The sequence below is a fragment of the Dipodomys spectabilis genome, unplaced genomic scaffold, assembly GCF_019054845.1.
Source record: "Dipodomys spectabilis isolate Male_0828 unplaced genomic scaffold, ASM1905484v1 ptg000373l, whole genome shotgun sequence".
NCBI classification, from domain to species: domain Eukaryota; kingdom Metazoa; phylum Chordata; class Mammalia; order Rodentia; family Heteromyidae; genus Dipodomys; species Dipodomys spectabilis.
Window position 1 is genome coordinate 980,975 of NW_024871050.1, and position 143,543 is coordinate 1,124,517.

The 143,543-nt window shown below is 42.6% G+C and overlaps 3 protein-coding genes across 5 annotated transcripts; 2 read left to right on the forward strand and 1 right to left on the reverse strand.

Moving 5' to 3' along the window:
• Window positions 1-2,658: 2,658 nt before the first annotated feature.
• Window positions 2,659-95,463, forward strand: LOC122096446 (aldehyde oxidase 2). The gene is made up of 37 exons (XM_042667003.1): window positions 2,659-2,715; window positions 5,610-5,667; window positions 7,226-7,322; window positions 8,226-8,334; window positions 9,776-9,902; window positions 11,856-11,917; window positions 15,677-15,766; window positions 18,742-18,822; window positions 20,336-20,480; window positions 22,398-22,490; window positions 27,339-27,490; window positions 29,212-29,305; window positions 32,441-32,550; window positions 34,996-35,180; window positions 35,893-36,070; window positions 38,276-38,368; window positions 39,656-39,825; window positions 40,432-40,546; window positions 43,445-43,567; window positions 45,642-45,738; window positions 46,229-46,353; window positions 47,065-47,198; window positions 50,611-50,678; window positions 51,560-51,579; window positions 54,901-54,987; window positions 55,166-55,357; window positions 56,545-56,772; window positions 59,619-59,714; window positions 64,069-64,197; window positions 67,515-67,589; window positions 68,934-68,986; window positions 71,192-71,306; window positions 74,515-74,580; window positions 74,692-74,880; window positions 79,116-79,283; window positions 89,269-89,343; window positions 93,760-95,463. The coding sequence occupies exons 1-36, from the start codon at window positions 2,659-2,661 to the stop codon at window positions 89,320-89,322; spliced, it is 4,035 nt and encodes a 1,344-aa protein (XP_042522937.1). The 3' UTR covers window positions 89,323-89,343; window positions 93,760-95,463.
• Window positions 95,464-107,198: 11,735 nt separating this feature from the next.
• Bzw1 (basic leucine zipper and W2 domains 1) lies at window positions 107,199-124,854 on the forward strand. 2 transcript variants are annotated; one of them, XM_042667026.1, is made up of 12 exons: window positions 107,199-107,298; window positions 108,486-108,559; window positions 111,170-111,346; window positions 115,548-115,642; window positions 116,357-116,422; window positions 116,904-117,039; window positions 118,072-118,181; window positions 118,376-118,546; window positions 119,228-119,374; window positions 120,286-120,424; window positions 122,719-122,841; window positions 123,215-124,854. In XM_042667026.1, exons 2-12 carry the CDS (start codon window positions 108,496-108,498, stop codon window positions 123,244-123,246), a joined length of 1,260 nt encoding a protein of 419 aa, XP_042522960.1. In that variant the 5' UTR covers window positions 107,199-107,298; window positions 108,486-108,495; the 3' UTR covers window positions 123,247-124,854. The 2 variants fall into 2 exon arrangements, with proteins under 2 accessions (XP_042522960.1, XP_042522961.1); XM_042667027.1 differs by lacking the exons at window positions 107,199-107,298; window positions 108,486-108,559; window positions 115,548-115,642 and adding an exon at window positions 111,803-111,808 and having other exon boundaries at window positions 111,269-111,346.
• Window positions 124,855-129,855: 5,001 nt separating this feature from the next.
• Window positions 129,856-140,523, reverse strand: Clk1 (CDC like kinase 1). Of its 2 annotated transcripts, XM_042666942.1 has the most exons (13): window positions 140,398-140,523; window positions 139,013-139,173; window positions 138,147-138,372; window positions 137,121-137,211; window positions 136,664-136,730; window positions 135,848-135,964; window positions 135,590-135,756; window positions 134,202-134,296; window positions 133,986-134,115; window positions 132,385-132,467; window positions 131,300-131,379; window positions 130,868-130,958; window positions 129,856-130,206 (listed from the first exon to the last, which is right to left on the reverse strand). In XM_042666942.1, the coding sequence occupies exons 2-13, from the start codon at window positions 139,171-139,173 to the stop codon at window positions 130,063-130,065; spliced, it is 1,452 nt and encodes a 483-aa protein (XP_042522876.1). In that variant the 5' UTR covers window positions 140,398-140,523; the 3' UTR covers window positions 129,856-130,062. The 2 variants fall into 2 exon arrangements, with proteins under 2 accessions (XP_042522876.1, XP_042522877.1); XM_042666943.1 differs by lacking the exons at window positions 137,121-137,211; window positions 139,013-139,173; window positions 140,398-140,523 and having other exon boundaries at window positions 138,147-138,165.
• Between the last annotated feature and the right edge of the window lie 3,020 nt (window positions 140,524-143,543).

The window sequence follows — 143,543 nt, forward strand, 5'->3', positions numbered from 1 at the left end:
TGAGGGGAAAAAAAAACTAAGGACTAAGGAACAGATTCAGTCCCCAATACCAACACACACACACACACACAATTGAAAATACAACCGTCTAACTCATAACACACTAGAGACCATATCCTTGTTCCTATCTTACTAAATGAAAAGTATAGATCAATTGGTTGGATCTGAAGAACTTCAGAGCATGGAGAGAAGGGAGGTTTGGAGCTGCTTTCTGGTGGTAGATGGAGGGAAGGGGAGAGGGTCATTCAGGGTCGTACAGAAACAAGGGCTAAGAATGTGGCTTACTGGTAGTGTGCTTGCGTAGCATACATGAAGCCTTGGGTTTGATTTCTCAGTACCACATACACTCCCAAGGAAGTAGCACTGTGGCTCAAGTGGTAGAGTACTAGCTTTGAGCAAAAGAAGCTCAGAGACAGTGCCCAGGCCCTGAGTTCAAGTCCCAGGACTGGCAAAAAAAAAAAAAAAAGACTATTCACTAGGCATCCAACAAATACTTATTGGGGATTTTCTCTGTAGTAGGCACCATTTTGGGCCCCAATTATACAGGGGTGAACTGGAAGATTATTCTAGCACTCCTGGAGCTTATCTTCTAAGGGAGGAAGCAGTAAAAAGGTAAGCAAGTGTCCATGTCAGGAAGTAACAGGTATTATGGAGAATATGAGACCGGGGTAGAAATACAGGTATGTGACTCAAGACACCCGAATAACAGAATGGTACTGGTCATGTTAGTCTGAGAAAAGTTGAGGTAAAGTAACTAATGCACCAAGGCCCTCAGACAGGAAAATGTTAGCACCTTTCCAAAGCAGGAGAGAGGCCACTGCTACAACTGTGAGAGTAGTTAGCCATATACTCAGAGAGATGGGTAGTGCCCATCTCATCAGAGGGCCCCCTGTGGGCACGTGAGGTTTTACCATGTGCAGTGGGAAGCCACTGGAGGATTGTAGGCAGAGAGGTGCAGGATTATCCAGAAAGGGCCAATCAGTCTCCTGGAGTAGGAGACTTTTCTTTCCCCATTGCAAGAGCATCTGACTGTGGGAAGTTTTGGACCTAATGTTCCAGTCCCTTGATAGCTATTGGGAGACAGGGAAGACATGATCAACAAACAAGCTTAACCTGAAGGCACTTCCTAATCCACAGAACTCTCTCCAGCTGCTATCATGAGTCTGCTGTCAATGTCTGCAGGAACTTCTAACATGGGACTCACACACACACACACACACACACACACACACACACACACACACACACACACAAACTGAAACACACTCATTTCCACAGGTCTACAAAGACTATGATGGAAGACCTAGACTTCAAAACTGTGAAGACACATGAAAGCTATAAGCACCATTTGATCAGGAGTCATTTCTGGAATAGTGCTGTGGGTGAGAAGGACATGGAAGCCACCCTCTGGACCAGCTGAAAAGAGAAAGTTCTCAATTAGCCAGGTGCAGAAGAGCTTACGTGTTCACCATTTCTGTCTGGGGCACTGTCACACTGGGAGTGTTGCCTATCAAAGTGTCCACTCTCGTGGCAATGCCAGGCCTCTGTGGACTCATATCAGAAGTACTGGAGAGCAGAGATGCCTTACCAGCTCTCCTGAAATCACATTTTATAAGCAGCTACCTATTTTGCCCATATTTGAGCCCAAGTTCTAGGCAGTACTTCATATAACAGAATAAGAACTGTGTTTTATTGGTAGACATCTAATTGGAGCCATTCAAACTTATTTTCTTTTTTTTCTCCTTTTTTTCTTTCTTTCAATCTTTCTTTTTGTATGCTAGTACTAGAGATTTAACTCAGAACTGGGGTGTTATTCCTTAACTTTTTCGCTCACAGCTGGTCTCTATCATTTGAGCCATAACTCTACTTTTAGCTTTTTGCTAGCTAATTGAAAATAAGAGTCTCACGGACTTTCCTGCCTGGGCTGGCTTTGAACCGTGATCCTCAGATGTCAGCCTCCTGAGTAGGTAGGATTACAGACATGAGGTACAAATCTCATCTCAGTGGACCTCAGTTTATCTCTCAGTACAGTAATTGCCTTGACTAGATCAGTGATTTCTAACCACACAACTGTGAGCTTTGGAAGGAAGTAAGGAAGGTGGAGAAGGGCTGGGTAGATGCTATATCCCATACCTCCACCTCAATCTGAGCCACACACTGAAGTGACAAGATGTTTGCTTTCCCATGAGGGGACATTTCCACAGCTAGAATAAGAAACAAGTTGGAAAAAGTGTGAGGACTCAGCATTCATCACATTTTTTGGACACTTCTGTCTTTGAGAAGAATGAAATCCATCCAGGATACATTCCCACGCCCTGTGAAGAGTGGGTTAAAGCTGAGGCTGTTGTTTATGGATTTTTAGCTGATGCCCTTAATTTCCATAGAAAGGAGAGGTATGCACTGCATCCTGAGTCAAGTTCAAAGCCAGGATTGGTGGAAATGAGATCAGAACCTGCCCCACACAAGGCCCTAAGCTTAAAAAGCCACAAAGCAAGAAGTCTCCACCTACTTGCCCTCCTCTCTAAGGCTCTAGCCTGGCCTGTTTCCACTCACACCCAGAATCCAGTTGCTTGGACATCGACCTTTCCACTAGCCACATCTGTGACTAGTGCTAGAGAGTATTCTGTCTCAATCCAGAAGAACTTCCTCATAGCTGCCATGCCTTACCCATTGAAGGAATCAGATGAGCTGATTTTCTTTGTGAATGGGAGGAAGGTAAGTGCCGGAAACTCCTTTGTGGATCTCTGAGACAGCAGGAAGCCCCTGGCTCAAGGGGAGCTCTTGTTGCCATCTGAGTTGAGCCCAGTCAGGATCAAGAAGCTCAGAACTAGAAGCCCATCCAAATTTTGTCTGTTCCCCTCAGTCAGGGCTCAGCTCCTAGCAGTGTGAAGAGGCAGGGAAAGCCTTGGTGTCTCTGGGTTAAGTCTGGCTCTGTCAGTGACTGAGCATCCTTGTGAAAGTCACTTCACCTCCCCGAGCCTTGGGCTCAATCTGCTTCCCCAGCTGGTGTAAAGACAGAAAGAAAGCTGCTCTCTGCATTGATGAGGGACCGCAACATGCTTCCAAAACTGGGCCTGAGACATGGAAGCATTGTAGTAGTAACACATCTTGATCCTCAAACTCAGGAAGATGAAAAGTGAAACTTCCTTTGTTTTTCTATATAATAACTTCAATTCTCTGCTGAGTCTCCATTCTACAAGACTGGATGAGATATAAATATGGTCAGTTTGGACTTTCTCTGCCTCTGTCTGTCTGTGTCTGTCTGTCTGTCTCTCCCCCTATCCTCTGTTATAGCTAAGTTCCAAGAGGAATCAATGTGATCAGGGCAGGACTTCTCAGCTTCCACTTTCCCTCATGTCCTCAGCAGCCATCCATACAGGCCACTGGCTACCTCACCGCCCTTTGCCAGCTTCTGCCTCTCATGAGTCTCTGTCTCTTAAGAGCACAAACCACATGACTGCTTTGGGGTCTCGTCACTCCAGAGCCTCACATCACTCCAATTCCACAAACTTAACCAACCAATTCAGCTCTCCTGTGTGTGTGTGTGTGTGTGTGTGTGTGTGTGTGTGTGTGTGTGTGTCCCACACGTACATGCACATGCATGCACCAATACTGGGCTAGACCCCAGGATCTCATGTGTTGCCTTAACTTTTTCTACTCAAAGCTGGGGTCCTACCACTTGCGCCAGACCCACACTTTTGGCATTTTGCTGGTTAATTGGAGATAACAATATCTCAAATTTGGCTTTGAACTGAGATCCTCAGATCTGTCTCCTAAGTAGCTAAGATTATAGGCAGGAGTCATCAGGGCCTAGTTTGATCCTGCTTGCTTTTTTTTTTTTTTTTTTGTCGGTCATGGGGTTTGACCTCTGGGCCTGGGCACTGTCCCTCAGCTCTTCAACTATAGGCTAGCGCTCTATCACTAGAGCCACAGTGCCACTTACGGCTTTTTGCTTATGTGATGCTGAGGAATAGAACCCAGGGCCTCATGCATGCAAGGCAAGCGCTCTACCACTGAGCCACCTTCCCAGCCTGATCCCGCTTTCTTGAAGCCAGCAGAATGTAGTCTCTAGATCCCCTAATTTGCCTGCTAACCCTCTTTCTGTATGCAGTCTTTCCAGCCAACCACTACCATATTCTCCCAAACCATTGTTTATGGGCTGAGTCCATACTTGCTTGTTCCACTGGCACAGGCTCTGGAGATTCAATCCAGAAGAGATTTCTTCTTTTGGTTTTTTTTATCCCATGTCCTTTCTAAATCTTGAGCCTGAAATGGCATGGCTACAGTCAAAACAGAAGTTAGAAGAAATACAAGTCTGTGTGTTGATATCCATTAAAGGACAAAAAGATTAGTTTTGGTTTTCAATGAGGTAGCCCCTTGAAAACTAGCAAGCAGTTGAATTTTAATATTTCAACTTATAACCATCTTCCTATAGATTTTTTAATTTTTCTAGGAAAAAAAAGAACCTTCACTAACATTGGGAACCCACTGGATCTTCCTTCCCTCGAATAAAATAGAGAGCTTAGGGGTGTCTTCAAGCCACCTCAAGTCAGAGCCAAAGGGAATACCCAAAAATACATAAGAAGAGGCACCAAAGAAGATTCCTCATGACTCTGAGCACAAACTCTCCCACTTTTCAAGGGGAAGGATGAAGGAATTCTAGTGTTGTATCTGAGCCACTTCAACATGAGCATCCAGGCTTACTATGGGGCCATTCTGCCATTGAGGGAGACTAGAAGGTTCCAAAGCCTCTCCAAGATAGCAGCAACTCTCTCCTTTTCTGCCACAAATTCTGAGGACCTTTAGATCATCAAATGTTTAGTATTTTTTTCCACCCAGTCTTCTGCTTGACAAGACCTTTCACTATACACACAGTAGTCCAAATCTTCCGAAGATCTGAAATCTTTCCTGAATATCAAAGACTAAGTTGGGCTGGGCACCCGTGGCTCACGCCTGTAATCCTAGCTACTCAGGAAGCTGAGAGCTGAGGATCGTGTTCAAAGCCAGCCCGGGCAGGAAAGTCCGTGAGACTCTTATCTCCAATTAACCACCAGAAAACCAAAAGTGGCGCTGTGGCTCAAGTAGTAGAGCGCTAGCCTTGAGCTGAAGAGCTGAGGGACAGCACCCAGGCCCAGAGTTCAAGCCCCACAGCCGACCAAAAAAAAAAAGACTTAGTTGGAAGGGTCTGCAAAGGTAAATGCTAGAGCAGATGTAAAGAATATGAGTGTAGGGTCATCCATACACAGCACTGGCCTCCAGGACTTGTCAGACAGAAGAGCAGCTCTGCCACTTAGCTTCCAGAGACCCCTGCCCTATAAATGTGTGTGTGTGTGTGTGTGTGTGTGTGTGTGTGTGTGTGTGTGTGAGAAAGTTGTCTGCCCAGAAGTGGCACTGTGGCTCAAATGGTAGAGCTAAAGAACTCGAGGACAGCGCCCAGGCCCAGAGTTCAAGCCCCACAAAAAAAAAAAAAAAGCAGAAACTTGTTTTCCCTCAGAGCACAAAAGAGCAGATGCAGATGAAGTCCAATCCCTAAATCAAACAGATCACAATAGGCATTCCACCGGTCACTGATTCAGTCCATAATAATCTCTCCTCTGTTTCCAACTCAGGTGACAGAGAAGAATGTGGATCCCGAAGTGACCCTGCTGGCCTTCTTGCGAAAGAACTGGATCCTTTGAAAAAAAAAAAAAAAAAGTCCTGGTCATGTCTATGCTTGCCTTAAAATTTAAGCCAATGTTTAGGACAACTGATCACTCTTTCCAAACAGTCAGTTTCTCAGCCCTTGCTATTTGCTTTTAGCCTGGATTTAATCATATCAGATTAATTGGGCTAGTTGGGAGAAGAGGAAGTTTCCCCCCGCGTTGCCTTCGTCTGATTTAATAGCGTGAAATAGAAGCTAGGCTCTTTTCTTAATCTCTCAGTGTTCCCTGCGGGCTCCTTGGCATCCACCCAGGGGTTATGTAATAGAGGCTTGAGCTGTGTCTCCTGACCTTTCATGAAACCAAATTCTCCAGAATCTGTGAGATCGTGTGTTAGAGGAAAAGATTCTTTTTCCCTATATCTGTTTTTTGTTTTTTGTTTTTTTTGCTGTGGTGGTTGTTATTGTTTTTTGCATCAGATTTCCCTCACCATTTTATTTTCTGGAATATAAATAGAGCTTTATAAGGGCAAAATTATTTTAATGAGTAAATTTTAATGAGTAAATCTGCTAAATATCTCAGAGAAGCCGAAAAATAAATGGCAGAAGTTACAAATTGTTGAAATTGGCCTCCTGATGAGTTTTGTTTAAAAGCCCTTCTGATTGCTGATTAGTTGTCAGTATTTGAAAATTAGGCAATTTCATATTTTTAAAAAATCAAGAGCTTTCAGCCTCTCCTGACACATGAGAAGGTAGCTCTTCATGCTGACAGCAAGGAAGGCCTATCCCTGGTCCTTTCTCTAGGGTGAGGTCCAGACTTCCAGTCACACTCACCTGCTTTTCATTTATGTAACCTTTCTGATAAGCATTTGAGGTTATGATTAGTTCTGATGAATAATCCCCATCATTAGTACAAAGAAAAGAGACAAATAAGTAGTAAAGAGTCAGTGATTCTGAAGTCTTGCTAGGCAGTCTAGTTAATTACATCCAATCTCATAAAGTTGTGTGGAAAAGCTTCACGACTGGGGAGAAGAGGAGCAGAGAATGGGCTGAGGCTGAGCCTCCCTGTGGGATTGGCCCTGGACCAATCAGAGCAGAGGGCTGCGCAAGATGGGATCTGAAAATAAGAGCAAGAGATTTCTCTAAAGACTCACTACCTTGTTTTCAAACACAATACAAGCAGAGGAGGGCTGTTTCATTGTCTGGCTTATCATCAGGCAAAACTCATTATATATCAAGTTCCTAAAAATATAGCTCTTCTCTTCCAATTGCATGATTGGAACCCAGAGGAAGATGTAAAGGAATAACTCTATAATGAAATAGGATTTACAAGATGCTTGTAATCAGCCTGAGATGATAAAGTAGGTATTACTCCTCCTTCTTTACAGGTGAGAAAATAGAGAGAGATTACTACACAAGGTCCTGCACTAAGAAGATAAGGAGTGGCCTTAAGTAAGCCAGGTGAATGATTTCTCAGACACACACCTCACCCCACAATGAATTTCCTCATTGAGACACCCCAAGGAAGTAATTATACTGGAGACAAAGTGTCTGCCTCAGCACCTTTACCTTGACCACCCCTTCCAGTATGCCTCACTGGTACCAAGTACGCCTGCGGGAGAGGAGGCTGCGGAGCCTGCACTGTGATGGTGTCTAAGCATGACCCAGTGTCCAAGAAGATAAGGTAGCCCACCCCCAAGGCCTGGCAGCTGGGGGAGAGCGCTGTGGCTTTCCTTGGCTTATGTTCTCATCTCACAACTAATAAGAAAGAATTGTAGATTCTTACTGTCTCTGGATCTTAGATCCCTCTGAAAAATCACATAAACGCTGTGAGTCATCTATTCAGAGAATGCATTTCCTTTCAGAGAGATCATGAGCCTCCCAAGGCCTATCTGTGCACCCCAGAATAGGAAACCCCCAACTTAGGCCACCACGTTTACATATGAGAAATTTGAGGCTTGAAAAGATGAAGTGACTTCTTCGAGATCATACAACTAGTAACTTATAGAATAAGGACTCAGGCCCATGTGTTCTGGCCTTGAAACAAATGTTCTTTCTCCAGATTCTACCAACTTTACAGAGCCAGGACTTGGAACATGATTTTACCCTTTAACTGAAGACCACATTCATCCAAATCCATTAGCCTAAATCAGGACGTGGCTTCAAAACACAAGTTATCCAACACTGTTAAGTGACCTTATCCAAAGAGTTTAAATAAGCAACAAAAACAAAACAAACAAAAAAGTTCCCAGGTGTATAGATATGAGTGATAAACTTCAGTGTGGTTTCTTAGGAGGTCAGTGTCCCAGGAGATGGTAGTTAAAGTCTAACCAGATCCCACTTCTTCTAGGAGGGTCTGTGTTAGGCTTACAAAGTATCTCTGAAATTTATTCACCTGCAGGATCCCCAAATTCCTACAGATAGCATACACTGCAGACTCAGATTCCAACCCATCCTTCCTGTCTCCCAGCCCTCGGCCGAGTGTAAGGCTCTCCTGCCCACTTCCGCTGCTCTTCTTGTTCTGGGGTTCCCCATAACGCAGGACTGTGTGACTCCCCTTGATTTTTCTTTTGTTTCTCATTCAAAGACACTTCTCTGTCACCTCATGCCTGGTGCCCATCTGCTCTCTGTACGAGGCGGCGGTCACTACGGTAGAAGGTGTTGGAAGTATCAAAACCAGACTCCACCCTGTGCAGGTAAGGCAACATCTTACTTCTAAACTCCCTTTTAATCAAATGCTGTGTTGACTATGCCGCCAGAGCTGGCCAGGCTATTACTAGGGAAGCAGAAACTTGAGGATACATGTTGATCAGGGGAATGACATGTGTTAAGTGATTCCAGAGAAAGCTGGAAATGCAGCCCCATCTTATTAGAGGGTCATCTTGTTTTGTTACTTTTTCTACATGAAAGATGTTGGGATTATCAAAACATTAGCTGATACCTATGATCTGGACTAGAGATTGTACACAGGATATGAAACAAATATAATATGTAAGATAATAAATGCCTCTGAAGCTAACAGGATAGAAGTCAGGATTATTTCCTGTGGCATTAAAGTTTTAGGAATAAAATCAGACCTGAGGGTGAGTGGAGTCTGAAAGTAACATTAGAATGATTAAAGCTACATTAGAATGATTGAGTTCTCCAAATCTTAACCTAAAGTCAGAGCAGAGAGATTGAAGTTAAGAGTAAGTTAAGACATATGATGGCAGATACCACATCAGTTCATCGCCATCGTCACAGGAGCTGGGGAAACTCAGGACTAAATCAACCAGAAAGAGTTTCTGGGTTCTATCACATGAGACTCAATACCAAGGAGGTCAGAAAAGGTGATAGATCCAGCAGTATCTTCTAGAGCAGACAAAATGCTCACTGCAAAGTTAAAATCTACAATACAACTCAAGCTTTAATGTTCCCAAGATTCACTGAGGGCTTGTTAAAAATTCAGATTCTGAGTCAAGAGGTTTGGAGCAGAAACCTCAAGTCCTACACTTCCTAAAAGCTCCCATGAGAAACTAATACTACCAGACAATAGATCACACTTTAAATAACAAGGCTCTAAAGCACAGATCAAGATCTTGGCCTTTACAAGTAGAGATTCCTTTGAGTAACACAGAAGAAGTTAAGGAGGAAAGCAAGGGAAGGTATGATGGTACATAATTTTAATCCCAGAATTTAGGGAGTTATATCAGGAGGTTAGAGGGTTTGAGGCCAGCCTGGACTATAACAAGATCAAAGGAGGAAGAGAAATAGGAAGAGGAAGAGGAGGAGGGAGATGACATTAAATAGTCTCCAATTCCATTATACAAACTCTGTATGTATAAGTGTATATAATCAATACTTTAAGAATTGATTCCTGGAGATTTTTCCCCATGACATGTGTAGGCTGCACACTACAAATTCTCAATTAGAAGAGTCTGAGCACTTGACACTGAGAAGTAATTACAATGATAGCATATGGATTCTGAGTGACTACTACCAGAAACAGCCTCGAAAAGGAAAAAGAAAGACTCAAAGGATGGGCACGTGGGCTCAGAGTGGGTTCCACCATGGCGAAGGAGATACCGGCTTGCAGGCTCTGGTGACTGCTAGTGGCAGCAGGAAGGCAGGGCTGGGACCATGAATGTATCTTTTCAGGAGAGAATTGCCAAGAGCCACGGCACCCAGTGTGGCTTTTGCACCCCTGGGATGGTGATGTCTATGTATGCGCTGCTCAGGAACCATCCACAGCCCTCCGAGGAGCAGCTCATGGAAGCCCTGGGAGGTAGGCCACACCTTAAGACCCGGTGGGAAGTAGGCTTTAGGCCATTCCACGCCATCTTCGGCATCACTCCAGCCTTGCTCAGGCCCCTGTTCAGTTGTTTCTAAAGTAGCCACAGTGCAGAGTAGGATGCACACAGCCAACACCCATCACGTGACTACACCACTTCTCTATCCAGTGAATCAAGAGTCTGTATCATCAGCTTCTAGAGCCATATGAACAAAGACCCATAAACTAGATGATACAAAAGAGCAGAAATTCATTCCCCTGCCATTCCGAAGGCTTTAAGTCTGAAACGAAGGTGTCAACAGGCAGTGCTCTAACTAAGGCTCTAAGAAGAACCCATCTTAGCCTCTTCCTAGCTTGAGAGTTGACAGTTTGGGACATTTCTTCATTTTTAGATATACTACTCCAATCTGTGTCTCTATTCTGACACCCTTCTGTGTCCAAATCCCCCCTCTCTTAGAAGGATCCAGTCATTGGATTAGGGCCCAGTACAATGACTGCCATCCTAACTGGTACTTGCAGAGAATGAAGTTATATTCACAGGTTCCAACAGTTAGGCCTCCAACACATCTTTTGGGGGGACACAGTTCAATCTCTAATAAGACTCTTCATATAGTAAGAGAGCCCCTTGGAGTTTGCATTAGGTTTAAATGGCAAAGCAGAAGTTCCTCAGCCCTGAGTCCAGGAACAGGCCTCGCATGCTTGCACTTCCCTCCCTCCTCGCCACTGCAGGCCAGTCTCTCTGCTCCTTGCTCATGATGGTCTGAGAACTCTGTCGACTCCCCACCAACCCACAAGCTCATCTCTCCAGCTCAGTGTTCTCAATCAAACCAACCCACATGAACTCTGTGAACTCGCCCTCCTCCACCCCACCCCAAGCCCTCATCCTTAGGCACCTGAGACTCTCTGATATTGTAAGAAAATGACCTGCACACTTCTCAGGGCCCTCCTCAGAGACTTGGATTCCTGCTATTAACAAATACCTCTAAGTATCTCTGAGCCACTACTGAGAAGCACTCCCAACACTGTCCAAGGCTTTGCTCATCTATTGCTTGTAATTCCTGCCTGGGAAGACCCTATCTGACATAGTCCAAAATACAGTTCTTGTCAATAGACACACATTGGAGCTGGAGATATAGCTCAGTGGCATAGTGCTTGCCTAGCAAGTGTGAAGCCCTGGGTCCTATCCTCAGCACCACAAGAAGAAAAGAAAGAGGGATGGAAGGAAGGGAGGGAGGGAGGGAGAGAGGGAGGGAGGGAAGGAAGGAGGGAAAAGGAAAGAAGGAAGGAAGGAAGGAAGGTAGGAAAGTAGGAAGAGAGGGAGGGAGGGAGGGAGGGAGGGAGGGAGGGAGGAAAGGAGGGAGGGAGAGAAAAGAAAGAAGATAGAAAGGAAGAAAGAAAGAAAGAAAAGAAAGGAGAGGAAGGAAGGAAAGAAGGTATGAAGGAAGGAAGGAAAAGGTAGGGAGAAAGGGAGGGAGGGAAGGAGGGAAGGGAGACATTTAGTAAGTAAGTTAATAGATGAAAAGTAAAATCACCAGCTAGACTGCCATCTTTTTCGGGACAGAATAAGATTGATGGATTCAAGAATTGAAGAGTTAGGGAAGATAAGCAGAGGAGAAGAGAAAACAATATTAAACACTAAACAATTTGGCAAATGTTAAAATATTCTTTTTTAAAAATGAGTTTAGAGAAAGCCAGGTGTGGTGTAATCCCAGAACATGAGAGGCAGAGCCAAGAGGATCTTAGTTTGAGGTCGACCTGGGCTATATACTGAGGCTGTGTCTTAAGAAAGAGGTGCGGAGGAGGCTGTGAGTATTTCCCCATGGTAGTGCTTACTCAAGCCTTTGGATTTGGTCACTATTGCCAGCCCCCCCAAAAAACTATTTCAGCTTTCAAAAGAAGCGTAGAAACAAGCCCACTGACGATTCTGCTTGCTTCTCCTCTGATTAGGTAATCTGTGCCGCTGCACCGGGTATAGACCAATTCTCCAGAGTGGCAGGACTTTCTGCAAGGTGAGTAGTGACTGCAGAGACACCCTACAGAGACAGCTAGTCAAGGCTAGGCATGCAGAAAATGGGGTAGCAGTTATAGACTATTACAACAGACCAGACAAAGTGAATCAATTTCAACTGACTCACAGGCATTTGAGCTAATTCCTGAGGATAGAGTGAGTCTTCAGAAAATCAAGGAGATAAGCAGGATATGGAGTTTGCTTTGATGAGGCAAGATTCCTCCCAACAACATGACCAGCTAGGAAGGTGTGAGCACACAAGAAGCTGAATGTGTCATGTAGCACCCGAATTCACTCCAAAAGCACACACAAGTTCCTGAGCTGCTTTTGCTCAAGGCTAGCATACTACCACTTGAGCCACAGCTCCACTTCCAGCTTTTTGGTGATTCATTGGAAATAAGAGTCTTATGGATTTTCCAGTCCAGGCTGGCTTTGAACCTTGATCCTCAGATCTCAGCCTCTTGAGTAATTAGGATTACAGTTATGAGCTACTGGCTCTTAGCAATGTACTGGGCCATTCTGAAAAATCAAATGAATTTTTCTTAATGCATAGTAAGAGCTATTTTAGAGAATGTTGTTGGCTCTATGAATAGTGTTTGACAAAGACATCAGTTGGGCACGTTTGGTGGCCCTTCAGGTCAGGATGGAGCTGAGCATGCACAATAAATTAGAGAGACCGTCTCCTCTGCTATTTTCATGATACCCTAGGCTAAGGTTGATATACCTATCTAGAACTTTCACCCCTTTTCTAGACAATTCTCTACACATGGTCTTGACTCTACGCAGGCCAGACACAAGTCTCTTTCCTAAAATGATGAAGAGCAGATCCTAACAGTTAGCATTTGCATCCCACATACAAGGCCAAAGGGCTGCCAATGAGCATCTATGTGTGGAGGGAATGAATAGAGTTTAAATACTCAGGCTGGGCACTCACAGGAGTCCTGAGGCACCTCTCTGTGCAGGAGCCATATAGGAAGAAGAGGGTAACAGGTCACAGCCTGAGGCCCTCTATTTGTTTTTTTTTTTTATTTTATTTTTTGACTATCATGGGCCTTGAGCTCTAGGCCTGGACACTGTCCCTCAGCTCTTCAGCTCAAGGCTAGCGCTCTACCCCTTGAACCACAGCACCACTTCCAGTTTTCTGGTGGTTAATTGGAGATAAGAGTCTCACGGACTTTCTTGCCCAGGCTGGCTTTGAACTGCGATCCTCAGATCTCAGCCTCCTGAGTAGCTAGGATTACAGGCGTGAGCCACTGCCTATTTGTATTCTTGCCTCAGCTCCACAAACATAGAGATGGGCTAGCAGGTGTCCAAAGCTAAGCAGGTAAGTGTCCCTTCCATGTGTGTCCCCACTTCCACTGCCACATGGGGGAGTCTGAGCAGTGAAAGCCCAGCTGATTGTTGGTGTAAAGCGAATTGCACTTGTGAGATACAAAGGAGTTAAAAGAAACCTCTTTGCTGATGAGTATAGATGGCCTCCACAATCTTGTTACACAGACTGTGGGGATACAAAGACACAAATGTGACCAGACACCCCACCCTGCTGCCAGCAAGCACGGAGCTTTAATGCTTCAAAGCAACCCAGCCCCAGAGACGATACACAAGACATATGTATGTATATGTCCACAAACACAGATGGCAAAAACAAGACTGCTTTTCCCTGTTGGCGCTGACTCTCAGTCTATCATGGAGGCTGGAGGAGCTTTGAGGGAGAGAGGGAGTGCGGCCTCTTTACCCAGCTGTGCTAGTTCTTAGGCAGGATTGGGAAGACAGCAGCTTGAGACGCTGGGGCGGAGATGGTGAACTGAAGCATCTGAGAGAAAGAATCTTGCCAGACCCTTGGGAGAAGATACAAAAGGAAAGTTTAGAAGCAATGCACATGAGATCGCGACACATGGAAACCTGCGTGAAATGCCACTGTCAACTCATTCCCAGCCAGCCTTACACAGACTGCCAAATGCTGGCGCTAGGTCACCTCAGTGATTTCCTTTCACATCTTTTTTCTTTGCTTTTGCCTTTTTTTTTCCTTTTTGTTTTCTCTTTCTTAAGGATATTGTATGAATTATAATGAACAATGTTTTGGATATGATATATGCTAGGAAGTAGATAAATTATAGTATCTTTAAAATTAATTTCACGATAAGAATTCATCTTAAAGACTTCACAGATGGGCTGGGAATGTGGCTCAGTGGTAGAGTGCTTGCCTAGCATGCATGAAGCCCTGAGTTCAATTCCTCAGTACCACTTAAACAGAAAAAGCCGGGAACAGTACTGTGGCTCAAATGGTAGTAGTACCAGCCTTGAGCAAAAATAAGCTCAGAGACAGTGCCCAGGCCCTGAGTTCAAGGCCCAGGACTAGGGAAAAACAATTCACAGAGTGGGGCACCAGTGGCTCACACCTGTAATACTACCTACTCAAGAAGTTGAGATCTGAGGATCGTGGTTCAAAACCAGCCTGGGAAGAAAAGTCCCCCTGAGATTCTTATCACTAATTAACCACTCGAAAACCAGAAGTAGAAGTATGGCTCAAAATAGTAGAACACTAGCCTTGAGCAAAAAGAGCTCAGGGACAGTGCCCAGACCTGAATTCAAGCCCCACAAACAAACAAACAAACAAAATCACAGGTATGCCCGAAGCTAAGTTGATAATGAATAAAAATATTCATATACTGAGTACTCTACAGTAGAAATATATACATACTATGTAAAGCATAGTGCAATCACAAAGGATGTATTATATCAAAATGATAGTTTGTCTCTTTTATGCTCCTGTATGTTCTGTTAATTTATATTATGTAGTATATATTTCATGATATATATGTATAAGATATATCATTTTATTTAAATATAAAGCAAAAGAAGAAAGGGCTTCTTTTGTGATTATTCCTGTCCCAATAGAAACTACCAAAAGGGCTTAAAAGTCTAACGTCTCCTATGAATTCATAGATCCTCCAGAGAACATAGATACTTATAAAAAGTTTAATGTGCCAGGCATCAGAGGCTCATACCTATAATCCTATCTAACCAGGAGGTTGAGATTGGAGGATCGAGGTTCAAAGCCAGCCCAGGCAGGAAAGTTCATGAGACTCTTAGCTCCAAATATAACCACAACACACACACACACACACACACACACACACACACACACACACACACACACACACACACACACAAGCACACTCACTGGGCTGAGCTGAATGTCTGTGGCTCTCACCTGTAATCCTAGCTACTCAGGAGGCTGAGGTCTGAGGATCGCAGTTCAAAGCCAGCTGGGGCAGGAAAGTCCATAAACCACCAGAAAACTGGAAGTGGCGCTGTGGCTCGAGTGGTAGAGCTCAGAGACAGCACCCAGGCCCAGAATTTAAGCCCATGACCAACAAGAAAAGAGCTGAAAATAAAGCTGTGGCTGAAATGATAGAGCACTAGCCTTGAGCTAAAAGAAACTCAGGGACAACTGGGCACTGGTGGCTCATGACTATAATCCTAGCTACTCAGGAGGCTAAGATCTGAGGATCATGGTTCAAAGCCAGCCCAGGCCAGAAAATCTGTGAGATTCTTTATCTCTGATAAGCCACTCTGAAAAAGCCAGAGGTGGTGCTGTGGCTTAAGTGGTAGAGCACTAGCCTTGAGCACAAAATGGCTCAGGGACAGCGCCTTGGCCCTGAGTTCAAGACCCAGGACCAGCACACCCGTGTGCACACTCGTACACGCGCGCGCACACACACACACACATTTAATGTAAGGCATTTCACCTTCTTAGGAGGCAGATGGCTGTCAGCAGCAAGGAACAGGACAATGCTGTCTGGACCAGAGAGAAAACGAGTGCCCCTCACTTGACAGCAAAAGCGACGTGAGTTTCTTCGCTTCTTTTGTCCTCTTGTTATACTACTTGACACTAGCTTGGCTTTAAAACTAGGTGTGTGTGTTTGAAGGGTCATTCTGCACTCCACTCAAAACTGTCCCAAGCATGCACAAGTCAGCTAGGAACAGTGGTGACCCACCAGCCGTGATCTCATTGTCTCCTTCATCATCCAAAAGGCTAGGACAAAGAGAACAGGAAATCCACTCCAGATGAGCCACATTCTCCGGTGGAATGGATTTCTGGAGCTGCCCCTGCTCACGCAGCCACGCTCCACCATTGTACCTCTTCCTGTGCAGAGGCAGATGGCAGCCCCCCCCCCTACCCTGGAGAGGGAAGGAACACACTCACGAGGCAAGTTACTGGCCTCCACACCTATTAAGTCCAGCTTAAAGTGTTCCAGCCACTGGCTTTACCCTCTGGGCGATATTCCTTCCCATTAAGGACCCACTACCAAGTTCTTAAGGGGATTCTTTATTCAGGATAAAATAGAGAATGGGTTCCCTCATGCAAGGAGACCTAAGAGCTTAGAGCTAGCCTCAGACCACAGTGCGCCTGCCATCTCCCACTCTGTCTACTTCTCTCCTTCACACCTAACGTCTTCCCATCCTTCCCTCCCACCATCTGCTTATTTGAGTCCAAAGAAATGGCCGTGGGACAGAGGGTTGCTGCTCTAGAGATGGGCTGCATGCTCCTGGTCACCTCAGAGGACCAGTGTCTTGGGGAAGTCCATGCATTGGAAAGCCAATGCTCAGATTTGCAGTCTTAGGTTAACATTAACCAAATACAAAAAAAATTGTGGGAATGGGGTACTGGAGCTTGAACTCAAGGCCTCGTGGTCTTTTTTGCTTTTTTGCTTACGGCTGGTGCTTTACCACTTGAGCCACACCTCCACTTCTAGCTTTTTGCTTGCTGATTGTCAGACTTATCTGCCTGCCTGAATAGCTAGGATTACTGGTGTGAGCCACTGCACCTAGCTAAGAATTTTCTTTTGGAGGAGGGTCCAGTTGTGGGGCCTGAACTCTGGGCCTGGGCACTGTCCCTCAGCTCTTCAGCTCAAGGCTAGCTCTCTACCACTTGAGCCACAGCGCCACTTCCCGCTTTTTTTTTCTTTTTGCTTGTGTGGTGCTGAGGAATCAAACCCAGGGCCTCAGGCATGCAAGGCAAGTGCTCTACCACTGAGCCACCTTCCCAGCCCCATAGCTAAAAATATTTTTAAACTAGAATGCACCCTACGATTCATTCATAAAAGAATGATATCACAATTATAATGAAACACAATTATAAAGAGTGCAACTTGGGATCTATGAGCCCCACATTCTTTCCTACAGGAAAACATACATAGAACACTAAATTCTACTGAGAAGGCCAGGTGCTGAGTGAGAATACAGCCATCTTAACCAGAGGGGCTCTGCTGGATGGCTGGCACCTGCCCTGAATCTCTGCTTCCCAAACTACTAACATCTTCCTCTTGGGCAATTGTTAAGGCTGGGCCTCGAACCTATGTAGGAGAACTTGTCATTTCTCAGCTCTGATTTATTATGTTTGTTTCACATCTGAATTCTCAAGTGCAGTGGTTATTTCTAGGTTTTAGTCACCATTCCACTACTCCCAAGTACTGCCTAAGCTCCTAATTCTAACCCAAATCCTCATCGCTCCAATGTCGACCCCACACCCCCTCCATCGGTGGGCCTGTGCACAATCTTCACAAGGAACAATTCTACGTTTTTTTTCTGGCGTTTGGAAAGGTCTACGAGAGCCAGAAAAAGAGTAGAGAGGGTCAGACAAATGTCAGGCCATGTCATCTACTTAGCATGAGTGTCCTTCACAATAAATATTAGTTGCATTTAATCTTTAGAAAGGTTAAGTACCTTCCCAGTAGTCTGAGAGACAGGTGAGAGGAAGCCCAGGCCTGCCTAGCTCTGGTGTGTCTCATCTTCTTGACCTCTGCCTCCACCCTGCATCCCAACCTTCTCTCCTAGGTCCCCTTTCCTCTGCAGGGATGTTACCTGTCACAGGTATTTTCCAGAGCAAAGCAGATCTGAGTCAGGCAGGACTCATCCATTTTATTAGGTAAATGTTTTAAATATTTTTGTTATCTTTAAGTAGTTGTACAAAGGAGTTGCCATTCAACAAAGCACTTTATGAACACAGTGCACCTTGGTCAGTGCCACCCCTTTGGACATTCTCACCCACTTCTCCTAACCCACCCCTTCCCTCACTTTTCTTAATTTTGTAGGATATGTATTGAATTGTTTTTTTCCATTTGACAAAGGCGTTTATTTGTATAATGCATCTTGATCTATGTTACCTCTTCAACATCCCTTATTTTCCTTGATTTTGTGGTATATACAAGGAATTCTCTACAGCATTCTCTCTCCTCTTCTCCCCTCTTCAAAGTCTACTATTAGGTAAATTATCACTGTGCTTTTTTTTCCTGATGCACAAAATAGAGATAATTTACTTTCTGTATACGATTATCTTGATGATTCAATGAATTATTAACATATGTCAAAGTACTCAATAAGTGTTGTCACAAACATCAGATTGTATGTGTGTGTGTGCGTGTTTGCACTTATGCATGGGCATGTGTGTTTAGAATCATTTTTACTTCAACTACAAGAGTTTGCAGAGCCTTAAAGGGCTAAGGGCATGGCATTAGCACTTTAAATCCTGACTTGGCCCAGCTGACGACAGTATTGGGAGCATAGCAGAAAGGATTTCCCAAACTTCAAGCCTGATCCTGTTTTATAGAACATGAAGTTTCCCAGAATTCTCTTTGGGAGTACTTCATAGCACTCTCCTTTAGAAGCATGTTGGTGGCAAATCAGCGATTCTCTTACAATACTTGTTTGGGGTCATCTGGCTTGAGCTATTTCCTGGACAAGGAGGCGGGAGAAGCAGTACTGTGCTGCTTCCCGCCTCCCTAGGCTGACAAGGCCATTTTGCTTCTTACTTCTATAAAGATGTGCACAGAGCTTTTTGCAAAAGAAGAGTTCCAGCCCTTGGACCCAACCCAGGAGCTCATATTTCCGCCAGAACTCTTGGTAAGATGACTTGGCTGATGTGTTTGTAATCTATCCATGTCCTTTCTGTTGGGGAAATCAAGATGCCAGCTTCCTACCCAGCCCCCAGCCCTAGCCGACCCTCTCCTCCTAGCCCCCAGCCCCCAGCTCACCCAGCCCTAGCTGACCCCTGGAACATAGTCACTAAGCTTCAGCTAGGACTTCCTGCTGTTGTGTGGCTTGTTGTTGTTGGGGGGGGGGGGGTATCAGGTGCTTTGGATTTACTAGATGGATGCCCCACCACATGAGCCATGCCCTTAGCCCTTTTGGTCTTCACTACTTTTCAAATAGGGTCTTAGGCCATCCTGGACCCAGGCTATCTTATTTATGCTTCCTGGGTAGATGAAATGCCAAGCACATGCTACAGTCCCCAAGTTTTTACTGGTTGAGGTAGGGAATTGTACCCTTCCCCATACCCCATGGTGGTCCTGGACCATTGATCCTACCTGAATAGCTTCCTGTTATAGCTGGGATTACAGGCATGAGCCACCACCACATGAAGCTCAAAAATGATCTCACCATTACTGTCATGATTGTCCTCTGGAATGTGTCCCTGTTCAACTAGCCAGGAAGTTTCACATTCCTGAAAGGCCTTTCACTCAAGGCAGTGACCCCAGGAACATCTCAGAAATACGCCTGCTCCTCTCCTCTCCTGCTAGCATCTCCATCCTTCATCTCAAATATCAAGTGTCCATTCTCTGAAGTTCTTTTATCTGACGGAGTTCTGATGTGTGTATTCATTCATTCATTCAAACATACATATCCAATCAGCAACACCCAGCACCGTTCTAGGTGCTAGGTTGACAGAAGGAGATTCAGCTTACAAAAAGCCCTGCACTCCTGAAGCTTGTGATCTGGTAAGAAAGAGAAATAATAAAATATAGAGAAGCTGGGTCACTCCTGTCATCCCAGCTACACAGGAGGCTGTGATCTGGAGGATCACAATTTGAACTCAGTTCAAGTAGAAAAGTCCGTGAGACTCTTATCTCCAAAGAACCAGCAAAATGCCAAGCTGGAAGCATGGCTCAAGTGGTAGAATGCCAGCTGTGAGCAAGCCCTGAGTTCAAGCCCTGGTACTGACAAAAAAAATAGTTTAACAAGTCAGAAGTGTTATGAAGAAAAAACTTCTATCAGTTACTGAGCATAAGAGGCAGATGGTTGCATTTTAAATATACTAGCCAGAGAAGACTTCTCTGAGAGGTTACATCTGAAAGAAAGAAAGTCTGGAAGTGAGAGCGCCCTTCACAAAAATATGGGGACAGGAACAATCTAGTTAGTAGGAACAGCAAATGCAAAGGACCTAGGGCTGAGAGAGCCTAGATCTAGAGACAAAGAGAAGGCAGGTCTGGTTGGAACAGAATGAGCAAGAAGAGGTCAGAGGCCTTCAGCACAGATTCTCAAGTCTTTGTAGAGGAACACACCCCACATGGGCCCCTGGTATAACTCAAGAGGATGATTGGGCCCACAAACACAGGCACTTGTCTCTTGCCTTTAGAGAATGGCAGAGAACCCAGAAAAACGGACCCTGACCTTCTCTGGAGAAAGAGTTACCTGGATCTCCCCAGGGACCCTGCAGGATCTCTTGGAGCTGAAAGTGAAACACCCCGAGGCCCCCCTCATCCTGGGCAACACATCCCTGGGTAAGCTATTCCGATGGTTCTCGTGAATGCCAGGCTGGGCTCCCGGCCTCTACACTGCTCCATAGTGTACTGGCTATAGATGAAGACGTCACCCCTGTAACAGGCCGGTGACCCCCCAGAGCCGGATGGACATGTACCCTAGAAGCATGTAGGGCTGCCCTTGAAGAGTGGGAGGAAAGTCCTAAAGGGTTGTTTTTATCATTTAATTGATCTTGTCCCTTGTCATTTTGATTGTGTTAGCTATCAAGGAGAGTTGTGTTGAACTATCGATGGATATCATCACAATACGCCACACACTCACTCACTGCCCACCTAGTTAAGAACTCCAACTTTACCAGGTGCTTTGAAGCCCATGGGCCCTCCTAAACTTGCCCTCCCTTCCCCATTCCTCTTGAAGGCAGGCCTCCACTAATTCTGTTTGTCCATCTCTCCTTCGTTTTCATATTTACCACATATATGTGAGTATTTTAACAAGATGTCACTTCGTTTTGCGTATGTGCAAGTTTCACACAAACATTATCATTATTTTATTATGTTCTTGTTATTATTATTATTATACAAGTTGCTTCATTCATTGAAACTTTATTTTCAGTATGAGAGTTTGAACCCCAGGCCTCATACTTGCTAAGCAGGTGCTATACCACTCAAGCAAGCCACATTGTTAGTACTTTTTTTTAATAATAGTTATTTTGAAGACAGGTCTCTACTCTATGTAAGCCTGGGCTGGGATCCTCTTGTTTCCTTTGTTGGTAGAATGACAAGCACATGTCACTGCACCTGATCATTGTGTTTCCCCTGTAGCTGGAATAATAGGTGTGTACCACCACACCCAGCTGTTGATTGAGATGGAATCTCCCAAACTACTCTTATGTCTGTATGAGCCTTGACCTATAATCCTCCTATCTCTGCCTCTAAAGTAGTCCAGATTACAGACTGGAGCCACTATATTCAGCTTCATTCTTTTTTCTTTTTTCTTTTTTTTTTTGTCAGTCATGGGGCTTGAACTCGGGGCCTAGGCACTCTCCCTGAGTTCTTTTGCTCAAGGCTGGTGCTCTACCATTTGAGCCACAGCACCACTTCTGGTTTTCTGGTGGTTAATTGGAGACAAGAATCTCACAGACTTTCCTGCCTGGACTGGCTTTGAACCACAATCCTCAGATCTTAGCCTCCTGAGTAGCTAGGATTACAAGCATGAGCCACCAGCATCAGCTTTTTTTAAGAGTTTTTTGTTTGTTTGTTTGGGTTTTTCACTATATTTTTGTCTTTTCTTTTTTTTTTGTACTGGGGATCAAATGCAGGACATTGCATTTGCTAGACAAGTGCTTTGTCACTGAGCTACAACCCAGTCCTCATTCAATATTCTTGACCTACAATTAACCTCTGTGGCTGCACATGGCTTGCAGTGTGTTCCACTGCTTCAACATAGAACAATTTGTCCCTCCATTGTATTATGGAAAGGAAGCTGTTAATGCAGCTTCAGATATTTCCAAGTCTAGGCTATTACGAATGCCCTTTTGAGTCTCTTCTCCTACTTCTTCTTTCTCAGAGGACTGGAGATCAAATCCAGACCCTTGTTCATACCAGGCAAATATTCTAACACTAAGCTACATATCCATCCCCACAAATATCTTTAGATACAATATGGTCTGGTGCCTCTGAGTAAGAGCTTTTTAAGAGCTCTTTGCCCTATTTATTTCCTATTTCTATGTACGCGTGGTATGTATATAAATAAGTGAATTCTTCTACTGGGACAGTATGCTCTATAAATTGGCTTGGCAGGGGTATATGGTCATTGCTTTTCTGCTTATTGTCAATATTTAAATTTTTTATATGAGGGGTTTCTTTTATGAAAAGATTTAACAAAGTAGAGGCATTTTCTCTTCCCTAACAGTCTCTAAAAATGCATGTACTCCTCAGGACCTGCAGTGAAATCCCGAGGACACTTTTACCCGGTTCTCCTCTCCCCTGCTAGGATTCCTGAGCTGAAGATGGTCACTAAGACCAATGATGGTGAGTGCCCCATGACTATAGTGAAGTCAAGTCAGTGAATGATCTCCACCCTAACCTACACGTACCAAGTAAGTCATACTTCAGCATCCGTTTGTCTTGTGTGGCCTGTTTCCAACTCTTCATCATTTTCCTAATGTAAGAATAGGTAGTCCCATTGTCCAAACCCTTTTGGCTGATATGAGATATCCAAGTGTTATCACTCAACACTTTGCACTCACTTTTAGGATTCTTGCTTATAAAATACCATGGTGAGCCTACTGCTGGCAGTGCATGCCTGAAATCCTAGCTATTCAGAAGGCTGAGAGCTGAGGATCATGGTCTGAAAGCCAATTCAGGCAGGAAAGTCTGTGAGAACTCTTAACTCCAAATTAACCACCAGAAAACTGGAAGTGGAATTATGGTTCACAGTGGTAGAGTGCTAGCCTTGAGCAAAAACCGGCTTCTGAGCCCTGCCTGAGTCAAGTCCCGGGGACAAGTGAGAGAAATAATTGTTCTGCACTCACATGCCGTTTGTCTCCTGGGAACAAGGGTAAAAAGCCAAATAGAACAAAAGTCTGGAGGCAATCACCCGCAGTAGTTTACAAAACCCTTAAGAACCCATTAGATGGAGAACTATCCGGCAAAGTGGAATGCACAAAGTAGGACAAATATATAAGAATTCTTATTCAAGTGAACGGCAAACCCAATAGAGAGTGGACCTGGTTTTTTTTTTTGTTATTGTTCCACAGAGCTCCTAGCCCTGTATGTGAATGCATGTGCTCAGTCAATGGCTTATCAATAGTCCATAGGAAAACAATGATGAATGTAACAAAATGCAGTGGTAATGGTGACTTTAACTTAGGTAATGGGGAGGTTGATAGAACTAAAAGCTTTCATCTAGAATGGCTTGTAGGGCATCAGATACATGTTGAGGAAGTTCAGCTGTGGTCAAAGGAGGGGATCCACCATGGCTGAATCGCCACAAGAGTCCTATCTTCCTGCCTCCAACCAACATCAGCTAATCAGGTTACATGGCAGACCAGCAAGCCTGTTCTTCCCTGGCCTGGCTCCACCCATTGACAAAGGAAGGTTGCCTTTCTTAGGTCTTGTCCAGCTTCAATCTTGTAGCATTTTGGGTGTGAATTGCTCATACCTTGCATGAGCCAAAGGGAGAGTAGAGGAAGAGATAGAGAAATGGGCAGACTATGGCATACACAAGCATTCTCAGCAGAAAATTAAGTCAGGAAGACTTTGATGGTCTCCTCTAGGCTGTACTTAGCCTTCTTGTTTTCAAGCTTCTCTTCAACACTATGACCCTGCCAGGTATAATGGTACATGACTATAATCCCAAACTAAGGAGGCTAAAACAGGAAGATCTCAAGTTCAAAGCCAGCCAGAACTGCGTAGCAAGACCCTGTCTCAAAAAGAAAGCAATACTACAACTCTGTCCTCAAGTCTTAAATAAAACAAGTACAGTTAAAAAAAAAAAAAAAAAGGAGCTGAAAAAGAGCCCACACCTCTCATCACAGCCAAGTGGAGGCAGGAGGAGGAGGCTCACCGTTCCAAGAAAAAGTGTGAAAACCTCTCTGAGAAACCACTAGACCATAGAGGACTGGGGTCATGGTTTAAGTGGTAGAGAGCCTGCCTAGCAAGTACAAAGTCATGAGTTTAAACCCCAACACCACAAAATAGAAGAGGAAAAAGAAAGAAAAATAGGAAGTCTACTATTTTTATCCCTAAAGGCCCTTCAGAGAACTCAAGCTTTAACTTTTTAGATGAAGAAACTCAGATGAAAAAAAAAAAAATAGACTGGCAAAACACTCCCACCTGATATCCTGAAGATAGCAGGACTCTTACTCCCAATTGAAAAAAATCACGGCTGCTCGCAATCAACCGTGTGGGCCGGCGCCCTTTGGGTGTCGTTATCCGTGAGGAGTTAGCTCCTTGCCCTGCTCGTTCCAGCCTGGTGCCGTCGTGCTTTGGCTGTCAACTTTTCTGGGTCCCAGTTCCTTCACACCGGATCCTGTCCGTGTCCTAAATGGACATGGAAACAGAAAAACGAACTCCGGGCCCGGCGTCAGGGCAAGTTCCACTATAGCTGATGAACGAACATGGACTTTGGAGGATAGAAAAATGGTCCGCATTGTTCTTACAAAGACCAGGACAGATGCAGCCAACTGTTGGACTTCCCTTCTAGAATCTGAATATGCCACTGATCCTTGGGTACAAGACCAAATGCAGAGAAAGCTCACATTAGAGAGGTTCCAAAAAGAAAATCCTGGCTTTGACTTCAGTGGAGCTGAAATCTCAGGAAACTACACAAAAGGTGGACCAGATTTCTCAAACCTTGAGAAATAACTGCAGTTCTTTAAAAAAGAAAAAAGCTTTTGGTTACATTGTGTGGATCATAGCAGGTATAGCCAATTTTAATATAAGCAGTGTATTATGTGGTGGAAAAAAAACAGGATACCTACAATTAACAAATTGCAAAGCTATTTAAATATGGTTCTAAAAATTGCATTAAGATATGATTTACATAGAAAACATGTACCATAGGAAATATTCTGTGGATATATGGTGACTTTTTTGGACTTGTTTTTGCTCAGCATGAAGTTTTATATTCTGCCTTTTACTAATTTCATATTTAATTGTATTTTTACTACAAAAAATACCAATCATATGAAATGAAGGGTACCTTCAGGGAACATTGCTTTTCTTAAGTGTGATGCAAGAATAATGTTCAATAAATTTTCTAAGCAGGAAAAATAAGAAAAAAATTACTGCTGCCACCACCTCCCAAGGGCCTATCCCACCTCCCATCCCATGCCTATTTGCTTTTGCTATTCACTTTGGTCCTGGGAACCAAAGAAAGCCAGATTCTGAAATATAAGCAACCCCTGGCCTGCCTCTGAACCTCTTAAGAGTAAAGCGTGAGTGCCCTCTAGTGACCGATGGGAAGCTTCCATGTTTAAAAATCCTATGATCCAGAAGACACTTTCTACTGAGTAAACTGGAACAAGACTGGCCCCTACAAGAACCCTCAGCCATAATTTTACCTTGGATGTATTTAAATGTTAACATTTCCTTTTTTTATTGTGAAAATACTGTACAGAGGGGTTACAATTACATGGGCAAGATAGTGAGTACATTTCTTATCAAGCATTGTAGCCTCCTCCTTTGTTTCCCCTTCCCATCCCTTCCCAGCCTCCCCTCCCCGCCCCCCCCCACCCAAATGTTAACATTTCATCCATATCATATACACATCTGGTTCAATATATTTTTCCATCAAAAATATTTGGTATAAAGTGCTTCAGAAAGTTGCTGAGTATTTTTCTCATTGGCCCAGGAACTATGAGAAGCCTTGAGTTAAAATGAATCAAGCAAAGTAGTTCTTCCTTTCTCCACCAACATACAAGCTAGGTTTCATGAGCAAGATGAAATAATAAAATTATAAGTAAAACAACTGAAACAAGGTGAGGAAATAAGATAAACAATGGAAATGATCAAACAAAACCCAAAAGTAGATTGGCCCTCAACGTGATTTGAAGTCTGTGATAATTCAGGTGGCAGCTGGCATTTCATTCTCAACTGGGGTTGAACCATCCTTTCTTACCTGTGTCAGAAAAGAGGCAGGAGGGCTAGTCTGTGAGAAGCTCTTTTTTTTTTTTTTTTTTCAGTCATGGGGCTTGAAATCAGGTTCTGGGCTCTGACTCTGAGTTCTTTTTCACTCAAGGCTAATGCTCTACCACTTTGTGTCACAGTGCCACATCTGGTTTTCTGGTGGTTAATTGGAGTCTCATGAACTTTCCTGCCTGAGCTGGCTTTGAACTGTGATCCTCAGATCTCAGCCTTCTGAATAGTTAGGATTACAGCCACTAGGGCTCAGCATGAGAAGCTCTTGAACCTTAATAATACTCAGAAGATTTTATGTCTTGGTTCTCCCAATTAACAAGGCCTAGGTTCTTTATTTTTTTAAGAGAAAAGAAAGCATATGGCAGGAACAGGACTGACTTTCCCATGTTCCAGAAAAATAAGGTCAGGTTTTTTGCAGAAGTTAAAAACCAGACTGAGGGAGCATGTGAGGGTGGGATTTTTTTGCTCAAGGCTAACACTCTTTCATGTAAGCCACAATTGCACTTCTGGCTTTTTGGTAGCTAATTAGAGATAAGAGTCTCACAAGCGTTCCTGCTCAAGGTGGCCTCAAACCATCATTCTCAGATCTCAGCATCCTAAGTAGCTGAGGTTACAGGCATGAGCCACCAGCACCAGCTACCTGCACCAGCTGGGCTGGCTTCAAACCAAGATCCTCAGATTTCAGCTTCCTGAATAGCTAAGATAACAAACATGAGCTACCAGCACCCAGCTGTGTGCCACTAGTGACTAGCAAACCACTTTCCTTTAAAAGATGTAGTTGAAACCCTGCCATTCTAGCTAATGTCCCAACAATACTTGCAAGTTTGGCTGTAACAAATGTTACAAACATTGGATCACATTGTGGCAAGTTAGCAAATAGCCTCCTCCCAGTTGTCCTGGAAGCATTGCTCCCTCACCATCCCCACCCCCCAACTTCACCACACCCAATGACACCAACAGAATGCCTGGGCCAGCTGCTTGCTTGGGCCATGTTTATTCTGATTGGCCAGTGCTCCTCACAGAACCAAGCCCTAGGCTTGGGACTTTAAATCTCTTGACATAGTTGATCTGAGAGCAGACATCTGTGTGGTTTTGAGTCCTAGTGATTCTTTGAGAAGCCAAGAGTGACACACTAGTTGAACACTCACCCAACCACGTAGCTCAGTATCATGATGACAATGCTACTGCTCCCCACCCCCCCCCCCATGTCACCCACAAAGCCAATTTGCTTTCCAGGTCTGACTATTGGTGCTGGTTGCAGCCTGGCACAAGTGAAGGACATCTTGGCTGAAAGCATCTCTGAGCTCCCAGAGGAGAAAACTCGGACCTACCAGGCCCTCCTGAAGCACCTGCGGAGCCTGGCAGGCCAGCAGATCCGGAATATGGCAGTAGGTTCCCTCGTGTCAATCACTGGGTACCCCGAGCTTCTTTCTTGATCTTGTTTAAAATGTTAAATATACATATTAGCAGAATCAGTATTGCAAACGGCCCCAGCAGCTTGAAACAACAGGCACAGTGAATAAATATTTTAAATTAACAAATGTGAGTTAATAGAATATTTGGAAGAGACATCAATGTCAGATTCAACAGAGTGGCTAAGCAGCTGCACAGGTGTTTGGTTTCGCTAATTTCATGAGAAGCCTGCCAAAGAATCAAATATACTTAGGCTTCATTCATGCAGATATATTGTCTGAAACAAGAAGGCTAGCCTTCTGTAATCTAGACTGCTGAGATCACAGCTGAAGAACGATGAACAGAAGACAGAAAAATGATCATGATTAGATTTTCAAAATTTACATGCTCTTTTGCCTGCATACCCTAAATGGTATATTGGAAACCCTTCTGGTCTGAAGAATTGTATGAGGAGGTGTTTCCTTTCAAAAAAATAATAAGTTCTCAAGGAATGATTTCAAACGTTCTCTGAAATCAAGAACTCAGACCAAGTCAGGTGCCAATGGATCACACCTATAATCCTAGCTACTCAAAAGGCTAAGATCTGAAGGTATGGTTCAAAGCCAGCCCAAGCAGAAAAGTCTGTGAGTATTTTGTCACCAATTAACCACTGAAGAGCGAGAAGTGAAGCTGTGGCTCAAGTAGCAGATCACGAGCTTTGAGCAAAAAAACGTTAAAGAACCTCGTCTACACCCTGAGTTCAAGCCCTAGTACTGTCACAGGAAAAAAAAAGAATAAGGAAAAAAAAAATACCTCTGACCAGACCCCTCATAGCCTCTGGAGAGACAATGGCAGAAGAGTAAGGGAGTAGAACACATCAAAAGAAGGAATAGGAGAAGCAATGGGGGGGGGGGGGCATGGGGGGAATTAGAGGCATCTTCCGTCATTTACAGACTCCTGCCGATGGATTATTACACAGGATCACAAAAGGTGGAAGAATAGTCCATAGGTGAGAGTCCAGGCAGGCAGGGTGAACCAAAGAACTTTAAAATGAAGCTGTGGGTTCTCTGGCCTTCCCCGCATTCCAGCCCAGACTACAGCAAGTGACAGGCCACCACAGGTCCCTCCTTTCATGGGGAAGACGGCACTGAGTTGAGTGTCCTGTCATTCGCATTCCAAGTTTAGAGATGGTAGAAGCATCTTTCTACCATCGTGTAGATGCCCAGTACCTAGCCCATGTGAAGTCTGGTCATTTCCAAGTATGTGAGAAATGAAGCTGAAGACCTTGTGTACTGTATACCAAGGCATCATGGTATCCCTGGCTCCTTGGCCATTGAGCCTCACATCCTATCTGATGCCCGTTGGTCAAGTTGTATGATTTCTCTACGCCATGTTGTCATTCCCCATGAAATCAGGACTAACAGCCTCCCCTTCACTGGGTCATTGTGAGGCTTGGTGTAAGCAGACATGCCAGAGGTTAAATGGCATCTATATCATGTCAAATGCCAGGGAAGGGCCTTTGTAAAGTGACCTCCACTCTTCTCCACTTCTGGTGGAGAGGTGCTGTGCAGAGGGTCTCCCTGACACCCACGTCCTCTCAGACCTGACCAAGCCCTCTCTTGACCCTCCCATGACACTGAAATCATAACACAAGCCCCTGCGGGGAGGGGAGAGGAGAATGGAGAGACTGACTGAGCTGTAAACTCTTTCTTCTTAGACCTTGGGGGGCCATGTGATAAGCCGGCACTGCTATTCAGACCTGAATCCAATTCTCTCTGTGGGTAAGGCTGCCCTCAATTTGCTGTCGGAAGGTAAGCTACCTAAGAACACTCTGGAAAGCACCGAGAGGTTTTGTTCTGTTTGGTTTGGTCTTTTATTAGTTTTTTTTTTTAGAGGTTTTTTTGTTTTTTGCTTTTTGTTTTGGTTTGGTTTTTTTGTCAGTCTTGGAGCTTGAACTCTGGGCCTAGGCACTGTCCCTCAGCTTTTCAGCTCAAGACAAGCGCTCTACCACTTGAGCCACAGTACCACTTCCGGTTTTCTGGTGGTTTATTGGAGATAAGAGTCTCACAGACTTTCCTGCCTGGGCTGGCTTTGAACTGTGATCCTCAGATCTCAGCCTCCTGAGTAGCTAGGATTACAGGCATGAACCATCGATGCCCAGCTTCAAGTTATTTTTTTTTTAAGGAATTACATTAAGTGAGAGCCCAGGTTGCTGTGTTTCCATTCACCTTAGGGAGCACTATCCCGGGGGAAGGTATGTCAATGCAGAGATCAAAGTGCTTCCTTGTGACAGCACACACGTGTACACACATGTATACACATATGCATACGCACACAACTGGAAGCCATAAATTCAAATAGCCCATGTGTTAGCTCACATGTTCCTGCCTGGCCAGCAAACACCAGGAGTGGTGAGGCAGAGGCGGGTGTGGGAGTATTCCCTCCCTGTGATCTGAGGAACCATTCCTGGCTTTCCCCCTCTTCCTCCTCATGCACCTCCCTCCACCACCGCCTTGTCAGAGACTCCCCCGACACCCCATCCCATACCCTAAGCTATCCTCCTACCTCAGGGGCCGGGTAAGAAGCCACAAGTCTGGCAAGGACACAGAGCAGACGTCCAAACACTGCAGGCCTCTGGAGACAGGGCAGGAAGGAGACAGTGATTCATTTTAATTACAGCTGAGGAGAGTATTCCTTTGGAGCAACTCCCAGTGAAACCACTGTTCCAGCTCCCCCAAGGACCTGTGCATTCATACTGCCTCCGGGAACACTAACTCAGCCTTGACTGAAGGCTAACCATACACCACTAACTCAGCCTTGACTGAAGGCTAACCATATACCACTAACTCAGCCTTGACTGAAGACTAACTAAACACCACTAACTCAGCCTTGACTGGAGGCTAACCATACACCACTAACTCAGCCTTGACTGGAGGCTAACCATACACCACTAACTCAGCCTTGACCGAAGGCTAACCATACACCACTAGCTCAGCCTTGACTGAAGGCTAACCATACACCAGCCTATGCTGGGCACTGCATAGACCTCATCTCCAACCTGCTGATCACTTGTCCCCAGAGGGATGAAATGCTATCCTTGTGCTGCTAGAGCCAAATTCTGAGGGTAGATAATGTACAAAGATGGACAATGTGTATCTCATCCTTCTAGAGGTTAAGAAGTTCAAGCTCAGGGTACTAGTATCTGGTGAGACCTTTGCTGCATTATCCCCTGAGGGAAGAAAGAAAGGCAAGGAGGAGCAAGAGGTAGCCACACTTATCCTACTAAAATGTCATAATCAAACCTATGACGTGGGAGACAATATGGAGACAACAATCTCCTCTGAGTCTCATCTCCCTGCTCTCTCTACCCCATTCTAGAAACCTCCTGCCTCCTTCCAACCCATGCTTACATGTTAAGCAAGTATTCTACCACTAAGCTACATTCTCATTTCAAGGGGTGATGAAATTTTATAAGCAGAGGCATGGCCCAAGTAGTATAGTGACTTTCAATTCAAACCCCGGTATTGGGGCAGGGGGAGGGGAGTGTATGAATCAAATGAGTTTCAGACATAACAAAGATTCAAACCTTAGCAGCACTCAAGTCCATCTGATTTCCCATTGCATGTGCTGCTTCTTTACCTCCATACAATGCTGTCCTAGCCCTAGAGCCTCTTGCTCAAAAATGGCCCTCTATTTCCCTTACTGACCACCTATCCAATTCTCTCTCTCTCTCTCTCTCTCTCTCTCTCTCTCTCTCTCTCTCTCTCTCTCTCTCACCCATCCCTTCTGTGGGTCAATGGTGCCCCCTCCTGGGGGCTAACAGTGCACCAGACAAAAGGAGTCTGAGAGGAGCAATCACAATCTCTGCCCATGTGGACCCCAGACTAGGTCCACCCAGGGGCACTGGTCTCCCTGAGATGTGTGCTGCTAGGAAAACCCTGCCCCTTGCCATCGGGGGTTGACACAGAGTGAGGGGGGCAAAGAGAGAATGTGTATCCCTACAGCTCTTACTCAACTAAGTTGCATAGTGGAGGGAATGAAAGGCTCAAACCACTGAGTAAGCCAGGCTTTCCACTGAGTGCCCCAGGCCTGGAACCTGGGATACCTCCGCTCCACTCCCAAAGACCAGGAAAGGAGAAGAAGCCAAGACTCTAGGGCCCCAGGTTGGAGTGATGCCTGGTCCCTGTCCCTGTCCAGGGCCTTCTACTATCGTAGCAATGGCCATGTTGTTCTGCTGGATGACAGTCATGGCCTTCAGCTTACAGTCTCTACTTTCCCTACAAAGACATCTCTACCCAAGTGAGCACCCGTCAGCACTCCAGCCAGGTAGTAGATCAGCTAATCCATAGAGCAGCAGCACAGCAGGTGGGCCAAGATCAACATGGACTCCTTTAGGTTCCCGCCCCCCCCCCCCCAAAAAAAAAACTATACCTCATGCTTCAACTCTTCAGAGACTATGCCAGGCACCTAAAAGAGGACATGTTTTGGAGCCTGAGGCCACAGTTCTGACTACCAGCTGCTAAAAGCTGAGCAGGAAGGAGGTTTTAGAGACTTCACTTGGTTCCTGAGACAGGCACTCCCAAAGCAGCAAGGACAAAAAGCAAATCCGATCATCTGAGCTTCTGGTCACAAAGCATAAAAAACCCTGTATCCGCTGAGGTTATCCCTGCACCTCCATCTGAGCCAGGAACGAGTTCTAATTAGTCTGTTAGCCTCTTCTGTAAGATGAAAACCCACAGGCCCGGCAGGCTGCCTGGTGGAAGTGGCCTCCCTGTACAGGGCACAGGCACTGCTAAGAGAACAAATGTCGTCATGAAAAGTAGAGGGAGCAGAGCCCTGCATGGCTTATGCCGCAAGCCTTCTCTTCTCACAGCCGGCATTTAAATGTTCAGAACCACTTTGTGTTTCTTGCTAGCATGGTGCAAAAATGACATTTTCTTCCACAGATGGTCCACGGCAGATTCCCCTCAACGATCATTTTCTTGCTGGGGTAGTGAGTGCAGACCTTAAGCCAGAGGAGATTTTGGAATCTGTATACATCCCTCACACCCAAAAGGTAAGATCTCATTGTTTGCTCCCAAGTTGCTTTTCCCTTGTGATCACCACGTGCAGTCATCATGAGGAAGCTGAAAACAGATGGAAGTTTAAAAGATCTGTGCCCTGGAAACTCATTTTCTGTCCTCCTATGGGTTGGGTCCACACCAAGGCTCTGACACAGCCACAACTAAGCAGCAATGTGGGTTTGAGTTGTTGTTGCTGCTGTTGGGTGAGGCCTTGCTTCCTTCCCACCCCACCTTTCCATGAGTGAAAGCTCTCTGCCTGTGGATGGAACGTCCCCCCAGGCCCCAGGCACAGGGAGACAGAGACCAGGGCTTCCTCCCTGATCCCCACTTTTGCCAACCCCAGTAGGAATAGGAAGGTCATCAGATGTTTGCTATTCCAGGACCCCTGGGGTCGCTGTGGCCACCCAGCTAGCTATGGAGATGGCCGTCTGTGCTCACACCCTGTTCCTTGTGCCTCTCTCCAAAGCTGTGCTTAACTCTAAGAAGACAAGGCAATGCCAAACACACATTGCTGGGCACCGGTGGCTCACGCCTGTAATCCTAATTACTCAGGAAGCTGAGATCTGAAGGATCATGGTTCAAAGCCAGCCTGGGCAGAAAAGTCCCCATGAGACTCTTATCTCCAATTAATCACTCAAAATCTAGAAGTGGAGCTGTGGCTCAAAGTGGTAGAGTGCTAGCCTTGAGCAAAAGAGCTTAGGGACAGCACCCAGGCCTTGAGTTCAAGCCCCATGATGGACAACACACACACACTTTCATGCATACAAATATATGGGGGCAGATCTAAAGCCAGGGGGCAGGTGGAGAAAGTCCTAGGTTGTTATATTTTCAGCCATGGTTGATCTTTAGTTTAGCTTTTGAAATGGAAATTGAAATATGTTCCCATTCAAAAATGCATCTAGAAAACTGGATGCTGGTGGCTCACGCCTATAATCCTAGTTACTCAGGAGACTGAGGTCTGAAGATTGTGATTCAAAGCCAGCCCTAGGAAGAAAGTCTGAAAGACAATTATCTCCAATTAACTACAAAGAAGAAGAGGAAGAAGAAGGAGAAGGAGGAGGAGGAGGAGGAGGAGGAGGAGGAGGAGGAGGAGGAGGAGGAGGAGGAGGAGGAGGAGGAGAAGAAGAAGAAGAAGAAGAGGAGGAGGAGGAGGAGGAGGAGGAGGAGGAGGAGGAGGAGGAAGAGAAGGAGGAGGAAGAGGAGGAGCAGCAGCAGCAGCAGCAGCAGCTGTGGCTCAAGTAGTAGAGCACTAGCCTTGAAGAAAAAGAAGTTCTCAGGGACAGCACCTAGGTCCTAAACACTGCACAAAACACTGAAAGGACCAAAAAAATAAATAAAGTGCATTTAGTACCAGGTACTAGTGGCTAGCTACTCAGGAAGCTGAGAATTGAGAATTCCAGTTCAAAGCCAACCTGAGCAGGAAAATCTATGAAACTCGTTTCCAATTACCTGCCAAAAAGCCAAAAGTGGAGCTGTGTCTCAAGTCGTAGAACATTAGCCTTTAGGGGGCAATGGTCAGGCCCTGATTCAAGCTCCAGGACCAAAGTAAAAACAAAAACAAAGAACATCTCTATAAAGGCAACAGAGAGGAAGCAGGAAGATCAAGCACAAGTGTATGAGAGGCAGCACAGAGGGACATGCACAGGCAAGCCTTCTTCCCTGGCCCCATCTTGGCTGTGCCAGAGATCATGGTGGCAAGGGAATGCAAGGGCAGCCATCCTTCCCCCAACTCCTGATCCTGTGATCCTGATACAGGATTCCGTAGACCAAAGTTCTATCCTGAACGTTCTATTCCACTTCCTTTTGAGTTTTGCCAAATGGAATTTTTTTTTTTGGGTCCGGTCATGGGACCTGAACTCTAGGCCTGAGCGCTGTCCCTCAGCTCTTCAGCTCAAGGCTAGCGCTCTACCACTTGAGCCACAGTGCCACTTCCGGCTTTTTTCTTTTTGCTTATATGGTGCTGAGGAATCGAACCCAGGGCCTCATGCATGCAAGGCAAGCGCTCTACCACTGAGCCACCTTCCCAGCACCCAAATGGAAACGTTATCCTTTCTACAAAGCAAGAAAAGGTGTGGATCTCTTTGGAATTTTCAAAGCCCTGATGTTCAGAGGGCTCAGCCATCCTCACGAAGACAAGAAGGAATGGTTTCTAAAATACAAGCCCACCACAGTGGTGCATTCTGCATGCAGCCATCCTGGGCTCCGGGGGAAAAATGTACATGCTCCCTGATCCTTAGGGTGTCTGGGGTTCTGGGGCTGGGCCTTAGGGAGGACACCATTCTGACTTTGAACAAATAGGCAGCCAAGGTGTGGTCTAATTATAGAAACTGTCCTCTTAGAGGGCATCTAAGTGATTAATTAAAGTACCAAGAAACAGAACAGAAACCGCACTCTTATTCTGACATACAAGATAACCCAAATGGCTTTTGCCTCCGCAGTGGGAATTTGTGGCTGCTTTCCGACAGGCTCAGTGCCAACAAAATGCCTTGCCCGATGTGAATGCTGGCATGCGAGTCCTGTTCAAAGAGGGCACCGACACCATTGGGGACCTGAGCGTCACCTATGGAGGGGTAGCCGCTTCCACCGTCAGTGCACACAAATCTTGCCATCAGCTTCTCGGCAGGTAAGGGGTGAGCCCTGTACCCTGATCATGCACCTTGAAGTCTTGAGAAACAAAAACAAGGAACAAGTGGGAATTGGGGCTGTGGCAGGTGTTGAGAAAACCCTGGAAAATGGAAACTCAGACTTATAAAAATCATGGCTTGTTTGTTCTGTAATTTTCCAGAATGAATTAAATCTTGATTAGCTTCAATTGATTGCCCGCTTCCCTTCAGGTTGAGGAACCCAGTAAAAGTAGCCCAGCCTTAGTTTAGCTTGCAGGTGGTGTTACCCCCACCTGGTCCCCAATACCTTCTGCAGTGACATACTGGGCAGGGTCAAAGCAGCACCCCACATTTCCATTTCAGCATGCATTCCATTTCTCCCTGAGTAAAGGTAGCAGCCAACTACTGTTCCTGATATAGGATTCCTTAGTTCTGCAACAATAGCCCTATTGGTACATTTATTTAGTACCTACTTCCAGCATGTTCTGGCTCTGGGATATGCTTCATTTTTGTTGCAATGAAAAAGGATCATTTTCACCCTGCTATGACCCTTGAGCCTGGTAAAGCAGCCTTCCCATGCCTTCATTTTCCAGGGGGAAATAAGAGGATTTCAAAATCTCCTCTAACTCAAAGGAAACTCTGCAATCTTTAATAGTCACCATCCAATATTTAGTGTATGCCACAAAATGAAGACTGTCCATTAACTGGTTTCTCCTGCCTCCAACCTGCCAGGCACTGGAATGAGCGAATGATGGATGAGGCTTGCAGGCTGCTTCTGGATGAAATCTCCCTCCCAGGCTCAGCTCCTGGGGGCAAGGTGGAGTTCAAGAGGACACTGATAGTCAGCTTCTTCTTCAAGTTCTACCTAGAGGTTTTGCAGGAACTGAGGACACAAGTAAAGCTATCCTCTGTGCCTGTAAGTCTTCACAGATGACTTTGTTGGGGTTGCTACAATAACAAGTAGTCATTATCTCCCAGGGCTGGGGGCTAGCAGGGCTAGCCATCACTCAGCATGGCTGATTCCTCCTGAGAACTGTGAGAAAGAATCTGTTCCATGCTTCTTGCCTAATTTCTGGCTGTTCACGGGCAGCCTTTGGGGCTTATTAGCTTGTACAAGTATCTCCCTTCACATGACATTCTCCTCAGATGCTTGTCTACATCCAAATTTCCCCTTCTTAGAAGGACACCAGCCATGTTGGATTAGAGCTTGTCCTAATGACCTCATTTAACTTATTTGCCTCTATAATAAGGGCCCTGCCTTCTTAGGGTTAAGACTTCGACATATAAATTTGGGAGAACACAACTCAACCCATAATCTGGCTTTTATGAGCTCCTTGCAGCCGTGAGCTCCCAGCTTACCCACTGCTTCTGCAAACTGTCTTGTGGGCAGCCTAAGCCACTACCTGTCACCAATTGAGTCAGGCCTTGTTGTTTCTCAGCCTTCCTCTGTGACTCAGGCCTGAGGACCTACATGAAGCATCAGGTGCCAAACTATCTTCAGCCCACACAAGTTCGCTGTGTGTGCACGGAGCACTGAAACTTGCTGTTCCTGCCTCCAGTGTGTGATGTCCTTCTTTACAAATAAACTTTATTGAAGTATACTATACAGCCAGTAAATTGCACCTAATTAAATTAACACATGTGCAGACCTGTGCAGCTACCACCTAAGTGTTCTACGTGCCCCATAGAGCACCCTTGTTTGTAACTCTGGTGTCATCATCAGACCCTGCCCAGGCAACCACTATTCTTCTTTGTGGTACTGTAGATTCTAGAACTTTTCATCCAATCTGAAATATATATTAGTGTGACTAAATACCCAAGAAAGAGGAGAGATGTATTTTAGGGGTTCATGGTTTTAGAGAGGTCCATCTGCGTGGTGGGGAGGCATAGTGGGGCAGAGCAGCTCACATCACAGCAGCCAAGAAGCGGAGAAGGGGGTGGAGGGAATGGGCCAGGGACAAGATACCTTGGGGCCCTACCCTCAGTACCTACTTCCTCCTGGAAGCACCACCAGCTGGGGGCCAGCCTGTCAATACATGAGCTTACGGGGGATATTTCATATTTAAACCATAACAACTAAAAATAAAAATTTTATTTTTAGAAAGATAAAACTTACATATAGCCATATATCATCTATATGATGCATAATGTAGCTGTGTCATGTCATATGTATCTATATATGATATGGGTGGCATATAGTATATATGTTGTTTGTGTGATACATATTATATATGTATATGTCATATGTATAGATCATATATGTCATGCATATGAAACATATTATAGATATCACATGTGATACACATCATACACCTATACCTGTACATGTCATATGTACATATCCTATATATGTGCGTGTGCATGTACATACATATCACATATGTGATGCTTATATACTATGTGACATATATCATAAATGTGATATATATACACTAATATTTAAAATAGCTCCCTAGAGTTTTTGTTGTAGATTTCTTGGAATAAGACAAGCCAAGTAAAATATCCTCCCCTGCCACTACACATACCCCTGTCTATTCTAATCACAGTTATAACTCTCACCCTAACTTGCACCCCAAGCTCCCCAGCTACACACACACACACACACACACACACACACACACACACAGTGCTTCACTGTTCCTAAAATGTCTGCATTCTCCTCATTCTAATGATGACCTGCCATTTGGCTTCTGAGTCAAGTACACCTGACACCCAGAGCAGCCTTTCCAGTTCCACTGCTCTCTCCAAGAAAAGCTGAGCTCTTGAGAAAGTATTCATGGGTTGGCCCCTTTTGTGAAGAGTGAGACTATTGGCATGATTTAACCAACCCAGAATTCTTCTACCCAGCACCCAACCCCCAGCTCCCTGGCAGGCTGCTGCAGGTGCGCTGTCTTAGGCAAGGTTCTGATTGGAAGCTGTCAGTCCAGGTCCTCCCTGGCTGGGAGAGGGGACAAAGGACAGAGGGACATTCCTAAAAATGTGAAACCCTGAGAGGTAATGTGGACTTTGGTTATCCCAGCCATACAAGTACATTAGTGGAGTCCTATGCACATAAAACCAAACCCAATTGAATCCAGACTAACCAGCTTCTCTTTGTTGTATTGAATTACCTTAGGGAAGCCATCGTTATCCTGAAATTGCACACTCACCCCTAAGCACTCTGGAAGATTTCCCCGGCACAATACCCCAGGGAGTCCAAACGTACCAGGTCAGTGAGTTTAATTTCACCAAAACCTAAACGCTAAGAGATAAATGAAAACTGTAACGAAGGAACAAGCAAGCTTTTCAGAGTTGTGATTTCTTAGTTGCACCTCATCCAAGTCAGAGAGATGCTGGAATCCAAGGTCAGGCCTGAGCTGGCCCAGGATGGACTCAAGGGTGAAGCATCTGACTGATCTACAGATTAATCATTATAGTCTCTTCAAAGTGATACTCTTTGGACATTTGTTTGATGTTTACTCTGAAGAGCAGCTGAGCCTGAAGGTTGAGCCTCTAGCACTGATTGTAAATGTTTAATCTCCAGTCAGACAAGAGTCCTCCACTGACTGCCCTTAACCTTCTAGAAGGACAATTTAGAAATGAGCTATTACTGCTAGAGGACAGCTCCCTCACCATCCCCTACACACACACACACACACACACACACACACACACACACACACACACACCACACACCACACACACACACCCCTCTACTGCCAGGAGAGCTCCAGCACAAACTCTTTCCTCATCCCATTATATTCCTACTAATGTTTTTGTGCACCTACAGAACTGGCCTGGACACCCTAAACTAGATTTGGGACTTCCATTCAATTCCATTCAAATTAGTGCTCAGGTTTCTGACTTAGATTTTTGATACCTCACTGTCAAAAAACAATATCACATAGGCCTCAGCATAATGATCCTTTTTACGTGGGGCTTTATTTATGGTTTATTTTTTCTTCTTTGTGCTGATACTAGGGGCTTGAACTCTTGCTTCTTCTTTTTTTTTCATCTCAAGGCTGGTGTTCTACCACTTGTACCACACCTCCATTTCTGGCTATTTGCTGGTGAATCAGTGATAAAAGTCTCATGGACTTTTCTGCCCAAGTTGGCTTCAAACCTCAAGCCTCAGATCTCAGCCTCCTGAGTGGCTAGGATTACAAGCATGAGCCACCAGAACCCAGAAATGATCCTTTGTTTGTGAACAGGTATCATTGGAAAACTAATCAAGCAGGACAGGGAGATTCTGTAAACACCAAAGAAAGAAGTACAGAGGCACCGTAAGAGGAGGGGGCAGAGTGCCCTCTCACCTGCTCCACCATTTGGCTCTAAGACATTGCCACATGACAGGAAGGGTGCTTTCCCATTCTGGTGGCATCATTACATCACCAGGCTCATTCTCTCACCCAGTCCAGTATGGGTTGCCTCAATCCTGAGCCAGAAGGGCTGGTGACTGGCCAGGCCACTTGTAGATACACTAAGTTTCCAGGGAAATTTTTGTCTTTCTCTGTAGAGAGTGGATTCTCACCAACCCCTCCGAGATCCTGTCGGACGCCCTATCATGCACCTGTCAGGTCTTAAACATGCCACGGGTGAAGCCATATTTTGTGATGACATCCCAAGGGTGGATAAAGAACTTTTCATGGCTTTGGTGACCAGTACCAGGGCTCATGCAAAAATCATGTGAGTAAACCAGAAGCTTTCAAAAACAAAAACAAAAAACACCTTGTGAAAGCTTGCCTGAGGTTCCCTATGATAGTGATAGATCCACTTCTCCTATAATGTCCTGCATCCAAAGAACCTAAAATGAAAAAGGATAAAGAAAAGGTCACCAGCCTAGGAGCAGGAGGGAAGGGAGAATATCTAGAAATTACCTTCATGAAAGAATGTTTTTAATCACTGTTGCGGTCCCTTTGCTCCACTTTATCTTCCTGCTGTCACCTGGGGTGGGCTCAATGGAGCTACTCTTACCCAGGGCTGACACGGGCTGGTGGTAATACATTGAAACACTGACTTCTTGACTGAACAGTGATTTCCAAAGAATAGCCCTTGAGATCATGCTGCTTCCAGCACCCTCACATCACCGCACCACCACCCTCAGCAAAAGAAGTGTTCCTTCCTGGCCCAATGTTCCTGTCTGGGTCTCCCGGACCCTACTCCGTGGCAGATCCATTCTAATTTGTCAGGGTTGATTTTTATTTTTTTTGACCACCGCACAGCCCCTCCTTCAGGTGTGGGCCCTTAAAACATGCAGATTTCTACTTCTTAAATGTCTCTCCATGTGTGCAGATCAATTGATACATCCGAGGCTCTTCAACTACCTGGGGTGGTTGATGTGGTAACAGCTGAAGACATTCCAGGCACCAATGGTACTGAAGATGAGAAATTGTTAGCCATAGATGAGGTATGTATGGGAATTACTATCTGAAATGATTCAGTACAAATAACCACTAAGAAAAGCTGGGTACTGGTGGCTTACATCTGTAATCCTAGCTACTCCTGAGGCTGGGATCTGAGGATTGTAGTTCGAAGTTAGCCTGGGCAGGAAAGCCTATGAGATCCTGATCTCCAATTAACTACCAGAAAAGGCCAGAAGTAGAGTTGTGGCTCAAGCAGTCGAGCACTAGCATTGAGCAAAAAAAGCTCAAGGACAGAGTCCAGGCCCTGAGTTCAAGCCCCAGGACCAGCACAAAGAGAGAGAATGTTGGGTGCCAGTAGCTCACGCCTGTAATCCTAGCTACTCAGAAGACTGAGATTGAGGATCACAGTTCAAAGCCAGCCCAGGCAGGAAAGACCATGAGACTCTTATCTCCAATTAACCATCAGAAAACCAGAATTGGGGCTGTGACTCAAGTGGCAGAGCACTAGCCTTGAGCTGAAGAGCTGAGGGACAGTGCCCAGAGTTCAAGCCCCACAATAAGAGAGAGAGAGAGAGAGAGAGACCACCTTCAGCCACCTCTTCATTGCCTTCCAGCTCTTTCTAACTCTGGGAGGAAGAAATATTACTGATTCCCCTCTACCTTATTTAGCCTTGCTTTATTGGAGTCAGAAAATCACACAGTAAAAGGAAACATCACCACCCTAATTCATCCACTATGTGCTCTTAAGTTCATTTACCCTCATCTGAAAAGTAAATGCAAGGAACTACTGATCTATATCAAAATGGAACCCTCTAGAAAGATCTAGAAAGATTACAAAAAAAAACAAAAACACTGCCACTTCCTCTTATTTACACTGAACTCTCTCCCTTCTTGGACAAATCATCTGCTTATACTTTACCTTCCTTCACACACTAAGGTACCTAGTTTCCTGATCTAGCTATTCCATAAAATAGCTATATGTCCTTCGGTTTCATCATCTGTAAAGGGGAATAATCACAGCTTCATTGTGTTGTTACAGGAGTTAAATGAATAAATGTATGCCTGGCACTGGTGGCTCACGCCTATAATCCTAGCTACTCATGGGGCTTAGAGCTGAGGATCACGGTTCAAACCCAGCCGGGCCAGGAAAGTCCGTGAGACTCTTACCTCCAATAAACTACCAGAAAACTGGATGTGGCACTGTGGCTCAAGTGGTAGAGTGCTAGCCTTGAGCTGGAGAGCTGAGGGACAGTGCTCAGGCCCAGAGTTCAAGCCCCATGACTGAAAAAAAAAAAAAATGAGTAAAATGTATGTAAAGTGTGATTGGTCCGTGAAGAGCCATTAATGTCCCCTCTCCATGAGTTCCACAGTTTCTTCTCCAGCTATAGAGTGAATGAAGTTCTTTTAGTTGAACACTAGCTGGAAGAGTTTGGTTGTCAGGTAGGAGCCAAATTAGTCAGTGTAGGCTGCCACAATAAAGTACTGACTGGGAGGCTGGGAAGGTGGCTCAGTGGTCAAGAGCGCTTGCCTTGCATGCCTGAGGCCCTGGGTTCGATTCCTCAGCACCACATAAGAAAAAAGCCGGAAGTGGTGCTGTGGCTCAAGTGGTAGAGTGCTAGCCTTGAGCTGAAGAGCTGAGGAACAGCGCCCAGGCCCAGAGTTCAGGCCCCATGACCAGACCCCCCAAAAAAAAGTACTGACTGGGAGTCCTAAGCAATAGAAAGTTATTGTTTCATAGATCTGAAGTCTGAGTCGGAGATCAGAGTGTTGGCCAGTCGGTTTGGTTTCTCCTGAGGCATCTTTCCTTGGCTTGTAGATGGCTGCCTTCTCCCTGTGTCCTTATGTGGCCTTTTCTCTGTGCATAGATACCCCTGGTGCCTCTCACTTCTCCACTGGGGTTGCCAGTCATACTGTACTAGGGCCCCACCCTTACAACCTCATTCACGATCACTTCATGGCTCCAGCTTCCACATATGAATATGGAGATGTTATTCAGGCCACAATAAGGACCATAATATACAAAAATACGATGCGTGTCCTTCCACTATAAAGTGATACCATGAAGGAGATGAGTGTGAGCCCGGTTCAGCAGACGAGAGATAAATTCCAGTGGCAGCCACATTCCCTCATTGCTTGACATGAACTCTGCAACTGGCTGGATTATTTACACTTTTTTTTAATTAAAAAACGATTTCAAGACCTTGAATTTAAACCTCAGTACTGTCAAACAAAATTAAGCAGTAGCCATGGTGACACGTGCCTGTAATGCTAGCCCTTGGAAGATTGAGGCAGGAGGATCTAGGCCAGCCTAGTTGACACAGTGATTTCCAAGCCTGCCTGGGCTACAGAGATAGTCTCTTTTTTTGTTTTTTGCTTTTATGATATTAGAAATTGAACTCAGGGCCTCACACTTGCTAAGCAGGCACTCTACCACTTGAGCCACACTTTCAGTCTCTTTTTGTATTGGTTACCTTTAAGGCAGAGACTCACTTTATACCCAGACCATCCTGAGCTGCAATCTTCCTATTTGTGCTTCCCTGTGTCACTGGGGGATAACACAAGCTGTTATCACTGTGATTGGTCATTGTGTTTCCTCCATAGCTAGGATAACAGGTGTGCACCAGTGTACCCAACCATTGGTTAAGATGGAGTCTCACAAATTTTTATTCAGTGCTGGCCTCAAAATGCAATGCCCTGATCTCTACTTCTCAAGTGGAGATCGCTATGATTACAGGCTTAAACCACAGCACCCATCAGTAATAGACAGACAGACAGAGATATAAAAAATTAAAGCTTTATCCAAGCATATATAGTTAAATGTGAATCCAATGTGGTTGTTCTTGCTCAGTGATGACACCTAGAACAGCATCCACAGCGAGGGCTGAGCTAAGCCTAGCTCCCTCTGCACTGTCCCATCTCCTTTTTGCTCACATTTTCCTCAGGTACTTTGTGTGGGCCAGATCATATGTGCTGTGGTTGCAGAAACCGATGTGCAGGCAAAACGAGCAACTGAAAAGATAAAGATCACCTATGAAGACCTGGAACCTGTCATTTTCACCATTGAGGTGAGCAAAGTTGCTCAGGATGGAACTCCCCCACCTCCAGTATGGAGAGTCAAAAATACCTGTACAAGTAACAGAACTGCAAGATTCATTAGAGAATCCATTTACCCCTTTTGGCATTGACTTGCTCTAGAAAAATCAGCAGTCTAAGATATTACTTGTACAAATTGGCATTATCTTTGGAACAGGGAATAGAAACAGTAAACCATTTGAATATTTTATTCTATTACTTTATCTTATTTTGTTTTTGGTGCCAGTCCTGTGGCTTGAACTCAGAACCAAGGCACTGAGAGTTTTGGCTCAAGGCTAGTGCTCTATCACTTGAGCCACAGCTCCACTTCGGGCTTTTTTTGGTGGTTCATTGGAGATAAGAAGAGTCCTGTGAACTTTCCTGCCTGGGCTGGTTTCAAACCCCAATCCTCAGATCTCAGCCTCCTGAGTAGCTAGATTACAGGAATGAGCCACCAGCACCTGGCTATATTTAATTTTTTGATGGTACGAGAGTTGAAATTCCCTACCTTGTTAGATAGGTGGTCTACTACTGAGCCACACCCTTAGCACTCTTTTTGTACTTTTTTTTTGCCAGTCCTAGAGCTTGAACTCAAGGCCTGGGCACTGACCTTGAGCTTCTTCATGCTCAAGGCTAGCACTCTACCACTTGAGCCACAGCACCACTTCCTTTTTTTTGGGGGGGGGGTCCGGTCGTGGGGCCTGAACTCTGGGCCTGGGCACTGTCCCTCAGCTCTTCAGTTCAAGGCTAGCGCTCTGCGACTTGAGCCACAGCGCCATTTCCAGCTTTTTTCTTTTTTCTTATGTGGTGCTGAGGAATCGAACCCAGGGCCTCAGGCATGCAAGGCAAGCGCTCTACCACTGAGCCACCTTCCCAGCCCCACCACTTCCTTTTTTTGTACTTGAGATAAGTCTTGCTTTTGCTGATAGAATTCAGAAGGTTACTTCAGTTTTCTTGGTTTTGTTAAGACTTGCTTTATGTCCTAAATAAGATGTTTTGGAGAAGATTCCATGAGCTACAGAGAAGAATGTGTACTGGGCAGGTGTTGGGTGAAGTATTCTGTAGAGGTCTGTTAAGCCCATTTATTCAGTAGGGCTGAACAATTTTGAGGTTTATTTGTCTAGATGACCTATTCATTGGTGAGAGTGCGATGTTATAGTCTCCTACTGGTATTGGGGTCCATGTTTATAAATCTAGTAGTATTTGTTTAATGAAACTGTGATTGAGTAGATGTTAAAGTTGTTGTTGCTTCTGGATAGAATGTCTCCTTTGTTAGTATGAAGTGGTCCTATTTGTCTCTTCTAATTTTGGTTTGAGCTCTGTTTTATCTGTATACTTACTTGTGCCTGCTTTGGGGGTCTATTTACCTGGAAAATGTTTTGCTTTTTTTTCCCCATCCTCCTAAAACTACCATGTAGTCTAACATAAGTATTTTTCCTTAAGGAAAAACACTTACCAGTACTCCACTCTCAGTGACTCTTTCCTGACAATCACTTTGAAACTGAAAAGTTTACCTTTATCACTGTGGAGCATCTTATAGACCACCAGCCTAGCTTCCTTCTTAATATCTCTCTAATCCTTCCTGCTTGGTTTCTCTGAGAATATAATACATTTCCTGAGCCAAGCGCCCATGGTTCATGCCTGTAATCCTAAGCATTCAGGAACCTGAGATCTGAGGACTGTGATTCTAAACCAGCCCAGGCAGAAAATCCCCATGAGACTCTTATCTCCAATTAACCACTCAAAAACTAGAAGTAGTGCTGTGGCTCAAGTGGTAGAGGGCTAGCCTTGAGCACAAACAGGCTCATGGAGAATGCCAATGCCCTGAGTTCAAGCCTCACAACAGATAAAGAAAATTAAAGACGCTGTTTTCCTCGCCATCTTCCCTCTGCTGTGAGCACTGCTCTAGCGCTCACTTGACTACTTGACACCTTTCATGTGTCCCAGAAGATAGCGATTGGGGGAGGTATACTGACGTTTGCTTAAAAAAACAACCTTTCGTTAAAAAAAAATAGTGGGCACAAATGTAGAAATAACTGGCTTTTGTGTTTTTCCTCTGTTATTCAGGATGCCATAAAACACAATTCATTCTTATGCTCTGAAAAAAAGCTCGAGCAAGGAAATATTGAGAAGGCGTTTGAAATGGTGGATCAAATTGTTGAAGGTATGCAAATCTCTCAGGAGAGTTTATAGACTCTGTGCCTTATCTATGTTCATATCCAGATGTTGGGAATATCTGATTTCCCCTCAGAAAGATCATTCTTGGAAGCCTTGAGGCTTTGCCAAATTTGTACATCCTCCCTTATTGCATGTGTGTGTGCATGTGTATGTGTGTACACATGTGAATACAGGCACACCATGTTGTATTTATGGTGAAGGATACAAAGCAACAGAATATATGGCAGTGAAGCTTCTAACATTCTGACTAGTTAAGAACAGTATAAAGAAAAGAATTTAGCACTTCCAAATTCAGAAGGTCCAGAATTATGGTCTCTGAAACAGGTTGTCTTTGGATGCCACAAGACAAATGCCTGGTTCTCGGTCAGGACAAATGCAGGCCAGCTAATCCACATCCTATTGCTTTTGTAGTCCCCAACATGGTAGATTCCAGCCAGCCCATACTTCCAGGAGATTTCTGTGCTTGTGCTTAACAGGAGAAGTCCACGTTGGAGGACAAGAACATTTTTACATGGAAACACAAAGAGTCCTTGTTATTCCTAAGACAGAGGACAAAGAACTGGATATTTATGTGTCCACACAGGATCCAGCCCATGTTCAGGTCAGGTGCAGGATTCCCCCCCCTCCCCCATCCTTACTTTCCTAAATCTATCACAGCTTCTCACAGATGGTAGTCATTTTACCTACAGAAATTTAGAATCAAAGTATTTGACATCCAGGAAATAGCTAACCAAGAAGCTCTTTATTTTCCTTTTTCTGGTCTTTCCAAGTAATAAGAGGACAGCCATGGTCACTTTGGATTGAAAGTAAGTTTATTTATGTCAGGCTTACTTGAACTCTGTGATGGGTGAGATTACTAAATGATTCCTGTACTTTATTTTTCCTCCTAATGTAAGCATAATGAACAACTGTGTATAGATATTATTTTCCATTTTACTTCCCCAGTCAAGAAGTGCTCTTGGTTTTAGTTGTAAACATGTCTAGTTAATCAACTGTCAGGAGTTTCCTGGTTTTTACCTCGTTGATGTGTAGGCCCAGGCATTTGACTAGGAGTCCAGCTTCTGACAAGCATCCACAACTTTGACAGTTTTCCTTCTGATAAAAACCATTTTTCTTCTGGAAGAGCTGTTCTGTGGATGTTGATGATGTTTACAAACTAAACAGAGCCCTGAAAAACAGATTTAGAGACTATCTAAACATCTATTTTTAACAGAAGGTAGATGTGAAAGAATCCTGCTGCGATGTTGAATCATGCCGTTTCACTGACATTCATTTCACTCTTGCCAAACCTCCTATTCTCTCACACTTACAGAAAACAGTGTCTTCCACTCTAAACATCCCCATCAACAGGATCAACTGCCATGTAAAACGAGTGGGTGGAGGCTTTGGAGGGAAAGTGGGCAGGCCTGCTGTGTTTGGGGCACTTGCTGCAGTGGGTGCTCTCAAGTGAGTATGCCTGGGGAGACAGAGGGTGTGGAGAACAGAGCTGAGTGCCAACCAGTGGACAGTCAGTCATTCTGGCTGCCATCAGAGCCACTTGCATGTCCCCGGGCGAATCAGCCTCCAGTTTCTCTTCCTTCCTTCCTTCCTTCCTTCCTTCCTTCCTTCCTTCCTTCCTTCCTTCCTTCCTTCCTTCCTTCCTTCCTTCCTTCCTTCCTTCCTTCCCTCCTTCCTTCCTTCCTTCCTTTTATTTTCTTTTTTTCCTTTCTTTCTTTCCTTCTTTCTTTTGTCAATTGTAGGGGTTGAACTCACGACTTGGGCACTGTCTGAGCTTTTTAATTCAAGGCTAGCACTCTACCGCTTTGAGCCACAGCTCCACTTCCGGGATTTAGGTGGTTAATTGGAGATAAGAGTCTCACAAACATTCCTGCCCCAGACTGGCTTTGAGCTTTAATCCTCAGATCTCAACCTCCTGAGAAGTTCTGATTATAAGCCACCAGTGCTGGTGCCATTTCTATTTCTGTACAAAATTTCTTTTCACCTGCCCTCTTATCGCCCGCCATTTGAGAGTTACTGCAAAAGTGAGCTATAGAGAGGACTTGGAGTCACTTAATGGGCTTTATATTAAAAAAGAAAAAATGTTGGAACTGGGCACCGGTGACTCACATCTGTAATCCTAGCTACCCAGGAGGCTGAGATCTGAGGATCGAAGTTCAAAGCTAGCTCAGGCAAGAAAGACCATGAGACTCTTATCTCCAATAAACCACCAGAAAACAGGAAGTGGTACTGTGGCTCAAGTGGTAGAGTGCTCACCTTGAGCTGTAGGGCTCAGGGACAGCACCCAGGCCCAGAGTTCAAGCCCCACAACCCCCTGCCCTCCACCACACCCCCCCCCCCCACACACACACACACACATGCAAAAAGAGGTTGGGATGATTGGTTGAATAGCTCCAGAGCTGAGACTACTCATTCTTCAACTTCAGGAAGATGGCTGGCCTTTTTAGGGGAAGGACAAGGTACCCTGCCAAATTCATTGCCCCTGACTTTACTCCTACTTTGAGCCCTGGAGGGAGATCGGGTAAGGAGAAACAGGCTCTCATCCTCTACCTCCTCCAAGTATCCTCTATGGATAGATGACTGCCCAAGAAGACCCCTGGGATAACTGAAATGGAAGGGAAGGATCACTTCTCTTATCTTTACGCTTCAGCATTCTTATCTAACTAGTGCTGGCTATGAAGGATTTTGTTTCTATGACTGGGTTGTTGTTGCTTTTGTTATTGTTCAGTATTTTGTCGGAGCCCCCATCAGTCTACAAAGTTCTCAGGTCTTGCTTGTTAGGACAGCATCTATGCAGCTGGGCAAAGTCATAGAGCATTCAGACATTGTGTGAGTCTATAGTAAGCAGTGGGGAAAGTGAGAATCCCATCTCTAGTTCTTCCTACAATTAATTCCTCTCTAAAACACATGTCAGAGACCCAAATGATTAACAGACAGCTAATTCTCATATTCTCACCAGGCCTTATGCCTTCCAGTCCTGTCAAATCTAACCACACATTAGAGTCAAATGGAGCATTTACATCTCAACACCTCAGCAGCCCATTACTGATCCCTGGCATCAGTACATTTTTTTAAACTTGCACAGTAGTTCTACCAGGCAGCCAACTATTCGAATCAAGGCCTTCAAAGGCAACTCTGCCTCACATACAACTAGCATGCATTAAGTAATCCCTTAGCAGTGTTTTCAGAGTTTGAACCTCCTGAAAAGTCATGGAAATGTCTGCCTCAAAACCACGTAAATAGGGGAGTGTGGTGGCTCATGCTTGTAATCCTAGCTATTCAAGAGATAGATCTGAGATTGCGGTTTGAAGCCAGCCAGGCAAAAAAGCCTGAAACTCATATCTCCAAGTTAACCAGTAAAAAGCCATAAATGGAGCAGTGGTTCAAGTGCTAGAGTGCTAGCCTGGAATGAATAAGCTAAAGAAAACACACAGGCCATGAATTCAAACCCCAGAACCAGCACGCATGTACATGTACGAGCGCAAACATACACACATACACACACACAACACACACACACACACACACACACACCTTTTTTTTTTTTTTTTGCCAATCCTGGGGCTTGAAGTTCAAGCATGGGAACCGTCCCTGAGCTTCATTTGCTCAAGCTTAGTGCTCTACAACTTGAGCCACAGCACCACTTCGGGCTTTTTCTGTTTATGTGGTACTGGAATGGAGCCCAGGGTTTTATGCATGCTAGGCAAGCACTCTACCACTAAGCCATATCCCAGCCCCACCATCTTTTTTAAAAAGAAGAAACCCTATGTATCTGATCATAAGAAATAATATTTATTGAAATGAACTCCAGGAAATAGAAAGATGAGGTTTTTTTTGTTGCTGTTTTCCTTTTCTTTTCTATCTGTCTTTGAGAGGGTAAAAGGGGGAATAGAAATGAAGGGACAAAGGGGGACAAAGAACAAATGCAGCTGTGATATTCACTCTACACTATGTTGAAAATGAACCATACAACTAGTGGATGCGGACAGGAGGGAAAAACTGGGAAAGAATGAGGGAAGAAGTGACATGGTCCAAAAAGACATGTACTCTTTACCTGACTTATGTAACTGTAATGCCTCTGTATATCACCTAAATCATTTTTTTAAAGAAGAAACTCTTGCTTTCCTATCTGAAAAATAGCCCTACTGATTCAGAATTACCAGATGATGGGTCCAGAAACTGTAAATCTACTTGGCATTCTTCTTTTCTTTTCTTTTCTTTTCTTTCTTTCTTTCTTTTTTTGCCAGTCCTGGGGCTTGAACTCAAGGCCTGGGCACTGTCCCTGAGCTTCTTTTGCTCAAGGCTAGTACTCTACCACTTGAGCCACCACGCCACTTTTGGCTTTTTCTGTTTATGTAGTACTGAGGAATTGAACTCAGGGCTTCAAGCATATTAGACAAGCACTCTACCACTAAGCCACACTCTCAGGCCTTACTTGGCATTTTTCTACTGGTGTTGTTTTCATTTGTCTGTTCAAATTTCTAACTAATGGTGAGAATATGTGCAATGACTAGAGCTGAATAAAGGTCAAACTTGAAGCTATGTAAGTATGATTTAATTGCCATATGGTATTAACTCCTTTAGACAAATTTCCAACCACTGAGTTATAGCCCACAGAGACAATAGTAATTTAGCATTACTTTATATCCATGCCAAGCAGATTGCATGGAATTAATAAATACATGAGAATGATAGATGAGTAGTTAAATGAATGATATAAAGGCTGGGAGAGTGGATGGATGGATATGGGAGTTAGTTAAATAGGAAAATGGATGTGTGAGTAGGTGATGAAGGAACAGATGGATGAGTAGACAGACAGGTGGATGAGAAGGATAAAGAATCTGACATTTGTTTTCTCTAGAACTGGTCATCCCATTCGTCTAGTTCTGGATCGTGAGGATGATATGCTAATTACTGGGGGAAGACACCGTTATTTGGAAAATATAAAGTGAGTATTAAGGATTACTTAAATGTCTCATTTTATTTTAATGACTTTGTCCTGTTCTGTTATTAGGGTTTTTTGTGTGTTGGTTGGTTTTGGGTTTTTTTGCCAGTCCCGGGGCTTGAACTCAGGACCTAGGCACTGTCCCCATGCCTCTTTGTGCTCAAGGCTAGCACTTACCACTAGAGCCACCGCACCCCTTCCCGGTTCTGTTATTTTGATTTTTCAAATTCTAAACACAATTTTAATATCTAAATTACTAAAGGAGCATGGATATATTTGAATAGTTGTGGCATTTTGTAAGGAGCATTTAGTTTGTGATTATGAAGACATTCAATGAGGGAAATATAATTTGAAATACTCATTTTAAAAGATATACTGGGACTGGGAATGTGGTATAGTGGTAGAGTGCTTGCCTACTGAATGATGCCCTGGGGTCAATTCTCCAGTACCACATAAACAGAAAAGGCCAGAATTGGCACTGTGGCTCAAGTGGTAAAGTGCTAGCCTTGAGCAAAAGAAGCTCAGGAACAGTGATAGGCCCTGAGTTCAAGCCCCAGGACTGGCAAAAAAAGAAAAGATATACTGTTTGAAGGAATAAGGACTTTAAATTTAATGTTCCACAAAAAAAAAAAAAAGCCCTGAAAGAAGCTATAAATGTTATTTAAAAACGCTACTTCTTAATTCCAAACTTCATAGACCATGACAATGACAATTTGCCTTGTGAAGGTTAAAATGTTTTTGTGTTTTTAAGAATCACCATCCCACAATATTGTGAAACTTATGTAATCACTTAATCTCAATTTAAAAAAAATTTGTTTTTTGGTCAGTCGTGGAGCTTGAACACTGGGCATGGGCGCTGTCCGAGCGCTTCAGCTCAAGGCGAGAGTTCTACCACTTGAGCCACAGTACCTTCCTGACCAGGCTGGCTTTGAATCGTGATCCTCAGATCTCAGCTTCCCAAGTAGCTAGGATTACAGGCGTGAGCCACCAATACCCAGCTAAATAAAAAATTATTTTAAAAACAACTACTCTTGACTATAAAAATCTTTTTAGTAAAAATATTTGGCAACAGTCCCTCCCCCACAGTGTAACCCCCGCTTTCACGATATTTGATGTCAGTATAACATGTGGAGGAGACGGGGACAAACAAGTCGTTTAAGGATTCAGGTGGACCTGTTGCAACAATGAGAAGTACAAAATGTCATGTTAAAACCAGCTTTACAATGTCAGTGGGGGGGGGGGGGGGGTATGATTGGGTGGGGGGGAGGGGGGAGGCTGGGAAGGGAGGTGAAGGGTAAACAAAGGAGGAGGCTGCAATGCTTGGTAAGAAATGTATGCATTTTCCTGCCCATGTAATTGTAACCCCTCTGTACAGTATGTTCTCAATTAAAATAAAATAAAATTTAAAAAAAAAATATTTGGCAACAATTTGACCATTTTAGCTATACAATAATTTTATATGTTTCTATTAACTGATACTAATTGATTGTGAATCCATTAGGACTCCTGTAAGCAGTGAATTTAAAATTATTTCAAACCACAGTCACTGCATTTTTATGAACTGTATTATAACACTAATAAAAATATTTGCTGGCTGGGGCTGAGAAGGTGGCTCAGTGGTAGAGCGCTTGCCTTGCATGCATGAGCCCTGGGTTCGATTCCTCAGCACCACATAAGCAGAAAAAAAGCCGGAAGTGGCGCTGTGGCTCAAGTGGTAGAGCGCTAGCCTTGAGCTGAAGAGCTGAGGGACAGCACCCAGGCCCAGAGTTCAGGCCCCACGACCAGACCCAAAAAAAAAACAAAAAAAAATTTGCTGGCATCTAGTTTATCATGCTATATTTTGAATGGTTAGGACAGCCGTAACGTAACATAAAACATATGAAGCATGTTTAATTTGGTTGCCAGCTTGCTTATCACATACACAGTTAAGTTTCCTAGCTGATTTTGTCATGCCTTAGATTGTTATTATATTACCTGTATTTATTAAGTTACAGCTTTCCATACCACACTTGACATTAGTAATTTTTTATAATTGGTGACCATAGTTGGCCAGTAAACTTTTCTTTCCCTTCAAAGGTACAGAAATGAATAGTCTGGACTATTCTTCATATCTTGGTTGTTGTTGCTGTGATTGTGGCTTGAACTCAGGGCTTGGGCCTTTCCCCTCAGTTTTTTCACTCAAGGCTAGCACCCTGCTTGTTTAAGCCATAGCTCCACTTCTGGTTTTCTGCTGGTTAACTGGAGATAGGAGTCTCACATATTTCCTACCTAGGCTGGCTTCCAACCATGATCCTCAGATCTCAGCCTCCTGTGCTCAGCTATTCTTTGTATCTTTTAGGACCAATGGCAACACAGAGGGAAACAGCAGGACTGGGGGTGTTGTGTTGTAGTTGTTGTTGTGTTCTTTATTCGTGGCCTGGATTATAAATTAAGTTTTATATCACAATGATGAGCCTGCTTTAGTGATACTATTTACTAAGGAGGTCTAGATTATCAATAGCTAATTGCTAATATTTTTTATAATTAAGGGTAACTAAAAGAGAGGATTAGACTTGAAAAATTCAAATGTGCTATCTTTCTCTGTTTATTTGGGGTTTTTTTTTTTGGAGAGACTCTTGCTATGAAGCCAGGCTAGCCTCAAACTCACAATCTTCTTGTCTCTGTCTCCCAAATACTTTGATTATCAGCATGCTCTAACTAACTCTTGGCCCAATTTTTATATTATTTTTCAAGAAATATAATTTTACTTCCAATATAATATATATGCATATGTAAATATGAGGATGTACACATACATATATAACCTTATTCAAACATGCTAACAAAGTTTTGCTTCATTATTCAGAACTATTTGTAAATTAGCATAATGGATGATCATGTGTACATAGGTTCTTCCCAAATTCTTGAGACGTCAATATTAGTTAAAGAATTCTGTCTGCTACCTTATTTAAAACACTATTTTGGGGCATACCTTTCCTTTCTTCATGAAATGTCAAAGGTTTACTTTAGCCTAGTATTTGTCAAGATTACCATAAACTGAATTTGTGGATTTTCCTATACTTCATAACTTCACTGTGGCTTATGAACCAATATGGCCCTTGCAGTAAATAATGGAAACTACAATTATTTCCAGTATACTTAACCTTGTTTACAACAGAGGGCTATGCTCCAGTAGCTCCTGCCTGTAATCCTAGCTACTCGAGAGACTGAGATCTAAGGATTATGATTTGAAGCCATCCCAGGCAGAGAAATCTGTAAGACTTTCATCTTACAAGTACGGATGGAGCTGTGGCTCAAGTGGTGGAACACAAGCGTTAAGCAAAACAGCCAGGGAATAGCACCTAGACCCTGACTTCAAGACCCAATGCCAACATTAAAAATAAGTAGATAAACAATCAGAAAAGAACCAGCTCCACTCCTCTTTTGGTAGAACTGCATGAGAGGAGTGAAGATTTCTTTTTGATCTGGGTTGTACAGTTGAAGGTGGTACAGGTGGATGGGAAGGGCATAGCAACTTTGGAAAACTATAGGCTGTCCTAAGTTCCTGCCTAACAGTTACAGCAGCACTAGCTCCTTCTTGTTAGATCTTAACCATCTCCAAGCACTCACACCCCCTTAATAAGATCATCACAGTCTCTTCTACACATAAAACTCCCAGACCTCAGCTCCAGAGGCTGGAGCTGAGAAGGAATGAGACACCATGATTCATCCTCATGTGTTCTGGAATCCCAGAGACTTTCCCACTGGGTAGAAAGAGCCTCAGGCTAAGTCAGGAAAATTTTCAGTAAAAGAAAAAGCATATATAAGAATATATTATATAAAAATTTATATAAATATAAATACATATTATATGTATATATAAATACATTATATATTTTATTTTCATTATATATATATATATATATATAATAAAAGAGAATCTTCCAAGGCTAAGGAACATGAGTTTGGCAATTATGTCCTGAGAGACAAGCAAAAACTTGAGAATTTCACAGAGTATGAAACCAGAAAATTGCATGATAAAGGAAAGGACTCAGCAAAAGTCGAGTCTGAAGAGATCTTCTCCAATCAAACACTGAAAAACAAGGCAATAGCAGGCAAGGGTACACGGCAGAGCAAACGGAGCAAAATCTATTTCAGTTCTGCCCATTCGAGGGACTGGACTTGTGATTCACACATACTGGTAAAATGTCCATCCTTTGGTAACAGGTGGGATTCATGAAGAGCGGGCGAATCAAAGCTCTAGACATTGAGTGCTACATCAATGGAGGATGTGTGCTGGATGACTCGGAGCTGGTAAGTGCATTGGAAACGAGCTGCGTCCTTGATTATGAGTAGAATGCGAGTCTTCAGGAAGCCAGTTTCCTCAAATAGTTAAATCCCACAAGCAGTTTGATTCTACTTGACTTTTACCGAAAAGGAGGCTGAGGAGGAGTGTCGTGTCTTAATCTCTGTGTGTGTCCTTTTCCTTTAGGTAATAGAATTTCTTATACTGAAGCTGGAAAATGCATATAAAATCCGCAACCTCAGACTCCGAGGCCATGCATGCATGACACACTTGCCGTCTAACACAGCTTTTCGTGGGTTTGGCTTCCCACAAGGAACCCTAGTGACCGAATCTTGCATCACTGCTGTGGCAGCCAAATGTGGGCTTCCTCCAGAAAAGGTAAGGTTATAATCAAAGTCATATAACCAAGACTGAGGAAAAAGGACAGGTGGGGAATTAGCCCCCTTGACCCGAGCAAATACACTAGAAGAACCACGCCAATTAAAAAATCAGGATGATTAGAAATCAAGATGATTAAGAACTACCTAAAAGAACTGGTGCCAGGCACCAGTGGCTCATGCCTTTAATCCTAGCTGCTCAGGAGGCTGAGGTCAAAGCCAGCCCAGACAGAATCTCCAGTTAACCCCCCAAAAGTCAGAAGTGGGGCTGGGCTGAAGGTAGTATGCCAGTTTTGCTAAGGGACATTGTCCAGGCCCTGTACTTCTCTCTCTCTCCCCCTCCCTCCTTCTGTTCCTCCCTTCTTGTTCTCCCCACATCTGTCTCTCTGTCTATTCAAAACCCCAAACCACACTTAAGTAGATATCCTCTTTTCCATCTCCCATTCCTGTTGGCCAAGGATAGCTATTGTTAATAGTTCTGTTTATCTGTAGGTGTATGAATACTAGTTGAAGAAGATAAAAAGAGAACAATAAACAGGATAATATAATGCAATATTCTTTTCTTTTATATTAGAATAAGATGGAAATGGTAAAAAAAAAAAAAATTAATCCTCCAGGCATTTCTCAGCAGCTTTGCCTATGCAGGCTACATTTCCCCCAGACATAAAACATGCCTATGAAGATAAAAATAATAAGCAAGTTAACCATACTTTTCAAAAGCCATTGGAAGGCTTAGAGGGGATTTGTTACTTATCTTTATCTGCACTATTTTTCTAAAGCAAAACAAATCTTCAGTTGTGACAATAAATTATGACTTTACTATTCTGTCTCCCATATCTGCTCTATCTTCCAAAACTTGTAGGAAAATAAAAAGAAGGGGAAAAAAAACTTTCTATGCCCTCATCCTATTGTCTTTCCATCCCTACTGACCACTCTCCACTTCTGGCAGGGAGAGACCTGATTGGTGCATTAATGAAAAAATAAAAAAAATAAGTCTTAAAAAGCACAGCCTTCTCAAAACAAAACAAAAAGAAGAAAAAAAGAAAAAAATGTTTGTGACAAATCCTTTAAAGAAAAATCTTTGCCTCCCCCCACCAAAGTGTATGCTTTACAGTAAAGGTTTTTCAAGCCTTTATTTGGCAACCTGTTTCCATCTAGCCCATTAATAGTATTTCTCACTCATTTCAGATTAGGGAAAAAAACATGTACAAGACGGTTGATAAAACCATCTACAAACAAGCATTCAATCCTGAGCCCATGATAAGATGTTGGAATGAATGTCTGGACAAGTCTTCCTTTCACAGTAGAAGAATACAGGTGGAAGAGTTCAATAAGAAGAATTACTGGAAGAAGAAAGGCATTGCTATTGTTCCCATGAAGTTTTCAGTGGGCTTTGGTGCAACAAGCTATCACCAGGTAAAACTCAAACATAGCATATAGTAAGTAACCCTCGTGTTATACTCCTGGCCCAACCAACCCAATCAGTTTGCAAACAGGTTAAGAAAATGTCACACTTACCAGAGCAATGGGCCCCTCCTTGCCTGTACCTGTTGGAAATGTCCAAAAATCTCTACAGCAACCCTGATCTGCCAGCACTTCTAACCCAGTGCTATAGGAAAAGGTCATACTGACAGGAAACAGTACCAGCAAATGTCCAATCAGCAGGCTGTGGGAAAGAATAATGGGCCCTACTGACTCCACTACTCAAAGAAATAGAGACCCAAGGCTTTCTGCTCCTGGTCTCAGGACCATGTGGCTTCATGGCTTGGGGAAGAAAAAGACTTGTGGTCGGTGATCTAGACAACTACTACTTGGCATACTTGCTAAATCTCAGGCAGAGAAGTCATTCTTGTTTGCCCTGAGCAGCTGATATTGCAAGCTGCTTCTCCAGAAATCTCTGTCCATTCTCTTAGGGGAGGGGAGTGGGGTCTAGAAACCCTCCAGACAAATTCATGAGAGAAAAAAGTGAATCATTCACAGTCCTCATGGTGGGAAAAGAACAGCATATAGGTAAGTCCTTTAAACAGAGGACTCTTCCCTAAATTGCAATGGCTGGTGGACAGGAAAGCTATTTAGAAAACTGGGACTGAGGCTGGGAAGGTGGCTCAGTGGTAGAGTGCTTGCCTTGTATGCATGAGGCCCTGGGTTCGATTCCTCAGCACCACATAAGCAAAAAGAAAAAAAAAGAAAACTGAGACTGATTCTTGCCTTCTTGTTACTGTCTTCCAAAATCACAAAAGCCAGGAACAAAGAAAAAGCATACACTCATTAGATCACCTTGTATGTATGCCATTGAAAACATTCTTCCATTTGTACCCAGCTACTGACAACCAGTAGATAGATGCTGTCTCCCTCATCCTTTTCTTCTCTCTCCTTTCTCTCTTCCTCTCTCCACTGTCTCTGTCTCTGTCTCTGCCTCTCTCTCTCTCTCTCTCTCTCTCTCTCTCTCTCACACACACACACACACACACACACACCTCTTTATCCTGCAGCTATCTATATCCCTCATGAGTCATCTCATTAGCAGGTAACAAAATACATTTCACAGTTTTAGGAGTTGTATACCAAGAACCAGTAAATATTTTATTGTTAGTATACCTTATTCCCCTTTGGATATAAGGCCACTTCTCATCTAAATCACAGCCTCTCTGCTATTATCCATGGATGCCAAAAACCAAACAAAAACAAAACAAATAAACCAACCATGTTCTAAAGCCTTAAGTCAACCATTGACTGTAAGTCTCCCTTTGAGAAGCCTCCAGCTTCCTTCCCCGCCGAGCTCTACACTGACGCACACAGGACCACTTGGCTAGGCAGTGAAGGGTATTATGCCAGGTCAGCAGATGACTCACACAGCTGGAACACCTACCACTGACAGTGAAAACACTGTCCTCAGAGGGTGTCACCAGCTCGAAGTGAGTAGATATTACTATTACCTCAATACCTTTGATGGTCCCAGCCTCTCAAGCCATCTGGGCATCTCCTCCAGGCAAGAACGGACTCAAATCCTAATCCCTTCTCCTCCTGGAAAGAAAAATACCACCTTGCTATTCATCTAATGTAGCCAACATGTATACAGTATCTCTGTAATTGAGATCTGCTTGACATTTTCTACAGGACGTAGAGATGCCCAAGATCAGGTGCCCTTTCCTTGCAGCCCTTGCTTCTCCTGTATTAACTTGTGGATAGTATTTAATCTCCAACTCCGGTAGCTTCAGACAACAAATGTATTTCATGGAGCCTTCAGAAGGTGCGTGGCTCTGCTGATACCCATTATATCACTGACTCACTTTCCTGTCTCCCGCTCCTCCACTCTCTACCACTGACCCATATTACCAGCCCTCAGTGACTAGAAGCATGACAGTGATGAATGACCAGCCTGTCTCCCCACTGCCTTGTGACCTACTGGCATAGAACCACATCTTGTTCTTCATAGTATCCAGAGCTGGGCACAGGTTGAGAAAGGAAAAAAAAATACATTTTACACACTGGGGTTAGTCAGTAATTTCAAGCAGAGAGCTCACGTTCAAATAGTTGGAATCCATGAATACTTGTACATGGGTAGAAATGTTACAATGACCAGTCCCCATTGTAAAACTAGTTTATGCTAACATAAACAATATAGCATAAAATATAAATGATAGACAGACTGACAGAATAAATACAACTCCTGAGCTATCTGGAGGAACTTCTACTAACACCAAAGTCCTAAGTAAGAAAGTTCTTTACAAGTGACTTGGCAGAACAGAGAATCAGAATCCTACCAGAATGCCTTGTCCAGTCTGACCTTCTTTGCTCCATTCTAGTGTATTTTACTATCTCCTTTTTCTTTCTTTCTTTCCTTTTATTGGGGGCTGTGGGAGTGGGGAGTAGGGAGGGTCTTGACTTTGAACTCAAGCCCTCATTCTTGCTAGTCATGAACTCTACCAAGTGAGTACATCCCCAGCACTATTTTTTGCTTTGGTTATTTTTTCAGATAGGATCTTGAAGTTTCAACTGAAATCCTCCTACAGCCTCCTCCTACCTTTCACACAGCTGGAATTGCAGGCACATAGCACCATACCCTGCTTCTTTGTTGAGATAGGATCTTGCTAACTTTTTGCTTAAGCTGGCCTTGAACTGAAATCCTCCTGATCTCTGCCTCTCCAGTAGCTGCGATTATAAACATGTACCCCCACACTTGCCTCACTACCTCCTTTCTCGTATTGAACTTCCCCAAGTGCACTTCCGACTTCTTCCAACTTGTACTGGTTGTCTTCCAGGCAGCTGCACTTGTTCATATCTACACAGATGGGTCTGTTTTGATCACACATGGCGGCAATGAACTGGGACAAGGCATTCATACCAAAATGCTGCAGGTAAGATCAATAAAATTGGGGCTGGGAAGGTGGCTCAGTGGTAGAGCGCTTGCCTTGCATGCCTGAGGCCCTGGGTTCAATTCCTCAGCACCACATAAGCAAAAAGAAGAAAGCCAGAAGTGGCGCTGTGGCTCAAGTGGTAGAGCGCTAGCCTTGAGCTGAAGAGCTGAGGGACAGCACCCAGGCCCAGAGTTCAGGCCCCACGACCGGACCCAAAAAAAAAAAAAAAAGATGAATAAAATTAAACTATTCATCTCTCTAGTCCTTGTTGACCTGACTGAAATTCAGAATCCATCTTTTAAGGTAAATGATCTAAACTCAAAGACTTTGAAAAGCTTTCTATATACAAAGTGCACTAACAGAGGTGGTAGAAATCTCATCTAGGGCTGGCGCCAGTGGCTCACACCTGTAATCCTAGCTACTCAGGAGGCTGAGATCTGAGGATCGCTATTCAAAGCCAGCCCAGGCAGGAAAGACCATGAGACTCCTATCTCCAATAAACCACTAGAAAACTGGGAGTGGCGCTGTAGCTCAAGTGGTAGAGTGCTTGCCTTGAGCTGAAGAGCTGAGGGACAGCGCCCAGGTGCAGAGGTCAAGCCCCACAACTGACAAAAAAAAAAAAAAAAAAAATTCTCATCTAGGTACAACTTCTCCCTGAGCCTGACTAGGGTTTTTGGGATGAAGGGGTTTTTAGAAAGACATTATCTTACTAAGTCCAGGGGCACCAAGGTGGGTGTTCCATGCAGATTATCCAAGAGGAGTAGTTTCTCAGCTTTCCTGTTTTGTTTTGTTTCAGGTAAGGAGTCAGTAGACCTGCTGGGACCAGGCCAGGTTGGCACTCCAAGCCACTGGCAAAGAAGGCTGGCAAAGAGGGCGTCTGGCCCTGGGCTAGGCCTTATCTAGAGTAGGGGCAGGGAAAGGTGTGGCCAGGTAAAGGGAGGTGGGACCACGTAAGAGGAGGTGGGACCAGGTGGGAGAAAGGTGTGGCCACATCAGATCCAGATGTGACCTCAGCGGATGCGGACGTGACTTCTTCCAGGTGTCCCAGTTGCCCAGGTAACACAGGTACTGGGCGCAGACTTTGTTGTGAGGAGGGTGGAGTCTGCTCACCATCCAGCATCGGACCTTACCCAGCCTTTTAATAATCATGGAATAGGGCACGGATTCTCTCTGATTACTTCTTGCTGAAAAGGGGCGTTGACATTAGGGGTAAAAGGCTGGAATTTGGTCTCCTCCCAGAGAAGGCAGTGAGCAGCAGCTGTCCCTTGCTGGTGTGAGTCCTTAGATGAAATCTGGAGAAGTCTCATGAGGCATTGAGGGGCTGGAAAAAAAAATACTAGAGAGCAAATAAATGGCAAGAGGAAGGACTTGGGGCTGAAAAATGTTGGTAGAAATGTCCCTAGGTGCTTCTGACATCTGGTGACTAGGTAGAGGAGAAGTCAGGTAACAAAGGCAAGAATATAAATTCCTGTCCAGTTAATAGGTAGACAGGTATGGACACTAGATGGGCAGGCTTCTTACTTCTATTGACCTCCCGGCTCTGGTTAATTTTGAAAGGACGGGCACAAAGTTGCTGATGTGACATCATCTCCTCTTATTCCTCTCCATGGTCCCTTGTTCCCCAGACTGGCTGAGTCTAGGTGCTCGTTGCTGGGATGGCTTGTCCCAGTTGGTATTCAAGGAGGATTGAACTCAAGGCCTGGGCACTGTCCCTAAGCACTTCTGCTCAAGGCTAGCACTCTACCACTTTGAGTTATAGTACCACTTACAGTGTTTGCTGGTTAGAGATAAGAGTCTTGAGCCATGCTTCCAGCCTGGCTCTTTGCAGATTAGTTGGGAGATGGAGTCTTAGGGATTTTTCAGCCTGGACTGGCTTTGAGCTGCAATTTTTGCCACCAAAAAAACCCTTTATTATTTCCAATTAAAGCAACAAGGAGATCAAGTAGAATAAGTAGAGCTTACCTGGTCCTTATCAAGAATGGCCAACAAATATTCTGAAATGACAAAACTCATTAGATGTGAGAATCGTAGCACAGATATGTCCAATATTTTAGAGTCACATAGTTAGTACTAGAATACACAACACAAAACAAAAAGACAAAACTCAAAACCTAAAATTTTGACACCAATGTTTAGACATCTTTGCTAACAAAGCACATCAGATGGTTGGGCCTCAGTTACCAGGGTCTGTGAAAAGAGCAACTTGTTAGCAAGGCACCTTAGAATATATGGATGGAAGAGTAGTAAGCTTGGTGGAAGGTTAAGGGTCAGATGGGGCCAAACCCTTAACCCACCATGTGGCCAAGACGGTGAACTCAAGACAGCAAGTTTCTGGAAAAAAAAAAAAATGCAAAGAAAGCTTGAACAAATAGATTAGCCTACACTGGCTAGCCTTTGAGAGGGAACCTAGAGGGGGGGCCCCAGGACCCAACCTGCGTGGCCCTCTTCAGGGCACAAGCTAAAATGTAGAAAAGAGAAAGGGAGAGAAAAGAAAAGTTGGATATGATTGGCAGAGAGAGCAAAGAGAGCCTGAAAGTAAACAGACTTCTGACCATTTACCATTGCAGTGGCAAAAACTGTCTACATCTGAGAATGGCATAAAAATTAAGCGCTCTGGCTTTCCAGGGAGCGCAGGAGGCATTTCAAAGGGGTTTCACCGCTCAGGGGTTATTCGCAGCACCCCATTAAATGTGTAGTAGAGTCAGTCTGGTGAGTGAAGGAGAGCTGACCAGGCAGAAGCAGCGTCCCGACTTCCCCCAGAGTCCTCTCGAAAGAAATGGCCAAGCCCCCAAAACCAAGCGTCCTTGGCTTCAGAGGTGACCAGCCTTTCAGGTAAAGGCCGTAGGAGCTCTCTGGCATGGCCCACGTCTGGACAGAGACTGAGCAACAGAGAACCGTAGAGAGTAGTTTCACTCACCAGAGTAGAGAAGTGGTGTGGACGTGGATATGAAGGCCAGCAATAGTATTGATGCGCTGTGTCCGCAGCAGACAGACTGGTTCGCAAAAGGCCGTCAGAACTGTGGGTATTCTCAGAGCAAAGCAGGGAAAAAAGAAAAAAAGCAGAGAGGAATCCCACCTATCCTGACTTTAAGCCCTTCCCAGGTTTGGGCACCATTTATGTTAGGTTTTTCAAAAGAGGTAGCCGAGTAAGAACAGCACCACGCACGTGGTATTCAGGTAAGGGGTAGGTTTATTCATCGTTCTGGCTGGCACCAGGCCATGTTGGCCCTCCACATGGCTGGGAAAGGCCTGGGAAAGAGCTGGGAAAGAGCTGGGAAAGAGAGAGAGCTGGGAAAAAGAGCAGCTATCCTGTTTTGACACTAGTAAAGTTTTTGAATTTTAAACAATATTAGGTTGCTGATGTCTTATTTTGACACATAAGAACAAGTGTTTTACTGTCATCATCCTATCTTTTGTGTGTGTGTGTGTGTGTGTGTGTGTGTGTGTGTGTGTATACTTGGGCTTGACCTCAGGGCCTGAATTCTGCCCCTGAGCTTTTTTATTCAAAGCTGGCACTCTTCCCCTCATTTTTAAAGGACAACTTAACATATATACACATATACATACACACAAAGAACAGTGTGACCTCAAAAGAAACTATAATCCTTTTTTTTTATTATTTTGGTCAGTGGTGGGGCTTGAACTCTGGGCCTGGGCACTGTCCCTCACTCAGCTCTTCAGCTCACGGCTAGCACTCTACTACTTGAGCCACAGCAACACTTCCGGTTTTCTAGTGGTTTATTGGAGATAAGAGTTTCATAGTGTTTCCTGCACGAGCTGGCTTTGAACTGCAATCCTCAGATCTCAGCCTCCCAAGTAGCTAGGAGTACAGGCGTGAGCCACCAGCACCCAGTTTATTTCCATGTCTAATCCTTTAACTTGAACAGATTTAACTTTATGACACATATATTAGACATTAGGATACAAATTCATAACTTCTCTTTTTCTAGCCTTAATTCCTTCAGAGTACTGACCTCCCACATTCCATGTTTTTAAAGGATTCCTCATTTCAGGTGCCTTTGAACCTAATCCCCCTCCTTGCTCCTAGTCCTTCACATATGATCCATCCTGACCAGTTCTAAACCCCACTGGCTGCAGGAAAATGCACGTGGTCACACAAAACCAATCAGGGCCTGAGTTTAAGCCCCAGGACTGGCCAAAAAAAAAAAAAAAAAAGCCAGTATGAAACTCTACTAAAAAGTTATATTTGAGGTCTACAAAGCCTAAACCTTTTAATGGTTTAAATGATTTCACAGATGTAATAATTAAAATAGTCATCTTAGTATTAAGAGAAATAATGACTTCAATTGTCACAGAAGTTTTTGCTAGACTTGGAATGTATCTTTTCCCATAGGTGGCCAGCCGTGAATTAAAACTACCCATGTCCTATATGCACATCTGTGAAACAAGCACAGCCACGGTGCCCAATACAATTGCTACAGCAGCATCCATCGGCGCCGATGTCAATGGCAGAGCTGTGCAGGTGAGTTCTCCAGTCTGTCCTTCCCTACTGTCCCCCCATTTCTGGTATTCTGAGATGGATACAGGCATCCTAATTGCCTTCAGAGAAGTGGTCTGTTCCTGGAGATAACTAAAATGTCAGAAGAGTATTTGCTGTGGTGGATTTAACTGAGGTACCAGATGGACCCAGAATATAATGGCTCCAATACAACCACATGTTTGACCTAAAGGGAGTGTTTCCTCTGTCATTCAAACACTGGGATTGATGGGTGGCTCTAATTCATCCACATGTGGCTTTCCAAACAACATGAAGACGCCCAGGAGGAAGATCTCAGGCCAGATAGGGAAGTGAGACAAGTCACTTACCATTTAAAACACATTAGTAGATCCAGTGTGTTGAGGGGGAGGCTGTGGCAGTTAACAGCTGGGATTTGAACTCAGTGCCTGGACACTATCCTGTAGCTTCTTTGCTCAAATTTAACATGCTTTATTTACCACAACACCACTTCCTGCTTTTTTTTTTTTTTTTTTTGGTCATGGATTTTCCTGCCCACTGTGATTCTGAATCACCACCCCAGATCTCAGCCACCTGAGTGGTTAGGATTATAGGCATGAGCCACCACACCAAACAGCAGAGCTAATCTTAAGGGAGGTTGAACAACAGCTACTGTGGAATCAGGAGAGAATGGGCTTTAGTGAACGAGAAATCTCTGTTCCTAGGCAACTCAGAGGGAATTTTATACAAAGTATTACAAAACATGGCAGATTCCCCTGGAACAGCATGCCCTATGGGCAGGCAGACCCAATCCTAGAGCAGTAGAGATAGTGGTACAATTACACTGTTGTCATCACTGGCTTTCTACCAGAGTAGACAAGCGCTTTCCTTCATACTTACTTCCTAATTAATACTTTTTAAAAGTACTCAATTTTTATGACTTTATGGTCCTTAAGTCAAATATCTGAAAATATCTACTGCATTTGTCTTGTTTCTATTACAAGCTATTCCTTCTTTCCATTGGGACAGTGAGGAGAAGCATATTTTCCCAGGACACTGTGTGGATGCCACCAAGAAGAAAAACATTAGACCTAGTGTCCTATACATGCAAGGCCAGTGCTCTTCCACTTGAGCCATTCCCAAAGCCCTCTAATTTGTATTTTGTTCTAACTTTTCGTGAAGTTGGCTTAGAAATGTAATTCTTCTGCCTCTAACTCTTGAGTAGATTAAAGATGTGTATCATCATGCCCAGAAAGATAAACTGCTTTTAAATTAATCTTAACTAGTTGACACCTTTTAAGAGCCAACAAATAGAGACTGTTTTTGTGCAAAACAAATGCGGGAAAAACTTCAAATTTATGAGATCGTCTCTGGGTAAGTCCAAACACAAGAGAGGCACAGTTCAGTAACTATGGACATTTATTAGTAAAATTAGGTGTCAGTACCTCTCCTAGGGTGTCAAGTATTAGGCTTTTGTTTAAAGATCAGAAACTTTGTGTGCCTAGATTTTTTTGGTCTAGTTGTGGGGCCTGAACTCTGGGCCTGGGCGCTGTCCCTCAGCTCTTCAGCTCAAGGCTAGCGCTCTACCACTTGAGCCACGGTGCCACTTCTGGCTTTTTTCTTTTTGCTTATGTGGTGCTGAGGAATCGAACCCAGGGCCTCAGGCATGCAAGGCAAGCGCTCTGCCACTGAGCCACCTTCCCAGCCCGCACCTAGATTATTATAAAACAAATTTTCTTATTTTCTTATTAGGAACCCAAAGCCAAGCTGTCGATGTAGTGTATGAGAGAGAATGGATAAACAGATGGAGGAAGAGATAGAGTGAATGTTTCATATCCAGGGGGGTATGGAGTGCCATTGTTACAGCCTAGAAAGCACAACTTTTAATAGAAATGGAAAGTTCCATTCATTTTCATGGCTGGAAAATGCCAAAAGAAGCATAGTTCAGAGATGGATAAGGAAAAGAAGGAATTAAGCCAGTACTGGTAGCTCACACCTGTAATCCTAGCTACTCAAGACTGGTATCTGAGGAACATGGTCTGAAGCCAACCTGGGCAGGAAAGTCTGTGAGACTCTTATTCCAATTAACCACTAAAAAGCCAGAAGTAGAGGTTGTAGCTCAAGTGGTAGAATGCCAACCTTGAACATAAAGAGCTCAGGGACAGCACTTAAGCCCTAAGTTCAAGCCCCAGGACTGGCACCAAAAAAAAAAATCAAAATGGTGAGACATTGGGACTAGGAAGGTGGCTCAGTGGTATTGTGTTTGCCTTGCATGCATGAGGCCCTGGATTCCATTCCTCAGCACCACATAAACAGAAAAAGCCGGAAGTGGTGCTATAGCTCAAGTGGTAGAGTGCTAGCCTTGAGCTGAAGAGCTGAGGGACAGCACTCAGGCCCAGAGTTCAAGCCCCATGACTAACAACAACAACAAAAAAAACCGAAATGGTGAGACAAACGACAAAGGGGGAACCTATGCAAAAGCAAGACAATATGTTGGAAATGATCTGTACAACTTCGGGGGAAGGGGAATGGAGAGGAAGGAAAAAGGGAGAAAAGTGAGGGAAGAGGTAACAAGTTATACAAGAAATGTACTTATTACCTTACTTACATAACTGTAACCCCTCTGTACATCAGTATATCACCTTGACAATAAAATTTTTTAAAAAAAGAAAGGAGAGGAGAGGATTAAAGTCTTGAAACATTACACACACACAAAATGTCCAAAAGTAGAAACACAGCTCAACAATATTTTCAAAGGAAGTGAACCAGGAAGTTGGGGGAAACTGAGTCCTGAGTGGAAAGAAAGAGCAAGCAGAAGAAAGGCAGAAAGAAGGCAGAGACTCGGCAGACCAGAACAGGCTTTGATCATGGCTGCAGAGGGACTCCATGCAATACCCAGCAGGGCCAGGGAGACAGAGAGATGGGGAGGGCGGTAAGTTTTTATACATTCTAGGGTGAGACTCTTCTTTGGAGTTACTTTGTCCTGTCCTGTTGGGGATTTATTGTCTGCACTATGATGTTCAACAGGTTTTATGGTAGCGATATCCTGATGCCGGCAGTCCTGCATTTGCAAGTCAGGGATGAAGTTTTCCTGAGAACCAGGAGGGTTCTCAGGCAGAGGGTGGGCCATTGAAGAACATGGCATTATGAGAACAAAATGGGTTCCCATCAGGGGTGAGCCCTCCTAACCACTGGGGGCCTGTATTATTCTCAAGGGCAGGAACTGTATTATCTCTGTGTTCCCAACTATCAGGAACAGGTACCCCATAAGCACAGGGAATATACTTTCACACAAATGCTAATCACTAAGATCTTTTCTAATGTATATTTTCCATGTCTTCAAGAATGCTTGTCAGATCCTATTGAAACGCCTTGAGCCCATCATTAAGAAAAATCCAGAAGGTATATGGGAAGACTGGGTAAGTATTAGATTCCTCTGCATTTATTGCTACGAATGGAGAAACAGTCTAAGCCAGTGCTGAGAGAGCACAGTGGCAGTGCCAGACGCCCTGCAACATTGTCAGCGTGATATAGCATCCTTCTCCCACACTTGGAGAAGTTCCCCAGCTGAGTAGATTTCTGTGAGAGGATAGGATAGGTTGAAAAGGCTACTGTAGGACTTAAACCATATATGGATGGAGAGAAATTAGGGGTAACTGGGAAGAGGAAGGGACATCTATGAAGAATACTCAGGCTTCTCCTCTTTGCTGAAGGACAAAAAAGAAAAAAGGAAAAGACTGGTCCTTTTTAATCCACTCAAAGACACTGTGCTCAATAAACAATGATGGACAGTTTCACAGATAATTTTATCTTGTATTTCTTGTTAGTCTCTTCTATTCCCAATCAGAAATTTGGGTAAATGTTTTAAATGTTGGAGAAAACATGACATTGTTTTAATTTTTTGTTTGTTTTTTTAAGAAGATATAATGGCTGATTATGTAAGTTGTATTTATTTATTGTATAAACTTGGTCCATTAAGATACTTTTTAACTACCTTATAAGCAATTGTTGGGTAAACTGGATACTGTAGAAAATTCTTTTCCCTCAGGATAGTAAAGATAGGTCAGTTAAGTTGGTGATGCCTGTCTATTAGCCATTTATGCATCATTAATAAAATTGCAGGAAAGAGCAAAATAAAAAATGGATGCTTTCAGTAGAGAAGAAAAAAACTGAAAGGCCTAGTTGCTATTGAATGTAACTTAACCTAACACAACAATACCCTACATCTTTTTCATTCTCTCACATACATGCTCTTACTAGAGTTTTAACACTTAGAAATGTATCTTCACAAATATTTTGAGTTTACCCTCTATGCCATGGATATACAGAAGGATCCTATGAGTACTTTGTTCCATCCAGACTTCCAAACCCCATCAGAAAGAAATTTTCAGGAATGGGAATGTGGCTTAGTGGCAGAGTGCTTGCCTCGCATGAAGCCCTGGGTTCAATTCCTCAGTACTACATACACACAAAAAAAGATGGAAGTGGTGTTGTGGCTCAAGTGGTAGAGTGCTATCCTTGAGCAAAAGAAGCTCAGGGACAGTGCCAAGGCCCAGAGTCCAAGCCCAGGACTGGCAAGAAGGAAAAAAGGAGAAGGGAGAAGGAGAAGGGGAAGAGGAAGGAGAAGGAGAAGAAGAAGAGGAAGTTTTTTTTGGTGTTACAGCCACAGGGAAGAGATGCAATTCAGATACATAGAATAGTCTCATTTTTTACCTATCAAATGGTATACTTATCTCATTTTACTGAATATACTCATTCTACAGATAGAAGCAGCATTTGAACAAAGAATCAGTCTCTCTGCCACTGGATATTTCAGGTAAAAATTTAAACAAAACCTTGATTTAGCTGAAAAAAATGAAGCAATCTGTCTGTCATGGGCTTCCATTCTCATTTATACATAAGATTGTAAGCCAGGCATAGGTGGCTCACACCTATAATCCTAGCAACTCAGAGGCTAAGATTTGAGGATCACAGTTCAAAGTCAGTCCCAGCAGGAAAGTCCATGAGACTCTTATCTCCAAATAACCACCAGAAAACTATAAGTGGCGCTGTGGCTCGAAGTGGTACAGTGCCAGCCTTGAGTGAAAAAAACTCAGCGACAGCACCCAGACCCTGAGTACAGAGCCAAAACAACAACAACAAAAAGATTGTATTATACAATTGCTAGACTCTATTTTTGGCCAAAATTCTGTAATTTCACATAAGACTTTGAGATCTATATCTAGTTACACCTAAAGAAATAATAAATAATAACCAGGTACCAGTAGCTCGTGCCCGTATTCCTAGCTACTCAGGGGGCTGAGATCTGAAGATTGTGGTTTGAAGCCAGCCTGGGCAAAAGCTGTGAGACTCTCATCTCCAATTTGCTACAAAAAAGTCAGAAGTACAGCTGTGGCTCAAATGGTATAGCACTAGCCTTGAGCACAAAAAGCTCAAGGACAGTGAATGCCCAGACCCTGAGTTCAAGCCACAGGACCAATGCCAAAGAAAAGACCAAAAGAAATACTAAATAATAAAAAGTGATTCATATAAGGTACAAAATATTAAATCATTATTTATTATTTATTATAAGTAGTAAGAAGATCACTAGAACTGATTTGCACTCAAACAAATTTCCCTTTCTTATCAGAAGGTCATTTTTTAATTCCCTAGAAGGCAGGAGAAGGGGGCAGGGTGATACTCACTAATCATCTGTGCAGTACCTGTTGGTGAGGGAAATGGGGGAAAAGGTTCAGCAAATTTATGTTAATTAAATAAAGCAAACAGAAGAATTGATTGTCAAAATCTTTTTTTTTTTGGGGGGGGGGGGGGGTCCGGTCGTGGGGCCTGAACTCTGGGCCTGGGTGCTGTCCCTCAGCTCTTCAGCTCAAGGCTAGCGCTCTACCACTTGAGCCACAGCGCCACTTCTGGCTTTTTTTTTCTTTTTGCTTATGTGGTGCTGAGGAATCGAACCCAGGGCCTCAGGCATGCAAAGCAAGCGCTCTGCCACTGAGCCATCTTCCCAGCTCCTGATTGTCAAAATCTTTAATAAAATAAATCACCAGACTACCCATGAACAAACAGAAGGAAATGTTCTTCTGGAAAAAAAAAAAAAGAAAAAGAGTGAATAGCTAGGTGCTGGTGGCTCACACCTGTAATCCTTAGATACTCAGGAGGCTAAGATCTAATAATCTGGGTTAGAAGCCAACTCAGGCAGGACAGTCTGTGAGACTCTGATTAAGCATCAAAAAAGCTGGAAGAGGCTCAATTGGCCTTGAGCAAAAACAGCTTAGGAGCAGGGCCCAGGCCCTGGGTTCAAACTCTAGTACAGGGAAAAAAATAGAGTTAATTGCCCAACCCATTGCACATAATGAATTCCAAATGCCTGAGTTAATGTGCCCGAGAAAAACAATCCAATATTAAAAGTTTTTTTTTTTTTTTTCTGGTTGGTGGCAGTATTAGGGTTTAAACCCAGCTCATACCTGCTAGATTGGAGCTCTACCACTTGAGCCAGACCTCTAGCCCTATTATTTCAGAGATGGAACTCTAGTGAACTTTTCAGCTCAGGCTAGTCTTGAACTTTGATCCTTTACATATCAGCCTCCTCAGTAACTAGGATTATAGGCATGAGCCATGGATACAAATTCTTCTTTCACAGCTCCAAGTTTCATTGTTTAGGAGGGTAGATGGGAGTCCCTCTAGGAATACTGACCAAAATCAGCTGAGTTTCTCAGGGTGCAGAGAGCCAAGGCTCAATTAGCAGACTATCAAATGGAGATATGCTATGAGGCCTAGGCCTAAACAGTCCATTGGCTTCTTCTCTTTGATATCTTCCCTGCACAAGGAGTGTCCTCTTTAAAAACAGAGTCAAATAATAGCCTACCAGGTTGTAGATTCGAGTCAGCAATATCAATGAGTTAAGTCAGTTTAAATGAACATCCAATTACTGAAACACTATCATGAAACTTGCTCATGTCTAAGATGAATCAACCCTGTTTGTGTTATCTGCCACCAAGCTAAAGGACTTTCTTTCTTCTCTCAGAGGCTACAAGGCCTTCATGGATTGGGAGAAAGGGGAGGGAGACCCATTTCCATACTATGTCTATGGAGCTGCCTGTTCTGAGGTTGAAGTTGACTGTCTGACAGGTGCTCACAAGGTAAGTCAAATAATCAATGACAAACTGTACCTTAAAGTAACCCAATAACAAATAACAAGGGTTCCCTTAACCAGGTGCCAGTGGCTCACATGTATAATCACAGCAGAAAAGTCCATGAAGCCCTGATTTCAAACCCTAATACTGGCAAAAAAAGAAAGAAAGAAAGAAGGAAGGAAGGAAAGAAAGAAAGAAAGAAAGAAAGAAAGAAAGAAAGAAAGAAAGAAAGAAAGAAAGAAAGAAAGAAAGAAAGAAAGGAAGGAAGGAAGGAAGGAAGGAAGGAAGGAAGGAGGGAGGAGGTGGAGGAGGAGGAGAAGGAGAAGGAGAAGGAGAAGAAGAATTCCAAGAAATTTTCAGAGATCCAGCAATGTAGTGGTCAAAAAACAATTGCTCTTGATAGTCTAAATTTATTACACTTTTTTCACTCCATTTTATTTTAGATGACAAAATCACTTTGCGAAGTTTTACCCTGAAAAAAAAAAGTTCCATCCCTAAAGGAGATGAGGTCATTTAGCAAATAATCTTGAGCAAATGTTTCAACACACACAACAACATGTGCTTTCCCCAAGGTCAGTTACCCCAAGGGCACTTCTGACCTCTAAAGAAAAAGATTTCAGAGGAATAATAAAAGTTACTTTTTGTGCTTGCTATCTAAGCATCCAAGAAAGCAACTATCAAAGTCAGAGTCACATTTAATTCAAAGGTAACAACTTACATCATAAAAGATAAATCCATGGGGCTGGGAAGGTGGCTCAGTGGTAGAGCGCTTGCCTTGCATGCAAGAGGTCCTGGGTTCGATTCCTCAGCACCACATAAGCAAAAAGAAAAAAAGCCGGAAGTGGCGCTGTGGTTCAAGTGGTAGAGCACTAGCCTTGAGCCGAAGAGCTGAGGGACAGCGCCCAGGCCCAGAGTTCAGGCCCCACGACTGGATCCCCCCCCCCAAAAAAATAAATAAAATACAGAAGATAAATCCATGAATATACCCCAGATACCAATCTGGGAACATAGATCACAGAAGTCTTAACTATAATATATCACAACCAACATAAACTAAACTGTTAGCAAAGTTATGAGATGCACCAAGGACACATTTAAACTCCATACATGAATTAATGTTATCGTTAGCCCCTTTGTTCCCAAAGTAACAACAAATCTGTGTATAAGGCTTTACAAATACCAACGTGCAAATCATATCAAATGCTTTTTATTGTCCATGTTGGTTAACTTCCCTATCAGTTACATGAATAAGATTTTTAAAGTTACAGTGAATAGAGGGACCTACGCACACCAATTGCCCTCATGCCTCATTGAGATTTCTCCTTAGGATACATTAGATCATTTAAAGAGACAAGTTCATGGCAGATTGTTCATGTAATTATTTTAGAACTTTATTTTCTAATATTTGTGATACCATGGCACGCATAGATAATAGTACAGAATAATATGGTAGAAGACAAGCCTGCAGTCCCTGTCCCAGCCCTCTTGAAGGTTTTGGTGTCCCTGCACACTTAGAACCAGTTTAAGGCTCTTCTCCATATAGGAAGTTGTTTTCAGGCCCTCCACCAGTTCTGTTGCCAGACTTAGCAAACAAAAGCCCAGGCCAACTGTGTCCATTTGAATCCCAAATAAACAACATTGGAGACATTCTTATTTTATCTGTCAATTGTACCTAAAGGCTTGGGAATAAATAAAAGAAGCAAATAGCAAAGAGAAAGGGTTTTTTCAGAATTTACAGTAGTGCCACAAAAGTTAAAATTTGGTTTATATGTAAAAGTTCAGTGATTTCAGTATGACTTTAATTAAAAAACAATTTATTCTTTGAAGAGGCAAACTTCTTTTAATTAAAGAGAAACTGAATATGGCTCAGTGGTGCCAGGTAGATGACATGCTTATTGCTGTTGACTATGGTTTCAAGAACTAAATCACTCAGCGTTAATGTAGAGCTGTCCTATCTTTCCACTGCTCAGCATCCATGGAGCAAAACATAGCAGGTTTCCATGGTAAAAGGAAATTCAAGACCCACTCAGAGCTGTCAGTAATCGCCTTTTTGTTGTTGTTGTGGGATTTGTACTCAGGGCCTGGATGCTCAAGGCTGAGCTCTACCACTTTGAGCCACAGTGCCACTTCTGGTTTCCTTGTGATAAATTAGAGATAATAGTCTCATGGACTTTCCTGCCTGGCTAGTATCCAACCATGAGGCTTGGATCTCAGCCTCCTGAATAGGTGAGGATTACAGGTGTGAGCCAACACACTGGCATAATCTCCTTTCTTATCCAAGCTGGTCTCAGTGCCTGAGGCAAAGTGAATTTCCAAAGGGAATCGCCAAATCTAAAAGGCTACTAGAAACAATGAGCCCAAATACTGAGTTTAAACCAGAATAAATCCTGCAAAACTGGGGCAGAAAGAAGGCAAAATGACAGTCGGTAGAAGCTTTCTTGCTTTCAAACAACCTAAATGCACACACCCTGTGCCAACACAGAAATGCCAGGTTATGATGCTGAGAAGGAAATAGATAGTAAAGTCAAAGTTGATCTCAACATTGGCCCTGGATACTTCCCAAGATCTTAAAAATCCCCAATCTCTTACATGCCACTCTGGCCATTTGACTTCCTCAATAAAATGGCAACAAGGTTATCTGTATTAGCCTGTCCTGAGGACCAAATGAGCTCATAAATTAGAAGAAGAAAGCTAGGTTGAGAATTGGAGGCACAACAAGGCTCAGTTATTTTCCAGGTGACTCACACACACACCCATATGTTTTGGACTTTGAAGTCACTTAATAGGAATCAAGACCGCGGGCTTAGAAGGTGGCTCAGTGGTAGACTGCTTGCGTTGCATGCATGAGGCTCTGGGTTTGATCCCTCAGCACCACATAAACAGAAAAAGCCAGAAGTGGCACTGTGGCTCAAGTGATAGAGTGCTAGCCTTGAGTTCATGCCCCATGACCAAAGGAAGGAAGGAAGGAAGGAAGGATATTCCTTTCGGGAATCAAAATCATGAATTCCAAAGATCATCCAGGGTCACTGATATTCGTGACACTCAATTTGAAGAGTTTAGCAAATGTTTTACCAGTTCTAATGTTGCTAGCACTCTGTGCAATGTTAAACCATCAAGCAGGAGTTCTGGAATATCTAGAGAGTCTTTGAATAAACCTTAAAAGAGTATTTGTTAAGTCAAGTTTTTATGGGGATGTTATTTTTATTTTGGGCAGAAAATCAGAACAGACATCGTCATGGATGCATGTTACAGCCTAAATCCAGCTATTGACATTGGGCAGGTAGGTGCTGGTCCACTGAGTGGATGCCCTTCTTAACAGTAGTTGCAGGATAGGTAAAGTTCTTCTTAAAAGAATATAATGTCACAAAAGCTCGCACTTATCCCTTTTCAGATAGAAGGTTCATTTATTCAGGGCATGGGCCTTTATACCACTGAAGAGCTGCAATATTCCCCAGAGGGTGTCCTCTACTCTAGGAGTCCAGATGAGTATAAAATTCCAACCATCACTGATGTCCCTGGGCAGTTCAACATCTCCTTGTTGCCATCATCTCAAACTCCACTAACCATTTATTCATCCAAGGTAAGTACCAACCTGCCACTATGTACAATATCACAGATTGGGTAGCATGGATAGTGGAAGTCCAAGAATAAAATAAAAGTAAACCTGGCCAGGCACTGCTGGCTCACTCCTATAATCCTAGCTACTCAGGAGGTTGAGATCTGAGGATCACCATTCAAAGCCAGCCTAGGCAGGAAAGTCCATGAGACTCTTACCTCCAATTAACCACTAGAAAATGGTAAAGTGGCTCTGTGGCTTAAGTGGTAGAGTGCTGGCCTTGAGCTAAAGCGCTTAGGGACAGCCCCAGGCCCAGAATGCAAGCCCCACAACCAAAAAAAAAAAGTAAACCCAGCTTCAGTGGCTCTTGCCCATAATCCTTTCAACTCTGGAAGCTGAGACGAGAGAGTTTCAGTTCAAAGACAGCTCAGGGAAGGAAAACCCATGAGACTCTTATATCCAATTAGCCAGCAAAAAGATGCAAATGGAGCTGTGGCTCAAATGGTAGAGAGCTAACCTTAAGCAATAAAGGTCAGTGACAGTCTAGGCCCTGAGTTCAAGCCCCAGGACTAGCCAGATAGATAGATAGATAGATAGATAGATAGATAGATAGATAGATAGATAGATAGATAGATAGATAGATAGATGTAAGTGATTATTCATACCAAAACACTTGGAGACAAATCACCTATGAAACACTAAGATTCACTAAAGATAAATGACCCATCCAATGGCAATCATGGATCAAAGATTTTAAGAAGCCAAGCACCAGTGGCTCATGCTGTAATGCTAGCTACTTAGGAGGCTGAGATCTGAGGATTACAGTTCAAAGCCAACCCCAGCAGAAAAGTCCTCATGAGACTCTGATCTCAAATTAGCCACTCAAAAACTGGAAGTCAAGCTGTGGCTCAAAGTGATAGAGTGCTAGCCTTGAGCAAAAAAGCTCAGGGACAGCACCCAGACCCTGAGTTCAAGCCCCACAACAGACAAAAAAAAAGATTTTATTAATATTATCTCTCACTGAAAAGTCTAATATTCATCAAAAACTTCACGAACTTTAAGAATATGACATTACTCAAGTATCAGTGGCTTATGCCTGTGGTCTTAGCGACTCAGGAGGCTGTGATCGGAGGAGTATCATGGTTTTAAGCTAGCCCAGGCAGACAAATCAATGAGACGCCTATCTCTAAGTAATCAGCAACAGGCTGGTAGTAGAATTGTGACTCAAGTAGTAAAGAGCCTGCCCTGCGTGGAAAAGCTAAGCGAGAGTATGAGACCTCAAGCCACAGGACTGGCTCATGTGCACACACATCTCACACACACACACACACACACACAATTAAGTGGGATTGAAGACCATACTACTAAAATCTCAGAAAGCCTTGGCAGTATTGACAGAAGCTCCTGCCCCAACATCATCATCCTACTGAGCCCCTTTGAGGGTCTCAGCGTACTCAGCCATACCAACAAACAGATCTACGAGGATATTCTTAGGAGAGGAATACAAAGACTCAATGCCTATATATTTCTGAACATATAAAATAATACTGTATTTATCCAAATGAACTCCATGAGATGGAAACAAGAAGGATTTTGTTGTTGTTGTTGTTGTCGTTTTTCTTCTTTTTTTTTAATTGTGAAAATACTGTACAGAGGGGTTACAATTACATGGGCAAGATAATGAGTACAATTCTTATCAAGCATTGTAGCCTCCTCCTTTGTTTCCCCTTCTCATCCCTTCCCATCCTCCTCCCGCCCTCCCACCCAATCCTCCCCCCCCCACACAAAGTTGTAAAGTTCGTTTTTGACATAACGATTTGTACATCTCATTGTTGCAATGGGTCCACCTGTATCCCTATTTCAATTATTTGTTTTTCCCTTCCCCTCCACAAATTATACCAACATCAAATACATTGAAAGCAGGGGTTATACTGTGGGGGAGGGACATACATAGCAACAAAGAAATAATCTTATAAATGTGTTAGAAACAATCGCATGAAAGAAAAAATAAACATTTGAATACATATCTTACAGTTCATTTCCCTAGCATCAACTTATCTGACCTTTTCTGCTTGACTCAGACATATACTAAACATTGTAAATAAGGGAAACCATAGGACCTATGTTACAGGAAGGTTTTTTTAAAAGAGAAAAAAAGAAACAGATCTAGAACAGTAGATCTCTACCTGGGATGTGGGTAATTTGTTTGGTAATGTGCCAGAATATTTGGCAATATTAAGAGTTAAAATTTTTTTACTACTAGTAGTCAGAGGTCAGGGATACAGTTAACCACCTTCAACATGCAAGGCCACCCCCTACAACAGAGAACTATCTGGTCCCAAATGTGAGTAGTGTCAGGAAACAGACTCCAGCCAACCCTTAATATGCCAACATAATGAAATTGCAAATTAAATGTCAACATTGTTTAATTTACATTGGTTAAGACAGTATCCTCAGAATATTATCTTCATCTAGGGGCTGGGAAGGTGGCTCAGTGGTAGAGTGCTTGCCTTGCATGCCTGAGGCCCTGGGTTCGATTCCCCAGCACCACATAAGCAAAAAGAAAAAAGCCGGAAGTGGCGCTGTGGCTCAAGTGGTAGAGCACTAGCCTTGAGCTGAAGAGCTGAGGGACAGCACCCAGGCCCAGAGTTCAGGCCCCATGACCAGACCCAAAAAAAAAAAAGAATATTATCTTCATCTAAATTTGAGAAGCTGAGTACTTTTTCTTGCTAAGAGTAAACTGCTGAAGCAGAAGCAGAAGCAGAAGGAGGAGGAGGAGGAGGAAGAAGAAGAGGAGGAAGACACATTCATCTGAAGGAATTTTCATTATTTCCAAACTGGATCCCATATTTAGTGTAGGAACTTCACCAGGGTATATGGCAATGAAGCCAGTGTAACTCTGAAAGGGAAGACAATCAACAAGGTGATTCTGGTTGGACTCAAAAATCCCTCAGGTTGGAAGGAAGGAGCAAAAGACAGCCCAGAGCCCCAGACAGAGCCACTTTCAGGACACCAGGAGTTACAGGGCAGCCAAGACACTTGAGTTTCTGTGTTTGTGGCCAGCCACAGAGGATCCCCCAGTACCACGTGGTTTGCCAATCATTCCATAGAATGTACTGTGTAGTGCTAATGGAGCCCTTCTAGGTATCAGGCATACTGCTAAGTGCTCTGTACTTCCTGATCCTAACAGCCTTTAATTGCCATTGCCTACATTCCACTGCAGAGGAATAGAGGCTCAGAGAGGTAACCCCACTTACCAGGGCACCCAGGGATTATGGACTGGAGCCAGATTTGGTTCAAGGGTTACAAATTGGTGCCCCAATGGCAAAATCTTGCCTGAAGATATATCTATGACATACATGGGTTTTGTTTTTCAAATCAGGAGAAAACAAAACAAAAATAGAGATTTTTACATTAAAATATAAAAACCTAAAATGTTTTGTAAAAAAAGGATGATCTGCTGATGTTGGTTGCATTCTTGGAAGACAACAGTTGGCTAGAAGAAAGAGCAACCGCCCTCTCTAGATTAACATGGGGAGGGGGTAACCTCTATGTCACCTGAGTCCCTGCTACTCCTGATTGTCCTCATCTATGCACATCACTCACTTGTATTGTCTGCCTGTTGCTTGCATATGAGGCTTACAAAATGTTTAAGTCCATCCTTTTCCCTCTAGAATACCCTTTTAGATTCTGAGTAAGTCATTTTTCTCTGCTTATAAGGTTGGCTTAGTTCAATCTACTGAATATCCTTTACTGAGCAGGCTACCCTCTCATTACTACACAAAGACACAAATATACATGTGTGTACATGTAGGTGCACACACACATACACACATAAAACCTTTCCCATAGAAAAAATGTAACCCATACAAGACTGAAGATCTGGGAAGTTCAGATGATGCTGGGATTTATTATCACTCAAATACCTGCCAAGTGAAGTTTGTGTGTGTGTGTGTGTGTGTGTGTGTGTGTGTGTCTGTGTGTGTCTGTGTGTGTCTGTGTGTGTCTGTGTCTGTCAGTCTGTCTGACTGTCTGTCTGTCATTGTGGTTTAAACTCAGTGTTATTTGCTCATAACTGGCACTCTACTACTTGAGCCACAGCTCCACTTCTAGATATTGGATTATTAAGAGTACCCTAACTTTATGCAGTCACCAAATAGTAATTGAGAACCAAATATGCCAGGAGCTGAGAATACAATGGTCCTTTAGTAGATTACAGTCTATGTAGAAACTGCTGTAACAAACCTACTTTCTTGTAGGGCCTTGGAGAGTCTGGGATGTTCCTGGGGTCATCTGTGTTCTTTGCCATTGCTGATGCTGTAGCTGCAGCCCGCAGACAAAGAGACATAACTGAAGACTTCACAGTCAAGAGCCCAGCAACACCAGAGTGGGTTCGAATGGCCTGCGCAGACTGGTTCACAGAAATGGTATGGAATTACTATTTCCCTACAAGGTGACTTTTCTCTTTCCTGCTTCTCAGATCTCTTGGGTAAGGTTATGATTTAATCTGTATCTAAGTATAGAATTAGACTAATCAATTAGGCTAATCAAATTTTAAAGGGATAAAACCTCATAACTACACCTTGTATAGATGTAGTAGTTACAACTTTTTAAAAAACATTTCCTCATATGCCATTTAATTTGACCATCTCAGTTACCCTAAAATAAAATAATTTATTCATGCTTTAAAAATTAATAGACAGGGCTGGGAAGGTGGCTCAGTGGTAGAGCGCTTGCCTTGCATGCATGAGGCCCTGGGTTTGATTTCTCAGCACCACATAAGCAAAAAGAAAAAAGCCGGAAGTGGCGCTGTGGCTCAAGTGGTAGAGCACTAGCCTTAAGCTGAAGAGCTGAGGGACAGTGCCCAGGCCCAGAGTTCAGGCCCCATGACCGGACCCAAAAAAAAAAAAATTAATAGACAAACCAGACAAGGTGGTATACACCTGTAATCCCAGAACTAGAAAGACAGAAATAGGAGAATGGGGAGCTGGGAAGGTGGCTCAGTGGTAGAGTGCCTGCCTTGAATGCATGAGGCCCTGGGTTCAATTCCTCAGCACCATACAAGCAGAAAAAAGCCAGAAGTAGCACTGTGGCTCAAGTGGTAAGGTGCTATCCTTGAGCTGAAGAGCTGAGGGCCAGCGCCTGGGCCAGAGTTTAGCCCCACAACCAACAAAAAAGAAAAAGAAAAAAAGAGAGAGAGAGAGAAAGAAAAGAAAAAAGAAATAGGAGAATGGAGAGTTCACAGCCAGCTTGAACTACACAGCATAAGACCTTGCATAAAATAAATAAATAAATTGGAAAGTAAATAAATTGGAACAAGTTACTGATTTTCCCAAACTGCTACAAGTATTCCGACTCCTAAATAAAAACAAACAAAAAATAAGCCTCATATTAGGCAAATATATTTAATAATCTCACTTTTCCTGCTCCTTATGAAAACAATACAGAGAGTCTGCCCATTATTTTTAATTTAATTTAGAAATGGTATCTCATTAGCAGGTCCTTGTTTCCTTCCACAGTCCTTTTTTTTTGGGGGGGGGGGTCCGGTCATGGGGCCTGAACTCTGGGCCTGGGCACTGTCCCTCAGCTCTTCAGCTCAAGGCTAGAGCTCTACCACTTGAGCCACAGCGCCACTTCCGGCTTTTTTCTTTTTGCTTTGGTGGTGCTGAAGAATCGAACCCAGGGCCTCATGCATGCAAGGCAAGCGCTCTACCACTGAGCCACCTTCCCAGCCCCACACAGTCCATTTTATAATATGTCTATGCTTGGGAGATAGCACTAGGAAGTTATCTGCTCAGACCACCCATGCCAATCCTAAACCTGCTGACTGGTAAGCAGCATTGAAGAGGTCATTGTGTTCATGCTTTGCTAACTTTCTAAAAGCATCTTAATTTAAATAAGAGCAGCTAAGCTGAATATGGTTGTTCATACCTATAACCCTAGCTACTCAGGAAAAGAAGATAGGATCACAGTTTAAAGCCAACCCTGAGCAAACAAAATTCTTGTGAATACATCTCAATGAATATAAAACTGGGCATAGTAGTGGTTGCCTGACTTCTCCTCTGCAGGATTCCAGGACTACAAGATGCTATTCTAAAAATAACTACAACAGCCGGGCACCAGTGGCTCATGCCTATAATCCTAGCTACTCTGGAGGCTGAGACCTGAGGATCACATTTCAAAGCCAGCCCAGGCCACAAAGTCTATGAGACTCTTATCTCCAATTAACCAAAAACTGGAAGTAGCACTGTGGTGGTAAAACTATAGCCTTGAGCAAAAATTAGCTCAGAGACAGCGCCCAGGCCCTGAGTTCAAGCTCCATGACCAACTAAAAACAAAAAACCTAAACTTAAAACTAAAAAAATCTGGAGGTGTAGCTTAAGTGGTAAAAGTGTGTTACCTAGCAAGCATGAGACCCACCTCCCCAGCCAGTAATGCCAATAATAATAACAGCAACAATAATAATACTAATAGCAGCTAGCATTGACCAAATACCTACTGAACATTTTACAGATATTTCTCATTAGTCATTACTATAACACTATCAGATAATTACTATTGTTAATACTCGGGAAACTAAAGTGCAATAAGATCACATAGCTAGCAGATAAGCTAAAATTCAAATCCAGGCTGTTGAGCTCCACTCTAATACATTACATTGCCTCTCAGAGAGAAGAGAATCCATTCTCTATCCTCCAAAGGAAACGTGTGTTTTCCAGTTTTTATTAAAAGAAGCCCAAATGCTTACAAAGTTCCTCCAAACAGCAAGCCAGAGGGCAAAAGAATAACATAGGAATTTTGCTGAAAGGGAAGTATCATAATACTCATTTCCTTCCCCATTATCTAGTCTTTTCGCTCTGCAAATATAACTCAGCAACATTGCTTGTACTCTTGTTACACCAGTCATTCAGCAATTTCCCTGCACGTCTTCCAGCCAATGCTTTCGGTGCTCATCAGCTTTCATTGAACACAGATTTGCACACCACCAGGCAAATACTTGGAATCAATGGGAGAGTAACCACATTTTCTAAATACTCATAAATGGACACATGGTTTCTAAGTATGACCTCATTTTATAATCCATAGTTAATATTTTTAAACTTTAATGCCATGTGGAATTCTGTCTTTATAAAAGTAACACATATCTAGGCACTGATCACTCACAGTAATCCTACTGAGTCTATGAGACTCTTACCTCCAAATTAAACAAAAAGCCAGAAGTGGAGCTGTAGTTCAAGTAGTAGAGTGCTAGCATTAAGAAAAAAAAAAAAGCTCAATGGACAGAGGTTAGGCCTTGAGTTCAAGACCTAGGACTGCCAATAATAATATAATAATAGCACATTTATTATGGAAAGTTTTGAAAATAAGATGAAAGTTAAAATCTGCCATAATTCCACCCAACTATATAGCTATCTTGGAGGTGGCATGTGTGCATACATCTACTTTAAAATGTTTTAATTCATATATAAGCATAATATATCTTACTTGCATACTCCTTTTACAGAATTAGCATATCCTTGACACAGTTCTGGAAAATATTTGAGCCGTATCTTTTTTTTTTTTTTTGGATCTGGTCGTGGGGCCTGAACTCTGGGTCTGGGCGCTGTCCCTCAGCTCTTCAGCTCTACCACTTGAGCCACAGCGCCACTTCCAGCTTTTTTATTTTTACTTATGCGGTGCTGGAGAATCAAACCCAGGGCCTCAGGCATGCAAGGCAAGCGCTCTACCACTGAGCCACCTTCCCATCCCCTGAGCCGTATCCTTGAAGAGACTCTTGCAGTCTTCATTCACAGCAAACCTTGAGAGTTATTTTTTCCATGGAGCATCATTCCAAAAAGAAAACATCTATTCAAATTTATCCATCCTATCAATTCTTAACTTTTATAGCCACTAGAATACATTTGGAGGGCAGCAGCAAGGCAGACTTGACCTGCTAATAATAAGTCCCTTGTTAGTAAGGCTGCTTAGACCACTGGTCCTTTACTTGCCCTAACCTGTAACATTTCTTAGCCTTACATCCCGCTGACCTCACATATATATGAAAGAGGGAGAATAGAGGCCTCTTCAAATTCTTGACAAGACTTCAGTGATCCAAGAATTGCTTTGTTCTGGCCTCTAGACACTCTCACTGTTTATAAGCAGAGAAAAACAACCAGAAGCCATCCTTGAATGGGGTCTTCCAAAGAAAGTGGAGAGGAGGAAGCCCAGACTCTGTTTAACAAAGAAAATTAGAAACACACCATACATAGAAGCTGCTATTTCTTATTGAGGAAATGCCAATATTCCTCCATCCATACAAAAACATGTAGCACTGGGTGTGGTGGCACACATCTATAATCCCATGAGTTCAGCATCAATCCAGGCTGTATGTTGGGACTCTACACCAAAAAAAGTGTGTAAGTGGTGGGTGAGTGTACATATACACATAAACAAGAAGAGCTCAGTGGTTCAACATTTGTCTAAGCATGCTCAGGCCTTGGGTTTGATCCTCAGCACAATAAGAGGAAGAAGAAAGGAAGGAGGGAAGAAGGGAAATGAAAGGGAGGAGGGGAGGAAAGGTGGAAGGGAAGAAAGAAGGAAGGGAGGGAAGGAAGAAAGGAGGGAGGGATGTTAGGAAGTCAGGGAATCATTCCTTCTTAATATTTCTTTCAACCATCAATCTTTCCATTATTAAACACCCTGTTATTCATTCTTTCACCATGTCTGCCATGTGTTCCATGGCATAATGTTGGGAAAATGGGAAAAACAGTAGCAAATGAAACAGAGATCCCTGATTTTGTGGAGTTACCTTTTGGTGACCCTAAGATAAACTCTCATCTCCCTTCGTTGAGTCACAGCTACTTTCTCACTTATCTCCCAAGGCCCTGCAGCCAGCAGTTTGTGGGGTGACAAAGCTGATCATGCCCCTCTAATACGCACAAAGACGAAAAGCTTTACGTTGCTCTTAGGTTAGGTGAAACAGCTTAACTTGCCCTGTAAGTCTACAAATCAAAGTTCCACATGGCCCAACCAACACACCTGTTACCTCACATGACTCTACCCAAGCCATGGTTGGCTCATTCTCTTTCTGTATCAAGGACAGAGTTGCTCGTTCCTACCACAGGGCTTCTGTCTTACTCTTCCCTCTACTTGAAACTATCTTCTTTTCCACAGCTGGTTAGCCCTTGTTCACATTTCATATTTTAACCAAACCACAGGTCAATTTGATACCTTCCTTTCTGTATAAAGAACCTAGAGAACCATGATGAATAAGACTCACTGGTCTGTTTTCTCAAGGAGTTTCCAGAACACAGGGGAAAAAGACAAACAATTACTATAAAAGCTAAGTGTTCGGCTAATCTGGTCTTTCCAAGGTACAATTCCAGCCTGTCTGGAACCATGACAGTCCTCCTGAAGCTCCTGTTGTCTGGCTGCTTACACAACCCCATCTTTTTAAAGCATCTTGGAGGCAATCTGAGCCAATATCAGAACTGTTTTTTTTTTTTTAATATTTTGAGATAATGACAGTCTTTTAATTGAAATATACAATGATTCAGAGCTGAGGATGCAGTTCTATGGTACAATGTTTGCTTAGGATATGCAGTCCTAGGTTCCTTCCCCTGCATGGGGTGGGGATGGGCCAAAGAGAATATGTCATACACACTGGCATTCAATGCTGACTTTTTTTTGGTCGATTGTGGGGTCTGGGCACTATCCTTGAGCCTCTTTGTGGTCAAGGCTAGAACTCTACCACTTGAGTAACAGTACCACTTCCAGTTTTAGAGTAGTTAATTGGAGATAAAAGTTTCACAGGGACTTTTCTACCTGGACTAGCTATGAACCACAGTCCTCAGATCTCAGCCTCCTAAGTAGCTAGGATTACAGGCATGAGCCACTGGTGCCCAGTTAATGCTTTCTTTTTTAAAAAATTAATATTCTTGTTAACATATATTTGTTGTACATGAGGTAGGGGGCTTCATTGTAACATTTCCATATGTGTTAAAAAATTATAAAATGATTAGACTCAGCCCTCGTCACTCTCCCACATCTCCTCTTCTTCCCTTCTTAAAATTTCAACAAATTAATGTAAATATCACCTGATGTGGAAGAAATAGTTGTATTGTGAAAGCTCATAGAATTCACAAACTTTATAGACCATGATAATGACAATTTGCTTTGTCAAGGTTAAAATGTGGTTGTGACTTTAACTAAGTATCACTATTCCACAATACTGTGAAATTTATGTAATCACCTAATCTCAAGTTAAAAAAAGCTTCAACAAATGTCTTATTTTATTCCCATATATTCATGTATATTCACCCTCATTATCCCTCTTCATTCAACCTCCCCACCTCTCCCTGCTGCCTACTCCCAACAGAGCCTGTTTTGCTTTCTCATTATTCCTTCTTGTTATTTCTTACCAGTTTTTCATATACATATATATTGTATCTTAATCAGAAACACACAGGTACTGACTCTTTGTATTCTACCTTTGAATTCTGTTATCAAAATATAATTTTGACCAGGCACCAGTGGCTCATGCCTACCTAATCTTAGCTACTTGGGAGGCTGAAATGTGAGAATTGAGGGCAGACTGGTCAGGGAAAGGCTCGTACTGGCACAAAGCAAAGCAAAACAAAACAAAACAACAAAAACCAATTTATTCTGAAGAGTAAAGCTATGAGGGAGAGTTCTGTAACAGAACATGAGCCTTGGAAAGCTCAAAATTCCCTCATAAATATAAAGGGATTCTGAACTTTTGTGCATATATATTATTTATTCATTATATTTTAATATTATGTGTTTAACTATGTTTATTTATTATATATACTTTATATATTATATTATTGCATTATATAGTATATGTTATACATTATATATTATGTTACTTTATAACATTATATATTATGTTATATTATGTTGAATATATATATATACAGATATATGTATGTATATGTGTATATATATATTACTATATACATATATATATATATGTTTCTTTCTCTGGGCATTCTACTACTTGAGCCATACCACCAGCTGTAGATCTAGTTCTTAAATGATGGTAAAACTCTCAGTAATTTTCCTTTGGAATTAAAATAATACATGTAAAAATACTACATAAGTTGAGTCACTCTGTCAATATAAGAGTTAATATTTTTCCTAAATCACTATAACTCTTAATGACTTTCTTGAAAACATGCCTCTCCCACAAAGCTGGAAAAGTATTTCCACATTAAGTCAAGCTGACCTGCTGAGGGCAGAACAAATAACAAACTCATAACTAAAAGGCTCATTTTATGGGTAAATTGACTTCCACAAAAAGCAAGGGTTGGTGAAAAAGCATAGGGAATTTCATTATAAAAAAATCTATTTGAATAAGAAGTTATTATATATTTATTATTATATATTATTTATTTTGTATTATTTATTTATACATTTGAATTTGGTTGATCTGATGTCTGAGTTGTTGACTGGTTATTTTTGTTTTGGGGTTTTGGGGGTTTTCGGTGCCAGTCCTGGGACTTGAACTCAGGACCTGGGTTCTGTCCATGAACTTTTTTGCTCAAGGATAGTGATCTACCATTTGAGCTACAGTTCCATTCCAGATTTTTGGTGGTTAATTGGAAAGTCTCAAGACTTTCCTGCCTGGACTGGATTTGAACCAAGATCTTCACATCTCAGCCTTGGCACCTAGCTTGACTGGTATTTTTATAAATAGGTCCTCTTCTCTTATGGAGTAATTTCTAGGGAAACAGTGTTGCTGGAGAAGATTTCTGGTTTAAGCCCAACAAATCATCACTATGTCATTTCCTATTTTGGTGGTGAGAGAGAAAAAAATACGTTTCTCTTTCAATCATGGGGGTTGAACTCAGGTCCTGGATGCTGTCCCTGAGCTCTTTTTGCTCAAGGTTAGTGCCCTATAACTTTGAGCTACAGCACTAATTCCAGTTTTCTGGTGGTTAATTGGAGACAAGAGTCTCATGGACTTTCCTGCCCCAACTGGCTTTGAACCATGATCCTCAGATTTCAGCCTCCTGAGTAGCTAGGATGAGCTACTTGTGCCAGTGAAAATGTATTTCCTGGAAAATGTACTTTGTGCAATCATGTATAACTCACAAAGGAAAAAAAAAACAATTTCCCTTAAAGATATACAAAAAGAAATAGAATGAGCACATTCAAAGTAGGAGTGTTGCCCCTTAATGATATAGTTATATAGATATAGATACAGATATAGGCATAGACATATTCTAAGGGATTCAGGGCATGAAGGATTTCCTAGCCTTAAAAATGAGTAGTAATTGCTACCTCAGACTACCTGACAGTAGGACAAATGTAAACCAAAAAACTCTCTTGCCTTGTTATCACCAATAGACAAACTTATTGAAGAACTACAGATGTGGTATACGTGGAACTTGAAGATGCAACAACAGAAGAAAGGAAAATGTGGCATACAGGGGCTGCCACAGTAGAAAGCCATGGAAAGCCAATGAGAAAATTGTTTCTATCTCTTAGAAGTTAAAACAATTGGGTTTAAAAACAAGTTTGCAAACAGGTTTTGTCTCCCAGGAGTTCAGCAGCCTTCTACCAATACTGACTCATAGGGAATCCTCTCAGCCACCATCTGGGACTCTGCAAAGTCCAGCTGAGGACTCCTGTTAGTAACAATGGAGAAAGTCCATTCATTGCTAGATTCGCCCATTCCAGCTGGCTGGACCTGGCTTATTCCTGCTAGTCTCTAGTCTGGCCTAATTGCTGAAGGCCTTCATCATCCCCTGTCAACGCTAACACTGTCTCCATTCGCCTACTGTCCTGCCTTTACAGCATTTGCTCTGCCCATCTCCAAATCCCATTTTTCCCCCTGCTTCTCTTGTGATTCTAGATGTCCAAATTCAGTAAGAGTTGGCAGCACTAGGGGTGCCACCTGATTAGTGCACTAAAGAGAGCCCCTCCTCTCAGGTGATGGAAAAAAGGCATGTGAGCATATCATATTCTTCAGGAAGTAGATTCTGGTTTACATATGCAGATCAGCTGGCTCACTCCAAAAATACTAGTTCCGCATGAGGAATGCTTGATTCCCATCCTATACACAGTTAGGATTTCTCTAAAATGGGGAGCCCCACTATTAGTCCTACAAGAGTGTATTTTGTTTCCTGTGGTTCGTATCCCACAATGCATAAAAACAGTCTCCCCTGTGTTCAGTTCAAATTGCAGCCAGATAATTGGTAGGACCTTAGACCAAGCAGGAACATGTCTCAGGTAAATGGCTTCTCTGAGGTACAACACAGAAGTCGACCTCAGTACTCACGTCAGTCCTCCTCAGAATGCCTGCCTCTTACTTAGCAACATTAATTGTAGCAGAAATCACACAAATCTACTGTTATTTTGGTTAGGGTTTGGTTTTGTTTGGCTTAGTTTTGAGACAGAGCTTGCTTTGTAGCCCAGACTGGCCTCAAACTCATGATCCTCTTGGCTTAGCTTCTGGAGTGCTATGATTACAGTTGTGTACCACACATGCAGCTGGTTGTTTGTTTGTCTCTTTCTATTTTTATTTTAGCCTACTGTCTTTTTTTTTTTTTGGGGGGGGGGGTCCAGTCGTGGGGCCTGAACTCTGGGCCTGGGCACTGTCCCTCAGCTCTTCAGCTCAAGGCTAGTGCTCTACCACTTGAGCCACAGCGCCACTTCCGGCTTTTTTTCTTTTTGCTTATGTGGTGCTGAGCAATCGAACCCAGGGCCTCATGCATGCAAGGCAAGCACTCTACCACTGAGCCACCTTCCCAGCCCCTAGCCTACTGTCTTTTAAGAGTTATCATTTGAAGCCAGGCACCAGTGGCTCACACCTATATTCCTAGCTACTCAAGATGCTAAGCTCCAGAGAATCACAGATTGAAGCCACCTGGGGCAGAAAAGTTCACTAATACTTATCTCTAAAATAACCATCAAAAACCTAGGCTAGAGGCGTGGCTCACATGGTAAAATGCCAGGTGAGCAAGTAAGTTGACATGAGACCCAAAGTTTAAACTTAGGGCCTCTGGTACTGGCAAAAAGAAAAAGAAAAAGAAAATCTCATTTTAAAAGAAAGACAAAGCCGGGTGCTGGTGGCTCATGCCTGTAATCCTTCTTACTCAGGAGGCCGATACCTGAGAATTGCAGTTCAAAGCCAGCCCAGGCAGGAAAGTCCATGAGACTCTTATCTCCAATAAAACACCAGAAATCAGAAGTGGTGCTGTGGCTCAAATGGTAGAGTGCTAGCCTTGAGCTGAAGAGCTCAGGAATAGTGCCCAGGCCAAGAGTTCAAGCCCCACGACTGGCCAAAAAAAAAAAAAAAAAGGAAGGACACAATCTCATTCCACAGGGAATTTTTCAAAAACTCTAAAGGTTCAATATAATTTTCCTGGAATACATGTTAAGTGTTTGATTTGCTTTCTTCCTTAGATCCCAAGAGATGACCCTAAGACATTTAAACCTTGGTCTATACCAATAGCATAACCCTGCTTCATTTCCTAAAAGGTAAGAGAAGTTAAAAAGCTAACACCTTAGAGGGAGAGGGGAAAGAAAGAGGAAGAGGTCAGCCAGTCAGTGGTTTTCAATTTATATTCCATGTAACTCTAGAATTACCCAAAGATCAAATCAATGTATTTTATCCAACATTTCAAGTTTTTGGAGAATAACAGTGGAAAGTGGGTATTAGAGCCAAAATTGCAGGGTTTTTTTCAAACTTTTAAAATAAAATGAGAATGTGGTAAAGTAAGATATTAAAAAGTTCCATTCTCTTACTTGTTGAGAATTCTTGCAACTTGAATGCAAAAACAACAAATTGAAAACAGTTGTTTTCTGAACTTACTATTAGGAGAGTTATCTATTTGCATTCCACTGTATTCAACTGCTTCAGTTTTGTGCTGCTACATGACACAAACTTCAAAGTACACTAAAGGCTTTGGAGAATGGCCACAAGGACTGCCTAATAAGAAGAAATACATTTTGTCTTTAGTTAGAAAATCAAGAGTCAGGCTAGAATGTGGCTTAGTAGAGAGTACTTGCCTTTCATTCATGAAGCCCTAGGTTCAATTCCTTAGTACCACATAAACAGAAAAGGCTGGAAGTGGCGCTGTGGCTTAAGTGGTAGAGTGCTAGCCTTGAACAAAGCTCAGGGACAGTGTCCAGGCCCTGACTGGCAAAAAAACAAAAAAGAAAGAAAGAAAAGAAAACCAAGTGTCTGCTTTTCTACACACTTAGTGAACACCAGAAAATCTGAATTCATTCTGGGAGAATGAATAAAGTTTTTCATTAACATTGAATATTCCAAAGTAAGTATCTAAAATAACCATTAATATTAGTATATATGTTTACTTCTATTGTGTTTTATTACAAAAATCTTGCATTGATATTTTACTAAATAATTGATGAACATTCACTATTTTTTAATATCTTTTGATAGTAGGGTTTTAACTCAGAGCCTTGTGCTTGCTGGGCAGATTCTCTAACTTATCTGCTGCTCATTTGCTGTGTCTTTACAACAAAAAACAAAATAGGTAGCACTCAAAATTATACCTTACATTTTTGCAAATGAGAAATTTAAAAACAGACATGAAGTCTGAAGGTCTATGCAGTAGAATGGCTCATTGCGAAGTTTAAGATCCTGAGTTCAAACTCCAGTATTGTACCTCCCAAAAATAGACTTATGGGGGGGGGGGGGGGAAGAGGGAGGTAGAGTAGGGAATGGAGAGAATGTAAAAAGAAATAGCTCAATCTTTAATCATTCTTTCTGTGCTTTTCTTTTATTTATTTATTTTTGCGGGTCCTGGGGCTTGAACTCTGGGCCTGGGCTCCATCCTGAGCCTCTCTGTGCTCAAAGCTAGTGCTCTACCATTTGAGCCACACCACCACACCCAGCTTTTTCTGAGTAGTTTATTAGAGATAAGAGTCTCGCAAACTTTCCTGATTGAGCTGGCTTTGAACCGTTATCCTCAGATCTCAGCTTCCTGAGTAGCTAGCTAGGATTACAGATGTAAGCCATCGGCGCTGGCTTCTGTTTGCTTTTCTTTTGTTGTTGTTGTTGTTCATAAAGCTTGAACTCAGGGCCTCGATGCTGTCCCTGAGCTCTTTTGCTCAAGACTATCCCTCTACCCCTTTGAGCCACTTCCGGTTTTCTGGTAGAATTGGAGATAAGATTCTTGTGGACTTTCCTGCTCAGCTTGGCTTTAAACCAAGTACTCAGATCTCAGCTTCCTGAGTAGCTAGGATTACAAGTATGGGCTAAGAGCACCAGGCTTCTGCTTTTCTTTTCTATCTTTTTTTGTTGTTTTGTTGGTCGTGGGGCTTGAACTCTAGGCCTGGGCACTGTCCCCAAGCATTTCAGCTCAAGGCTAGCACTCTACCAATTGAGCCACAGCGCCACTTCCCCTATTCTGGTAGCTTATTGGAGATAAGAGTCTCATACGGCCTTTCCTGCCCAAGCTGGCTTTGAACCACAATCCTCAGAGCTCAGCCTCCTGAGTAACTAGGATTACAGGCATGAGCCCACCGGTGCCTGGCAACCTGGCTTCTGCTTTTCTAAGTATCAAGATTAAATGTGATGTACTGACACATCAGATCTAAATTCTGCATAAAACAAAGCATATAAGGTAAATAGCGAAATACAGGACTCTAGAGCTCAATAAAGAGTAATAGACCTGGTAGCTCATACCTGTAATCCTAACTACTCTGGAGGCTGAAATCTGAGGATGAAAGTTCAAAGCCAACAAAGAAAACAAAGGAGAATCTTGGAATATGAAAAAGAAAGAACACAGTAACTATGTCAAAACACAACCAACTTTCATATTCTTCTCTGGTCTCTTCTTTCCACTCCCGTGGAAGATGACCATCCTGTAAGCACTCGGGGACTCCAGAAGATCTAGGGAGTCCTTGGAAAGGTTGGAGCAGAGGAGTGGTAGGATGCAAGAATCTTCTCAGTAGCTCTAGGAGGGTCAGGGTGCAAGTGGAAAGCCCCAGCTATAGCAACTCAGAATGAGATGACAGGAATCTAGAGCAGTCTCCAGAGAAGGTGATGCCCAGGTTGTCTACTAGGTATGTTTGATGGTAGTGTGAAGATGGTAGTGTCCTATTGGACCTATGACATAAGAAGGAAAGATAGATTATAAAGATAGATTATGAAAGACAGATTATGATTTTCAATTACAGTAACAAGAAACATAAAATAAAAGTTAACTGAGATGGAAAAGGGCTTGTGGTGGAGCAGAAAGAGGGAAGGATTATGAGTTCGGTAAGAAATAACTGAGAAATAAAATTGAAAAATTAAAAAAAACAAAAGCAAGTTCAAAGCCAATCTGGGGAAAGAAAGTCCTTGAGTCTCTAATCTCCAACTAACCACAAAAAGAAGGAAGAGGAGGAGGAGGATGGTGACCACAAAGAAAGGAAGGAAGGAAGGTAGGAAGGAAGGAAGGGAGGGAGGGAGGGAGGGGGGAGGGAGGGAGGGAGGAGAAAAGAGAAAAGAAAAGACAAAACTGGAAGTGGAGCTGTGGTTCAAGTGGTAAAGAACTAACCTTGAGCACAAAAGCTCAGGGACAGTTGGATTCTGGTGGCTCACATCTATAAACTAGCTACTCAGGAGGCTGAAATCTGAGGATTATGGTTCAAAGGCAGGAAAGCCCCTGAGACTCTTATCTCCAATTAATCACAGAAAAAGCTGGAAGTGGTTCGGTAGCTCAAGTAGTAGCATGCTAGCCTTGAGCAAAAGGAGCTTAAAGACAACACCAGGCCCAGAGTTTCAGGCAACAACACATATAGCATACAACACATAGCAGCAACAAACACATACACAGGTATGCTAAACACTAAATTATTATAAATTAGAAACTACCAATGAATGAACTAGGTCAAGGTTTTGGGTTTTTTGGGATGTTTTTCTTTGGTTGATCGTTGGACTTGAGCTCTGAGCCCGGGCCCTGTCCCTCAGCAATTCAGCTAAAGGCTAGCGCTCTACCACTTGAGCCACAGTGCCACTTCTGGCTTTTTCCGCTTATGTGGTGCCAGGCCTCATGCATGCAAGGCAAGCACTCTACCAGCAGCCCTAGGTCAAGTTTTTTTGTGTAGTATTTAAAATCAGATCATCCTTAAATTGGGGATATAACTCAATGGCATATATTGTCTTAAATTCAATTCTCAACACTATGAGAGACTGACAGAGAGAGAGAAAAAAAAACATAGAAAGAGATGAAAAAGGAAAGGAAACTTCTTGCTATTTTACTACTTATAATGATTATCTTAGGTCAGAATTTTCTTCATAGTATGCAATCAAAACAAAATTAAGAGCCAGGAACTAGAGGCTGATGCCTATAATCCTAGTGACTTGAGAGGCTAAGATCTAAGGGTTATAGTTCACAGCCAGTCCAGGCAGAAACAACTGTGAGACTCTTATTTCCAATTTGCCAGCAAAAAAGCTCAAAGTAAAGGTGTGGTTCTAGTAGTAGAACCAGACTTGAGCATAAAAGCCAGGTGAGAGCTCCAGGCTCTGAGTTCAAGCCCCAGTACCAACACACAAAACAGACATAAGTCTTGAGTCTGTAACTGTCATATTTAATCTTAAATTTCAAATTTTTGAATTATTCAAAATAGTCTAATTATTCTCATATTTGTATTATAAGAAAATAACACTTGACCTTATAGATTAAATTTATAAAACACTAAATCATATGCATGTGTAGCCTATAATGTTTTAACCCTCTGCTAATTGTTTTTTAAAAGCTGATCTCATCTAGCTTTTTATTTGATAAATGAAGACACAGAGGCCAAGGGAAAATAATGACCCCAACAGCCGTTAAGTTTACCATTCCAATTCCTAACTATTTATTGTTCTTCTACCCAAACATAAAACTTGAAGGATTTACACACTTTGTTTTATGACTGTTCTCTTTTCTTTTCTTTTAGATATTTCACTTTTGCAAATGGAAAAACAGCTTGTTAATTCTACTTGGATTCTAAACTATAATCCTGAGCACATTATTGTAGTTGTATTACATTATCAAGATGAATCATGACAACAAATTATATACTTGGACTCAGCTTAAAACCAGACAAGCACTGCAATATCTAAAGCCAGCATCTATAATGCTCATTTGTTTTGAAAAAATCATGTGAATGTTGTGTCAAAGGCAAATTTTGCATTATCATGTCCATCCAGTTTAACAGCTGCACATACAAGTTGCAATCATTGAATGAAAGATGTTTCACAGGAGATTAACATGTAATGACTTTTCCCCATGAGATATTTGATTATATACCCACAGAGTAGCAACACCATAAGATTTCTGCTTTTACTGAGGCCTGGGAATAGGTTCTGGGTATATATATTTGACAGCAAAGGAGTCCTATTTTCCTGATGTATATGGACTATTTGACTGGTTAGCATTCCTTTGGAATATGGAGGGGGGAGGGAGCAGTATAAAGCATGATTACAAAATGATTTGGTTTTTTTAATTTGTGGATGCAAAACATAGTTCCCTAACAGAGTTACAGAAATACTGGGTGACTCAGTCTCCTGCACACTGAAGTGAGAATCCCAGAGCAGGGAGTCATAAATGGTAATCATCCTTCTATTGTGATGGAATACATACACAGGGGTTGAAGGTGTTTCTCAGGGGTAGAGGGTTTGCATAGTATGCTCTTGGTGCTAACTTCTAACCCACATAATAACTAACTGGTAGCTTGATAACTAGCTACTTAATTATTTTTTAAAAATAAAAATAAATCTGCCAGATCCACAGGATCTAACAAATCCTGTTCATTCAAGTTCCAGGGCCATATAAATTAGGCCTCATAGAACCAGGTAATTAGAGAGAAATTGACACTCCATAAGCCAGAATTCACAGGACCAGGACTTAGTGCAGTGACTCCTGAAGTGGATGAAGAAGGTGGGGCTGAGCTAAAGGTGCTGTGGGACTGTGGAGAAGAGGTACGCAAAGAGGCAGGCAGGAGAGTATGGAGGCAGCTGCAGGTCACTCAAGGCCATGAACACATTGGCTTGAGTGAATTAGGTCACAGCTAGCTGCCCTAGGGCCTAGCTGCTGACTTTGGAGGTTCCCCTAGGCTACAGAAGCCCAGGAGAGCAGGACTGGAACACAAAGAGAAGGGAGCCAGAGAGGTGGCAGGGTCAGAGGCGAGAGGGAAATGATGGCAAAAGAACCCTGTGGGAGTGGCTGGGGAGAAATAACTTGAAAGTGATTTTTTAATAAAGCAAAGCTCTTTTGAAAATAAAATATTTAACCATATAATCTAATCAAAAAGTGAAGAATTGAGGGGGTGGCTCAAGTGATAAAAAGTTTGACTAGCAGGTGAGGAGCTCTGAATTCAATCAATCCACATTTGGGGGGAAAAATTTGAAAACTAAAGAATTTGAGGGTTTTTTTTCTATTTGTATCAATCTAAATGATGAAATATAGGTGATTTTGTTGCTAAGTTTGGTCTGTTAGGCTAGTGATGATGCTGACGGGGAATTTATTTTCTTTGGCATGGATGAATACTGCTAACCTAAAAATAGAAGAGTCTGAATATAAATTATCCCTGTGAGTTGCACTAAAATCTGGATGGCATGGACATTAATATCCTTTTTAAAAAGAAGCTACCTAAGACTGTGAAATTTGGGGAATTTATGTAATCACTTAATCTCAATAAAAAATTATTTTAAAAAAAGAAGCCACATATTTAAAACCAATTCTATAAATTCAATAAGCACTGTTAAAGGATAACACTTACTAAATGTTTTTTGTTAAATAAATACATTGACACAGTTCACAAGCACAAAAAAGTAAAGCAGACTTCTTCTCATAGTGCTATAGTCTGTATGTGTCCTCCCAAAATTCCTATCTTGACTTCTACCCACTCCAAAGGCAGATGGTATTTTGGAGATTAGGTCCTGAGGATGGAGCCCTCATGAAAGAGATTAGAGTCTTTATAAAATAAGTCCCAACTGGGCACTGGAGAGGTTCAAAGACAGCCAGGCAGGAACTTCCATGAGACTCTGATCTCCAATAAACCACTCAGAAAACGGGAAGTGGCACTGTGGCTCAAGTGGTAGAGCACTAGCCTTGAGCTGAAGAGCTGAGAGACAGTGCCTAGGCCCAGAGTTCAAGCCCCACGACAACTAAAAATATATATAAGTAAGTACATAAATGTATATATTAAATTAAATTAATCCCAGACACTGAACATCAGTGGTTGATGCCTATATTCCCAGCTACTTAGGAGACTGACCCCTTCTCAACCAAAAGCTAAACACAGAGGTGTGCACCAGTCATCTTACTATGTGGGAAGCTGAAATCTGGCAGACTGTGGTTTAGGCTAGCTTGAACAAAAAAAGTCCAAGAGACTCCATCTTATTGGAAAGAAGCTGCACATGGTAGCACAGCTAGTATGGGAAACCTAAAATAAGCAGGAGATTATCTAGTCATGTGTTCAGGCAGGAAGTGAGACATTGTCTTAAAAATAACCAGTGCATGGGTTGGGAAGGTAGCTCAGTGGTAGAGTGCTTGCCTAGCATGCATGAAGCCCTAAGTTTGATTCCTCAGCACCACATAAGCAGGAAAAAAAAAATAACCGGTGCAAATCATCAGGCACCAGTGGCTCACCCCTGTAATCCTTGCTACTCAGGAGGTTGAGATCTGAGGATCATGGTTTGAAGCCAGCCAAGATGGGAAAGTTTGTGACACTCTTATCTCCAGTTAGCCACCAAAAAGCCAGAAATAGGAGCTGTGGCTCAAGTGGTAGAGCTCTAGTCTTGAGAAAAAAATAAACAGGAACAGTGCCCAGGCCCTTTGTTCAAGCCCCAATACAGGTACCAAAAATAATAATAATAATAATAATACAGAGGGGCTGGGAAGGTGGCTCAATGGTAGAGTGCTTGCCTTGCATGCATGAGGCCCTGGGTTCGATTCCTCAGCACCACACAAGCAAACAGAAAAAAGCTGGAAATGGTGCTGTGGCTCAAGTGGTAGAGCGCTAGCCTTGAGCTGAAGAGCTGAGGGACAGCGCCCAGGCCCAGAGATCAGGCCCCATGACCGGACCCAAAAAAAAAAAAAAAAAAATACAGAGAAGGGTTGTAAGTATGTCTTAATGGTAGAGTATGTTCCTAACAAATGCAAGGCCTGAGTCTGAACCCCAGAGCCATTGAAAGAGATGGACAGACACAGAGACATAGACACACCAGAGATCTACCTAGACACAAGGCACCATTTATTAACCAGAAAAGAAGGCTTACTGACACCAGATCAGCTGGTACCTTGATCTTGGACTTTCCAAGCCTCCAGATTGTAAGCAATAATTTTCTGTTGTGCATAAGCCGTCTATTTTATGGAAGTTTTTGCATAGCAGCCCAAACTGATTGAGACATCTATCATCCCTACATATCTAATTCTCATGCATAGAGTATACTCACTTTTACTAGTTACTTTTTACTTTTTTTCTAATCAGGAATAGCTGCTTCCAGACACACACACACACACACACACACACACACGACAGACGTCAAGGCCAAAATTATATATCATGGCATGACATACATAGCTAATGTCAGAATATGAAGGAAATCTAAGGCAACAAGTACATAACCTGTCCCTGTCACTATACTTGCTCTTCCCTTCCCTTCCTTCTTCCTCTGTACAAGTGACAGCCTGTTGTACAGGAACTCTTATTTGTAATGCTCATCTCTAGATTCTCCTATTTCTTTGCCCCTGGCTCTTAATTAAAAAGCACAGAAGGCATTCAGCTCTTCACTTTCTGAGTCTGGGTTGTCCCTGACAGAAAGCAGCCTACACCCATCTCCACTCAAGAACAGTGAAAATTAACACCTGATCTGTCTTATATAATAGGGCAGACAAATAGCAAAAGATAATACTTTCCAGTTCTTAAGATGTAAAAAATACTAGGCAGAGATAATTTCAGACAGTACTACTTGAAGAGTCAATACCATGCTGTCTCTGATTATGACCCAATAACATTCATTCCTTTGCAACACCACCACAGCAGGACAAGTTCTCTCATGCTCCTGTAATTTCATGCTTTGATGATGTCAGTGGCTGGCTTTTCTGCAGAACATTCTGTACGTAACTGCCAGGATATCTTTCTTAATATCTGTAACCACCCACTGCCACTGGGTAAAAGAGTAGCCGTCAACTGGACAACTTATTAAAAAAAAACTTAATTGTTAAATCTGTATGTGACCCACACCACTGAGAGAAGAAAAAAATTAGGCCCAGGCACATGGGGGAGAAGCGGGGCATGGAGTGGTGGGGACAAGATGGCATCCGTGAAGTGATGCATCCACAAGCCAAGACATGGCAGGAGCCACCAAAGAAGCAAAGGTTGACTGACAGCTTGTTAACAGCCTTTAGAACTGACAGAGAATGACTGCTTAGGCTACTCTGCTTGTGGACATTTGTTACAGCAGTCAGCTATCAGCATTGGCTTTAGGATCCACATTAGTTCCCTATTAACTGATACTAATCAATTACATCTAATATCAATTAATAACATCTACCGAAACCCTGCTTCCAAATATGATCATATTCTGAGTATCCAGGTGGACACAAATTGCTAAGGCTATGTAAATTACCATATAGAAAACAGAACATGGTTAAGACCAGACTCCTTAGGCTGCCCTCCTCCTACTCCTTTTCATTTTTCTTCCACACATTTTTTTCCTACTCCTTTTCAAGATAACCCTGGCTCTATCTCATTCCCCACCCCTCACCCACCCCACCCACCCACACCACACCCCCATCCACACACACACATATTACATTGCATATGTCAAGCTGTTCCCTGCTCTTAGAAGTTGGTGGCCATGGGCTGGGAAGGTGGCTCAGTGGTAGAGCGCTTGCTTTGCATGCATGAGGCCCTGGGTTCGATTCCTCAGCACCACATAAGCAAAAAGAAAAAAAGCTGGAAGTGGCGCTGTGGCTCAAGTGGTAGAGCACTAGCCTTACGCTGAAGAGTTGAAGGACAGTGCCCAGGCCCAGAGTTCAGGCCCCATGACTGGACCCAAAAAAAAGAAGTTGGTGGCCATGTCAGGTGCCAATAGCTCAGGTCTGTAAGCCTAGCAACTCAGGTGCCAATGGCTCATGTCGGTAAGCCTAGCAATTCAGGAGATCTGAGGATCACGGGAAAATCTGTGAGTCTATCTCCAAAAAAGCTGGAAGTGAAGCTGTGGTTCAAGTGGTAGAGTACTAACCCTGAGCAAAAAGAACTTAGAGGCCCTGAGTTCAAGCCCCCAGAATGGCACGCTTGTGTGAACACACACACACACACACACACACACACACACAGAGGATTGAGGATCACAGTTCAAATTACTACTGAGGATCACCCACGCAGGAAAGTCTGTGAGACTCTTATCTCCAGAAATGATCAAAAAAGCCAGAAGTGGAGCTGTGGCTCAAGTGGTACAACACTATCCTTGAGCAAAAGAAGCTCAGGAACAGCACCCAGTCCCTGAGATCTATCCCTATGACTGGCAACAACAACAATAAAGTGGAGGTGTGGCTCAAGTGGTAGAGTTGTCAGACTTGAGCTATAAAAGCCAAGCAACAGCATGAGACCGTGACTTCAAATCCTTGTAGCAGCACAAGAAATAGAAACAGAGAGAGACAGACAGACAGACAGATAAGTAAGGAAAAAAGGAAAGAAGGGAAAGAAGGAGGGAGGAAAGAGAAGAGAGGAAAACAAGATGTGAAATAGATTCAAAGTAATCGGTGCACAAAACTAATTTCACATTAGCACTTACTATCAATAGTCACTGGCTTCTAGGTAAGCCTTTTTATATAATGTCTTCTGAATGCCATAGCCTTTTACACTGGGCACATTCTAAAAAAAGAAACTGTCTCAAAAGAAAATTAACATTACCCCCAGGAAAATCTGGGAAATTCTCCAAGGCAGCTTTAATTCTGCATTTTAAGAGTAGGACCTAAAATGTATCATTAAAAAAGTGTTCTAAGACAAGCACTTGGGGCTCACACCTGCAATCCTAGCTACTTAGGAAGCTGAAATCTGAGGATCATGGTTCGAAGCCAGCCTGGGCAGAAAAGTCTGTGAGAATGTTATCTCCAATAAACTACTCGGAAAAAGCCAGAAGAGGTGGCTCAAGTGGTAGAGGCTTGAGTACAAAGAGGCTCAGGGGTAGTGCCCAGGCCCTGAATTCAAGCCCCAAGACTGGAAAGTGTTCTTTTTCTCATCAGAAACCGGCATTAAATGTACTTAGGTAGTACATTTAGGTAGTCCATGACCTTCTTTTGGAAGAATAATAATTTATTATATTGTAGTTAGCTTATACTGAGAGTAAGGCAGCCCTATTTACAAGATTATAGAATATACATAAGAAATGCTCTCAGAGGTAACTTCCTCTATTAATGTAAACTGTACTGTGAACATTCTATTGGCCAAACTAGTCATGTACTGGGGTTGGGGATTTAGTTCAGTAGAAGAGCACTTATCTAGCAAGTGCAAGGCCCCAAGTTCAGTCCTCAGCACCACCAAAAGAAAAAGTCATGTCTGCAAGTAGCAGTACTATAACTGTAGCTGTGTATTTATCTTTTTGTTACAATGAAGTTCTGGCAATAAACAAAGTCAATAGGTAAAAGATTCACAGATGGCTCATGGTAGTTGATGCCTATAATCCTATGTATGCAGCAAGTAAAGACCCACAAGATGATGGTTTGAGGCTACTCAGGAAACAAAAGTCCGTCTATTTCCAAAATAACCAGCAAAAAGCAGGGATGGAAGCGTGGCTCAAGGGATAAAGCACCAGTTCAGCAAACATGCAGAGCAAATATGAGGCCCGGAGTTGGCAAAAGAGAAAGAGAAAAAGGGACAAAAAAAAAAACAGGGTTGATTGTGGCTTAGTGGTAGAATGCTTGCTTAGCATGCATCTAGTATGCATGAATCCCTGGGTTCAATTCCTCAGTACCACATAAACAGAAAAAGCCAAAAGTAGCTCTGTGGCTCAAGTGGTAGAATGCTAGCCTTGAGCAAAAGAAGCTCAGGGACAATACCCAGGCCCTGAGTTCAAGCCCCAGGACTGGCAAGAAAAAAAAAAAGAAAGAAAGAAAAAAGAAAAAGAAAAGAAAAAAATGCAAGGTTCATTTTGGCTCATGACTTTGGAGATACCAGTGAAGAACTGGTTGGCCTGTGGCTCTTGTGACAGTGGCCGTGGCAAGGCAAGACTCACTAGCCAGTGAACAGTGGACCAAGCCACTCATGTATGGCAGCCTGGGGGGGTGGGAGCAGGGGAAAGAAATAGACAGGTATGCCAGATTTCTTGAAACTGTCAGCCTCCCAAAGATTTCAGGCTCCTTAAAAATTTACATCAAACAGTGTAGATTTGTTTTTGCTTTGTTTTTGTCCATTGTGGAGCTTGAACTCAAGGCCTAGGTGCTGTCCCTAAGCGTCTTTGTGCTAATGGTTAGCACTCTTCCATTTGAGCCACAGTGCTATTTCTGGTTTTTGTTTTGTTTTTTTTTTGGGTCCGGTTGTGGGGCCTGAACTCTGGGCCTGGGCACTATCCCTCAGGTCTTCAGCTCAAGGCTAGCACTCTACTACCTGAGCCACAGCGCCACTTCCGGCTTTTTTTCTTTTTGCTTATGTGGTGCTGAGGAATCGAACCCAGGGCTTCAGGCATGCAAGGCAAGCTCTTTACCACTGAGCCACCTTCCCAGCCCGCTATTTCTGGTTTTTGACTGGTTAGTTGGAGATAAGCGTCTCATGGGGACTTTTCTGCCCAGCCTGGTTTCAAACCATGATCCTCAGATCTCAACCTCCTGAGTAACTAGGATTTTAGGCATGAGTCACCAGCACCTGGCAGTAGTTGTTTTAAAGAAGATACTTTTAAATAAAATTTTGCTTAAATGTTCAAGTAATTAATGTTTTTTATATTAAATACCATTATTATATAATAACTAGTCAAATCATCCTATGCAGCAAAAGCAAAAAGTGGCATATGTGAAATATTATAGCAATTGGATGGTATTTAACACATGTTTTTCATCTGAAATGAAATTATTTGAAAGTTCACTGCATCTCAAACCTTTTTCATTGTAAGGGTTTTGTGGAGCCTCAGAGAATATGAATTAATTTACATATGTGTGAGCATATACACAAATTTATGACCCAGTATTTAAGCTAGGTTCATAAGATGTTCTACAATCTTCTACAAAACCAAAAACCATAGGAAAGTATACTTTTCCCAGGCCAGTTACCAATAAAGAGAAGTGCCTCCCAATTCTTGTTGGAATAGACTTGTTTCTGAAAAAGAATCAGTTATGTATGTTTCTACTACTAAAGTTTAAAGCACCATCAAGTTTCCCTGGTGCACTAGCAGTTTTCATTTAAATAGTTCGAGAATTTTAATCCCAAAGTACTATAGGTACTTTGCATAAGGTATTTTGCATCAGATACTACAGGTACAGTTGCATTAATTGCGGAGGGAGAAGTTAGAAGATTCTCTCTCGAAGACTACTAAAGAACTAGACAAAATGTCCCAAACCACTATTTCAAAACTCTGGAAACAGACTAAGGCAAACCAAAAACTGATAAGTATTTTTTAATGGAAAACTGCCAATCTTACAGTTAGAACAAAGGGTCTGTGGCATTCTTATCTAGAAGGAAGCAACAAAGATGACAGTAAAAACTCAACGGTATAAACATAGAAAAAAAATAATGAGTGAGTGCTGGTAGCTCATTCCTATAATCCTCACTGCTAAGGAAGCTGAGACATTCTTGAAAATCTTATCTCCAATTAACCAGCAAAAAGCCAGAAGTAGAAGTGATTCACTTGTAAGAGTGCCAGTGATAATGGAACCTTGGCAAAGGTATCATTTCTTTGAAAATACAAATAAAATGGATAAACCTCTAGCTTGACTGGCTAAGAATAAGAAAGACATAAATGACCAAAGCCCCAAAGGTAGAAATGAAAGAAATTACTACTCATTTTTGTTTGAGTGTAATTTTTTTTTTTTTGGTCAGTCGTGGGTCTTGAACTCTGGGCTTGAGCGCTGTCCCTCAGCTCTTCAACTCAAGGGGAGCGCTCTACCACCTGAGCCACAGTGCCACTTCCGGTTTTCTGAGTGGTTTATTGAAGAATCTCACGTACTTTCCTGCCTGGGCTGGCTTTGAACCTCGATCCTCAGTTCTCAGCCTCCTGACTAGCTAGTGAGCCACCGGCACCCGGCTATGAGTACATTTCTTTTTGGACAATGTCATTCCTTCCCTAGCTCTCTCCCCTTTTTCCCCACATCACCACCCACAAGTTGTATAGTTCATTTTCAACATAGTGGTTAGTATTACTCTTGCCATTTGTTAACCCTTTGTCCCTCCATTTCTGTGCCCCCCTTACCCTTCTGAAGACAAATAAATGAACAAACAAAACAAAGAAAAGAAAACAAGCCTGGAGGTGGTGGCTCGTGCCTATAATTCTAGTTACTCAGGAGGCTGAGATCAGAGGATCCTGATTTAAAGCCAACCTGGGCAGGTAAATCTGTAAGACTCTTATCTTCAATTAACTACCAGAAAATCACAAGTGGAGCTGTGGCTCAAAGTGGTAGAGTGCTAGCCTTAAGCAAAAAAGCTCAGGGACAATGCCTAGACCCTGGGTTCAAGCCACATGACCCACCAACCAAGAAAAAAAGGGGGAGGGAACTTGTTTCCATTTCCTGGAATTCGTTTTCAATAAATACTGTTTTATGTGATCAGATTGTACCTGTTTAATATATATAGAGGACTGAACTCAGAAACTTGTACATGCCAGGCATGAGCTAAATCCCCAACCCAATATTGTTCCATTTGTTCCTCCCCTAAGAGTATCCTCCTTTGGTCTCACTGTGTGTGAATGCCTAAAGTCTTGTATAATTTCTCATTTTCTGGTGTTATTTCAGATCTAGCTTCCACATATGAGAGAAAACATGCACTGTTTGTCTCTCTGAGCTTAGCTTAGACATTTGTTTCTCTGAGCTTGGCTTACCTCAACATGATTTATTCTAGGTCCATCCTACTCATCTTAAATAAATGAAAACATTGAAGTTATGAGCTTTATAGTAATTAAACATTTTAGATGAAATAAATTAAAAACTTTCCCACAAAGAAAAGCCTAGACCTAGATGGATTCATTGGTTCAATAAAATATTTCAAAAATAGACCAGGCCTGGTGCTTACGACTGTAATCCCAGCACCAAGGAAGTTGGAGGAGAGGATGAAGGTTTTGAAGCCAGCTGGGGCCATATACCAAATTTATGTAGCTTGGGCTATATAACAAATTTATGCATGTTTTGAGCCTAGGCTATCTAGCAAATTTATGAAGGTTTTGGGGCCAACCCACTCCACATACCAAATTTATGTAGCCTGGGCTACATACCAAATTTATGAAGATTTTAAGCCTAAGCTACATACCAAAGTTATGAAGGTTTGGAGGCCAGCCTGGGCCAATACACCAAATTTATGTAGCTACGTAATTTTCTGAGACCGTGTCTCAGAAAAACAAAAGACAATGAAAGAAACTTAAATCAAAATGCATTAGAAAAAGATAAAACTTGAAAACTATGACAAATATAAAAGATAAGATCTGTGAGGGCCCAAGCCTGACTTGTCACTTCTGAGTATTCTAGTGGTCTTTCAGTGGTCTCAATAAACACTTGTTGAACAAATAATAAGAAATGATCTGGAAACAGGGCACCAGTGGCTCATGCCTGTAATCCTAGCTACTCACGAGGCTGAGATCTGAGGGTCACGGTTCAAAGCCAGCCCAGCAGCAAAGTCCACGAGACTCTTATCTTCAATAAACCACTCAGAAAACAGAAAGTGGCACAGTGGCCCAAATGGTATAGTGCTATTCTTGAGCTGAAGAGCTGAGGGACAGTGTGCAAGCCCCATGACCAAAAAAAAAAAAGGAAGAAAGAAAAAGTAAAGAAAGAAAGAAAGAAATGCTCTGGATATTGGAAACCCACAACCCTCCAGTGTCAGAAAATGAATACATACACAGAAGATACGGATTTCCTCAAGGCATCTAACTTCTGTACAGAAGGGTGGTTGGTCTGCCACTCTCCTCAGAGTTCAGCAAGCACACTCACTGGGGCAGAGTGGTCTGCGTGATTTTTATACTAACCCAAGAGGTGGCTTTGTCCCTTCTCCTTGTTGTTAGTTGGGCTCACTTTTTTTTTTTTTTTTTTCTAACAATTGGATACCAGGTGATGGGGTCAGAAAGCACTCTGTCAGTGAAAGGTCCCTATTTGGGGAGGAGGAGCTGTCTTTTTAGAGGCAAAAGCACACATTCTTCTCAGGATGGCTAGCTGGGAATGGGACTGAGAATAGGGCTATTGAAGGTTACAGTTGGATGAAAGTCAATGGAAAGTTCCCACTCAAGGTGTGTTTATGTGGGGGGGGGGTGGGGGAGGAGAGTGGTCTATTCTTTTAACTCCATTGGTAAGGATTTATACCCTGGACATGGCTGGATGGTTACAAACAACACAGATGATAGTTACAATTGAAGTCAGGAAGCTAATAATTCCAGGAAGTATCTGTAAGATGGAGACATTTTAGTTTAACAGAAAAGATTGCTTTTTCCCACATTGGTGACTTGGTAGGGTATTATTGCTTCAAAGGGAGTTCTTCTGAACCTGGGCAAGATGCCTTGTTTTCCCAGAGATAAAATAGTATCTAGACTTTAGGGTAGTTTTGAGTATTATATGAGGTTAACATATAAAATGCTTGATATATATGTGAAATATAGTGAAGCATTGACCCTTTAATATAACGACACTTTAATAAAACTAGTTCAGGGAAAAGACTAATCCATAGCACTGAGAGTGTTACAAATGAACTGCTAGGTAGGAAAAAACCTAAGAACTGACTCCCTTCCCCGCAGCTCTCCTACTTCACAATACTGGCCTCACAAGTAGTACTTCCACCATAGCAATTTCTTTCCTGCCCAAAGCCCTTCCCACTGCTCTTCTCGCTGTTTGGAAGGGCACTGAGTGTAGACACTACAAATATTGGTTTAATGACTCAGTAAGTGAATTTGGATCTCCTTTAAAAGAAGCAAATATTAAACCTTCAGATCATAAGACAGTCATGGGAGAGTGTGAAGAAAGAAGAGGTGTAAGTATAGGAAAAGAGTCAGCAAAGTTACAAATTATTAAGAGTAACTAGCTGGAGGAAAGTTTTCAGTTGGGTTAACAAGCTAAAAGCTAAGAGACAACAAGGAGGGTGGACTGAGAAGGACTAGATTTGGCAATCCAGCTAAAATTAATGTAAAAAAAAAAAAAAAAGCTGAGAAAGCATAACATTCCATGAGTGGAGTTGGGGGAGAAGGCAGTAACAAAAAAGAAGTCCAAGGCAGGCTTAGTGAACAAGTTCCTGTAATCCCAGTTCTAGGCAGTTGCAAGTCATCCTGAACTATGTAGTGAGACCCTGTCTCCTCAACAACAAATCACTTAATAGGTTATTTTTAGTGTTTTGTTCTTTTTTTGGGTGGGGGGCCCGTGGGGCCTGGGCACTGTCTCTCAGCTCTTCAGCTCAAGGCTAGTGCTCTACCACTTGAGCCACAGCGCCACGTCCGGCCTTTTCTGTTTATGTGGTGCTGAGGAATCGAACCCAGGGCCTCGTGCATGCAAGGCAAGCACTCTACCACTGAGCCACCTTCCCAGCCCAGGCGCATTCCTAGGCCCCTCATCAATAACTGGGGGTGTCCCCTCCCCGAACCCGCCAGGCCAAGGCCCTCACTTGCTTCAATGCCCGGCGCTAGCAGGGATGAGAGCTTCCCGGCGGAGCCCCGGGCCTGCGCCGGGCTCGGAAGGGGGGGGGCCGCGCACCCCACCCCGCGGCCCGGCCCGAGCCAGTTCTTAGAACCCGGACCGGATGGAGGCCAGGTGTGGCTTCCTTTACCAGGCCCGGCCGCGGGACCCGCCCCAGCCCCCGCCCGCGCCGGGCCGAGCGCCCCTCCGAGCCCGGACTTTCGACCCGAGGGGGGGGGGGGGATCGGGGGAGGTGGCCAGCGGGGGGGGGGGGGGAACGTGCCCACCTTCGGGCCTGGCGGGGCCGACCCCACTCCCCCCTACCCCTCGGAGGCCAGGAGGCCGCAGGCCGCGGGGTGGAGGGGACTCTAGGACAGATGTCCGGGCAGGCTGAGGTCTAACGGAGGACAGAGACCCCCGACTTCCGTCCTTCCTCCCCGTTCCCACGCCAGGCAGCGGCTGCGAGCCGCGATCCGGGCGGGGTGGTGCAAACCGGGAGAGGGAAGTCTCGCGATAGCAGAGTGGCCGGGCGGAGGCGGCGCCTCCTCTCTCCTCCCTCCTCCCTTCTCCTCCTCCTCCACCTCCTCCTCCTCCTCCTCCTCCTCTTCCTCTTCGCGTTAGTTCCGGTCGCAGAGGAGACACCGCCGCACTTGCCGCCACCTCGGGGATTTCTGGCTCTTTTCTCTTCGCCTTAAATTCGGTGAGAAGTGGCGCCCCCGCGGGCCCCCGGCCGAGGTCGCGGCGCACGGCCGCAGGCGGGAGGCTGGGGCCTGGTGCGGCGCCGCTTGGAGGGGACCCAGCCGAGGCCGCCGCAGGAGGCCGGGCGGATCCGGGGCCTGGATTGGGCCCGGCAGGCCGACAGCCTGCGGATCGGGTGGGCCGGGGCACCCGGAGTGCTCGCAGCCGCGTCGCGGGCCAGGCGGCGGCCGAGATGGGGCCCGCTCTGCGCCCGGCGCGGCCCGGCCCTGCCCTGCCCAGCCTTGCCCGGCCTGGGTAACAAAGCCACGGAGGCCTCTGTTGGGTGATGTACGCGTGGGGGTTCCGGCGGGCGGGGCGGGGGAGCCGCCACCACCGCTGCGGCCGCCTCCTCCGCCGCTGCTTTCGCTGGAGGGCGGGCGGATGTACGGGGCGGCGGGGGCCCCGGCGCGGAGCGCCTCGGCGCCTGTGGTCCGCTCCTTGCGGCGGCCGACACCGCAGGCGACAGGGTCAGTGGAAGGAGGGCCCCCGGCACCTTTCTCGGCGCCCGGCTGCGCCCAGGGGGAGGAGGTCCGAGGCCGGGGGCGGCGGAGCTGCCGCTCCCGCTGGGGGCTCGGGAAGGGTGTGGAAGGGGAGACACGTGCGTGGACCGGAGCGTTCCAAGCCGCGGAGGCTCCATCGGCGTTCAGTTTTGCAGGCTGGAATGGTGCGGGCGGCCGCTGCGGTTACACGCGCGGCTTCGGGGATAGGGTGGGCGGGTGTTCTGGGTTGGTTGGTTTGTTTGTTTGTTGAGAAGGGATTCCTCCTTTTTAGCACGCAAGTGTCTTTGGGATTGACATTCTCGCTCGGGATATCTCCCGGTTATGAAGTGGTAATCTAGCGTTCTGTGCTGCTTGAAAGTCGTGGAAGATGTCGGTGAATTTAAAGAGAAATGTAAAAGAGACCAAACAATTATGTTTGTGATGGGTGTTTTGCCAGCAGTCACTGTGACAACTGTAAAGTCAGCTCAAGGTGTGCTTTCCAGCACTTCCTTAAAGGGTTTCTTGGAGAGACTTGCCTGTAGCAGGTATATTGCCGAACTGAAATTAGGCTCCATTTAACTTAGCTGTAACGAGACTAAAATTGGAGACTAAAAACAGTGTTTTATGGTATGACACAGGTACTTTTAAGGCAATATTTCTCTTTTCCTAGGGTGTCTTTTATGAATAATCAAAAGCAGCAAAAGCCAACGCTATCAGGCCAGCGTTTTAAAACCAGAAAAAGAGGTAAGGATTTATACTTTATTATCACTTGACACCTCCAGATTTTTTTTTTTTTTTGTATTTGGATTCCTCTAAAAGTCAGTTGCCTGATACTAAAATCTTAAAAGCCAGAAGTTAGGTTTTTGCCTGCCATTTTGCCATTTCAGATATATCTTTAATATTTCTGCTGGTTTCTCAACCCTTCGTTTTTAGAATTGCTCTATACCTTTTTAGTGTAATAAGTACCAAAAAAAAAAAAAAAAGGGGTTGTGTTCTTGCTAGCTAGTAGTTTTCTTTTTTTGGTGGTCATGGGGCTTGAACTCTGGGCCTGGGCGCTGTCCCTGCGCTCTTCAGCTCAAGGCAAGCACTCTACCACTTGAGCCACAGTGCCACTTCCTAGTTAGTAGTTTTTTTAAGCAAAATTTGCTTGAGCAAAGAGGTTATTTTTTAATAGGATCATAAATTTCAACCATGTTTTGTGGAGTATATGAAGGCCTGAGATGTAGCCAAGATAGAACACTACCCTAGCATTTGGGAGGTCCTAGAAAAGATGTTTGAGAAAAATCAGACTTAACTTCTGGAAGTTAATTATGGAGTAGGAGTCACATTGTAATGTGTTTTTTTTTTTTTTCTTAATGTGCTGATACTGGAGCTTGAACTTGGCCCCTCATGCTCTCAATTGGCTTTTACACGCAAGACTCGTGCTCGGCTTCTGGGTTAATTGAACATAACACTCTGGACTTTTGTGTCCTTGCTGGCTTTGAACTGTGATCTTCAGATCCCAGCTTCTTCAATAGCTAGGATTACAAGCCTCAGCCACCAGTGCCTGCCTATAATGTTTTTTCACATGAAGTGCTTGTCTAGGGTTTATTAGGAAATGTACTAGAGTGATTCCAATTATTTCTTTTCTATTAATGGGTAATTAAATATTAAATTTAGTAGCAAGGCATTGTGCTGATAATATAGAGCAGAATAAGGTAGTGTCTTAGATACATTTTATTTTTATTTATTTTTTTGCTGGTCATGGGTCTTGAACTCTGGGCCTGGGTGCTGTCCACTAGTGCTCCACCACTTGAGCCACAACACCACTTCCAGTTTTCTGGGGGTTAATTGGAAATAAGAGTCTCCCAACTTTCCTGCCTGGGATGGCTTTGGACCGTGATCCTCAGATCTCAGCCTCCTGAGTAGCTAGGATTACAAGTGTGAGCCACTGGCACTCAGCTTCAGATACATTTCATATTAAAATAATATTTTTCCATAACACTTCAAAGTAAGTCTTAGGGAGATAGAGAACTAAACAGCTACTGGTTATTAATCATTTGCGTAGTTTGAGATACATAATATAACATCACCTATTATCTTTTTCACTATCTTTATCAATATACATTAACAGAACAAGAATTTCATTATGACATTTCATACACCTATATGGTGTATCCCAATTTAACCTTATCCCTAACATTTAAAAAAAAAAACAACTTACTATAATCTGTTCCTTTGTGAGACTAAATGAGACAGGGGACTTTAAACTAGGAAAATCCTGGGCAAAGATTTTTTTTTTTTTAAACCATAATGCAATATGAAAATTAAGACACCATTCTCTGGTACTGAGGTTTGAACTTGAGAACTCTTGCATGCAGGACTGGCTCTGTACCATTTGAGTCATGCCTACAGCTCAGTTTTTCTTCTTGATGATTATTTTGAAGATGGACTTTATCAAATTTTTCTGTTGGTGCTGGCTTTGAACTGCCATCCTCTAGATCTCAGCTAGAAGTACAAATAGCAAGGATTATAAGTGTGAGCTACTGCTACCCAACTTGCACCAGTTCCTTTAATTTCTTGACTTCCCTCAATGAGGGAAGCAAAGTTATACTTAATGGAGTTATGAGGATTAAAGCAAAATGGATATTATAACACCTGGCTGAGTTGTCATTATATATACTATCCAAAGAGTATTTTGGACCCCAGAACCTGTAGCTCATAGCTGTAACCCTAGCTACAAAGGAGGCTAAAATCTAAGGATCATGGATCAGGAAAGTCTGTGAGATTTATACCCAGTTAACTACCCAGAAAAGCTGGAAGTGGAGCTTTGGCTCAAGTAGTAGACCTGAAGCCCTAAGTAAAAGATAGTACCCAAACTCTGAGTTCAAGTCCCAGGATTGGCACAAAAATAAATAACAAAAACAAAGATTACCTAGGTAAATAACAAGTGGTTAATTTTTCTTTTTAATAGTAGGAACATTTAATGAAAAGAGCCAAGTTTCTGTATTTTGGCAAATTTTCAGAGGAATAAAATTTACCTAAGGTATAAAGGAAGCCTAAGTTTGAAACGAGATGTTAGGTAGAAATCATCTCTGGCAGTGGTAACAGGAACCACTAGCACAGATCTATCTGGAAAAGTAGCAGAATAGCCACATAGTATTAGGATTAGTCCATCCTGCTTTGGTATTGCAGAGGACCTTGCAAAGATGTATATTTAGTCTCTACTTGTTTCCTTGATACAAGTCTTGGGTTCTGTAACTTTTTTTTTTAATTGCCCTTAAATCTTGAAGCATTGTAACTTCATTAAGATTATGATTCATGACATTTTGGTGAGCCTCTTAAAACTAAATATTTTGGATTTTTTCCCCCCAGATGAAAAGGAGAGGTTTGACCCTACTCAGTTTCAAGACTGTATTATTCAAGGCTTAACTGAAACTGGTACTGATTTGGAAGCAGTAGCTAAGTTTCTTGATGCTTCTGGAGCAAAACTTGACTACCGCCGCTATGCAGAAACACTCTTTGACATTCTGGTGGCCGGCGGAATGCTGGGTAGGTATCTGGGTTTTGTGGCAATTAGTATTTAGGGAACTGTAATATGTGAAAATTATGGAGAATTCAGGATTAAACTATTTCGTTTTGTTTCGTAGGCTTGTCATTAAGTTATCAAATTGTTCTGGCCTAGTAAGCCTCATGCTGGCAGACTATACAGAATCCTTGGGGATAAATTTTCTCTGATGCCTAAGTTCACTCCTTCAGTATCCTGAGTGAAGGATTTTTTTTTTTTAGCTTGTGTTTATACTCAATTACTGGAAAAATCCTGATTTTTTTTTTTTAAATTTATTTTTTGTTTATGTTGTACCAAGGAATCGAATCCAGGGCCTCATGCATGCTAGGCAAGGACTCTACCACTATGCCGCATTCCCAGCCCTCTGAGCTCTTATTCTGCCCTGTGAAATGCTTCTAATATGCCTTGAACACTGGGGTCCTTTGTGCAGTAGCTTCTAGCCACAAGTACCTATCATATTCTTGGAATGAGGCAGTCTAATTCAATCACATATTGAATATAAAAAAATTTTTTTTTCTTCCAACAAATCTGGGAAATTTTAGATTTTTTAAAATTCTCCCTGGTATTTCAATTTGTGTTAGACTGCTTGATTGATATTTCACAGATCCTTGAGGCCCTGTGTTCATTTTTATTATTTATTTATTTTGTTGTTAGTCATGGGCTTGAACTTAGGGCTTGGGTCCTGTCCCTGAGCTCTTTTGGTCAAAGCTAGTGTTCTACCACTTTGAGCCACAGCAGCACTTCTGCATATTGAATTGTAAAGACTTTAATAGAAAAAAAGAACTGAAAATAAAAACTATTTCATAGAATATTTTCAGAGAAGTAATGTGTTACCCTGCGTAATTAGCTAATTAGCTTGAGAGAATCAGAACTATAGGCTTGCATGAGCTATAGGCTTGCATAACATGTAATAATTTACTGAGTGGTGAAACATAAAAACTTAATCGTACATTCTTATGCCTAGTCAGGGGGCCATTTCTTTATATTAAAAATTAATGGTAGGGGCTGAGAAGGTGCTCAGTGGTAGAGTGCTTGCCTTGCATGCATAAGGCCCTGGGTTCAATTCCTCAGCACCACATAAGCAGAAAAAGCTGGAAGTGGTGCTTGCTGTGACTCATGTGGTAGAGTGGTAGCCTTGAGCTGAAGAGCTGAGGGACAGCGCTCAGGCCCCACGACCAGCAAAAATAAATAAATAAATACGACTTTTCTTTTCATAATACTGCTATCAACAAGGATTTTGTTTTGAGGGGCTTTTGTTTTGTTTTTCTGGTCATAGGACTTGAAATCAGTGCCTGGGTGCTGTCCCTGAGCTTTTTTTGCTCAAGAGTAGCACTTTAGCACTTTGAGCCAAACCTCTACTTCTGGCTTTCTGGTGGTTAATCTGAGAGAAGAATCTCAAGGACTTTGCTGCCCTGACTAGCTTCCATCCATGATCTTCAGATCCCGGTAGCTGGGATTAGAGCCACTAGCATCCGGCAATATGATTTTTGTTGTTGTTGTTTTCTTTTTCTTTCTTTTTTTTTTTTTGCTAGTTCTGGGGCTTGAACTCAGGGCCTGACCTAGACACTGTCCCTGAGCTTCTTTTGCTCAAGGCTAGCACTCTACCACTTGAGCCACAACCCCACTTACAGCTTTTTCTGTTTATATGGTACTAAGGAATCAAACCCAGGGCTTCATGCATGCAAGGCAAGCACTCTACCACTAAGCCACATTCCCAACCCTGTTCTGTTTTTTTTTCATTCCAGTGTTTATACTCAGGGTGGCTGGCACTCTACTATTTGAGCCACACTTCCAGTCTGGCTCTTTGTTGGTTACTTTTGGAAATGGAGTCCCTCTGACTTCTGGTTTCATTCAAACTATGATCCTTTGGATCTTGGTCTCCTAAATAGCTCAGATTACAGAGCAAGCCAGTAGTTACTAAGGAATTTTTTTTACTGGGACAGGAACTGGTTTGTTAGAGTGATAAAGGGGATTGAACCCAGTGACCAGCTCTTGGTAAGGAAGCACTCTACTTTTGAGCTATGCCTCTAATCCTTGGTTTGTGACAATACTGGGGTTTTAGCTCAGGGCCTCATTTGCTGGGAAGTACTCTACCATATCCAGTCAGCCCTTTATTTTGTTTGAGATAAGATCTCCCTGACTGCCCAGGCTAGCCTTGAAGCTCACTATCATACCACCACCTACTAAGTAGCTGGGATTGCAGACTTGTTCCACTGTGCCTGGTTAAGGAAGATTTCAGACATTCTAACCATTTGCTTAACTTCACAGTTATTAACACAAACTTCATGTGTGTGTGTATATATATATATATATATATATATATATGTATATGTATATATCTACCTTATATACATTTCACTCATACATAATTTTTCTACTTTCACTCAGTGGGTTTATTTTTGCCGTATTTGGGTTAAACTCAATTCACACTTGCTGGGCAAGAACACTTGAGACATACCCCAAGTCTTATTTATATATGTATTTTGCCTTGTTTGTGTGATAATAATGGAATTTGAACTTGGCCTCATACTTGATAGGTAGGCGCTCTACCAATTGAACCATATCTACCCTGTTTTTTTTTTTGGTGGGGGAGTGTTTTTGTTTTAATGCTGGAGCTTGAACTTAGGACCTCTGATGCTTGCTCAACTGTTTTTGTTTTTAGCTGGTACTTGAGCCCTAATTCCAGGTCTGACTTTTTGCTGGGTAATTGGAGATAAGAGTTTCAGATTTGTCTGCCTGAGCTGGCTTTAAACTGTTATAAATATACTTCCCAATTACCACTGTAGTCACAATGAAAGACACAAAAATACTGTGTCAGCTAGGCAAAATTTACTTCTGTGCAGTAGGGTGCACCATTAGCCAAAAATCTGACAAGCAAGCACACGTTGGCAGTCTGCTAGGCTCTGCCCCTCAGTTCAGATTGGTTGAGCTCAGGTTCACAGTCTGCTCTCAACTAGCTAGTTTGAATAAGGTAAAATGTTTTTTCGTAAGATGGTTTTGAAATATATTAACAGTTCACAAGTAATCTCAAATATACCCGTATCCTCTGCTGCTTCTTGAACAGTCTAGGATGTGTAGTAATTCCATCTTGAAAAGAAACTAGTTTAAGATAACCTCACATTTTGCAGATCCCTTTTCTTATCCCAAAGCAGTTCTTCTTTTTCTTAACAAGAGCCTAACCACCAGGACAAAGCTGCACACTGACAGAAAAGACAGTTTTTCTCACAATTGTGTGATCTTTTCATAGCCTTCTAAGTAGCTTGGATTATAGGTATTAGCCACCAGTTCTTAGCTCAGGTTTATTTTTGAAATTAGGTTTCCTTAAATATCACCCAAACTGGCTTTAAACTTCTGCTTAACTGTGTTTGCAACTACTGAGAAGCTGGGATTACAGCTGTGTGCTACCATTCCTGGATATTCAAACATTCTAAAGCAAATGGCATAATGAACTTTTTTTTTTTTGGCCAGTCTTGGGCCTTGAACTCAGTGATTGAGCACTGTCCCTGAGCCTCTTTCTGCTCAAGGCTAGTGCGGTACCACTTGAGCCACAGTGCCACTGCAGGCTTTTTCTGAGTGGTTTATTGGAGATGGAGTCTCATGGACTTCCTGTTTTCTAGTGGTTTAATTGAAGATAAGAGTCTCATGGACTTTTCCTGCCCAGGCTGGCTTTGAACCATGATCCTCAAATCTCAGTAGCTGGGATTACAAGTGTGAGCCACTGGAATCTGGCTGAATATTTGTTCTCTTAGCCAACTTCAGTAACTATATATTCCTATAAAATTTAAGCTGGATATGGAACACTAAGATCTCTTAGAAGATTTAATGGTTTGTTGGTGCTCAAGGGTATTTGTGTTTTGGAGAGGAGCAATACTAAAATTTGACCCGGCCTGCCTCATGTTCCTAGGCAGATGGATGCAATCAAAACCAACTGGGAATCTCTACTTGATCAGTTTGGCCCTATTAAATGGTTCAGTATAGTTTATGGGTTTGGGTTTGATTGATTCTGAAAAAAATTCCTTATACAGAACCAGCAAGCCTTTACACTTTTAATTTACCCTGAATTTTACTATTTTCTTTTAAAATGTTGAAAATCCTTATTTTTAAAAAAATGAAATTGAAATGATCAGCTTTTTTTTGTTGTTGTTTGTTTTGGTTTTCTTCACCTTTTAATGAAATAAACCTTAGCCCCAGGTGGTACACTGGCAGATGACATGATGCGTACCGATGTCTGCGTGTTTGCAGCACAAGAAGACTTAGAGACCATGCAAGCATTTGCTCAGGTAAGTGAAACTTCATTATGTTCAGTTAGTTAGCTACTGTCCATTTCACTTGTGTTTAAGGGATGTTCTTCTTTGAAAAGGTTGCAGGTAGGAATTTAAAGGAAATTGATATTAAGTTTTAGAAATACTGTTTGTTCTTAGTGCAATATGAATTAGGGACTTCAGGTGTAGAAAGGAGAATAAAGTAGAAAAATAGCTCTTTTTTACTTTTTGTCTTTCTGGAATTATTCATGTTTTTAAGGAGTATCATAGTGGGCCTGGTGGTGCATGCTTGCAATCCCAGCACTCTGAAGGCTAAGCCAGGAAAATTCACAAGTTAAGGGCCAGTCTAGGCTGTTACAGAACAAGACCCTGTCTAAGGAAGGAAAGAAAAAGGTTTTAAGCCTAGAAGAAAAATCAGTTTCTATATTGTGACTTCCATAGTGGAGCCAGGTCTGCATATTACTGGTTTTCAAGGGAAAGTAAGTTACAGATAGCTTATTAAGATTTCCTTTGAAGAGTTCAGGTGTAATTATATTCTCATTAGTATATGCGAAGAATTTAAGCAGTTAATAGCATCTTAATGTGCTGGGTGGGAGGCTGTCTTGGATACTTGAGGTTTGTGTTAATAATGTTTGTAGAGTTGAGGAATTGAACTCATCTCAACTTGACTTAAAGCATGTAAACATTATATCCAGTGGAAAGTTCCCTTTTCAGTTCTGTTGTTCTCCATAGGTTTTCAACAAGTTAATCAGGCGCTACAAATACCTGGAGAAAGGTTTTGAAGATGAAGTAAAAAAGGTAGGAGGAACTGGCACTGAGGTGTAGCTCAGTGGTAGTGGTTTGCCTGCAAGAGGCTTCAGAGTCAGTCTCCCTCAGAAAGGGGAAGGCTAAATCCTAATTTTGTCATAGTTTTGATAAAATTTTAGATTCTTAAGTATGTTGCTGTGTAGTTGTTAAATTATTTGTAACTTGGCTGTCTACTCAATGTTTCATAGATGTACAAAAATTCTGGTAATACTAAAATCTTCATAATATCAACTACTCTGCTTGCAATTTAACTTATGTGATTTTCATAAAAATCCTGTTAGGATTGTTCACATTTTATGTATTAAGAAACTGAAGCTTTGAGTCTGAATAACTTGTTCAAGATTGTTCAGTTAATGAACATATACAGGGATGGTTAGGTCCCGGAGCCCATCCATTTAACTAATGCCATGCTTTTACTGCCTGACTTAATACAATGCAACTGTTCTCCTAATTCTTTATTTACTTTTTACAGCTGTTGCTGTTCTTAAAGGGTTTTTCAGAGTCGGAGAGGAACAAACTGGCTATGTTGACTGGTGTCCTTCTGGCTAATGGGACACTTAATGCATCCATTCTTAATAGCCTTTATAATGAGAATTTGGTTAAAGAAGGTAATTGACTTTGAGTAAAGGGTGGTCTTTGTTTTGATTTTTGAGAGTGAAATAAAAGAGTGAAAGTCAAACTTATAGAAACCTTAGGGAGTGTGGCTTACTGTTTATTGGTATGCAGTCCAATTTAGACATTTTTTTGAATAACATTGGCATCCAAGTTTGGCTTTCTTGTAGTGTGCAACAAATATCCAGCATTTACACAATGTGACTAAATATAATGAAAGTGAAAAATACGGTGGGAATATATATTATCTAATTTGTAAGAAAAAGATATGTAGATTAGGGTAATGATGGACTACCCTTGTGAAGATTAAAAGGTGATTGTGACTTTAGCTAAGTATAACTATACCACAGTATTGTGAAATTTATATAGTCACTTATTCTCAATATTAAGAATTATTTGGAAAAAATACTGTGGGAACTCAAAAGGAGAAGTAATGGAGAAGATAATGTAGGAAACCTGGCAAAATCATTACAATAGTTTGAGAACTTTTCCCCTACTCTTACTTTAAAATGTTTTTTTTTTTCATCTTCAAAATAGCCATATTTACTGTACAACTTGTCACCTTCAATTTACACAATAAACATTTTGAGTAAAGGCAGGCTTACTTAAGTAAAGGCAGGTTAAGATGGCTCATACCTATAGTCCTGTTTACTCAGGAAACTAAGATCTGAACGTTTCAGAAGCCAGCCCTGGCAGGAAAGCCAGTGAGACCCTTTTCTCCAGTTAAGCACCAAAATATCCAGAAGTGAAGAAGGGGCTCACGTGGTAAAGAGCTAGCCAAAGACTCAGTGATAGTACCCAGTCCCTGAGTTTGAGCCCCCAGGACTGGCACACCCACATTTAAGAAACATCCAAGAAGAAGCCACCAACAAATGATAGGATAAAGTTGGGACTTTATGGTAGTCAGTACCAGAGAAAGTTGAGGATCCTGAGTGGTTGAGTTGTGAGAGTTAGTGCAGCAGGAAATGGTCATTCAAATTTAGGAAACTACTTGTGTTACAACTGCCCTTTCCCCCTCACTTTCATAGGGGTTTCAGCAGCTTTTGCTGTAAAGCTCTTTAAATCATGGATAAATGAAAAAGACATCAATGCAGTAGCTGCCAGTCTTCGAAAAGTCAGCATGGATAACAGACTGATGGTTGGTAACTTTTTTTTCTCATTCCTGCTAATTCGTAAGGCAAGTGTAATGAGAAATTTTTTTTACTCATTTTCATTGTGTGTTACACGCACATGCCCATGTTTGTGCTAGTATTGGGGCTTGAACTCTGGGCCTTGCACTTTGTTTTTCTTGAATGTCACTTAAAAGTATTTAACACTAAATTCCCCTTTCAGGAACTTTTTCCTGCCAATAAGCAGAGCGTGGAACACTTCACGAAGTATTTTACTGAGGCAGGCTTAAAAGAGCTTTCTGAGTACGTTCGGAATCAGCAAACCATAGGAGCTCGTAAGGAGCTCCAGAAAGAACTTCAGGAACAGATGTCCCGTGGTGATCCATTTAAGGATGTAAGATATTTGCGTTTAAGCCATCTTTTTATGGGTAAACTTCTGGAGTAGACATTTCCATGCATTTGAGAAATTGTAATGTTTCATCAGGATGAGTCTGAATTAGTAAGAATTGTACAATGTTGTACTTGCAGCCATTTTTTTAGGCATGCTTAGTGATTTACTGAAGCCCAGAAATAACTTCGGGAGATTTCATAGGTAAGGTTTAGTGCAGTGGACATTCCTGTTTCTTGATTCTCCTCCTAGCTTATTTGTCTGTATGGAAAATGAAGTTGAGACTTAAGCCCCCTTCCAGTTGCAGAGTTTTTATTTAAGTGTGGTGCATAAGTGGTTGTTGCCAGTTTCAAGGAGATTTGTCATGTTTTTGTAAGAAAGGTAAATTTGCTGGATGCCAGTGGGTCACATATATGTAATCCTAGCTATTCAAGTGGCTGAGATCTGATTGTAGTTCAAAGCTAGCCCGGGCAGGAAAGTCCATTATCTCCAATTAACCACTAGAAAACTGGAAGTGGGCTCTGTGGCTCAAAGTGGTAGAGTGCTAGCCTTGAGCTCAAGAGCTCAGGGAGTGCACCTAGGCCCAGAGTTCAAGCCCCAGACCTACAAAAAAAAGAAATGTAAATTTAGTGTGTGAAGATAAACATAGCAAAACTGACATACTACTAAATGTGGATGATTTTGCAGATAATTTTATATGTCAAGGAGGAGATGAAAAAGAACAACATCCCAGAACCAGTTGTTATTGGGATAGTCTGGTCAAGTGTGATGAGCACCGTGGAGTGGAACAAAAAAGAGGAGCTTGTAGCAGAGCAAGCCATCAAGCACTTGAAGGTATTGGAACTGTGTGCTTTAAGTGGGCATAAGTGAACTATCAGTGTACTTCTTCCTAGGAGGATTTGCCTTCATCCTTCCATTCTTAGGATGATTCACCAGCTATTAGATAGCATTGGCTACTGACAATCCACTCTTAAGGCTGACATGAGCTTTATTTAGTTTACAGATTTAAAACAAGACCATGTTTAAATGTAGTTTAAGTCTGTAAATTGATGATGTTCGTTTCTGAGAGAGTATTGGAAAATAGGAGGGCTCTTTTAAAAACAATGTTAAAAAGGATATTGTTTGACAGCTGAAATACTTACAGAGTGTTGCTTTACTTGATTTAGATGCTTTGATTTTTTTTTTCTAGCATACTTTTTTTGTTTTTATTTTTTTTTGTACTGGTTCTGGGACTTGAACTCATTGTTTCTCAGCTTTTTTTGCTCAAGGCTAGCACTCTACTACTTGAGCCACAGCACCACTTTCAGCTGGTTAATTGGAGATAAAAGTGTCATACACTTTCTTGCTTGGGCTGGCTTCAAACTCAGCCTCCTGAGTAGCTGAGATTACAGACATTAGCCCTGGACTTCTTGATTTTCAAAAATAGGTTATAGTTCACAGTGATTGTAAAAGTGAGTCTGGGCACTGGCTCACACCTGTAATCTTAGCTACTGTGGATGCTGAGAACTGAGGGTTAAATCCAGTCCCGACAGAAAAGTTAAGACACTCTTACTTTAGTTGACCAGCAAAAAGAAGTAGCAGTGTGGTATAGCACCAGCCTGAGCAGAAAAGCTAGGTGAGAGCATGAAGCCCTAGTTCCAAACAAAAAAACATTTTGTTAAAAGGTGAGTTTGGTTTTGTATTATATGAATTTTGTAATGGACTGTCATTGTAAGGATGACTAAATATTTTCTTCCATTTAAAAGCAATACAGCCCTCTACTTGCTGCCTTTACTACTCAAGGTCAATCTGAGCTGACTCTGTTGCTGAAGATTCAGGAGTATTGCTATGACAACATTCATTTCATGAAAGCCTTCCAGAAAATAGTGGTGCTTTTTTATAAAGGTAATTTAAATCTTGAGTTTTGTGAATTCTTTATTAAAAATCCTTGAAAACCCAAATTTTTTAGTTCAGATGACTATTGGGTCCCTGAAAATGCGCTATGTCTAGTCACAAGGTGGAAATCAGATTAAATTGGATGGGTTTTTGTTTGATCTTTAAGTGTATTACCATCTAATGTCTTGGTCCTACTCACAAAGTAAAATCCAAAGCCCAAACATCAGATCCTGCATTGTTGCCATGTCAGATCCTCTAGTCCTCAAGACCAGAGCACCTCCCTCCCTTCACTTCATCATAGCGCTGCATATGCTCTCTCACTGGAGCTTCAAGGCCAGCTAGCCGACAGGCATCCTGTTTCATTACTACTCCATATTCTGATTTACAAAATAAAATTTCCAGAAACCAGGCCTAAAAGGACTATTAGACAAGGCCACTGTTGGAAAAGAATGTTACATTTCATTTACTTTGGTTGGTAATAGAGCATTTTTAAAAATTGTGCATTAGTCAAGCCAGCCTTGATGCCAGTGTGTATAGATGCTGTATATATGTATTCTACCCTTTAGTTTTGAAAGACAACTTTATATTCTGCACTGATGAGGAATCTACCATCATTCTCACCTATTTGTTTAAAGGAAAATTGGGTAAAGAGCCAGGTGCTTGTAATCTGAGCTACTTGGCAAGAAGGCTAAGATTAAGAGGAGTGTGGTTCAAGGCTAGTCCATGAAGAAACATTAGTGAGGCTCCATCTCAATAGCAGAAGCCAAGCATGATAGTACATGCTTGTCACTTAGCTAAGGTACATGCCTGGGCAGAGCACAAAAAAGGGTTTGAAGTGTGGCTCGGTGGCAATTAAAGGCTCTGAGTTGAAATCCAGTACTGTCAACAACTTTTTTCTTAAGTTGGGGTTGTTAACTCAGAATGTCCATACATTGGTTATTGTAACATATAAGATTTTTTAAAAAACCAAAAAGTTTTATCTTTCAACTTAAAAAGTTAGGTGTCGGGCTGGGAAGGTGGCTCAGTGGTAGAGCACTTGCCTTGCATGCCTGAGGCCCTGGGTTCGATTCCTCAGCACCACATAAGCAAAAAGAAAAAAGCCAGAAGTGGCGCTGTGGCTCAAGTGGTAGAGCGCTAGCCTTGAGCTGAAGAGCTGGGGGACAGCACCCAGGCCCAGAGTTCAGGCCCCACGACCGGACCCAAAAAAAAAAAAAAAAAGTTAGCTGTCAATCTATCCAATATACCTGCTTGTTTATTTTTATTTATTTATGTATTTTTGCCAGTCCTGGGGCTTGAACTCAGAGCCTGGGCACTGTCCCTGAGCTTGTTTTTGCTCAAAGTTAGCACGCTACCACTTGAGCCATAGTGCCACTTCCAGCCTTTTCTGTTTATGTGGTACTGAGGAATGGAATCCAGGGCTTCGTTCATGCTAGGCAAGCACTCTAGATGTGTGAACCATCCCCTGGAGGAATGGGGACAAGGACAATTAGCTTCATTTGAAAACTTCATTTGTTCATTACATTTTCTCTCTGGTTGGTTTTAGGTTCATGCATTGGTAATTAATTGATAAAAGTCAAATCTCAAGTTTGAGGCTAGCCTGGGCTACAATAGCAAGACCCTGTTGTTGTTCTTGTTGTTATTATTATTGTCGCTGTCGTTGTCAGTTGTGGGGCCTGAACTCTGGGCTTGGGCACTGTCCCTTAGCTCTTCAGCTCAAGGCTACTCTACCACTTGAGCCACAGTTCCAGTTCTGGCATTCTCTGCTTATGTGGTGCTGAGGAATCAAACCCAGGGCTTCATGCATGCAAAGCAAGCACTGTATCACTGAGCCACCTTCCCAGCACTTTTTTTGTTTTTGTAAGTTTTGTAAGGGTTCTGTTTTTCTTCTTGAAATCAGTTGTTGAAAAAAATCGAGCTGGGCGCTGGTGGCTCATGCCTGAAATCCTAGCTACTCAGGAGGCTGAGATCTGGGGATTGCAGTTCAAAGCCAGCCTGGGAAGGAAAGATTGTGAGACTCCTATCTCCAATTAACCACTAGAAAACCGGAAGTGGTGCTGTAGCTTAAGTGGTAGAGCGCTCGCCTTGAGTTGAAGAGCTGAGGGACAGTGCCCAGGCCCAGAGTTCAAGCCCCACAACCGACAAAAAAAAAAAAAGAAAGAAAGAAAAATAAAAATGGTTTTCACTTAGTTTTCCAGGAGGATGGTATTTGCCAAGCAGAGCAGGACTTTATGCCATAGAAGTTGAAATTTTCTTGAGGTGAAGAAGCAGGTTAAAACTCAGGTGTCATGATTTATTCTTTATAGCTGAAGTACTGAGTGAAGAGCCCATTCTGAAGTGGTATAAAGATGCCCATGTTGCCAAGGGGAAAAGTGTCTTCCTCGAGCAAATGAAAAAGTTCGTAGAATGGCTCAAAAATGCTGAAGAAGGTAAGTGTTTTCGTTTGTGCAATGACTAGAAACATTTTAATGTGGCTGTGGTGTATGTCAATACAAGCTGTATTTGGGGGGTTTGCTAACCACTTTGTACACATACTAGAGATTTTTTTTTGTACGTGCACATTACTGATGTATGAGCTTACGGTCTGAGTGCTGTCCCTTAGCTTTTTCACTCAAGGCTGTTCTACCACTGAAGCCACACTTTGACTTTGGGTGTTTTGTTGGTAAACTGGAGTTAAGTCTCATGGGGTCCTGGGCTGGCTTCAAACTATCTGGCTGAGATTTTTTTTTGACATATAAACTAATGTGGGCAACTTTTATGTTCAGAGAGACAATGCTTGATTACATTTTTCCCCTTTTCTAGAATCTGAGTCCGAAGCTGAAGAAGGTGACTGAATTTTGAAACTCCATCCTCAGTAAAGCAAACAGGAGTTGTAGATAAATGTCACGTCTCATGTGTCCTGGTTCTTACATCTTCCTACCTCCCTATATCAAGCATGATATAAGGGCTTTCATGGCAAATTTATTTTAACTGTTTCTATGGTTACTGGAAATGTTGGATTTAGTTTCTAAAACCATGTTTTAAGTAGCTACAGGAGCTGTAGATTTGAATCTAATGTTGCTTTAGGGTTTTTTTTTTTTTTCAGTTATCTTCTACCTCCTGTATTTTTTACTGTAATAATGTAATTTAAGGCCTTCCACAATGAACACTTCACTTTATTCCTTGGGTTTTTCTATATAACAGTTTTCAAGATATGATTTGGTTAAAAATAATTTGTTAGAAAAATTCTGTTTTGCAAATTAAACTGTAAAAGTATCCAAAGTCTCGAAAGGCAATGATTTGTGTGATAATTTGGTATGTCCAGAGCCCTGTTCATCAATGAAAATCTTAGATGATAAGTGAACCCATTAAATATGAACCTGAATATTGGGACCATTGCTGTGTGTTACCATATTCTTGTCTTTTAAACCCCAGGTGTCCTTAGGTTGTTTGCTGGTTTTTATCCTCAATGAAGGTATAGAGAACAAACTTTAGAAGTTTGAGAAATCATATGTGGCAGAAGTGGGGGGAAGAAGAGTCGAGCTTTTTCCCACTAAGAAACTTCTGCACTGTTTGAATCTTTCAGGCAAAGAAAATGGCTATTCTTTTCATATAAGCATTTCCAAGGATACCTTAGAAAGTCTTTATCAATTAAAATATTTTATGCTCAGAATATACTTAAATTGATATGAAAGGACCTATAAAGAATTGTTAAGGAAATGACTGCTGTATTAAACGCCAGTAAAAATGGTTAAATGCTAAGGATGAGCATGTTCTAATTGAGGATCTAAATGTGACTTGTATTTCCTATTGGTTTAGAATACTTGTAAAGAATGAAGTGTAATGTAACTATGTATTCCCACTTGGTCTTACTGGACGGGCTTCATTCTATTACCACAGTAAGGCCTCAAGCACCTGGCTATTAACGTACCCTTCCATTTTGCCTTTTTTTTTTTTTTTTAATTGCCACAAGCCAAATATATCTTCTAAATGATGGATCCATTTAATGGCTGCCTTTCCATTTTCATCTCTCTTTTTGTTACCTATCTGTAAATGTAGTCAATAATGGGGGAAATCTAGCCAAATTTTTGTGTGCAAAGGCATGGTAAAATTAATTTTTTGAAGGTTTTTAATTGGCAGAAAAAATAGCTTAGAATAATGCCACCCGGAGACTTAGTGGAAATCGCCACTTTGAAGGTACCATTCATTAGTTGGGTGTTTAAAAAGTTCATCTTGAGGGAATAACGTGTAATATAATTTGAAATAAAGATAAGGTAATCTTAAGAGCGCTATAACTGATAACATTGTGACTGGGGTGAGTTTGTTAAGTGAATAACTTTGATAAAGTTTTCATGCACAGGCAAAATGTATTTACTAGATTTCTATGTAGTATTCTGCTTTTACTTTGTAATTTGTAGTCCTCAAGAATTTTTTTTTTTAAATAAAGTCCATCCTTACACTTAGGTTTTATACATTAGTCTTTTTTTTAAATATAAATTTCATTTTAAGACCTAATGGTATATTGTATGTTGAATGCTCAGATGTCTTTATAATCATTAAAGAACAACTCCTTTGATCCTCCTGTAACTCAAAACTGTAAAGCACCTACACAGAATTATGATGTAGCCACAACTACATTGACATATTTCTACAGTGAAGTCATTGCATGTTGCTGCCGTCCAAGGTGTGCCCTGTTTTATTATATACTGTGTATAGTGAGAGTTTGTAGTCTTCCAAAGCTACATTATGATCTTTGATCATGGTTTCTTTTCTTCATGACACAGTAATATTTACTTATTACAGTATTTAGAAAATGCATATATCACCTATTGTAAAGAAAGAATGCATTATAAAATGATTTTCCTTTTGAATTTTACATGATAATTTTAGAACTCTGCTGCCAGTGCCAACCTTTGGCTTCAAATATGTAATTCTTAATGTAGATGTTAAAACTGTACTTTTAGTTATGATTGGGGAAATGTTCATTGGTTTTTTTTCCTATGGAGTCTCTTGAATATTATGATGTATTTAGAGCTGAACATAAATTTCTTAATCTTACTCTGGGAGTATTATCCTAGAGATACTTAACTCTGTTATTAAAAAAATAAAAGTTGCATATAGCAGAAATGCCACAGAACAGATCACATAGCATAATGTGTTGGTGAGGGAGGCTGCATGTGACCAAAATGCTAGTTTATAACTCAGCGTTTCTCCAGCTTTTTCCGTTATCAGAACTCCAAGAAGCCTTTTTATTTTCCCTAATAGAATCCCCAATAAATTTTAATAGAGATATGCTGTGTATGTATTGTCTGCTTTGTACATGCAAAGAAAGTGTTTTGGCCTCTGAAATTACCAGTGGGAATGTGTGCTCTTAATTTGTATCCTGTTAAAATGGGAAGGAGACTTACACATGTTTGGTTCTGTGGTGTGAGACAATATTTTTCTGTAAGGATCACAAGAAAATTGGTTTCCTGCACATTTGGATTTTCCCACCCCGGGCTTTGCACTATAACCCACTGCAGGCAAGACATTTCCTCATTGGCTTTGGACCGCTTCCCAGGTTGATTGTAAATATGTCATTAGGAAGAATTATTTGGGTTTCCCCTAAACTATAAAAAACACTGAAAGTCTTCCAGAAAGTTTCTGGTATAGAGGTGGTAAGTAGTAGTGAAATTTTGCTAATGGACATCAGTCTTCTCAAAGTGCTTGTGAGAACTAAAACTATCAGTTGTACATGAACTATAGATGCCAAAGTTTAGAGTATATTTCTATATTACTGTTGTTTTCCTCAGATGCTGTTGATAGATGTAAAGTAGGTTAATACATTTGTGTAGGGATGTGTGTTAAATTGCCTTGATAGGATCTTTTTAATACTCCAGTATCAGCATGAAATATTTTTACTCATAGCCTGCTGAGGCTTAAAGCTTTATAATAATACTGGTGAAAAGATTTTCTATGTGTGTGCACATATGCATGCAAGAGCTTGAATTTATGATCTTGGGTTCCTTCACTCAAGGCTAGCACTTTTCACTTGAACCACACACCTCTACTGTGGGCTTAATTTATGAAGAGTCTGTAAGGAGTAAGTACTTCAAAATAATCACATAATTGACTTTTTTAAGATCTTAAATTCTAGCGAGTTAACATTCCTCACAGGTTTTTTTGTTTTTGTTTTCGAGTCTGGTCGTGGGGCCTGAACTTGGGCCTGGGCACTGTCCCTCAGCTCTTCAGCTCAAGGCTAGTGCTCTACCACTTGAGCCACAGCGCCACTTCCGGCTTTTTTCTTCTTGCTTATGTGGTGCTGAGGAATGGAACCCAGGGCCTCAGGCATGCAAGGCAAGCGCTCTACCACTGAGCCACCTTCCCAGCCTTTTTTTCCCCTGTGGCAGCAGTACAGAGTGAATTTGGAAACCTGTTGTTAGGTAGGTTCTCTACCACTTGAACAACTCCCTTGCCCATATGAACACAAAGTATAGTTGTTTAGAACTATGTGAAAGCCTTCATTGAAGTTCTACATTTGTAGCTTATGCCTGTAATCCTAACCTGTAATTCAAAGCCAGCCTGAGAAAGTCTTGAGACTTATCTCTAGCCACCAAAAAGCGAGAAGTGGAGAGTGCTAGCCTTAACTAAAAATGCTAACAGCACCACCCAGGTTCTGAGTTTAAACCTCACACAAAAAAATTTCTGGGGGGGTGTGGGGAGATGAGAAAGGATGGTAAGGGGAAACAGGAGGAGACAACAATGCTTGATAAGAAATGTACTCATTGGGCTGGGAAGGTGGCTCAGTGGTAGAGCACTTACCTTGCATGCATGAGGCCTTGGGTTCGATTCCTCAGCACCACATAAGCAAGAAGAAAAAAGCCGGAAGTGGCACTGTGGCTCAAGTGGTAGAGCGCTAGCTAGCCTTGAGCTGAAGAGCTGAGGGACAGCGCCCAGGCCCAGAGTTCAGGCCCCATGACTGGACCCAAAAATAAAATAAGAAATATACTCATTACCTTGCTCATGTAATTGTAACCCCCTCTGGTATTTTCACACAAAAAAAGTTCTAACAATGAGAAGTTCGTAAGACCACCCACGGTGGGCCCTAATTGTTCCTTCCAGTTTCAGCTATTATTTCATGGCCAATCTTTGTCTATACTTACCCCAAGACTGACCCTAGAACGCCCTAAGTGATCTGACCTCTTATTCTTGTCTAATAACAGTTCCAACCAGGCTTGACTCTTTACTGTTTCTTCAATTAGGGATGCTTCTGCCTCCAGCAATTACCAATTCCTTTACCTGTACACATTCCTGCCTAGATTCTCCCATCCCTAGTACAACTCAAACCTAAGCCTTGCACACACCATGTGCCAACACCATACCCCCTAGTCCATTTAACAACTGCTCAGAATTAACAGTATTTACTGAACTGTCATGGGCCATTGGGATATACTACATATTAAAACACCTGATTGTGATGGTGTTCACCTTTCAGAAATGAATATAATGTTAAGACTGAATCAAGGGCTGGGACTGTAGATTTATTGGTAGAGTGCTTGCCTAGCATGTATGAAGCCCTGAATTGGATTCCACAGTACCACATAAACAGAAAAGGCTGGAAGTGGCACTCTGGCTCAAGCGGTAGAGTGTTAGGCTTGAACAAGAGATCAGGGACAGTGCCCAGGCCCCGAGTTCAATCCCCAGGACTGGTTTAAAAAAGACTGGATCAAAAATGTCCCCACTTCCCATAAAGTCCTGTACATTATAAAGACTTGCAGAAGAGGTAGGGCCTAATGGGAGGGACAAAGGGTCTCCCTTCCAACTGGCTATGCAGAACAGCTTGTTCCATGTACCTCTGCACAACGTACTGCCACACTTAAGAGGCCCAAAGCCAGTAGAGCCAAAACAACCAAAACTTCTCAAACTAGCTTTAAGTTGATTCAGTTGTCACATAGATACAAAGTGAAACTACATGAAGAGAGTTGTTGCAATTTTAAATGGATATGAAATGACCTCATGGTAATGTATCAACACTTGGGATGGAATTCCACATTAAGATGGACTGTATTTGGTGGGTTTGAGGACTAACTGGATCTGAGAAGGTAGCTGCCTATGTCCTGAGAAATGGATGGGATAGCATATGTTGCAGACTTTACTAAAGGCAACTTTTTGTGTATGTATATATGTACTGTACTTGCGAACACACACATTTAGAAAAACTGACATCAAAGCCATTTAGTTTTTGTGTGCCAGTCCTAGGGCTTAACTCAGGAACATGGGTGCTTTCCACTAGCTTTTCACCCAAGGCTAATGCTTCCCCATGAACTTTTACTTCTTGATTTTTGGTGGCTAGAGATGAATCTCAGACTTTCCTGCCCAGGGTGCTTTGAAACTTAATCCTCAGGGGTTGGGAAGGTAGCTCAGCCGTAGAGTGCATGCCTTGCAAGCATGAGGCCCTGGGTTCGATTCCTCAGCACCACATAAACAGAAAGAGCCGGAAGTGGTGCTGTGGCTCCAGTGGTAGAGCGCTAGCCTTGAGCTGAAGAGCTGAGGGACAGCGCCCAGGCCCAGAGTTCAGGCCTCATGACCGGCAAAAAAAAAAAAAAACTTCATCCTCAGATCTCAGCTTCTTGAGTTAGCTGGATCACAAGGCATGAGCCACAAGTGCCTGGACAAAATGAGTTATAGCACACTGCTGCATTGTTGGCCACATTCCCCACTCCTTTTGTCACCGATCCATATAGGGCACTCCCTATAAGGGTGTATCCTCCTTTATACTCCACTCAGCCAAGTGACTTTAACAAATGGGCTGTTGACTACTTGCTCGGGAGTATCATTCCTGAGGCCAAGTCTCCCTCAAGGTTGCAATCTTTTTTTTTTTTTGGTTGGTCATGGGGTCTGAACTCTGGGTCTGGGCGCTGTCCCTAGCTCTTCAGCTCAAGGCAGCGCTCTACTACTTGAGCCACAGCAGCACTTCCGGCTTTTTCTGCTTATGTGGGTGCTGAGGAATCGAACCCAGGGCCTCATGCATGCAAGGCACTTCACCACTGAGCCACCTTCCCAGCCCTCTTTCTTTACCTGACTTACTCTAAGCCCTCTTACATCACCTTTGTAATAATAAATGTGGCTTGGTGGTAGAGTACTTGCCTAGCATGCATGAAACCCTGGGTTCAGTTCCTCAATACCACATAAACAGAAGTGGCACTCTGGCTCAAGTGGTAGAGCGCTAGCTAGCTTTGAGCACAGAGAGGGACAAGCCTCTCCAAGCCTCAAGACTGGCAAAAAAAGAAAAAAAGAACGAAGTGTCTGCTTTTCTACACACTTAAGTGAACACTCAAAAAGCTGGATTCTAGGAGCATTATGTTTTCATTAACATCAAATATTCCAAAGTAATTATCTAACTCCCAGTTTTTACAAAGAATTATGTTTATTCTTTCATGAGAGGCTAAGAAAAAAAATGGTTACAAAAATCAACAGATTCATACAAATTTCATAAACACAATTTATTCTGAGCAAATCATTTCATAATTACTGAAAAATTACATATGTACATAACATACTGAATTATCCAAAATACACATAGCAATAAAAAAAGTTAAGAAATTTACAAAGCTGTATAAAATAACTTAAGTTTAAAAACCAGACTGATGCAGTCTATAAAATCTTTTCAAGAGAACTATATAATTACACATTTATGAATGTTTTTTTAGTGGATAAAAGAAAGGATGCTTTAGAGCTTCTTTGAGTGTAATTCTTTTGGCTGGATCATACTCCAACATTTTCTGAATAAGGTCAAAAAGCAGCTCATGTTCAGTATCCTGAGAAAGCATAAACTCCTGAAAGGAAAAAAAACAAACATATTTAACAGACTTTTTCTATCTTTTCTCAGCGATAAAAACAGGGGAAATGAAGTTATCAGTAAACTGCAAGGTCTTGGGTTCAATCCCCAATGAGGGAAGAGAAGTACTTTCTATGCATATGTAAAAATGAATAATGAGCCGAGTGCTAGTGGCTCATACCTGTAATCCTAGCTACTCAGGAGGCTGAGATTGGAGGATGGCTGTTCAAAGCCAGCTCAGGCAGGAAGTCCTTGAGACTTCTTTCCTGCTCGGGCTGGCTTTAAACCGAGATCCTCAGATCTCAGCCTCCTGAGTAACTAGGATTATAAGCACGAGCCAGCCACTGGCACTGGGCCTTGAGACAAGTCTTATCTCCAATTAACCACCAAAAAACCGCAAGTGGCCCTGTGACTCAAGTGGTAGAGTGCTTTGCCTTAAGAGGAAGAGCTTAGGGACAGAGCTCAGGCCCAGAGTTCTAGCCTCCTGACAAAAAAAAAAAAAAATTAATGATGAATGACAGTGGGAATATAGCTGATCGTATACATTGTATCCAGATAGAAATTTAACAATAAAAACCTTGCCCTCTGCAACTAATGTACTCACAAAAATCCCAAGAGCAAGCAAGGTCTTAATTATTTAAGGGATATTCTAGGCTTACCTTTAGAGGTTTACAGCGCCTTGACACATATCTTCCAGCAGAACTGTGTTCATCCCAGTCTAGTCGATCATGGTGGAAATATTTACGTTTCCTAAAAAGTTAATATTCATACATGCTCATAAACACTGATTTCAAGCATTTCTAGCATCTAGCAAAGATGACTGGTTGCTATGCTTTTAGAGATTAAATATTAACGCTTTTCTAGAGATTAAAAGTTATCCCTTCCCAGAAAGTGGATAACTTTGACAACGTTGATTTTCAGATAATAGTCTTTGTTAAGAACATGTTTTTTGAACTAATGTCTCACTCTGTGTTCAATTAGAAATTCTGCCAGCACTAGGATTACAAATGTGTGTACCAACATAACTAGATGTTAAAATCCTAATCATTACCACAGAATTGAGCATAGCATTAAGTTTTAAATAAATGTACCTTGTTTTCTGTACCATATGTTTTGGTAGAGGTCCAAGAATTCGTTCCATCATTGCTAGGTGCTCCTTACTGTCATGAGTCTACAGAAAAAAATAAAAAGAACTTGTTAACTTATACTCTGTACTTCATTCTCATTTAACATCAGTGCCAAGTGGAGCAAAAAACCATTAGAACTCAGTGATTATTAAGAACTAGGGGCTAGGAATGTGGCTCAGTAGTAGAGTACTTGCCTAACATGCAAGCAGTCCTGGGTTCGACTCCTCAGTACCACATAAAGAGAAAAAGCCAGACAGAGTGGCGCTGTGGCTCAAGTAGTAGAGTGCTAGCCTTTAGCAAAAGAGGCTCAGTGACAGCACCCAGGCCCTGAGTTCAAGCCCCAGGACTGGCAAAACACCACCACCACCATCAACAACAACAAAAAACAATTAGGATGGGTGCTGGTGGCTCATGTATTCCTAGCTACTCAGGAGGCTGAGGTCTGAGATTGTGGTTCGAAGCCAGCACAGGCAGAAACGTCCTGGCGAGAATCTTATCTCTAATTAATCACTCAAAAACTGGAAGTGGAGGGGCTGGGAATGTAGCTTAGTGGTAGAGTGTTTGCCTTGCATGCATGAAGCTCTGGGTTTGATTTCTCAGTACCACATAAACAGAAAAGGCCAGGAGTGGTGCTGTGGCTCAAGTGGTAAAGTGCTAAAAGGGAGCTAGCTCAATGCCCAGACCGTTTGAACCCCAGGAATGGCAAAAAAAAAAAAAAAAAAGGAAGTGGAGCTGTGTCTCATAGTGGTAGATCTCTAATCTTGAGCAAAAGAGCTCAGGGACAGCACCCAGGCCCACAACCAACAACAAAAAACCCCAGAAGCAATTAGCTCAAGCTTATTAATCATTTTCCTATATAAACAGATTTCTACATGTAATATACATAAAATAATTAAGACAAATGATAAATAACATGCTTTTTATTTCTTTATACTTATCTTAATCTGAGTTAAAAATAAGAAGCTATACTAAACTTATACCTTGAGTTAAAGTATTCATAACAAGCAATTCTGTTGTTGAAAACCATTAAAACAGCTCTGTAAACTTACTGGAAATACTGTAAATCCAAGATAGTACTCAATAAGAATGCATCCTATACTCCAGACATCACAGGGTTGGGACCACCCTAGTGCTGCAAAACAAAGTAAAAATGTTAAAGCAAAAATACTGAGATAACTGTACTGTGAAAAATGCATATCTAAGCTGGGCGCCGGTGGCTCACGCCTGTAATCCTAGCTATTCAGGAGGCTGCGATCTGAGGATCTTGGTTCAAAGCCAGCCCGGGCAGGAAAGTCTGTGAGACTCTTATCTCCAATAAGCCACTAGAAAACCAGAAGTGGCGCTGTGGCTCAAGCGGTAGAACACTTGCCTTGAGCTGAAGAGCTGAGGGACAGCGCCCAAGCCCAGAGTTCAAGCCCCATGGCCAACCAAAAAAACAAAAGCATATCAAATATCTGGGATATATAGCTGGGATTAAAGTGTGAACCACCGTCTGGAAAACCATTATTGGAAACATGGCTTGTTACCTGCCTAGTGAGAAAATGCCTAGTGAGAACCCAAGGCCTTGAGTTCAAACCCTGCCACAGGCATATACATATACAGTCTTGTCACACATATATCACATGCCAATTTTGTTATGGAGCTGGTCCTGTGGATTAAACTCAGGGCCTGGGTACTCTCCCTAACTTGTGCTCAAGGCTTGCGTTCTACCACTTGAGCCTCAGCTCCAGCTCCAGCTTCTTTATGGTAGTTAGCTACAGATAGGAATCTTACAGGATTTCCTGCCTGGGCTGGCATCAAACAGGAATCCTCAGATCTCAGCCTCCTAAATTGCTAGGATTATAAAATAAGCTACTGGTGGGTGCCCAGCTACATGATTATTAACAGATCACTTTTAAAACCTTTGTCTTTTAAGATCTTAATAGGTGGAAAACTGCTATCAACTAATTATGGCTGTCCTAACATTATTGCACAATACATCACCCCAACCTTTGTGGCTATGCTGGTGTGAAGACATATACATATTGCACATTCGTATGTGTATGATATGTAAGTTGACAATAACAAGCTGACTGGTTTACTATACTCATTATTCACACACACACACACACACACACACAGCCATGCTTGGGGGGGGGGGGGCAGATTATTGCATGTTTGTATTTTATATAAGTACATTGTAACATGTAACCCAACAATGAATCTCTTAAATAGCTCATCTCTTCCCTAGTTAAGCAATGAATTACTGTATTAAAGTGTGCAAACTGTTTTTTTTGGGGGGTCCGGTCATGGGGCCTGAACTCTGGGCCTGGGCGCTGTCCCTCAGCTCTTCAGCTCAAGGCTAGCACTCTACCACTTGAGCCACAGCGCCACTTCCAGCTTTTTTCTTATGTGGTGCTGAAGAATCGAACCCAGGGCCTCGAGCATGCAAGGCAAGTGCTCTACCACTGAGCCACCTTCCCAGCCCCTGTGCAAACTATTTCAGAAAGATTAACCTCAAGTCCCAGAGCTCCTTAGGTCTTGCTTAAAAAGGGAAATTTAAACAAACACCACACGCACACACAAAAAAAGAATAAAACCTGAATCTGCAAATTTTACCTATTTTATAATAAAGAAATGAAGATTCTGGAGACCATTTATGAATACTAACCTAAAATGACTTCAGGTGCTCTATAATGCCTCGTAGATACTAAGGTGCTGTGATGTTCATCATCATACGTTGCACTTCCAAAGTCAACCACTTTAATATCTGGATTAATTAGAGTACGTTCATCACGCTTCTGAAAAATCATAAAGAATGGTTATAAGACAAATATTAAAGAACTATTCACTTGAAACCATGAAGGTAGTGTCACTGAAGACTTACCATCTTGGGATTATATGCCTCCGTGTAGTCAGACTGCACAAATAAGATGTTTTCAGGCTTTAAGTCTGTATGAGTCAACTTGTTACTGTGCAAAACTGCAAAGTAAAACAAAATGTTGCTATCTAAAATAAGACTACAAGTTTGAAAGCAGTCTGTTATATTGTACAAAGTGCACTGAAAAGAGCAGAGATAAAATTTTGAAGATGAGGGTTGACCTCCTTAATGTTTTTGTGTGTTGAATAGACTGCCCACTGAAAGACACTGCAGATGAACACTGTAATCAATTAAATCTTTTTCCATATCTACATTTCTTTTCATACAGTGGTCTGAGTGTTTGAACTTAAAAGTCTTGAGCTAAAACAAAAAAAACAAAAAAACAAAACAAAACAAAATACTCTGTTTAGGGCTGGGAAGGTGGCTCAGTGCTAAGAATGCTTGCCTTGCATGCATGAGGCCCTGGGTTCAATTCCTCAGCACCACATAAGCAGAAAAAGCGGGAAGTGGCACTGTGTCTCAAGTGGTAGAGCGCTAACCTTGAGCTGATGAGCTCAGGGATGGCGCCCAGACGCAGAGTTCAGGCCCCACGACCGACAAAAACAAAACAACAAAAAAAAACAAAAGTCTTGAGCTTACGAGGCAGGGACTTTTGGGGCTGAACCATACTCACCTATAGCCCCCATCAAACATTGTATTACTATGTAATCCAAGGTGTTCTGGAATTTATACCCTAGCTTGGCCTTGTAATCTTGTGCTGAGATGACAGGCATGTATCACCACAAGCACATCATGCCCATGTGTCACCTTTTCCTCTGAAGCAATTTTATATTGCTCAGGGTGAGCTCAAGTGATTATTCTACCTGCCTCAGCCTCCCAAGTAGCTAGAACCACTGGTGTACCACTGAACCCAACTTCCTCCTTTTACATTTTTGTGCGGTCCTGAAGCTTGAACTCAAGCTCTACCACTTGAACCACAGGTCCCCTTCCAACTTTTGATGGTTAACAGGAGATAAGAGTCTCACTGACTTTTCTGTCCAGGCTGGCTTTCAACTGTCATCCTCAGATCTTTGAGTAGCTAGGATTACAGGCACAGATGACTGACTTTTCTTTTTAACCACCAAAAATGTGCATAGCACATCAAATTAATTAACTATACATTATCATACATACTTTTTTCTATTATGTGACCAACATCTTCCCAATCCTCCCACCATGAATGCATGCATACATATCTTATTTTGCAGTGCTAAGGCCTGAACCCAGGGCCTACTCTACTACTGAGTTATACCACTAGTCTTTACAGGCCCACACCTGGCTATTCTTTTTCAAGATCTGAATTATTCTGATATAATCTCAAACTTAAGTTTTTGGAAGGTATGTCAAAAACTTACAATTTACAGATTTGCATATCTGATATGCCATCTTCCTGATATGATCCAGTCGAAATGGTAGAAAACCATTTTCCTTAATGAAGTCATACGTACTAAGTCCCAGGAGTTCAAACACGATGCAAATATGACCATGATGTTCAAACCACTCCAACATCTGGACACAGCGACTATAAACACATGAAAAATAACTGAGTATATATAGTCTCTCACAATCCCTATCTACCAAGGCTACTTTAGAAATTACAACTGGATACTTACAAAGTACTGTGGGGATCTGTTGTATTTAAGTGTTCTAGAACTTGAATTTCTGAGCGTGCAGCTTCACAATATCTATCCACATTTTTAACTATTTTCACTGCTACATGTTTACCTCCCCTGTTAGAGAAAATAAAAATGGCAAATGTAATATCCAACTCTACTTTTCTGTCTTCTTCTAACTGTACTTTTATCTGTTGTGTTTTCTAAAAGTTATGGTTTACCTTTGGTGTACTCTACTAATTAAAGTCAACTTCTTACTGTACAAAAGTTAAAAATGAAACAGAAAATGTTGCTAAAAACAGACTCCAAGTATGGAAGCTGTATGGCTTCCAAAGAGACCCTGTCTCAAAAATACAAATGAATGTCTTCTTTCACCAAATCATCAATGTGAGTGGTCCTTCAACTAAACAATGTATGAAAAGTTCAAATTCTTAACAAATATGCAAATTTTAAAATTTTGCCATTTTTGAGGGTAGATGAACTTGAACTCAGGACCTGGCGTTTTAGTTTAGCTTTTCCTGCTCCAGGTGGGTCCTGTAGCACTTGAGCAACAACTCCAGTTCTGGTTTCTGCCAAGATTGGCTTCAAACCATGATCCTCATATCAGCCTTTTGAGTAGCTACGATTATAGATGCGAGCCATTGATGAGATGTAAAAATTTAGGAAACTACTTTTAAAAAACCAAATATATAAAAATCAAAGGCATACCCACCCCCCTTGCCAACTTTTTATGTTGGGGATTAATCCCAGAGCCTTTGACTTTTACAACAAGCCAGAAGCTGAATGTACTCCTCATTGCAACTATTTAACACTTACGCTTTATGATCGATGCATTCCACAACTTTCCCAAAAGCTCCTTCACCTAAAGTGTCAACAATTTCATCTAAAAGAGAATTAAATCTCAGTCATACTAAGAAGTGGAAACAATTTACTTATCATAACAACTGCTATAAATGTAGATTACTCTAGGTGATGCTACACATTTCCTTATTACTAGGTATTTATTCTATTGGTAAACGCCATCAAAAAACATTACTATTTTTAGATCTAATTTCATTAAGACTAAATTCATTAACTGACTTACTATTCTGGAAGTCTGTATAACAAACATTAAAATTCTAAAGAAAGCAAAAAAACACAATTCCCCCCACCAAAAGAAAGGGAAAAAACAAAACAAAAAAACAGAGAAAGAAAAGATTTCCAAATCCCTGATATCTTAATCTATATATAATGTTATCTGAAAAGTTAATAAGTGTTGAAAAATATTCTATACATCTTGCACTTAGTACGTCTCCACTCTGACAGATCAGGTGACCCTCCTCATCATCCTCTACACTCCTGGTTCTTTTCCTTCGGTGACTCTTCTGGAAACGTCAAGTGGGCGGCACCAAGATCATCCAGCCAATCAATATACCCGAGTGAATTCAGGGCAGAATACGAAATTCATTCAGCGGGGAGATATTCAGGCATTCAGATACGCGCCAGGCCACAAACGGTTGGCAGGAGCAATTTCAAATTCAGTCCCCAGAAATTCACAGGGCACATAGTTTTTGTTAACAGGAGAAAAACATGGCAAGGAACAGATTTTCAGATAAGATACTCAAAGTTTAAGTCAACAAAACATAAATACAATTGTTTTTTAAAAAAATGCTTAGCTGTAGTCTTCACTGAACCATAATTTTAAGTTTCTAGTGTCCCAAATTTAATGCTGCAGAATTGTAGGATGTATTATTTACTCAATAAGGTAGACTGTGGCCAAATTAAGATTTCCCAGTTAATATAAGAAAGCAAATATTAAGACAGTAAATAAAATCCTAGTCCTAATTTTTGGAAGGAAAAGACATTTGGTACACAATAACACTGTAGCATTTTAAATATCATCTGATCTCCAAATTAATACATGACTTAAGTTCAAATCTGTTGAGTTTGCTTAGTGAAAGAAGGATTAGAGAACACAATTGTTAAACAGACACATACTAATCCTCAGTCATACAAAAATGTTTTACTTCAGTGATAAGGCTTCACAAACAGGCTTTTAGATCATTAAAAACCTTTCAGCATTTCAATTATTTGTTACCCCCATTATTTCAATGGAACGGCAATTAGTAAATTAAACCTATATAATGAAACTAAGTGTACTGAATTTCACAAATTTCCTATCCATTGCACAAACACAGAATCCTGCAAGTTAAAGTTGAGATGACTTGTATTTTAATCAGAATTTTCCCAAAGAAATTAAAATTTCCCCCTCTATATGGGAAATAAAACTTTCAAAAAAATTTTCATTAAGTTTGCATACCCCATGTGAACGATGATACGAAGTACTGTGGTGAATCCTGTGTTTACTTTTATAACTACTTCTTCCACTTCTACCAGAGGATTTGCTACTATGGTTCTGATATCTGCTTTCATGGTCTCGATGGTGTCCTGGTTCACATCCTTGACTGTAGTCATTTCTATATTCATCAATGTAGCGTCGACTATAATAATCTCTCTCATGTATAGATCTGCTATCCAGATAATAGCTAGAAAAAAAATTAATTTTCTATGTTTTATGAAAATATAAAATATCGGGGCTGGGAAGGTGGCTCAGTGGTAGGGACAGCACCCAGGCCCAGAGTTCAGGCCCCACGACTGACAAAAAACAAAAAAAGAAAAAGGAAAAATATAAAATATCAAATGCCAAACATCACCAACTTTTCAGTAATTTTGGGGGGTAGGAGGTTTGCCAGGCAGGTTATTCACCACTGAGCCACACCTCTAGATCTTCAGTAACCCCCTAAAAAATATATGCATTCTTTAGGATTTTTTTTTACCACCCCCAAGCACACAAGTTCTCAAATATTTTATCAAAATCTCTCACTGGAAACAAATGAATGGTAGTCACAGTTGCTTATTGTAACTGTTACTAGCGTTTATTATTCCCCTCCAGAGCTGGGGCCAGAACCTAGGGTTTCTTGCCTGTTGGCAGACATGCCAACCTGCTCTATATCCACAGGTCAATTTTTTTTGGGGGGGGGGGAGGGGTAGGCAGGGGACAGGAGAGGGGCAGTACTAGGATTTGAAACTCGGGGCATCATGCTTGCTAGGCTGACACTCTTCCACCTGAGCCACACAGCCACCGGAAAACAACTATTTTGTACTGTGATTAAGTACTCTTCTTACCTATCAGATGTTTTAGAGTGATTGTATTTGCAGCGCTTGCTCTCCCGAGCACTGCTAGGTGATCTCTTCTTTCTTTTGTAACTGCTGCTGCTTCTCCATTTTCCACAATCCCAATCTCTCTCGTCCCAGTTAGGACAGTAAGTTCTCCTTGAATGTCTCATCTACAAAATATTAACACACACACACACACACACACACACACACAAGATTTTCCGGTTAAATTGTATCCGACACTCTTAAAATTATTCTTCTAAATCAAGGCTCAAAAGTTGTTTTCGTGTCATCTGAAATCAATGATTAAAAGGTGATAAAAATAAAATCAATGATAAAACGATTTAAAAAAATTCGACATTTGAGCTGGAGGCTAGTTTTACTGGGGAAAGTCGACTGTTAAGACCTGTCGTTAATGTGTGCTCACTAGTGAGCACACGGGGATTATGCCCCCCCCCCCTTTTTTTGTTTTGGTTTTGGTCCAGTCGTGGGGCCTGAACTCTGGGCCTGGGTGCTGTCCCTCAGCTCTTCAGCTCAAGGCTAGCACTCTACACTTGAGCCACAGCACCACTTCCGGCTTTTTTCTTTCTGCTTATGTGGTGCTGAGGAATCGAACCCAGGGCCTCAGGCATGCAAGGCAAGCGCTCTACCACTGAGCCACCTTCCCTGCCCCCCCTTTTTTACCCATTAGCATTAATAAATCGAGGTGGCTTTTCATCAGCCGCTCTTCAGTGTGGTCCCCACGGCACGGGCTTTATTTCTCCCGCACGCTCCTTTCAAGCACTCAGAGCCGGCTGAGGGCGGCGAGCCGCGGCCCGTCGTCCGAGCTGCTCCGGCGGCTGGGTCGGAGGACGAGGGAAAAAGCCACGGGCAACGCGGGGAGACCAATCAACAACTAAAGATAAAACCAAGTGAGTACTAGGTCGTTCCGTCCTCGGGTTCCTAAATCTAGTTAAGAGACGCTCACTAGACTCTTTTAAAAAGGACCCGATCAGGGACGGAGCTTTTCTCCGGACAAGACCAAGAACGTTCTAGAAGCCGAGCAAACACCACCCTCGGCCGGCGGCCGCGTCTCTTCCCGACAGGGCGGAGCGCGGCCTCCGCCCCGCCGCCATCTTGCAGAGCTCGGCCGCCGCCGACAACATGGCGCCGGCGGGCTGCTGGCCCTGAGGCCCGACCTCGAACGTGGCGCCCGGCGCGGCGAGCAGCACCGCCGGACGCGCGGGCGGCGGCAGCGGGCGCAGCCGGGCAGGGCCGGTCGCACGCCACCTCGGGGCGGATCTAGGTGCGGGAGAGGCCGCGGCGAGCGCGGACGGGGAAAGCAACGTGCGGCGAGGAGAGGCAAGGCCGGCCTCGCAGGCCGGGAGGCGGAGGCTGCTGCTCCCGCGTCTTACCGTCCAGGCAAGGGCTCCAAGCCGAGGGGACAAAGCTGGCGACGCGGCCTCGCAAAGCGCACGGATACCCGCGACGATCACTGGGCGCAAAATGGAGCTGACAGCCGCGGCGCCTGGACCCACCCGGAAAACATTGATGACGTCAAAGTACGTCCCGCGGCGGGGCGGAGCGGGGCGGAGCCGCCCTGCTCCCGGCCCGCTGTGCGCGCGCGCAGGCCGCCGAGGTCGGGGCGGGGCTGCGCGGAGCGAGCCGAGCTGCGCTCGGCCCTGTGGGCGCGGGCCGCTGAGGGCGGGCCGGAGCCAGCCTGCGCTCGGCCCACTGTGCGCGCGCGCGCACGCAGCTACGAGCGGGGAGCGGCCGGCCTGCGCACGGATCCGCGGGCCCCGGCGCCGAGGGGGAAGGAAGCTGATGTTGGTCCGGGCTGATGGCGGCCCAGACGACCCGACACCAGTCGTGAGCTCGGGTTTTGCCCGCGCTCACCGTAGACGGAATCAGGAGGCAGGCTGGGGAACCGGGATCGCTGGGCTGGGCTTTGACTGAGGCTCTGTGTGACCTTGAAACGATTCCGGTGCCCCGTACCTCGACGGCTCCCCCGGGCGCTCAGTGGAAGAGGGGATCGTTACCCCCGAGCCACCGCGGAGGTCAAAAGGGCGGGAACTGTCAAAACCTGTTCAAGAGACATGGAAGCCATGCTTCCGGCAGGACCCCCAGCAGATCGGACCAGAAAAGCTGAACAGTTAGCACTAACTATTCTATATTGGCTGTGCTTTACAACTTGCTCCTGGTAAAGTTGTTTTCCCCCTTTGCCCAAGTGTGCCAAGCCCGGGGCTTGAACTCTGGGCCTGGCCCTTGTCCCTGGGCTTCTTCTATGCTCAATGCTAGCAATGGTTGGAGATAGTCTCAAGGGCTTTTCCTGCTCTGAGTGGCTTCAAAACTTGATAATCAGATTTCGGCCTGTAGACTAGCTGAGATTGCCGCCTTGAGCCACGGGTTCCGAATGTTAATTCAAAAGAAAATCACTTGAAGGCTAAAACACTAACACTGATCCTCAGACCCACTTAATCAGTAACCTTTTTTTTTAGACCCTTCTGGTGCTCAGATAACATCAAATATGAGTAAGGGTTTGCTTGCTCTTTTTCTTTTTTTGGTCAGTCGTGGGTCTTGAACTCTGGGTCTGGGTGCTGTCCCTCAGATCTTCAGCTCAAGGCTAGCACTCTACCAGGATTATAGGCATGTTGCTCTTAAAAGTAGGAGTGTGGGGAAATTAGGGCACTGATGACTCAAAAGGCATTACTAGCTGGACGATGGTGGGGTGGTTCTCACCTGTAATCCTAGCTACTCTGGACACAGATCTGAGGATCTTAGCCCAGGTGGGAAAGTTGGGGAGGCTCTGATCTCTGATAAACTACAAAAGAGCCAGAAATGGAACTGTGGCTCAAACCTTGAGCACAAAAGCTCAGGGAGAGCACCCAGGCTCCAGGACCAGCAGGAAAAAAGAAAAAAAAAAAAGAAAGAAAAGAAAAGGGGGGGGGTGGGTGGGAAGGCATTACAAGAGGATTCAACTTTGGAGATAATTTAGGAATATCTTAATGTTTTTCAATTATTTTCCCTTATATATTAGAACAGTGATATGTAGTTAAAAGACAAGCAAAAACCAAATCCATGCCCAAAAAATAAAATGGGATATTTAATCTGTAAGGAAATACTATGTTCATCTAAAGAACTACAGGAATTAACACAAAAGTAGATTGCTTCCCCAAGGAAGAAAACACTGACTGATAACAAGACCACGCTCAGCACACTACTTTCCTAACCATTGTCCCTTGGATCTACATTTTTCTCCATAGTGCCTTTGAATCCTGAGCTGCCTAGGATAGTCTTTATTTCAGGGACATAATTTTCTGCTATCTTCCAAGGTGTTGCCCCTTGAACAAAGTGTTTTAATTTTGTACTGGTGCCAAGGCTTGAACTCAGTGTCTCATGCTCTTGCTTAGCTTTTTTTTTTTTGCTCAAGGTGAGCACTCTACTACTTAAGCCACACCTCTAGTCCCGCTTTTTTACTGGTAAATTGGAGATAGATTGTCTGCCCAGGGCTGGCTTCATCTATACTCAGATCCATCCTCAGATCTTGGCCTCCTTAAGAAGATGGGATTATAGGCCTGAGCCACCAAAAGTGATTTTCTTACCAACTCTCTTCACACCCTAATACTGGCTTTCAAGAAGCGAAACAAATCCATTTGAGTCCACAGTAAAATCCAAAATCTGAGTTTTGTTTTTTGTACTAGTTCTGAGGCTTGAATTCAGGGGTATGAAGCTTGTTTGGCTTTTTTTTTTGTTGTTGTTCAAGAATGGTGCTCTACCACCTGAGCCACATCTCCATTTACAGATTTACACTGGTTAGTCTCTGGCATTTGTCTGCCTATACTGTTTTTGAACCATGGAATCTCAGATCTACCAGTGGAACAGGACATTTCAGTCTACTGAGTTAGGGTAGTAATAGGTATAGTGCTTTAACCCTTACAAAGAGTAAATTCAGGTGAGCCAATCAACCTTTTAGTTAGTGTTCTGTTCCCTTATATCCTACAAAAACACTGCCATTACTCAGGAGCTCTCATTCTATTTTATAGAATAGAAGCTTTCACAATTCTTAAATTTTGAACAGGGGCTGATTAGATCTATGACAACATTTATTATAGTTTTTGCTTTTTTGTGTGTGCCGGTCCTGAGATGAACTCAAGGCCTGGCTGGACACTATCCCAAGTTTCTCTTTGCTCAAGGATAGTGCTCTACTACTTTGAGCTACATGGCCATTTCCAGCTTTTTGGAGAGTCTTAGACCTTCCTATCTGGGCTGGCTTTGAACCATGATCCTCAGATCTCAGCTTCCTGAGTAGTCAGGATTATAAGCAGGAGCTGCAGATACCCAGCTAGTTTTTGCTTTTTAACAGTGAGAAAATGTGAGATCCCTGAGAAGGGACATGCACATTCAGTAAACAGCTTTGGAACAATAACCATTTGATGTAACAAATTGCTGATCCTGACAGCTTATCTACTTGATCACTTAAAATCCTCTGCAGTAGTGGTACTGGACATTATGTTCACAAGCCACAGCTTGTGGGTAGGGGCAGAAGGGAAAAACGGGAAGA

Coding starts and splice junctions, on each gene's coding strand:
- Bzw1 (XM_042667026.1), top strand. CDS start 108,496: ATGAATAATCAAAAGCAGCAAAAGCCAACGCTATCAGGCCAGCGTTTT. Junction 115,643..116,356: donor CCATGCAAGCATTTGCTCAG/GTAAGTGAAACT, acceptor TGTTCTCCATAG/GTTTTCAACAAGTTAATCAG. Junction 122,842..123,214: donor GCTCAAAAATGCTGAAGAAG/GTAAGTGTTTTC, acceptor CCCCTTTTCTAG/AATCTGAGTCCGAAGCTGAA.
- Clk1 (XM_042666942.1), bottom strand. CDS start 139,173: ATGAGACATTCAAGGAGAACTTACTGTCCTAACTGGGACGAGAGAGAT. Junction 135,965..136,663: donor GAATGCATCGATCATAAAGC/GTAAGTGTTAAA, acceptor TTTCTCTAACAG/GGGAGGTAAACATGTAGCAG. Junction 134,297..135,589: donor GATATGCAAATCTGTAAATT/GTAAGTTTTTGA, acceptor TTTACTTTGCAG/TTTTGCACAGTAACAAGTTG.
- LOC122096446 (XM_042667003.1), top strand. CDS start 2,659: ATGCCTTACCCATTGAAGGAATCAGATGAGCTGATTTTCTTTGTGAAT. Junction 45,739..46,228: donor GGTGGATCAAATTGTTGAAG/GTATGCAAATCT, acceptor TGTGCTTAACAG/GAGAAGTCCACGTTGGAGGA. Junction 47,199..50,610: donor GCTGCAGTGGGTGCTCTCAA/GTGAGTATGCCT, acceptor TGTTTTCTCTAG/AACTGGTCATCCCATTCGTC.